At 41.2% G+C, this 144179-nt stretch overlaps 1 protein-coding gene across 1 annotated transcript; it reads right to left on the bottom strand.

Annotated features, from left to right (window-relative positions):
- Positions 1 to 24613: 24613 nt before the first annotated feature.
- Positions 24614 to 138850, bottom strand: EEFSEC (eukaryotic elongation factor, selenocysteine-tRNA specific). Its single transcript, XM_042880362.1, has 7 exons — positions 138559 to 138850; positions 108774 to 108981; positions 105921 to 106017; positions 103107 to 103271; positions 77082 to 77720; positions 65293 to 65449; positions 24614 to 25379 (listed from the first exon to the last, which is right to left on the bottom strand). The coding sequence occupies exons 1-7, from the start codon at positions 138842 to 138844 to the stop codon at positions 25195 to 25197; spliced, it is 1737 nt and encodes a 578-aa protein (XP_042736296.1). The 5' UTR covers positions 138845 to 138850; the 3' UTR covers positions 24614 to 25194.
- Between the last annotated feature and the right edge of the window lie 5329 nt (positions 138851 to 144179).

Here is a 144179-nt window from a genome sequence, read left to right as displayed (position 1 = left end):
GGTTATTTTTGTTTGGTTTGATCTCCCCCCCCCCCACCTTACCATACCCAGTAAGGTCCATTAGCATACAAGACTCTGAAATTCACTTCAGCTGCAATTAAACAAGAGAAGTTTAACCCTGAGGCTTCTGACAGCAAAGCAGGCAGGGAAACAAAAACAACACGGGGAAAAAAGAAAAAAAACACAATCCTAAAAGCAAGAGACTGGCTTGTGCTCACTGTTACACGTAACACACACAGGACTGTTCTGTCAGTGCCTTATCCCAAGCCTGTAAGAGCTGAGCACTCAGACTCATACACTGCGTTTGGTCCAGCCCCAATTCATCTCCCATGCAAATGATTACAAGGTACAAAGAGTGATTAATTAGCACCTCATGTCACGCCTTTATAACTTGTAGTCATCATCTAGCAGCAGTCAGCACAAACGCACACACATACGCAAGCAGGCATGGCGTCCTCCCCCAGAACAGTCCCTCCTATGCAATTATAGCTGGGTGCCCCTAATTCTGATCTCTTGAGCATTTAATGCGTTTGCTCTGGGGTCTACACAATCCTGCTCTAATTTTGCCAGAGGCCTTTGTATCAAAGACCTGAGCTGTGTGAAAGGTGATTTAGCAGAGATGGTGTCGGTGATTATTTTCAAAGGAACTGCTGCAGCCCCACCACGAGGGACACTGCAGCCTCCAGATAGGGGGCCCTTATCATATTTTCTATTCTCAGATAAGATTATGTTTCCTTTTTTCATCCTCCTTCCTGAATCTTCTTGATAACAATTGGGGGCCGGTTTAATCACGGAGGTTGAAATAACCAAAAGGGTTCGTATGGTGGCAGAGGGGAGGGCAGGGAACGGGGCCAGGTGGGTGGGGAGGAGGCAGAGCGCTTACTGGTCAGAAAAGTTGGGTAAGAGCAACTCAGAAATAAAGCCAGCAGAAACAGCGTTATTTCAAAGGGAACAGCTGTTAAACTGCAACCAAAGGAAAAGCACATGCAGCCAATGTTCTTGTGGTCACCCATCAAAAACAAAAACAAAACGAGTTGTTCACACACCCATTCTGTGGTCTAAACAAATTAGAGTGAAAATGGGACCAGGACAGGGAGATGGATGACCTCAAAACAATAGGGACAGACCCTTTGTGAAACAGCCCTTTCTACTGATGGTGGGGGGTTCTGAATGCTCACAATGTCTTTGCGATAAGATGAATGGCTTAAGCATGATGTGAATTGGCTCCAGGGAGCCTACCCCAAAAGCCCTGGGGTTTGAATCCACTGGGAGTGAACGTCAGAGACAAGAGGGAGCAGCAAATGTCCTGCGATACTGCTCTCAGAAAGGGGATTCAGACCTGGAGCTGGAGATGAGTATGTGAAGGAGTAGCTCTGTCCCATTCCAGAGCAACACGGTCATGTTCTAGCATGGTGCCTTCCTTAGCATATTCCCAGCAGGGAAAAAGCCCAATTAGGGTCTGAATGAAAGATCTGCTAAGAAATGTCAGTCTAAGCTAGTCAGCAATGACACCGCGTCCTCTGAATCCATCGAGAATCAGCACCCTAAATGTTGCATCAGACAGTGCCAGGCTTTGAGAGTGGCAGTTAAGGGGCAGGAGGTGGGCTGAGGAGATAACGCCTTTCAGATGGGCTATAAATCAGAACCGCTCATCGCCCGTTATTGTTAGGCACAACAACCCCCCCTCCCATCTTTCAAAAAAAAAAAAAAAAAATTGAAAAATCCCATTCTGCTTTGGCAGCACTGCCTCCAAACAAACCCTCAATCACCACTGCGTGTTGTGTCAGTGTTAATGCTCCCACATGCCAAACCACAGGGGACTGTTGATCCATCTGTGTAAAAGGAAACAGCTCTGTCCTGAAGGACTGTTAGCAGAGAGAAGCAAAGTGTATCTAAGACACCAAAGCAATTCCTGAGGCATGCCCTGATCTTCTCAGCTGGAAAGCTTTCCCTAAGGGAAAGCCCAGAGAAGAGAAAGCCTTTGTGATATTACCCCAATATTCCACTGGCAGGGACTGGGCCGGCATGAGCCATCCCTGCCATAGTCTCCACTCAGACCTAGCAAAAAGGCCTGTGTTTCCAACAGTAATACTTGGAGGCACCCAAAGCCACCCAACAGGTGAAGTCAGATATGAGACCCTCAAGCTTCCATTCATTTTGGACATCCATTTTTTGCAAGAACCCACTGACCTGCTTTCGGTTACTGAAGGTCAGAACTACTTCCAGTCTGTCTTTTGAGACTGGAACGTGACCAGGACCCAAATACTTCCACTGATGGAGCCATCAGAGCAGGGCACTTGTCCTGGAAGACACTTACGTGTGGAGTTCAAAGCCAGGCCTGAGGACTGGAAGGCAGCGGATGGCAGCTTACCACAGAGTTCTTGGTAATAAAGTCTATTTGAAGGCTCTGAGTGAAAAGTGTGTTCCTAATAAAGGATAACATTTCATGGTCATTATGCGATACACTTAACTTTAAAAGGAACAAAAATGCTGAGAAAGTCATTTTCTGAAAAGGACTCTCGGATTTCATTACTATGGGTCAAGTGCCTGGGGAGAAGAATTAAAGAAAAACACGAACTTGTGCACAAATTAATTAAAGATATTTCCACTAATAAATTGTCCCCATATCCCAAGGCAGAGCCTTCAGTTTGCAAAATGTGGTAATATTCAAGTTGTGGTTTTCTCCACCAGGCAAGAGGTTCAGCAACATTTAAAATCAAATGGACAGAGTTGGCGATGTGGAGTTTGGGAATGGGAGGGGATCACTTCCTCCTTCAGCCCATAGAAAATTTCTGTCATTTTAGCATATTTCTAAGAAAGAAAGCAAGCCTCGGTACCCCTCTGAGAGGCTAAAACCATGATGACCTTTTAACTTCTAATTTTTCCTTGATTCAGCCAATTTCCCCAAACAAGATCCCCTTCTCCACATTCTTTCACCAAAAAAATGCGGAGGACTGCTCCTTTTGATGCAAAGACAGCGCCAATTGCTGTAAGAGGAGAAAATTGTACCACAAGGGGAAAGAAAGCAAAACAAAAATCCCAGAAGGAAAAACAAAATCCACTGTCAGCAGCTTTTTGAGTAGTGGGCCTTGCCCAACCCAACGGAACGCTCCCCTTCCAACCACGGGAGCAGCTGCCATGGGAGGAGCTGCATTTAAGCAACGCCGGGATGACAGCTCAGAGCTTCAGCTGTTCCAACCTACAGCAAAAGATTTTTGGTCTTCTAGAGAGGCTTCCTACAGCCTACAAAGTCACTGCTGGGCAGTGCACCTCCAGCTCCTAAGTCTGGCACTGGGATGAAGCCAGCATGCAGCGATGCACAGAAATTGCTGCTCATATAAGGTGCTCTGCACAAGGGGTGATGAAGTCATTCTCAGCCCCGTTTTCTCATTCCTCTCAGCTATCACAAAAAAAAAACAAACAACATTGAAGCTGAACTTAACTTTCTTGGATATTCCCCATTTTATTGCCTGCCTGCTTGCATGCATTCAAAAGCATTTTTGGTGCTTTACATTTAGAGTAAAGGAAGGTGGGAAGATTTGCAAACCTCTAAAGATCACCGCTGCCTCACGGATCACTACTGGTTTACCCACAGAAGAGAGGAAGACCTCACTCCCCTGAGAACTGACAAACCAGAACAAACTTCTCAACACAAATATAGCTAAACAGTTCTGCTCTAGGAGCTGGGATTGTTTGGTTAGTATTGACCTGATCCCATTTGAACATCCCTGTTCTCACACTGATCAGGGGCTGAAACGGAAGGAAACTGCTTCAAGCTTCTCTTTCCCTTTATTTTTTTTCCCCTCTATCCCCCACCACTTAAATTTCACAGGCACCTGAATCTGATCACAACTTCCTCTGTCCAGTGTAAAGTTTAGTCTGAGAGAGCGCACATACCACAACGCGTTGGGATAATATTAATGTATAGTATTCAAAGCCCCAGGGCCTGTATGTTTCATTAATTTCCTCCCCATTAAAGTAAAATGAGGATATCCTGTAGAGAATTGCAGTGAACCGTTCGGACTGTGAAACTCGTCCTGACCCTGCTAAGAAAAACAGACAGAAGAGGAAAGAGCAGCTGATCGCAATGTACAGCCACCCAAACGAAACACACGGGCTCCTTGCTCAGCCTTCTTTGCACTACTACCGTGCAAATATTTAGCTTAACAGGATGTGAAGAGCTGGTCAGCAAGCGTTAAAAAAATACGCACTGATTTTTATTTGTTTAAAATGCGAAACATTTCCCGTACATTCTTTGTAGTGCATTAACCTCAGGCGCAATTTCCACTCCGGGATTGAGCAAGCCAAGGGACCTGGGTTGCACACGAAGAATTCAGATTACTGCATCTGTTTGTGTGTGGTTGGGATGTACATACCAATCCCTTCTCCCTAACCCAGTGTATCTGAGCTCTGCCAAACCCCGGAGGGCTGACATCCAAGAGAAACAGCTTCTTCCAACACAACTGGTTAGTATTGACCTGATCGGTAGTGCTCACTGCCAGCCTCTGTAGAATCTTGAAGATTGGAAAAGACCTCAGAGATAACCAACTCCAACCCAACCGTCAGCAATACTGCCCACTGACCACGTCCTTCAGCGCCACATCTCCACGGTTCTTGAGCAGCTCCAAGGATGGTGACTCCACCACTGTCCCTGGGCAGTTCCAGCACGCCGTCACTCTTTTGGCTAAGACATTATTCCTAACATCCAACCTCCAGCATTCGCTCTTGTCCTGCTTCTGTTACCTGGGAGACTGACCCCCACCCCACCACAAGCTGTCAAGATTCAGGACAGACTCAGCAGAGTCCCAAGGCTTTTGGAAACGCAGTGCTGTATCCTCTCTTCCTTGTCCTAGCATCTTGTCCTTGGTGTTGTTCCCCACCTCGACCCCCCTGGCCTCCTATGCTCACCCACCCACCTCGGCGTTGCAGCTTACCTTCCACCTGACTCACGCAGGGATGCACAGCTGTGGTACCTGCACACAGCACTTCTGGGAAGCTGAGAGCCTAAATTGGCATAAATTGCCCTCCGCTGACATGAGACATGCTTCAAAAATGCAGCCAGGAAATGGATGTGCCCCCTCCAGTGCTAAAGGTCCCCTTTGAAGACTTAATTTTAATTCCAATTAATGGTTCCAAGTAATGGGATGGAAGCAAACATCATTAAATCTTGACAGGACTGGGAAGGCATCCCCTGCCTTTTCCAAAGGAATGAGGAAATGTGTTCAAGAAATGTTTAGATGTTGTACTAAGGGACATGGCTTTGTGGGAAGTGTTGGTGATAGGTGGATGGTTGGACTGGATGATCTCAGAGGTCTTTTCCAATCTTGGTGATTCTATGAAAATCCCTCCACGCTCCTTTCCCAGAAGCTCCACTTGAGCTGTGCATTCCTGGAGGAGTTTTATGTGGGTACTGAGAGCAGTGATGGGATTCAGGTGCAGAGATGATGGAAGTGCAGCATAACACGTCCCTCCTGGACAGCAGCCAACTTAAAATAATCCCCAGCTTAAAACACTTGGAGATAAAGAACACACTCCAGAATAGCTAGATAATTTAGCTATCCCCCAGCATCTCACATCATTGAATCATCACAGAATCACAGAATCAGTTGAGTTGGAAGTGACCTTTGAAGGTCATCTAGCCCAACTGCCCTGCAATGAACAGGGACGCCCTCCCCACAGAAGTCTAATTCACAATCTTTACTCCCAAAAGCTCTCACCAATGCACTTCTGTCTCAAAGGTGCATAACAATATCCATCTGTATTTGCTTGAGCCTGAAAATATCACACTCGTTCCACACGAAGCGTTCATCTCCAAACTTCCATTTATTTCTTCTCAGCTTCCTCCCAGCTCCTTCCACCCACCCCCAGCACTCTTTGACTTTGACACTTTGACTTCACACCTCCCAGCAGCTTCCTACCTCAGAAGCACCTTCCATTACCTGCTCCCCAGTTCACAATTCAAACATCCCGTTAACAGAGGCAGCCCTAAGGGGTGAATGTTAAACACAGATTGGGCAATGTTTCTGTGGCATTTGGCTCCAGGGCAGTGATTTGGGTCTGCCTCTGCTTCCAGTGCCCACCAACTGCTTGAAAAATTTACCTCTGGGCATTACAGGAATGCACACAGTAATTCATCACAAAAGGCTCCAAGCACCACAATAAGCCAGAAACGCCATTGCACCATTCGGATATAAAACAAGGACTTTCTGCTTGTATTTGCAGACTGCCAAGCCCCCACTGGAGGCCACATGCATATAATTCCCCCATTCTGCACAGCCCTTTGCCAGCCCTCAGCAGAACCCGGTTGGGAGCAGAGGGGAGGACACACTCATGATATAATATGCAACAGCCTGATGATTGCTAATATTTCTTAATAAAAAAAAAAAAGAACATACATATTAAAAAAAAAAAAAACAACAACACAGCCCCCAGCTCCTGATTTGAATAAAGGGGAGGGAAGAAGGTGTGTGGGGGAAATTGTCTTAATTAAAATTCTCCCTTTCATCCTAGTAATTACATTCAAACAGGCGACAGCAGCAGCATCGCCGCTTGTCACCGTGCCAAAAAAAGAAATTGATTTGATCACCGGGACATCGTGTTGCATTAAATAAAATTCTTAAAAATCTGCCAGGATTTTTTTTTTTTTTTTTTAAACTGTAATTACTTCTGGAACGCTGCAAAGAAGGAAGAAAACAGAGCAAAGAGGAGAAGAGGAGGAGGAAGGGGACCGGGTGGCAGATAATACGGCAGTAATGATGGAAACACCTGTAAGCCAGCGCAGATCTCGCAGCTATCAGCTCTGGCTGCATTCCATATCCATTAGCTACAAGAGGCTGCACGGGCTCCAGGAAAGGAGGGTGTTAGCTCTGACAACTGCTGAAAAGCTGATGAAAACATACCAAAGGGGCAGTCACGGCGCTGCCATTTGATAAAGAGGAAAAAAAAATACAGAGAGGAAAGGGAGAAGGAAAAAAGAACCAGGAGTAAATCAGTCTAATTAATGGCTTTGCTCATTTATCAGGGGCAAATGCTAATTATTCTTTTTAATCACTTTTCTGCCGCAGTTGCTCATTCTCCCTCTCTCTTTTTTTTTTTTTCCCTGCCAGCTCTACTTAGTGAGAGAGGTTGGTAGGAAAGCAATCCAAACCTCAGGCTTATAATAAGGAAAGCAGAAGAGAAAATGAAAGGAGGGGTGAAATGATTCCATGAAATCCTACCAGACTTCTCTTGGTGCAGCACCTCCCAGCACCCTGCCTGCTTTCCTGCCCTGGTGGCCCACTGGCAGAAAACCAAAATGCAGAGAGAAAGCAAAGGCCAAAAGATCCTGCAAGACAGTTTTTCAGAAAATCTCTTCATCCTCTGAATGCTCTCACAAACCACGTTTCTGTCCCTTGGTGTTCACTAACATCTGTGTGAATGGCTTTTGTTCAACACCACTCTATAGGAAACAGCTTTCTGCTGGTAAACCAAGAGCTGGCATGAATCTGGGCATTTAACTTTCCTGTCTGTTCTCATCGTGCAGGGTGATGCTGTCAAAGACAGCAAGTGACGTTGTTGCACATTTCCACACACCTGGAGAGCTTGGCTGTGAGCAAGCAGCCAATGCATTGCTTTCTCAAGTCTCTTTAAGCTGGTTACCCGTAAAAACCACTAATTACCACCATAAATCTTGCTCTCATTCATCAAGTGGTAAGCAGAAACTTGGGTTTCGGTGACCAAGGGGACCATAAACACAGGGACTAAATCTGCAAACAAACCCACAGACTTAAAGCGATTCGACAAAACCGCTCAAATTGTTAAAAGGACAAAGAAAAAAAAAGCCTATAAGTAAAACCAAGAGCCAGTTTGCAAACAAATCTCAAGAGAAAAAAAAAAAAAAGACTTCATTCATAGCAGTTTATTTGGAGTAAGACATGATGAGCAGCAGAGAAGAGATGGGATGAAATACGTCTGATGGGCTACAGACAGCACTCTGCATGGAGCAGGGCTGCTCCACCAACACAGCAGCACTGAACACCTCTTTTTTCTTACCTTGAATCCAGCAATCCAGGAAGACACGGGGGAGCTGCTGGAGGAAACCCCAAATGCACAGCATCTTCCTTCAGTTTCAGTCTAGAGGTCTCCAGTAAGAATTTAATTCAACAGTACAGTTACCACATAGTAAATCCCTTGAGTACTAGATGTGTGTCTTTGATAGCTGCTAAACCTCAGTAAACAAGTTGTTAATCATTCGTTGGTAATTAATTAGCAAACAAGAACTAATTGCAACTAGATAGCTTCTTAGATTCAAGACAGTTGTTTTACGTTTATTAGAGGTCCACAAGTTACACAGACATCCTCACCAGCACACACACAGGTTTCTACAATGCATTTAGTTCCTAATGGTAGAACTTCACCATTGAAAACTGCTCAAAGGAAGTTAATTCAGGATGGTGCAAATACTGGTGGCTGTGGATGGTGCTCACAAGCACCAGTGGACACAGCTGAGAGCAGAAACACCTCCAGCACAACTACAGCCAGAAAAGAAGTGAGCACCAAGCCAGAACCAAGGCATCAGCACCCAGTGAAAGGCTGCAATACATGGTAAAAACATGAGGATACATGAGAGTTCTAGTGGGCAGTATTGGTGGTAGATGGATGCTTGGACTAGATCATCTTAGAGGTCTCTTCTAACCATAATGATTCTATGAGGAATTTATTCTCTAATACATCTGTAGTCTGGTCCATGAACAGAGAGCTAAATTACTTCTTGAAAAATTATTTGCCTGGCTTTGATTCCAGCCCTGGCTGCATTATATTTCATTTTTGGAGATTAATTTATAACCTCTTAAAAACAAGCAAAACCTCAAACTGAGCTCAAGAAATCTTACTGCAGTAAGAGAAGTCTAAACCCTAATTTGGCACTGAAGACTTAGCAAAACTGAATGAAAGCTTGTCTCTCTTGCTCTTCCAGGTTGACCTGAATTAGATATTTTTAGGACCACTTTTCTCTGCTTCCAAAGACCTTGGAATCCTCCTCTCAAATGCACCTCTCATCTGCCAAGCCACATTCACGAGCAGTTAAGAATGGTGCTCCAGCAGCAATATATGGCCATGTTTTGTCAGATGGGGTGAGGGTTTGCAAGTGTATCTGGAGAGGGTATGATCATTTACACTCACCTGGCTTTGTCCCGTGCCTTTCTCTAAAGCAGATCATCGAGGTACTTCAGTTCAAGTTCACTGCATGAGCACAGCGTCCAACCTCTCCCCTGGACAACAAAGCCAACAGAACTTGGCTGCCCAAACTCCTCCAAGGGATGGCACACAGCTCCTTTCCAGGACAGGCAAAATCCATGCTGCACTGCAACCTCTTCCCTGCACTAATTTAGAAACATAGAATCATTAAGGTTGGAAAAGCCTTCTAAGACCATCTGTCCAACCATCCACGTACCACCAATACTGCCCACTGAGCCACATCACCATGGATGGTGACTCCACCACTCCCTGGGCATCCTGTGCCAGTGCCCGACCACTCCTTTGGAGAAGCATTTCCTAATTTCAAACCTGAACCTCCCCTGGTGCAACTGGAGGCCATCACCTCTCATCCTATCTAGCTGGCAAAGTTAGATCAGCTTGAGCTAGGAGAGAAAGACCGGCTTTTGCATCTTAGAGAAGCAATGCCCATTTTGTGGGCCTCCTCCCAGCATGCATGCAGAGTGCACATTTACCAACACACCATTTGTACACATATGCCAAGCACTCACAGATAGCATGTGAGGAGAGAGATTCCAAGGAAAAACACGTCCTTCTCCACATACTGCAGGTTCCCCCAGTCTTTCCATTTTACTTTATCTATCAAAAATATATTAACCCAAAAGCCTGTTCCCATCAAAGTCTCGATTCCATGAACATTTAAAGATAAGGCTTATCTTATTACTGGTGCATTAACAACAGAAATCTAAAGGGCTACTGCCAATCATCTCCTTTTCTCTCTGTTTCTTTCACCCTTCTCAAAGCGGCTTTGCAGAAAGCACAACTGGGAACTCAGAGGTGTTCAGGAGAACCAAATGCATACAAACAATCACAGGAAGGCCCCCTCCTTGCTCTCTGGTGATGGGTACCATGGAAAGACACGTGCCCACCCTGAGTGTCTGGCCACGGCCTAGTATGAAACTACATAAGGGTTGGATATTGGCAAAAAAACTTCTCCAAAAGAGTGGTGATGCATTGGCACAGATTGCCCAAGCAGTGATGGAGTCACCAACCCTGGAGGTGTTCAAGAATCATGGAGATGTGGCACTGAGGGACGTGCAGGGATGGACAATATTGGGTGATAGGTGCATAGCTGGACTAGATCATAGATTGTCTTGGGATGGAAGAGACCTCAAAGATCATCAAGTTCCAACCCCCAATGACCTTAGAGGTCTTTTCCAACCTTAATGATTCTATGATTCCATAAAGGGAAACCGAGCAGTTTCGAACAGCACTCACTCCAACCAGGAAGGAGCCCGCCAGAATTTCTACAGACATGCCTTCTTCCTTTACAGCTCAGACCCTTGTGGTAGATAATCGCCAAGCCATTTTCACTAAACTGGCATGGGGGAAACAAACCATTCAAAAAATCCAAGACCCAGGGAGAATACCTAATCCAAAGTCAGAGAGGTTACCTTCATTCATATTTCCATTGCATCTATTTATTATAACCTTTCCCTTACTATTTGTTACTACTACTTTCTTCTGGTATCTTGTTCTTTTCACATCAACTGTGTAAATCTTAAATGGTTCTTATTAGGATGTTTGCATCGACTGAGGCAGTATCCAAGCATCTTGGCAGAGATGCTAGCTTGAGGTTTTGAAATTAAAAGGTTCTAGATTACATATGGAAAGCATATCTATATTGATCTTCTGCAGCAGAGCAAATCCTACAATGGACCTGAATTGCATGTCATCAGGGCAATTAAAATATCCACCTTAATTCTGCAGCAACACTTTCTCCTCTCTTTGCATTTTTTTGGCTTTCTAATTAGAAGTTTTAATTCTGCAGCGACTGTGACTAAGACCCTAAGCCAAAAATAACATCGCCTGTTCCAAAGGCCCTCTGAAAAGCTTTTATTTTTAAAAGCCAGAACAAGGCAGACGATCCAAGAGCGATAAATCTAAGTTTTCAGAAAAGAGTTGAGGATAGCAGGAGGGCAAAGAGACAGCGAGGGCTGAACAGCACGCACGATGCGTCTCGTAGTAAAAACAAACTTCTTCTCATGGACATAACTGGCAACTGTGCATGTCAGAGCCCCTAGTAGAGATTTTACCAGGCTTTTCTACAAGCTAAAATGGTTGTCAGTACAGATCTTCAGGCTCAAAGCCTTATCCCCTCTAACATCAGCACCTCCTGAAACAGGCTTGCCATTTGCTCCCCCAGTGGTAGGAGAAAGCAAAAGGTTTGAGGGACTTTGCCACATGCGTTGCACCTTGAGAGTAATGTGGGTGAGCATATTTCCCCTTGCCCTGAAATGGAGTTCTTTCTGGAAACGTGGCTCTGGGATGCTGTCATATTCCTCTACCAAAATGAGGTGAGCGTGTGAGACCACCACATGTGGTCACTGACTGGCCTTCAGGTCAAAACTTTTACTGCTTAGCCTACTGCAGACAAGACAGCAAGAGAAATTATCTCTCATGCTGGAGCACCATCTTGGCTTTCCATACTATTGGTCAGTGCATTACTTCCATGCATGCACATCTATTATTTAGGCTCATACCACTTTTTCCCAAGAAAATAGAACTTTCAGTCCTTCCTTTTCCAGAGCCTGAGAGTTACACAGATGGATTTTCATTAACAGGTCTGCTTCCAAGCTCCTTTAAGGAGCAACACGATGTGTTGTGAAAGCCCCCACACCCAGCTGCTTTCTGACAAGAGAGACCAAGCACAAAGCTGAACAGCTCCCAGGGAACACCAACAGCTGCTGCTTTTCTTCCAGGCTACACCAATTCCAGCATGACAACATCTCATCTTAACTATGGCTGCACAAATCTAACACCAACTCCTGAAAGCACTTTGGTTGGAGAAGTCACAGGAAGACCATCTAGTGCCAGCTTTGCTGAAACCAAGGTCAACACTTACCATGGACCAGGTAGCTTATGGCTTTGTCCAGTTGGGTCTTCAAAAACTTTCCAAGAACAGAGATTGTAAAACTCAAATGATAGCCTGGTCCTTCCTACCTGGCTCTCTAAAGCACTGTCCTTTCTCTCAACTGTATTGAATAGGAGAGGCCGTACAAAGTTAAATTGTGTAAAAAGTTTCATTGAGTCACAGCTAGAAAGAGAAAAGCAAAGTATTTCCCTAATATAGTCTTTGTTACATCACAAAAACTTGCATTCAGGCAAATTTGTCTATAGCAGAAACCAAGCCACAAGCAGCATCGCAAAGTAGAAATAAAAACAGGTTACATTTTATGGATGGTGGAGAAATAGAGGAATAAATTGCAAGTCTTAAAATAAAACTACAGCATGGGGACATGAAATTTAACCAGAAGTGCACATCAGATGTTTATACATGTTAGGTGTTTATTTTTCAACCCAGTACATGTGCCCAGATCATGACAGGATGTTTGAACCGTGCACATCAGGTCTTTTACCCTCTGTTTATATGAATGTCATTCACTATCTGGCCTTTGCGGAAGATAAACAGATTGAAGAGAGATGGGGACATATCTGAGTTTTGCATTGCTTCCGCCTCCAACTCTGCTCTTTGTGCACCATAAGACACAAAACCTCTTGAAGAATGTCAGAGCAAACAGTGATGGGAGAAAGAGAATTGATCATGAAACAGGAGGCAGAGAACAGAGCAAACCAAACACATCTTCTAGAACTCTCAAAGACAAGCAGTGTCAGAACAGAGTAACTCAGTTGGAAGGGACCTACAAAGGACCATCGAGTTCAACAGCAAGTCCAGCTGTCTCTCCTGGTACCATGAGGCACCCACTGCAACTTGGTGTCTGTCATTTTCAGACCAGACAAACAGTCGAAGCTCAGACCATAAAGACAAGACATCCACTTACCCAACAGACAGCATTCAACATGCATGCCTGAAAGACAACTGCCTGTCCTTGCTAACACTGAGGTCAATGGGCTTCTTCCCTACCCCAATGCCTCTGATGTCTCAGAATCCACAAGGCCATGCAGTAGAATTGGACCTATGCATTGTGCAGAGAGATGGCTTAAAAGCTAATTACAAACCAACAAAAGCACCTGCATGGTTTTGCTGTACCCTATTCCTGCCATCCACTCCACCAACCCAAACCTTAATTTATAGTCTTCATGCAGAGTCTAGAAACTTCCATGAAAAAGGTAAGACCTCAAGCATCCCCTCATACCTCAGGTGAGCCAGAAAATCCAGGGGAGAAGCGGAAAATTTCAGGACTTCTGCATTAACCAATACATACCAGTACAGCACAACCACAAATCCCTTCTAGCTTGATCTTGTACAGCTCCATTCAACACACAACTGCTTTGGATTATTCCTGTGCAGTGCAACACCATGGACAAATTGACACAAAGGTCAGGGTCACAAGCTGCAAGCTAAGGATATTTCTTTTTGTGGAATCATCCTAGCCCTGTTTTTGCTGAGGACTGTCCTTAGGTTTCAAACACTATTATATAACCAAAACACAACATCCAAATACATTTAATGGTCTGTGCTCGTGTGCTACCCTTCCAAGCCCTTCTCCCCTCCTAACTCCTCTGTGGGGATGCCAGCATTCATTGTGTTCAACAGGTTTATAGATAATTATCCTGGCATCAGGGAACGCCCAAGAAATAGGAGGCCCAACCCCTGCAGTTCTGGGGAAAACATCCTAATTCTGGGCATGTCCATATAGTGCAACGAAGAACTCTTGTGTAGATCACTAGTGCCACTCACACAGCTACGCAGTGCAGCACTGCACCAAAGAGCTCTGTTGATGCAAACAGGAGATGGAACACAGGACAGACAGCAGCAAGGACAAGGTAAAGACACACGCACAGGCGCAGGGAAACTGATGAACCTACCATTCAAATATCTGCAAACTCAGAGTGGAAAGACCACTTCCCTTGTGTCTGGGTTAGCACCATCCATTTCCCTTCACAATGCGATACCATCGAAGCTCAGTGTACTTCCTGTGCATTTCCACACTGTCCTTTAGCTGAAATGTTGTCTCTTCAAAAAACAAAACAAAAATAGCAATGTATTTGCAAGTCAATTATCAATATTGCCAAGTGTTTGAGCTGCAATTTAATCCTGTTCTACCACAGAGACACAGACACACACACACGCTCCAGTTTTCTGCTTGGTGAGCAGCAAGAGCATCCACGCATTGTTTTAGCCAGCCCTGCTTACTGCAAGGAGTAGGACACAGGCCTGGAGAGGAGTATGTGGTTGCCTAAGGCATTAACCAATGGACACGGTTGAAAGGTGGATGCTTTATCAAATTGTTCACATTGTCTTCGAGTGATCTCATGCAATCCCCGATGTTTCAGACGTGCACCTCTGAGTTCACTACGTGGGGTGATCATCACATCAGCACTATGTATTCTCCATTCCTTTTAAGACCTGCAGATGAGCCCCAGTCCTCACTTGTACTCTGCGCATTTCCCACATTGCCACTGAAAACCAACCTTGTGTCACTACTCCTCCTTGGTACAATGGCCACAGGGTAAGAGTACAGAGCCCTAGTTTCAAGCTTTTTGTTTCAGTCCCACCATTTCCCATCACCAGCTGGGTGTGGGGGGGTGTAGAAGGCCGTCAGTCTGTCTGCAGAACAGGCTGGCTCTGTTTGTCCCGTGCCCCAGTGAACAGAGGTTGTCGACTTTTAATGGAGCACTCAGGTTTCCGCCGATGCCAGCTGCAGATAGAACAGCCCAGTAGCAAACAAATTCAGCTCCCTGGGGCTCCTCAGATTCCTCTTATTTGTTAGTTTACCTGTAAAATACAGTTGGGCTAATTCTTGCTTGCGTGGTTGCAAAGATACATTTCCCTCTTCTTTTTCAGTTCATAGGGGAAAAAAACAAGCAAGTGCAGCAAGGCTGATGGAGTGAAAGAGCATTTCCCAAAGCTCAGGCCATAGCAAACACATTCTGCCAGGAACTGTTTGCCTCACACTGCACACGGGTGAAGCTGGGCTGCTCTTCATCGTAACTCATTTGTTGCATGCAAAGGTGCAGAAGGTGTCCTAATATCTACATGCTCAGATGGCCTGAAATCCAATTACTCCTCATGACGCTAACTGATTATTGTGTGCATATTACAAGGCCAGAAAAGGAGGGAAAACTTATTAAAGGTCTTCTTTGATTATTAAATATTAAGAAAAAACATTTTAATTGCACCTGGTAATATCACGTGATTGAGAACACCCACCTAAAGTGAAATCCCCTATTAATTTCTACAGGAAAAAGATCCTTTCATAGGATTCATCCTCATCACCAAACTATTGTTCAATTCATCTGCAAATTTTGCAGCTTCTCAGCCACAGTTTGCTGTGATTAACAAGAAAGAGAAAAGCTGCAAGGCTGGACCCAGGCTGGGCTTGGACACTGTACACCTGGGTGTCTGAGGACACCTCAGATTTAGGGTTGTGCGTTAGCACAGGAGTCAATGCAGTGAAGGCAGTCTTGCAGGTCAGTACAGAACTTTCGACAGCTTGAACGTGACACTTTAGGGAGAGTAGTTATCACCAGCATGCTGTCTGGGAGGATATATTAGAAGCCTGGTTCACAGAGGTCTGTCTTCAAGCTAATCTCATTCAGTACTTTCATTAATGATCTCGATGACTGGCTAGATCAGGTGTTAATGAGTATGCTAGGGGAAAGGATTGGGATTTAAGTCATCCTGACAAATTGGGTGAGTAGCCTGAAAAAATTGGAGGCTATTTAAGAGAGGACACAGTAATACATTACACAGAAATGTGTAAGTGCAGAATGGAAAAACAAACTCGTGCAACAGACCTATGAAGTGGCATCACCACAGTGACATCACCCTGACTCTGCAAAACCAGCAGACAGGGAAGCTAAAACTGGAAGATGGCCTGAGGCAAAGCCAAAGTTAAAATCCTGCTGCCTTCAGCCAGTACTCATGAGTGGGAACAGGACAGCCTTTGGATTCGCTTCAAGCAGTGACAGCCCTGTCATTCTATATATCCAATGTGTGACAACTCTGTACTGTAAAGGCACAAAGAGATACTTATCAGTGACAGATTCAGAAGAGATCTTTACTAGCAGATAAAACAAGAGGATCTTTCTTAAATTTTTTATATTGATCCTAAATCAGACACAATTCCCCACAACTCAGTTTTGGGTTTTTTTTGTTTGTGGGTTTTTTTTTTTTAAGATAACCTGTTCCCTTTTGAACATTACTGCACTCTAAGTTGATGTGACAAAGCTTTAAGATTCCAGTGACCAAAAAATGGAGTTCCCACTTCACACAAAGCCACACGTCAGGACGGCTCAGGCAGCACTGCACTGACTGCTGCACTAACTGCACTCACCGTGTGCTGCTGCTCCCCATCCCTCTAGGAAAGGCTGCACACCTGCAGTTAAGTGAGGATTTTCTCCTCCCTCATAGTGCACAGTTGCTTACCTGGATTCGGTATTTTGAGTTCAGAGTGATTAGAAACTTTGATCCTGCATGCACAAACGGCTAGATTAGCTATAAAGACACACCTAATTTGCAAGCAAGGAGCCACAGGCTGTTTACATCAGTGTCCCAGCCATAAACGTTTAATTAAATCAGCCTTTTTTCAATCACGGCATATTTTCTACACCACTGCTCATTTTCTACTTGGTGAAAAGCCTCTCCCGGTATTCCTTTTTAAGGCACTGAAATGCTGCATGGGGCAGAGGCCTGGAGCCTGATGCAGGAGGGACTGCTGGCTGTGTTAAGCTGCCTGGCTCATTCCACATGGTACCTACAGAAGTCTTTCCAGCAAAAACTCATTCCACTCTTCTTTCTGACTAGCTTCAAGTTCAGACAAACAATGGGCCCTTCAGTTTTCAAAGCACAGAACAGAAGCTGCTTTCACAACCAGGTGAAGAACACCAGAATTTGTGATGATGCCTGGGCCAGCTATCTGAGGGCTAGCACTGCTCTGTTCAAAGCAGACCACTATCCACTAATTACCAAGTGCTGATTCAGGTTCATGTAGCAACATATAGCAAACAGAAAGGAGCACAATTCAAAACCATTTTAAGATTCTTTTTCCTCTTTAGTGGTTTTTGTTTGTTTTAAAAGCAGGCTGGATACACACTTCTACCAATTGGCATAAAAATGGTCCACTAAGGAACTGGACAATCATACGACAGCTGTTGCAATACTTAGCTGCATTACTGATTAAACTACTAAGACAGTCACATGCTAATAGAAACACCTATCCACACTATAGTCACCTACCAAACATCACTACTCTCTTTAAAGCTCAGGTTATAAATTCTCCTGGGATTACAGACTGATGAGCTTAGTTCTGCACCAGGTAAAATAGTAACACAAAAATCAAAACCAGGCTGACTGAGATACAGCACCAAAAATGCAAAGAAAAATTGGGCACCTCCAGATCTCTGCAAGACGTCAAGAAGAAAATCCAGTAGCTCAGGATGAGAAGTTGACCATTCTCTTCTCCCACGTAACAGCGACAGGACAAGAGGTGATGGCTCTAAGTAGCACCAGGGAGGGTTCAGGTTGGAAATTAGGAAACATCCCTTCTCAGAAAGAGTGGTGATGCACTGGCACTCGCTGCCCAGGGAGTGCTGGAGTCACTGTCCCTGGAGGTGCTCCAGGGCCATGGAGATGTGGCACTGAGGGACGTGGTCACTGAGCAATATCAGCGGTGGGTGGATGGTTGGAATCCAAGATCTTAGAGGCCTTTTCCGATCTTAATGATTCTGCGTTATAAATCAGTAAAAGGATAGAAATAGAAGTCAGGCTTTAACCTAATGAAAGAATAACCTCCACACTAACCTCACGGTTGCTTAACTTCAATGACCTTGCACAAAAAAGGAAAGAACAACATCTTAGTGAGATTTGCAAAGAGCCCACAGCTAATTCAGCAGGGAGGAAAAGGAGGAAGAATTTAAGTACCACCAAAACCTGGGCTGAAATGGAGTATTGACAAGTGGAAAGTAACCACAAAGAAAGAAAAAATGGAACGACACCGATACATTTACACAAGCATCTGAGATAAAAGATCTGGGCATCACTGCGAACAGCTTAATAGAACATGGTCTCTCACAGCAGGACTCTGGGGGATGCAGGAATTAAGATGCTTTAGAAAAGAGACAGATATTACTGAAATTATTAAAATGCCACTGATCAATCTTCATTCTGAAGAGCACATTGATTTGATAAATCCAGTTGAAGCACGAATAGCTTTCTATACCAACAGAAGCTGCAAAGATTTGCACTTCTGAAGACAGATGAGTGAGATGAGATTTGGAAAAGGTAAACATGCCAGCAGAAAGGAATGAAAATCACATACTTCTGTTCCAACAGAACATAAAATTAACTGAAAACAGCAAATTAAAATTGCAGGTTCATAATTAGCTTGAGGATTAGAGTGTCACAAGATAGCTGGAAAACGCGTTTCAACAATTTTTTAAATGATTGGTTATTTGTCTGCACAACAGAGAAACCCACACTTACATTTCACAGAGCAAACATGCGAATCGTCAGGCTTAAAGGACATGAGATGCCCACCAAGTAGGAGAGTCTGGGCAAACAGCTCCCTTACAAGTAGGTTATTTCATAATTACCCATGGCAGAAGTTTTTGTACTTTCCAAGATGTGATGCTTTAGAATCTGCCCCTATCTTCCTACGAATCTGCTTTAAAGCGAGAGAGAGAAAAATGAAGGGAGCTTGAAGAACACAAAGCACATCTGCCCTCAAGGCTCCCTCATGTTCAGCAAGGCGCTGTGCATGATGTGTTAGACAGCTGACATTAGCAGATCAAAGATGGTAAAAACTCTTTAGGCATCTCTCTTCTACGTTACTGGGCAGGACTGAAAATGAGAGCTGCAGATCTGCAGACATAATAACTGATTTCCAAAGACACAGACAGGGAATCCTCCCTACACAGGCAGCAAGCAAAGAAATGGGCAAGGCTGATCCAGTGCCACGGTGAAAGTCCAACAATTCATCTATTTGTCATTCAGTTTTGAGACTTTCTTTTCACCCTATATACAATCAGTGAATCTCTAAATCTCCTCTAAACTCGAGTCCCTTGGAATGGACAAGACCTGATCAGGAAAACAAAGGCTACAGAGTGAAGAACATTCTCTGATGATTTGACTCAAGAAACAAAACACACCTGCAGGCAGAAGGGTGCAAGCTAATCCCTGCTGTGCTACAGCCCTACAGAGACAGCTGATCCTTCTGCAATTCCAAACTGCCACTCAAAGCTTTAACATCTTAATACACAGCATGCAGTAATTAAAATTTCTAATTAAAGGGGGGGAAAAAAAACACTAACCACCAAAACTTATGTTGCAAATTAGCAAGCCTTATCCACAAATTGAAGGTGGTCTCTGTTGCTCTCTCACAGATCTTATTAGTATTAGTATTTCAAGCAAAACGCCCTTCTGCCCATTTTAGCAACCTGAGACAAGCAACATTTGCTAAACAAGCAGGTGGGCACCAATGTGGATAATCTTTGAGTAATCTGACATTGTTTGGGAGAGCTTCTAAAAGACCTTGGTCTTACCAGGTAACACTACAGTATTTTCACATGGAGGGTACAGAGTCCAGCTTAAGCTTCTCTGTAATCAAATCTAAGAAAAACTAAATGATAAATTGCTTGTTCTGCTTAAAACAAAGAAATTTCTGCAAAAACACCATATGGGGTCTAAGTTTCAGCGTGTCCTTATGGAATGCTATTCTGGGAATGAATTCACTGTGAGGACATGGATTACTCCTAATTGTCAGGCTGAAGTTCGGGGCACTAAAACATCAGTTTTCACAGAAAAGTAGTATAAAAGAACTGGTTCCTACACGTCTGCATGAGGGCTATATAGAGCCTAATAAAAGCAATTTTGCAGTCCAAGGAAGATGGAATCTGATTGATGTGAGTGAGGCCCTTGAGAAATCTAGGAATGAGCAACCAAAGCAAGAAAACAACTGCAGGACTTTCAGTCAAAGAAAAGGAGAAGAAATTGATCTAAACAGAACCTTCTAGAGCTGATGGACAGACAGATTTCTTAAGGGATTATGAATAATCACAGCAGTTCAGCCAAAATGCCAACAAAATATTGCTTGTGGGTACCTCAGTCACTACCAGGTTTGTTCTGAAGCTTGCAAGCTAGACCTCAAATTATCTTTTGGTTAAGAAATTGCAACAGATACAGGACTGAGCAAGACCTCAACAGGCAAGAGAGTGTGAGATTGTTGAGAGAGAGCAGGACAGGACTGAGATTTAGCAAGATCCTGCTGCTCTTTTCTGATGATGTCTGATGAGCTCTTTTCAAAGCTGATCCTGAGCATAACCTTCAGAAAGAGATGGGAGTCCCTCTCTGGTCTTTCATTACAAAAAAAAAAAAAAAAAAAAAAAAGTAAAAAAAAAGGTAAATACAGTGGAAATGTGCAGCAGTCTGAGACAAAGAGATCCCTTTAAGCGTTCATCTTTGACAAACAGCAGTCATCTTAATGGGGGGAAACCAAGGTTTCATTCTTGATCCTGGAAAAGCATTCATTTGCACAACAATAAAAGAAGTGTAACACTGAGAAATGGAAAACACATTCTATCCCAAAGTCTAAGTCCACCAACAACTGGAAATAAAAACAGCTCTGCATGCAGAGCAGATGTGGGACAGGCCCTATTTTGGTACTGGCAACAAGAAACAAGTGAAACCACCATACTCACACTCTCTTCATACACAGTGTTTGCAGTGAAGCTGCAATCCTATTCAAACGCCTTTAGCCTATTTTTGTGCAGAACAGTAGGACAGTTTGTGGGAATGCCCAGAAGACTGCTCTCCTTTCTTCAATACCTTGCTTAAATCCAACCTCCCAAACCCTTGAATTCCTTCTGGACACCCATCATCTAGACTGGCTTCACCAGCATGTAATCCTGCAGTTCTCCCCCCGCTCCCCTCTCAGCAGGCGAGCTCCCTGTGCCAGGCTTTATTTTCAAATTATTCTGTTTATGTACTCAGTTAATAAGTTGGTTAAAAACTTCTGTGTTAGTAAATAAAAAGCTCTTCAGCTCATTGGGGATTGTATCTAAAAGGAAAATGCCAAAGGTTTTAAGAACTGCTAGTAACTATTACTCCCTCTGCTGCCTTTCACCCTTCTTTTCACAAGATCTCAGAGCTCCTTACAAATCTAACTACACAGCCTGCTCTCCCAGCAGTGAAATGCAGCCAGTCCTGGGGTAAAACACGGCTACTCGAGGACCCAGCATCTCCTCCTGCTCTGCCTCCCTGCGGCTGCTCAGCACCCAAACGCCTGCTGCATGCACCCCAACGATTCTGCCAGAGTGGCTTGTTGCTTTCATGGTCAGGCATTGCAATAAATTGCCACACGTGGCAGGAAGCTAGGAGAAAAGGCACAAACCATTTAATGGCTCTACCCTAGTAATTGCATGCCCTGCAGCTCTTAGTAGAAACTGTTCCTTGAGAGGTGCGTTGCAAGTTTTAACCTGAAATCTTCATTATCAATGGCAGCGCAACCCCTGTTTCTTGGTGGGGAGATTCAGTTCTGATCACAAGCAAAGGATGCCACCTACTGAATCCCTGCCACCACGATTGCACGCTCTGACCCTCACAGCTCGAGACCTCTGGCAGGATCACAAGGCAAGCTGCAGGACCAAAAGGAATCCTGAGGAAAAGCAGAAAACAGGCTTGGAAAAACAAAGCTTCTCTCACTGCTACTCTCCCCACAACCCACAGACGTATTACTCACTGAACATCTGCACAACCACCATAATTTCTAATTTTGCAACACTGACAACCTTCGTAGAATGAAAAAAATAGCCTCCTTACATCTTTATTCCATTTTGGGTTCATTGTAATGCAGCCTGACAACACGGTACATTCTGCAACATTTAACCCCTGTTCCATTTGCCATTCTTAACTTCACGGCTTAATGACACAGTGTCAGTAGATCACAATATGACCCTGTTAATATTTTTTTAATGCCATTTTTACAAATTACAGCATAATGTACTGATTACGAGGATGAAAGGTAACTCTCTACGTCTGTCTGGAAACCAAATAAAAGAATGTTTGAACATCTGTTCATCCTACAAATGTCTTTAAAAGCTTTGATTTTCCCATAATCATTTTGTTCCACCATTTCACCCTTTTTCGAGTGTGTATCCAACAGCCTCAGGACAGCAGCCAGAGATCTGCAGTAACAGCACATTATAATCAAAGTTCTTAGGCACATGTAAGTTCTTTCAGAATTAAAATTGGGGGAAAAAAAACAGCCTCCACCAGATACCTCTGCAGCACTCCATCCTACACAGATCTCTGCTGGGGGAGCAAAATGAGGGGCTTTATACAGAAGATTACAAAGCACCAGGGCAGAAAATGGTGGCAGGTGAAGGCACTCACATGAGGTTTATATGGCACGTATGCTGCCGGGGTTTCTGTCTTTTTCTCCAGAGGCAGAAGCAGGAGAAGCAAAATGCTTGGAAATAGAAGCACTGGGGAGGAAGGCAGATCTTGGACTGAGGGAATGGAACAATGATGCCAAGTTAGAGTTCTAGACTGAAGATGACAAAAAAGGTGGGGATATAGATTAAAAAACACCCATTACAGAAGGCTGGAGAAAGGGATGGAGGTACAGCTCTGCAAAAGCTGTTGTTGCTCTCTCCCTTGGAGTGCCCCAAGCAAACAAACTGTGGGACACTCCACACCAGATGACTGGTGAGGAGCCAAGCAGAGAGCTGCAGAGCTGTCAGTATGCAGCGCTAAAGAGTTTTCAAACACATCGAGTTCCATAACGATTGACTCACTGAGGCTGCTATGGGCAGTCAGCAGTAGAGAGGGAAAACAATCAGATAACGCCTTCTAAAAATACACGTGCCACTGTAACACTGACATCAGGCCTCCTCTCCAGATCTATTCAGTAACACTCTTACAGGTCTTTGTCTTTTTCATTTGTAAGGCAAGACCAGCAACTGTGGAGCAGCCAACAACATCCTACAGCAGGATAATTTTCAGGATGTGCATCCTTTTCTTTCCAAAACTCTAAGCAGAGCTAGAAGAATTTATTTACCCATTTAAAATTTGGCAAGACGTTAATCTATGCAGATAAAAACAAATTCCCAAATAATTCACTTTAAAATATATATATATATATATATATTAAATGAGAGAGGTTTTCTGATACCAGTAATTCTTAGGCTAACACAGTATGGTAATAATGGCATCCCTTCTATGTCATCTGTTTCTCTAGCTTCCATCACTGCAGTATCTTAAGCAGAAGCAACAGTGCAGGGTACAAAACAGGATTTGATAAAGGCTTAAATAGAAAGATAACAAAAAATATTCTTTCCAAAGACTGCCTTTAGGGGTGTCTGGGAAAAGAAGAGAAATAGGGAAGGAGAGGTGACAGGGGTATGAAATGCATTTTTTTTTTCATTATAGAAGGACACATTTTCCAGCAAGGCTGGCAGCACAAGCCACGTTAAGCCATAGCTGAAGTTGTCTGCCTAATTCCTCTGGGATCACACTGAAAGCATACCCCATAATCTTATGGGATGTGCTAAAGCTTTGCTGGGACTCACTCACTCAGCAGAAACTGTTTGGGATTATTCCACAAAGCACTAATTCTGTTCTGATTTAAAGGGGCACCATCAACCTAGTTTGAACACCTGACTTGCCCTGTCTCAATGCTATCCAGTTGTAAACACCTCCTCACAATAGCTGAGATTTTTGCCATGCGGCCACTTTGGTTACCTGGATATTAAAAGGAAATGAAAAAAGGGGAAAAATAGGATTATGTTAGTAAAATGGATTCACGCCCAACAATGGGTATTTGATTAACAACACTGATAAATAAGCAAAATGATCTATTACCATTACTTTGTTCCATGTACATCTAACTCACATTATTGCCATGGCTGGCTCCACTGAAGGTGGCCACAGGCTGCTATTTAACACCAACAAGTACTCATTTTGTTCAACATACAGGAACTATTAGCTTCCATGCTGCCAGGCCTAGAGTCCAATTTCTGTTCAAGATGTCCATCTCTGTGGAATTATTGTTAGTTTTTACATTATGGTGCTCTGTGCTTTGTAAATAACAAAGAAGGGATACCACCAGTGCTCTCCTCCATGTGAGCCTAGGACATGAAATTGAGAGGTAGAACCAAAGCAGCCACGAAATCCCAATTAAACAACTAATGGTTTCTAAATCATCTTGGAGATATTCATTTTACAAGGTTTATGCTGCAATCTTCTATCATTATTTCAATGAAAGAAAGCCCCTGACTATTTCCAGAGGCAACTTTTTCTTTGAAACACATAAGGCATTTTGGTTACAAAAAAAGAAAATAATTCCGGAAGAGGATTCAGCACAGAACCAGCAGGAGATTCAAAAAAGCTATATAAAAAGTCACCAAAAATAGGTTCTGAGGCCTTTGGAACAGCAGACAGAACAATTAAGACTCTCAGTTATACACATCATTATGTTTAATACGAAAAACATTTCTAGATAGAAATCATCTGTAACAAAGATCCATACCAACTCTCAGATAACATCTTACATAGTTGCAGCTGAAGGCATCTGAAATATCCATTCTAGGTTCCACCTATTGTATCACGCGCTTTTTGTCCCTCGCTTCACTTGGGGAAGAGAACCTAGGCAAATCAGCTTCACTTTGTGAGTTGCATGAAATTTACATCTTGACTGCATTTAGATCAATAGTGGTGGCAAACTTTCAGATTACGTGAAACCTTGAAACAATTCAGCAGAAAAGCACTGCTATGAGAATGCACGCCCCAACGCTGCCATATGACAGGTGGCATCCTTCAGGAGGCCATAAAGGTTCACATCACTAAGATGACAAGATAAGTCCATCTTAACTGAATAAAACCAGATCGCAGGGATTTCAGAAGCGGACGCAGAGTCAGCAGGAGCTTCCAAGCTCTGCAAGGAAGGAACAGGTCTAATGCACTCAGGCAAGCAACACATTCCATCTGAATTCATTCCAGAGCCTGGTCTTTCTGGTGGGCTCAGAGGCTTCATTGCTTTCTCAGGATTGAATCATTTTCTTCTGTGTGTCAAAGACATATCTTTTAAAAAGAAGAGTGATGGTAACAGGTTGAGCCGAATCATTCTTGCTGCTTTCATCCTCTTTGTTTGCATCCCCCTTCCCTGCCTTAGATTTTTTCTTGGAGGCAGCACTGAGAAGCATCTTGGTTTCTGGCTTCAGCCCACCTGTTAAAAAAAAACACAAACAAACAAGAACATACATGACCAAAGAGCTTAACTACACATTGCAGCGTGTCCGGAAAAAATGAACAGGCAACTTCACTTCTGAAATCAACCAAGGAAAATATGAAAAAATGCATCTGGTACATCAGGAAAGTTACATTTCTGTATCACGCTCCTGGACTACACTAAGTTACGTGACAAGAGAGGTGCTCAGACACAGTTCACACCAGCAGTACCCCAAATCCAGTGCAGTCTTCTCCATTATCACCCCCAGACCCACTCATTCTCACACCCACAACCTGACACACGCCTCTCTAAACTGTACCAAGGTCTTCAAATATTGAATACAGACCAAAACGTAACCAGGTCAGAATAACTTACTTGGTTGAGGTAAGCCCAGCAGACTTTCCCTATTTCTTGCACATATTTCCCAGAGTTTCCTCTCATTACTGAGAATATTTATAGAAATGTAGAACACAAATGAAAAATAACAGCTAAATTACTGAAGAATACAGCCCTAAGACTAAGGTGCTTTAGTATCTTGAGTTTATTTCCCAGACCTGCCATCTGGTTGGTTTTAATGAATGATGCTCTCCTTTCTAGTTTGGCCTAAAGTGCAGCTCAGGGTTACAGCTCACTTCTTAAGGGAACTAGAATTAACCTGTGTAAGATTCTGAGGATCTGAACTCCAAAAATAAGCCTTTCCCCAGATATTCACGTGCAAACAAGCATTTGCCTCTTCCCTCCTAAATGGATAGAGTTGATTTAAATTTTTATCTTTTCACTCAATGGTGTCATTTTAAAGAAAAGTGAGATGCAAGAACCTGAAGAAACACTGTAAAATAAGAGATGCAGCTTCTAAAAGACCACTCCTGAGGCACTGCCTCTTTAAAGCAGAAGATAGCACGCTCCTTGGAGCACATTCAGCACCACCTGAGCACACCGAGACGTGGTTTTCAGGAATCTGGCCAACTTCAGTTCAGGTATTTTTAACCCGCGGTGTCACATAACCTTATCTCAAACACTTAATCGGTTTCTCTCCCCTCGTACTGAAATTCAGATGCGGATTCTCATATCACAGCCTGACAAAAAGCTCGAGATGCTTATGATTTGCTGGAGACAGGAGGTCTACGCTCGCAGGTGATCAGCTCTGCTCCAGACACGCAGAGCACTTCCAGCTGGCTGCGGGCACACGGCTCCACAGCCTGGGCACTTGCCCTGCAGAGCAGCAGCTAACCGCTCCAACAGCATCCCCACCCACACCGAGGGAAGGTGGGAAGCAGGCAAGTGCTGAAGCACCACCAGGGAGCTGCCCGTTTCCATTTCATAAGCACGGCTGCTGAGAGCAGCCCTGCAGCACAGCCACGTGGGGACCTGCAGAGTCTCTCAAAAAAAGACCCAAAAACCCCACCAGACAGCACAAAAGAAAAGCAACACAGTGCAAGTGACTCAAAGTACGTCTTACACTAAGGCTGCAGAAGGCCAACATTAGGCAGAATTGACATTGTCCTGTGGGGTCTTGTACCCTGCAGCCAAGTCAGAGCAGATTTCTCTTTTCAGACGGTACACAAAAAAGCAATGATTGTTTCACTGTGGAAATAATTGAGACGGTTTTTCCTTGATGGTTGAGAAGTCTGATAATGACCATTTTGCATGTGTAAGGTTCAATTAATCAAACTAGATAATATGATGTGGCTTGAGCACATTTATTATTTGGTTTTATTACACTGTATAGTCATGTTTGATGCAGCTGCTTCAATTTTTTTTTAATTGGATGCTTTCATATAAATCCCATTAATATCATTAGCCTTACCATCACTCCATCTTCATTACGCAAAATTATTTATCGTTACACGAAGAGCAACACAGTTCCTATTTGAGAAGCTCAAAGAACACCTTGGGTGCCGCTAGAAAAAACGGCAACAGTCAAAACTAAGCAAAACAGAACAGAAACAGCACAAGGAGTGACCCCATACTGTCCCAGTCTCTTTGCAGGTACATTTTCTACTGCTTTGACCAGCCTCATGCAGTGTCCCTGAGCAGTTATCTCCTCTACTTTCCCAAGATGACCATTAACGTTTTCTGGACAAAAACACTGCATTTTGCTTGCTGGGTTTTGTTATTGCTGCATTGCTGTTACTGGCACAGTGCTGTGTGAGAAAGCTGTTTAAATCCTCTCAGTGAGAGGCACTTTAAATTAATTAAAGCAAACAAATTCTAAAACACTTCTATTCTTGTTAGTGGGCTTTGCGACACTAATTTCCAAAAACACTAACTGATGGAAAGGAGGGAGGAAGGGAGGAGGTGAGACACTGACACAGCAGCCCGGGTTTTCTCTTTCAGGTGCATGGAGCTGAGTACCTGCTGCTGCTGAGATCCCCCTCATCGGCTGGGCATCTGCATCCCAGTGCTCAGCACAGCCACTCAATTGGATAAATGAGGAATCCCACACTGGAAAAAAGAAAATCCATTTTCAAGAAGATCAGCACACGCTGTGTGTGGAACTGCAATGGGGAAAACACGTGAAACCAAGTGATCTCACCTCCTGCAAGCCATCACCTCAACTTCCAAACGCAGGGAAGTAAAAGTACCCCACCTACAGCTGTTAACACCCAGATGGATTTGAATACGATATTCTGGGCAAGAAGTTTACAAAAGAAATGGAAGAACGCAGTGGTTCCTATGAGCGAAATTATGGGCTGGCAGCCAAAGGCAGCTCAGGTATTATTAAATTCACAAGGTATCTAAATTACCTAATCAGATCCCACGGCCCTCATTCTGCAAACAGATTAGGTGGCTGGCATCCTACCCTAACAAACGGCGCTCTCTGTTTTCCTGCCGCGGTGCCAGGAGGTCTCGGGGCTGGCGAGGCTCTGCACAAAGGAGCAGGCAGTGGCAGACAGGCGCTGTAATCGCGGGCTCATCTGCCTCCGCGCGTCTCTCGCGTTACACACAATGCACGCGTTGCATTGCACAAAACCAAGGAAATGAAGGGAAATATATCTGTCACCAAAGAAGACATCAGACCTTTAATAGCTGAAATGACGGATATTTTTAGATGGAGGTCTAGTTTAACTTACTTACATTAAGGGTCTAATCTCTGCTGAACAATGGCTATGTTAGCTTGAATACATAGTGAGAAATCTGTTCCATTAATTAAGTGCTGCCTGTACTACTCGGATTTGTAGCAAATGTTAATAGATTTTTTTTTCTTCCTCTGTTGGACAATTACTTTATTTTGCCAAGTTGCTAATGGATTAAATTGAAAAGGCCTGTGTGTTAAGAAAGACTTCAGCTTCAAAGTTCTAAGAAATGCCTCGCATACAACAGTGGGAAATACCTATATATTAAAATTATTAATGGGCAGTCCTCAGAGGCATAGAAAATATCTGAAAGCTTAGCAAATTCATTCCCACCCATCATAACCATGTCTGTAACAAGAAGCGCCCAGGTCTTATGTAAAAGACATCAGCTAACGCACATTAGATACAACATCTGGCAGGAAAATAGTTTAATGCTGCATGCTTTTAGTTTTAACTGTTAGTAATAATTGCTAAATAAGAGCACAGACTCTGATCCTTTCTCTCAGCACAGTCTCAGAGATTACTCTAAACAGAGGTATTCACAAAACGTGCATTTTTAAAACTCAAATGAAAAGCAATGCCACACCAGGAAAATGTTTTCTAAGTTTAAGAACAATTCCACATGCAAAAAAATCAAAGATAAAGACAATATTTTAAACAGTGTTTACAAATAAAAGCAAGTTCCTAATGATTAGCAGCATCTTACATTCAAACACTTCACTGTGTTCTGCAGCTCTGCCATTATTCTGGTATAGTCTGATATAGTTTGCATGGAAACACACAGATTTTAGCAATTTAGTGTAAGTTTCACACTGTAAAATTCTTGCTTATAAATACTGGCCATCAATTTTTGACTTTTTTTTTGTTTTGTATTCTTACATCCTAAGCAAAGACAGCCTTATCTATGCAAGTTTTAAGGTTTCTCTAATGCTTCACGTTCTCTTTACATGAAAGTTACCCAGACCTCCCTGTAACGGAGGATTTATGGTGACAACCACCCTGTGCTGACACCTGAGGTCCCACTCTGTGCCCAGGGGACCACCTCTACACCTGGCTGCTGGCAGCGTCAGCCAGAACACAAACCACAGCCAGTGCATACGGAACATAAACAGCCACAGGCACCAAGGTTTACTTGTGCTTTGTTTTTACCACTGCTGCTTCAGTTCAGCAGAAAGCTGGTGCATTCTCATTCCTTTTTCTAATCCAACTGCAGGATGAGATACTGTTGTTGTGTTTTTTTCCCTATATATTTTTTTTAATTTCATTGTCACTTACAAGCTTAATACTGGTTTCCTTTTGTGTTACTTCCTCACTACACATTCTCCTTCACTTCATGTCAGCATTCCTTATAAAGGCCATCTTTTTTTTTTTCCCCTTTGCCTCTTCTGCTCCTTGAAACAACTTCCAAGAGTCACCTCTGCTATTTCTCCTAACATCCAGCTCCTTCTCCTGACTCCCAATGCAGCACTCCAGCAGTTGTATCTCTTCCCTTTTTCAACTTTAATCTTCAGATTTCCCATCTCCATTTTTTACTCCCTACTTCCCATCTCCAAATTTTTACTTCCTACTTCCACAGATCATCTCTCTTTGATATTCAGGAATAGTCCCACCTCCTTCAAAAATAAAGAAATACTTGAATGGAAGATTTTGAAGGCAGAATGCTAGGCCCACTGTGGATGAGAAGCCAGATAACAGCAACTCCTTGTAGCCCAGCCAGAACAGAAGTAATTTTTAAGCAACTGATAAAAACATCATTGAAAACAGGTGCAATAATAAAGGTACTGGGCATGCTCTCCCACACAGCCAAGAATAATAATTTATTTCACTGAACAGCTCCCATCTCAGATGCACAGAGGCAGAAAAAAAGCTAAGTGCACTGGTTAGTGCTAAGGAACACAAAGGCATTAGCTAGCATGCATGACTGCAGGTTTTTTTTTTTTACAGAACTGATTATTGTAATGGTAAAAATATATATATTAAAAGATTTCAGGCCTCCTGATTCATGAAAAGTTGGCTTCCATATCAAAATGAAGGAACCATCCCATTGGCGGCAATAGGAAAATCAGTGAGTGCATCCCAGTAAGTACCAGCAGTGGTACTTGCCATGGTTTGCTGGGAAGGCATTGGCTCAGAGAAGACACATGATTCTTGCCACAGTGTTAGGAAAAAGACTGAAGCTACATCAGTAGCTATCACTGAAATAGAAAATATTCCAGTATGCACTCACTGTTAAAAAAAATTCCTAGTCTGTTCTTGCTGTTATTTCCAAACCTCCCACCCATCCAGGAACACTCAGCCAACCTTGTTTCTCACTTTTGGAAAGAAAATACCTTATTTCCTTCCTTCCACCACTGCAGCCGAAGACAAGAACTTGCAATTTCTTGTTTCCTGCCAACATTCAAATGTTAAAAATTGACAGAAAATTAGAGAACAAGTTAGCATAGCACACAGCGCAAGTCAAAAATAATTTTCAGTCAAGGCAAACGTAACCTTTTATTATGACAGGCAGACATTTTTCTTTCTTCCTGAGGGAAGTAAAGAAAAGAGCAAAACTTGAAAGAGGCAAAGGTTTGGGGATAATCCTCCCTCACAACAGACTTTGTAACAACCGGTCTTCACAATTTCAGGATTTCCTCAACTGGAATCCTCAGAGCCTGAGCCCTCATTACACAGGTAGGAGTGTGTGACTGCACCAACGCTCCTGCTAACAGGAGTACAAAACGCAGATGACTCAAAAATCAGAAAAGATCAGAGCCCCAAGCGGGGGTCAGTCCACTGTGCTGGGGATGGGCTCCCAGCAAGCTTAAGGCAGTGACTGACCACTGAAAGGAAAACTTTTTGCTGGTATCGTGGGACTTCAGAATCCACTAAAAACATATTTGTTTTTTCTTTTCTTTAATTGATATCTACACCTTTAAATCCCACTTTCCTATGTTCTAAACCAAAGAGGGGTAGAAGGTTCAAGCAATCAGCACTTGTATCAGTATCAGATTCTGATTTAAAGTTAAGGTATCAGAGGTATATTCTGTTTCCAGCAGAATGAAGGGAAATACCAGTGATACAAAAATTGCCTCTTGGGATCCTACTAAGCAAGCACACAGGTGTTCTTCACCTAGTTCTAAAGCATTTCAGCACTGCTACAAAACACATCAGTGATCTGCGCTCTAAAAACACAGAAAGCTTATGCAATTATCCCTAAAGTAATTATCTGCTGTTTCGAATAAAAAGGAGAAGGACCCACATAAAAATCAGAGGATCAATTTACCCAAATCCTACCTCTTAAACTTTTCTTTACAGTCAGACAGAAAAGATAATAGAAACATCATATCTCTTTGCCTGAATTCACTATATTACATTAGCAGAAAATCAGAGTTGCTACCCAGCAAAGATATCCAATACTCTAACTTCTCATTTTATTGCAACCAAGGTGGCCATTTTTCTCCATCAGTATCCAGCTAAGAAAACCTGATCTGGTCAGGAAAAGGACATCTTTCTAAGCCTTCCAAGAACAACACTACTATATTGCTCTGCCCGTAAATCCTGTATTAGGAACATCAGATATGCCACATCACGACTAGTAGACTAGATTAGTGGCAATCTAGAGGCTGCTGGCCCTAACAGAAAGGACAAGCATCCCATCTGCTTGTCATTAATATATGGTGCTTCAGAAAAAGCAGGGATGAAAACTGTGTCCTAAACTAATTAGAGCCCAGGACCAGGCAGGAATTCTCTACCTGACGTCAGGGTCAGCACTCATCAGCCCAGCTAATCAAAAGGTTTGAGCACATCCTACTGGAGCTGGTCTGCTCTACTCCTAAGCATTAATCAGCATGATAACAACTGTAATACAATCACCTAGACAATTTTGATGTAATAGTTGACCATCACTCAAGAAACAAGGAATATTCCTGCCACCACCCTCACGAGGTCAGGATTTCAGCCTCAATTACATCCACAGATCAGGCAACAAATTCTGCTTATGTAAATCCCTTCACAATTCTCCAGTAATTCTCTTTTGAATTCACACCACCTTTTCAAACATCTCATCAGCTCTCTTCAGAAACATTCTGCTGGGGTTTCAAGCTTCAGAATAGATCCATTTTTCTGTTTTGGCTGGTACAGAATCTGTTGTTATCATCTTGCCTGGCTTGTGAATATTAACAGAAAAACAGCATGAAGCTGGCCAGGGAGAGCATCAGCCTCCAAGGAGACCAGAAAGTGCACTCCCTCCTTCCAAAAGGGAATTACACTAATGCCTTGGGATCTACACAAAATATCGGTGTTCACTGTGTGATGACAAAGATCTGAAAGTCTTACAGCCATTTCAAGCAGCATACTGCTCGTGTACTGCCCAAACACCGCTGTGTCAGCCTGCAGAGCCGCCCCTGCAGGTTCAGCCTGGTGGCCTGTGGATGGAAATCCTTAACTACCAAAACGTTTTCTCATAAATTAGGGAACAGCTGCCCTGTGCCACATCCCAGATGGCTGCAGTTCAACGCTGAACTGATTTGAGTCTTGTGTATCAATTTAAGTTTATACAGGCTTTTGGACTAAGAAACATTATTGTAAGAGGTGATAATCTAGAAATAACATGGATTTCATTATGGGCTCCTACTTAGCAGGGAAAGAGCTAATCTTCCTTGATGAGGAAGACAGAAGCTGTTTTAATTCAAGAGGCTGACCTAGGTGAAGCTGGGGCCAACGCTGTATTTGGAAAACTCTCACGTCAGTTGGACACAGCCCTTTCAAGCTCAGTGCCAGCTCCACACAATGGCTTGAGCTGCGCTCTCCGGCAGCCCTTAAAGGCACATTTTGTATCTTGGCTTTTGCTGCAAGCAATCAAGAAAGAATGCAAGAAAACAAAACTGTTTCCCAAGCACTGTTTGCTGGTGCCATAATTAATATAATCAAACAATTCCACAAATTGCTTCCAATTGCTGGCGTCACTTTCATGTGCAGAGCCAAGCTTTCAAAGAAGGGCCCTTCTTGTCCTACATCCTTACACTGGTAACCCTTGCTTCACACAATAGTAAACAAGCCCTCGCTAAATAGTACAGGGTAATTTGTACTGTAATAGGTCCCCAAGGCACCATGGACACAATTTGAAACGCCATCTAATTTTTCTTTTTAATTAAAAAAGCAGTTACTATATTTAAGCACCAACACAAAAAAGTTCAGAGGGGACGGTCTGGAGTTTCCCACAGCTCTCTGGGACTTTTCTCAAGGTCAGGAAGAGTTTTATAGGCTCCATTGGTACAGATTTTTTTCGTTAATTAGTCTGCCATACCCTCTGCATGAAGTCAGCGTATTGATTTTCAGTCTGATATTCTTTGTATTGCTAAACAGAGCTCAAGCTCCAGTGACACACAGAATCTATCAGCAGCCGAATGGTTATCGATACCATCCGTCCCCATACACACCTTGCCTGTCTCTCCCTCTCCATCGTCCCACACTTGCTATCCACACTGAGGACACTCAATGCACCGCAGCGCTGAGAGCACATCATTCATTTTGTTCTATGCCTCTCCTTTCACAGCAAGATGCTCCAGCTGTGTTACCCATTTCGCAAATCCACATCGTATAACTGCATTTTCACCTGCTTTTTTTGATCAAAATTTATGACAAATAATTACTGTCACCTGAAGCCATGCAGTAGGACAGTTTTCTGCACCATACATACACCCAGTCTATCATAGCCTTACTTCATGAGCACTTCATTAAGTACACAGACCCAGGCACACTTTAGAAGCCTACTTGCAGTTCCCACTGTGAGTTTTCCAAAACACATCCTAATCCAACATACTCTTCAGCCCCAAAGCCCCAAAAAGTAGCCCTGAAATGCACTGACACTTGGGATCTTCATTTCTTGGCTAGCTGGCCGTACTGCAATACACATCAGATGAGAATACCAAAGCTGACTTTCTCACAAGGCCAGCATGTATTTCAGTTGCAGTTACACTGCACGTCACCAACATTTGTTGGCTAAACCCTTCTAGGGCAATCTCCTAAAGAAGTCTTCACAATTCGCGTTCCTGGAACGCAGCCATGGTTTACATGCATCCTGCAATTCGTTGTTTCTGTTTGCCAAACATTAACACAGGGTACATCAGAGACTCCAAGGCACTGCAATTACAAGGTCTTGGCTGTGCAAATTACATGTACACACACCACAAGAACCAACTCGCAGAGCTACAGGACAGCCACCATGGTAATCTTTTGATCTTCACACTGTCCCATTAGCCTCAGGGAGAGGATTTTCAAAGTAATATTTGCAGCAGTTACATATGGGCTTTCAGAGCATTAACAAGGCTGCAATTATGTCAGCTAATTACTAGATCAGCAATTATTCATAAACTGTTTTCACTGGATGGTCACTCCAAGTCCATACAGTCACTGAGATCATGCCCAAGTGCTACTTCAGTCACTGCCTCAGCATGCCAGCTGGAAGAGCTCTCCCAGAAAGAGGGAACAGGCAGAGCTGGTTATGTTGTTGGTAATGTGCTTTTTGTCTACACATTCCTCAAACTCCCTGAAACAAAAAAGGCTGCCTTGAGTGCATGGGAAATGCTCAGCACAGAGCAAGAGCACTAAAAAAACTGAAAAAAACTGAAGCAATAAGAACATTCAATTATTAATATAAATATATGTAATAGGAATGTACGCAGACTCTTGGTACAACTCAACAATTTAACAATCACAGGTAGGTCAGCATTAATATCCGTATCCATTCAAAACACTCCAAGAGAGAAGTGCCTTAAAATCAGTTACTTGGACCAGGAGGGAAGGAAGGTTGCTTGTTTCTAAAATTGATCATTCTCTCTAGGAACAACAGGCATTTGGTGCTCCGCAGTTGTTGGGGATCAGGACTCTGCTAAATCAAAGCTGACCTCATGATAGATTCCTTTTTATCAAAGGGAACTCACCCTCTCTTTCAGAGAATCTCAGCCCCCCAGGATTACATGAGCACAATAAATATTGACAGTTGAACAGCTATACTGGACTGTAGCTTGTCCTTCATTGCTCACTACTCAGCATGGCATACTTTCGTTCTTGCACACAGCTTTGTGTTCCCTTGCATGACTCCTGGCAGGAATACTTAGTATAAAGTCACAATCTCCCGTAGCACTTTTACATAGCCAGCTTGACAAGAAATCTCTTTTTCATCAGATCCCATGTATTTCATGTATTCTTCTGTACATACAGCCCTGCCAGCAGTGTCCATTCTCATCACGTGGCTCCACCTACTAGGCCTGAGGACCAGGCACACCCCATGTCACTGGACCTATATGGAGTATTCAGCCAGGATGTGAGAGAGGGAAAGAAACACACAGACATCCACACAACAAGTGACATCTGGGACACTGTAGTCCAAGACACACTTTAACAAGTTTAGTCCTTGCTAATTAAATACTCAAGTCAGGGGGGAGAAAAATCTCCAAAATGTCCTAAAGAATACAGCCACATTATCTAGAAGTAGTTCAAGGAACAAGGAAAGGGACTTCCCTGAATCTAAAATCCACAGAGTATCAAGCTAAATTTAACTGAGGTGTGGGAGCTCTTGGGTCAGAGTCAGGCAGAGGTGCCCCAGAAGACAGAGTTATTGTCAGTATCCTGGTACCTATAGAACAGTAAATAAACAAGATGAACAACACTCATGCTTTGAAACAAAATACGTTCTGAATCCAACGCAAGGGACTAAAATCCCATCCACGCAGTGAAAAGGCAACAACTACAGCAACACCACCGATACAGAATTTCCGAGAGCAGCCTTTCAAAAAGGCACACAGTGCGGAAAAAGTTCAGGTTAGCAGATGTGACAGAATCAAAGGCAATTTATTACAAAGCAGCTTCAAACCACAGTGCCAGATCCGCAGCCGGGCTGTAATCCTCCCATCTTGATGTGCACGAGGCATCCGAGAAGCCCGCTAAGCTGGACCAACTCCGCTGACTTATCCCAGGCATCTGCTGCTCGTGCGGGTCCAGAGTTTAAGTTGGTGATATTCATCTTCCCCTGGGCTGCCTTTATAAAGCAATCCTAAACAATGGGACTTCAGAATAAAGAATAAAACATTTAATTTTTGTGGGCTTTTTTTTTTTTTTTTTTTTTTAAACTTCTAGGCAAGGGCCTTTAATGCGATTAGAAGGGGGAGGGGGATTGGATAGCAGCTTTTTTCTTTTTTATGTTATGTATATTGTGTGTAAACAAATATGCAATTTGCTTTAAAAAGATAAGGTGATTAAATTTTTATCGGGCTTGTACTCTGTTGTCACCACAACAAAGAGAATTAGGAGGAGGAAAGAAAGGCCTTTTTATTTGAATTATGCTCTTACCAGAGGTTCTCTACAGCACAGCTGTAAAGCCACTCAATGTTCTCCAAACAGGCCCTTTGATTGCATTTTATTCAACTTGTTTGCATTTGGAGCAATCGAAAGGAAAAGAACGCTCCACATTTTGATGTCTTAATGTTCCTTAATACCTTCTTTAATTTATATTAAGCTTCTTAACTAGGGTGATGAATTCTTCAAAAACAATAAAGACCTAGCGCAGAAATCTCTCACACACCATGAAAATTGAAATTATAATGTATTCATGGCGTTTTTTTTGTTATAAAAAAAAACATTATTTAGAAGAAAGATTTTAAAGCAGAGAAAAAAAAATCCTGAAGTTGCACAAAAATTACTTGATCCACAGAAACAGATGAAAGTTCAAACTAATTATTACAAGGGAAATAAAATGTTGTCTGAGGTGGAACAGAAGAAATAGTATGAGAATGTTGGGTTACTGTGAAGTTTTTAGTCTTTTAATAACCTATAAATTCCTTCTCCACAACTTCCTACGAAACGGAACTCTGGAAAATGTTTAGTTTTGTTTTACCAAGGCCAATTTGGTGATCTTTTTTTCTCTTTTCTTATTCCCAGTTTTTGTCCCTAAGACCTTCAGGTTCACATCCCATGGTGCATTTTCCCCCCAGCTGTCCTTCACATTCTGCCATCACCAACAGCTCACACCGAGACTGATGATGGCCAACAGGGCACCGCAACCCTACAGACAGAGCAGCTTGAGAGGCACACAGCCACTGGGTGAGGTTCCCAGAAACGCCATTCACAGGTGGATCATCCTCCAAGGGAGCCCAGATGAGGAAAGCTGACCACGACTGAGAATTCTGCAAGCACAGCCTGGTGCCAGGAGGCACACTGCAGTGATGGGTGAGTGGGTACTGCCGAGTGACGAGCGAACTTCCAAACAGGCATTCAAAATATCCTTGAACTAACATGCTACTAAAAGAAAACATATTTTCATCTGGATTTGCATGTTGTTATTTTCTGTTAACATTCGCTGACTGCTCACCTCCTTTCCCAAAGTCACATTTTTAAGCAAATCTCCAAATGCAAACCTTGTGATCAAGCCTCCTCCATTTACAAAATGCTCGTGGAAAAGCTTGCCCAGCTGTACCAGTAAACAACGGGCCACAACGATTAAAGCAAATCATAAAACAACACAGTGTGCTGCACTGACTACAAAGTAAAACAATACTGATCTTAATCTAATCCAAACGTACCGTGGGTGAAAACAACACCTCCCTGTCCTCAGCAGGGTCACACCACGCAGGCATAGAAGCATCAAACCCAACAGTTTAAGAGTGCATATAGGTGACTACAGCAAAACTGAACTACTGAGAAACTGCAGACTGTCCAAGGCAGCAGGGCTTTGTAAGGTAGCTCCCTACCAAAGGGCTGTACATCACATCAGGTCTTCTTCACATACATCTGCCCTACAACTAATCCCTGCTTTTGCAGCAAACAGAACGATGCCAAAATGGAAAATAAGTGCAGTGCAATATTAAACTTTTAACTGGCTATGTCTAACGTGTCCCACCTATTCCAAAACTTCACATTTTCATAAGCAAGTACATGATTTGCATGTGCAACACAGTATGTAACCACTTAGAAGCCTTAATGGTTGTATCTATGAAAGTTTGTGCCTTTAAGCAGAAATGATTCATGAATTTTAATTTGTTTTAAATGTTGAAAAATTCCATCCAAGTAAATTGAGTCAACAAGCCAGCAAAGGATGAAGACATGGATCTGCTTTTTATTTAAAAGAAACTCAAGTCTATACATTTCTTAGTCACCCACAAATCCTCCAGCAGTGAAAAAATACTTTACAATAACTAAGTCTCCTGCATTTGTTCTAATTAAGACACTCTGCTTCTCCCCATTCAGCACATGCTAGTTGAGAAACACTGAGCCTTACCTGATTTTCTTTGTGTTATGTATCTACTACTATTTTAAAGCATTCTTATGGAGTTGAAGCGAAGATCCTGGGGTTTAGCAAAAGTGAAAAAGATTTGCAGAACTTTTTGTAAGCTGCTTCAGCATCATGAATCTCAAAAACATGGGAAGTCATCACCCTGCCCTCCAAATGAAGACATTTAAAACAAATGTTAGCATTATTTTTGAAGGCATAATTGTTATTTGTATTTACTTTCTCAGTATCAAGAGTCTCAGTTCAAGTTCTTAATGCTCTTTTCCCCCCCTCAGTAATCACAAAGCCCAGAAATAAAACTCTGAATCCCAAATTAATGTTTTTTAAAAGCTATTTTACAATACTTGTGCTCCAAATAAACAGCAACACAAAGTCCTGCACAGCCACACAGAGACATGCTTATAGAGAAGCAGAGATACTTAGTCAGACCTTAACTGAGATAGCAGAAGTTGCAGAGATAGTGACAGATGGAGCACACAGTAACAACTGAATACATCCATCCATGCCACAGCAATACTTCCATTTTTCTAGGCAAGCACCCAAGGGCTGGGTTTCCTTCCTCAGCACACTCTTCCTGGGGCACAGACTGTTCTAAAAGCCAGTGAAATAAAACAAAATGCAGGTACTGCTCCTGTCCGAGACTATGGGAAGCTGATTTAAAGCTTGAAGTAGATTAGTGCTCCTGAGCCACTCCCCAAAAAAGATTCTGCTCTTCTCTTTGCACTTTCCAGCTACTGATATTGCATAGGCATAAGATGTAGGCAGTTTACAAAGCTCAGAAGCAGGAATTATCAACTGTCCTCATGTCAGGTGACTGGCTACAGGAGAAAAGTTACAGCAGCTTAACTGAATATTCCCACTAGCAGTGCCAACCTGCTTCAGTGCCTGGGTCCACAGCTGCGAGTGCGAGGAGAAAGGTTCACCACTTGTATTTCAGTCAGCTCTGTGGACTGCTGACCTTCCCCAAGAGCCACTGCACACTGCCAAAACACCAAATCCTCTTGCACTGCAAACTTCCCCCAAAAACTTGGTGTTTCCAAGGAGTACAGTATAACGCAGCACTGAAGGAGAGGAACGTTACATTATAGAAGATGCAACATGACCAGCCAAAAAACACAAACTAGTTAAACATAAATTAACCCCATTTCCAAAACCACAAAGGCAGCATCTTATATGATGAGTGCTTATTTCATTAAGTTTGGGTTCCAGTACAGTCCATTTCAGGAGCAAGAGTTCCCACGCTTCAAAATTTATTTTCCTTGACAAGTAACTGTTAAACATGTGCCTTATGCTAACATAATGTTGGTGATATACTGTGTTACTCAAGGACAACACAGAGATATAGCTTAACCTATTAATCTGAATTACCTGCAAATGACCCCAACAAAGCATGGAATATCTTTCACCCACTTGTCCTGACAGAGGTTTTCCTCTGATATTGGACTTTTTGAAGGGGAACAGAGCAGAGATGAGACAAATTCACATTAAGTTTTCTCCGAAACCTCTTCTGCATTTTCCTACACGCTCCTCCTGCTCACTTTATGATACCACTCCAGTCAGCTCTGTACTTCACAGAGGCCCAATAAAAGGAAACAGTGTCCCTTTGAACACCCATCTGCAACTGTGTTCCCTATTCAGCCCCCTGCCTCAGGGTTACAACTCCACCCTCCCTGACTCTCCAGCTATAACCTCAAGTGTTCCTGATGTCTCCACTTATGTTGGGGGCAGAGCTGATCAACTGCAGGTTCTATGACTGCAACCAAGAAGCCATTTACGATCCTAACAGCTGGTACTGATTTTGCAGCAGAATCATGTCAAATCTGTGGTTCAAATTCAGTCTCCTTTTGCAGAGGGGGAAAACAACCAGTTGGGGAAACAAAAAATAAAAAAGAGAAAGACTGGGAAAGCATCATGGAAAACACAGCAGCAGAGGAACCATTGTAGCACCCTAAGCCAAGCCTGAGGTCCTGTCTTACCCAGGTTCCTTCCTTATCAAGGGATGCTGAAGGAGAAGGAACTGTGCAGTGCATGACAACATCAAGCCATGTTCTCCTGTCCGAGATCTACGCTCCATGCAGACAGCAGCGTGAGGCAGAACTACCTTGGGTCATGCCCAGCAAGCAGGCACCTCAGATGCCTGCATAGGTCAGCATGCCCACCACGCACTTGATTAGGCTGGCTCAGCCTTCACAGGGCTAAAAAGAAGCAGCCAGCATTCCCTCATCATCTTTATTGAGGATGAGAGAACTCCAAGTGTTCACGAAGTGTTTGTTTTACATGCAGTTCATTGAGGCTGCTGATCTACAGTAAGTTTACATTAACGTTTACACTGCTGAAATTCAGGCTCTAGTAAAAACTATGTGAGGAAAGGAAAAGCTGAGTCTCTGTAAAACATACCAGATGCTGCTCCCTTCCAAACAGGTTCAAACAACATGTCCTAGAGAGCTGTTCTCAAGATGGCTGTCCTTTTTGCCTTTGAAGGAAGGTCTTCCCCATGGCCTTCTGTGCCAAGAGTCTGGCTCTCGGAAGGAACGCGGATACCTCGCCTGAAACTCATAAGTGGTTGAACAATGGCAGCACCATAACTCCCTCTCAAGCAGAAATCAGCCTTTGGATCTGAAGCGAACATATTTAAGACAACGTGGTACCATCTCTACTGCAGGCGCAATAAAAATCAGTTTGCAAACAGGAATGAGTCTTTTTTCCCTCACATCAGGCAAAAACAAGCAAGGAGAGGCAAGTCAGAAGCGAGAAGTACAGAGCAACTGTTACTTTTAGGATTTGGTTTCACATAGACATGCATCTTTGATCTACCAACACCGCTAGAAGAGACAGCAGAGGATATGAGTATCCAGAGGAGAGCTGCTAGACCTCCAACTCCAAAGTATACTTCTAGTTAATTTCATGGGAACAAAAGAAAAATAGCCATAACGCTAGAAGAAGGCTGTGCTGACTTCTAATGGAAGTTAGTCTGTACTTCACAATCTAAAATTATAATGGACAGACTGCTCTATTCCCACCTTTTATTCAGTCCTATTTTACTACTCCAAATATATACTACCAAAATTTGTATACTCTTTAACAGTAGTTAATCTTCAATTAAAATACCTAGAGCAGAAACTTAGATAACTGGTTTAAAAGGTAAAAGCTTATTGACAAAAACGTATTCTTCATATTGCCTTTTTTTTAATTCTGCATATTAAAAATGTCATTTTTGTGACTTGAAAAAAAATCTTCAGGAATAATGAAGGCTAACAAAAGACTGAAGAGCAGTAATTTAAAAAGCTCCATATGTAGCATCCTGATTACTGTATCTGTCCCCTTTCCATAACGAAGGGAGAAGTCACCAAACCGCCGCCTGTCCTTTCTGGTGACAAGGAAGGGCGAAGAGGACAGAGCGCGTTCAAGGCATCATCCTTCAGGCTGCAAAAGAACAAGAAGCCTCCTGCAGCACAGAATGTGGGTGTCAGCGTCCGGCACTTTCTTGGAATACGGTAACCCCAGCTCTGGTGGTCCCTTGCACATGTACTTAATTTGGGAGCAGCTGGGTTCAAAAGTTTATCCTCACTTTTTGACCTGCAAAGGTTTAGCGTGTGGGCGTGCACATGAGTGTGCACATCATACCACACAAGCTGAAGATGTGCAGCCACAATATACACCGTGTTTACGTGTATGGTTTTGCACACAGAACACACTGCACTTATTTTAAAATACCATAACACTGTTCAGCTTGCATTGGATCAGCGTGCATTATATGCATGGTCAGCCTTCCCAACTCAAACATGGTGAGTCTGCATTTTAAAATTCAGTAAGCTTCTGGAATGATCTGGCATAATTTCAAAAGGGCACATTAATGAAAGAATTTGCTAATTGCAATACTACTTACTTAGATTCAACATGCTTCTTAGAAAAATACAATCACCAAACTCGCAAGCCTGACCAGATTAACGTCACTTACAAGCTCATCACTGGTATACCTGAGTAACAGATACAATGGCCAGAGAGTCATATTTATAGCTTTACATCACTGCCACAATGAGCTGAAAATAGGAGTGAAGTAAGAGAGGCTGGGAGACCTGAGAGCACAAGAGAGCTTCTTGGTATTGGTGAAGGTTGTGAATTTATAGCACATTTGTGATAGGGTTTGAACATTCCAACAACCACTATGACTGAGATAAACAGCAACTCATTAATCCATGGAAATGTGACAGTACAGCTGAGAGCAATAGTTTTCACTGCACTTGTGTTACTCTGCAATCTTGCATAGATTGTTTACAGAAGCTCTTCACTTGTGCTGATAGCAGTAAGTGCTCTACGTACCAGCGAATCTTGCATTTGTAACATGCAGCATGTATGAAATAGTGGATTGTTTTATTTAAAAGACAAAAGCAGCACACAATGGATAAATATTCCACAAACAGAAAATAATTTTTCAAATGAAACAAGCACTTTGTTGATAAAAGTCGTAATTTTCAGTCAGAATTACACAACAGGAACTTTATTACAAATCAGCTCCAAATACAACACGGGAAAAACACTGTGTGTAACACAAATCAAGTAAAGTATGTAGGCATAATGGCATAGAAAATAAAAGTTCTTAACAGAGAAGCCCATACATCAGCAACTGAAACTGCAAATTAAAACATAGGACGGTGCCCAGGGGGAAAACTTTGCACAAAGACACTACAGATGGCCGGTCTATGAAGACCAGACTACTTGGCCAATGCCAAAAAACGCGAGCCTCCCTTCAAAAGCTGCAGGGACAAAAAGTGAAAAGTTAATGATCGGAGCCATTGTGCATTTCAGACTTTCTTACAACCTAAAGACCAGTACGGCTTTCCATGGACATTTTCAGCTTTTAACAGAAATGTTTTACACAGTGCATTAACTTCAGATTCGATCCCTCAAAAGGTGAAAAATAATGGCAAAATCTCCAAGAAAATGAAAATCGTATTTTCATTGTCATACAGTAGTTGCATGTTGTGCCACAAAGGAAATACTTGTGAATGACTTTAATTCCAGTGCAGAGTACCCAACTACTTTTTCTTTGCAGACAATAAATAATTGGGATGTTTTACTGAAGAAGAGAAATAAAATAAAATTCATTGAACAATAAAAGGACAATGAGAGAAGAATAGGCTCTCCAATGCCATGCAAGCCCCAGGGCTGAGAGCTCTATGCAGGGAAGACCACCGCTTGCCGCTGCGCGTGGCAGGGACAGCACATCTATTCTCTTGTAAGTAAACTGGATTCTGCTTGCTTTTTTATGCATAAATCTGGAGTGACTCTAGGCATTCAATGATTGAAATGAGAATACAATTGAACCAGTAACCGTTGGTTATTTCAATGAAAACGAGGAACAAATACTGGCTTAGAGATGCCCCAAAATTGCAATATAACGTGCTCTCAGGGCATTAAAGCCTATGGGCAGACATTTGGGTTGAGAGTTGAGAAACCTAGGCCTAGTAAAAATTTTGTGTAACTTATTGCTTCACAAATTTTGAAAGTTTGAATTTTGTCCCAATGTCCCCATGTACAAAAAAGGGTTGAGAATGCAGCAACTCTCTGTGCAATATCTTGAAATATACGGTCCTTTCTTGTTAAGTTACATAACATCATTCAGTTTGGAGAGTACCACTGTTGATAAACCTGCCAGTTCCTTTTAATTTCATGTTTAAACAACTCGACTGAGGTCTGAAGATTGTGATTTATTTCCGATCCTATTTTCTTTTTAAAAGACTTTTCTTGGAAATGTAATTCATGACTTCAGTGTTTCATCAAATATGCTTTTGTTAAGTGCTGTTGAACAGGCACATTACTCAGGGTCACAAACTTTAAGTCAAATCACAAGCAACTCCTGTCTGTTTTCTGTGGCTTCCATGCCTACCACAGAAGGCTAATTATTTTACAACAAAACTTGAGAAGTGTATTTTCTCCCCTAGAGCTGTATTTGTTCATTGTTTCAGAAAGTTTTGTGTTCCCAGAGCATGAATACATGTCTGCAGTTCATATTTTCCCACCAAAACCACAGGGCTTGATCCATCCACACACCATCAAGAACAGTCATGTTGAAGGTAAATTACATACTTAAGCAGCATTAACTTATGATCAATGCCAAATTTAAACCACAGTGAAAGAAAACAGAGTTCAAAAATCAATTAAGAATCAGAAGCATCTCTTAACTTGCCTAGGCTGTAGGTCTTCCAAGGTTACTGGTTAAAAAAAAAAAAACAACTCTCTAAATTCTTCATAATTGTTCAAGAAAAATACAAGTAATGCCTACTACCAATTCTGGTACTTGTAACCTTATTACAGCAGGTTTTGGACCATTCTGCCCTCAGAAAACAATTCACCTCCCTGTACCCATTTCTTCAGCAACCTATACATAATAGTGAGAGAAAAAAATCTTTTTTTTTGTCTGATTTTGGAAACATTCTGTAAGCAGCTCTGGTCTGTGTACATTTATATTCCAATGCTTCTCTTAAATTGTTCAAAAGAAAGTCACAATTCTACCACAATTTTTTTTAAACCTCATCAGAAGTACTATCAACATAAAATGGGATATGACATGAGCCAACAACTGCCACTTTCAATGCATTAAGTGTTAGAAACAATCTTTTAGGCTTTTAACCAAAAATGACAAAACCAAAGCCAACCATCACCATGCAGCCTTCACTTGCAGCACAGCAGGGATTAATTGATGAAGCAGGCCCAGGTCAGAGCAGGCAGCAGCAGTGCCTTACACTCTCATAGGTCATGAACCTATGGGACTTCACAGCATCTCCTAAGGCTGGAGCAAGCTCTGCTGCTGGTAGGAAGGTGCTGACAAGCAGAAGCAACACTCTGGAGCAGAACAGCATACTTATTTCTTATTAGGATACTTGAAAAACAAGCACAAGCTTTGATGTGCATACAGACACTAACAAAAGGACACTCTTCAGAATGTCTTCGTTAGTGCAGTTCTACAAGATACTCTTACCTTATAAAGCCAAAGACCAAATGTCACAAATGGCACCAGAACCAGAACTCCTCAGTTCTCATTCACTGCACTGCCACAGACCCGCCGGCACTTTAATCCCTCTGCATCTCTTCTCTACCTCTTTGGAATATGGACAATATCTGAATTCACTGGGTAAATGGAATGGACGAACTTCCACCTGCTTGTGAAAAGTTCAGGTGCTAGCAAGAAGACTAGTGCTACAACATATCTGGGAAAAGGACTTGAAACAATTGCTACCCATTACGTTCACACTTACGTAAGGAATACAATAATAAAATTCACATACAAATATGCAAAAATTCAAAGAACTCTACATGCAATTCCAGAATCTGACAGTCTTCTGCAAAAAGCCATGCTTTACCCCCTTTGCCTCATACTGAGATAGACAGAGTCTGGCAAATTGAGTACTTAGCTTTTCTACACCTGTGGGTTTTTGTTTTGCTTTTTTTTTTTTTTCCCCATTTGTTTTGTCTGTTTTTAATTTATGTAACATTTGCAGAAAAACAGTTTCACAGTAGTTTCCTCATCTAAACAACAGATTAGATGGCTAGGAGTGGTGAGGCTCTAGATGTCTAGAGAGCTGAGCTGATTATGTCAGTTCCATTTTTAGCACAACTTCCAAAACATGCTGACAAAAAATGACAGAAATCATAGAAATACAGGAACAAAAGTCTCAGGGCATTGTTTCTTACCAAAATAGACATTTCTATTTTTAGGAATAAAAACAAACCAGAATAGTCATTGGTGTACAGTGTCTGGTCTAGAAAGGGAAGTTTCCAGACGTTGTACAAGACTTGTGAACCTCACCCAAAAACAAAGAAAAATGGGATCCGAAGCTCTTAATATCGATTAAAAGCAAGTGTTAAGCTCTGTTAAAGGACTTAAAAGTTTGTTCTAGTTCCCACACTGTTCTGAATCGCTATTTTATCTTAATCACTAATACAGTCTAGTCTTTCCCCAAAGCCCATGGTTACTTCCTACCACATGCTCCCTTCCACAAATACAAGTGTAGGGCCAGCACTCACACTGTGTAGAAAGAGCCTTATTACCTGAAAAACTTGAGATAAGAAAGAAGTTGTGATATATAATCTCCTATGACAGAAACTTCTTGTTTGGGAAAATCAACGATCAAAAGTAGCATCATCAGATACAGCTGAGTAAATGACAGAAATAAAGGCTATGTTTTGCTTTTGGCAATTACAAACGTGCCCAGTAAGACAAACAGGGGGCACGAGCAACTGCAAGGGGACAGAAAGAGCCAGTAATGGGGAATAAGATGCCAGATGATAAAAGGTTATATACATAATTAAAAAAATCCACTTTCCAAGATCTGGAAATTACGTGGATCATACACAGCTCTCTCAAACAGCAACCAAAAATGTTCACGCAGTCTCAGGTCAGCATTTAGCAAAAGCCCACAGTGAAATTCATGAAACCTCTTTGGACACAAAGCAGTGAAATCAAAAAGCATGGATGTTCAAATTGCAACTTCGTCTTCCTGCAAGCACTACACACAGCATTCCTTTGTATAACCTTGGCTGCAAGCCCACTGGTTTCACCACTGAATGCGGAGACGCACTGTAAAGCTTTTATATTTGTGGAAGCGTGTTGAGAAACTGCCTGAGAAGTGCCAGCACGTCTGAAATGCCACCAGGCTGTACCATCTTCAAACCACGTGCCACATTAAGGAGAGATTAATAATTAAGATGGGGATAAAACAGGTCTAACGAGCCCAACTTAATAAAGGAAATAAAATTATAACCACTGCAACCTCTCTCCTTTCACAATGACCAAATACGGTGCACTGGATCAGCTTTCAGCTCTGTACAAGGATGGGGGGAAGGGGAAAGGCTCATTTAACAGTTGGTCCCATTTAGTCATACAGAGCTGGAAGGAGGCAAAAGGGTAGTAATTTAGTGATGAAGAAACTCCAAAGACCACGAAAAGCATGGCAGCCTCCTGAGATGGGGTTTGCCAAAAGGCTATTTTGGGGACGGATAGGGCTACAAAGCTGCTATTAAGCTTCAATCCTTAAAATAAGCCCATAAACTCAAAAAATATTTATCTGGAAGGGTGGCAGCCCAATAAAAGTTTTATGAATGTTTTAAAGCTGCCCTGTCAAGGGGCTGGCCACTCAGTCACCTCCCTCCCTCCCAAAAAACAACACCCACAAGAAAGCAGGGCCGTGTGTCAGGTTCCCAAGCAGGAATAACAGGACAGCCTGACAAACGGCCTCCTGCCATCCTGCACAGAGGCTCACAGCACACAGGCCTCCCTGCCTCCACCCCAGCAGGGAATAGGATCCTCTGGAAGCCATCGCCTGGCCTCTCAGGGACCTGCTCCTCCTCTGTGGCTATCACCTGTTGGGAAAGTCAGCATACCTAAGTAAGGGACATCACAGAGAAACAAGAAAAATCCCTCAGAGAGGTGGATAGCAGGACGGAGGTGAAGGAATAGGGAAAGTCAGCTCTGAACTTCCGTGCATCTCATTACTGTTAACACTTAGGGCTATACACTGAAAAAGGAAAATCAAGCTGATGCCACGCAGGCAAAAATGCTAACTTGGTTTAAGAACATGCAATTCATTTGTTAACCTGTATATGAGGCAATTCCAGACAGAAGAGGGATGCTGTTTCTTCCTCTTGCTACATATTTTCTCCTTTACAGTGTTCCCATAATTACCAAGTCTAAAATCCCATTCAAAGCTAGACTGGAGCAAACTTGGCACTTCTTCAAAATCCAAGGGAGACAGCCATCCGAAATGTCTCCTTTCATTTTGTCACATAATACATGCATGAACTTTAAAAAGTCAAGCAGAAATCAACCAGCCAACTCCTAACCACCCCAGGCTTGTGGCAGAATGAGCCACCCACCCTGAATCATAGAATCAGTAAGACTGGAAAAGACCTAAGATCCCCTAGTCCAACTGTCCACTTACCATCAACACTCCCCCACTAACCATGTTCCTCAGCAATACATCTCAATGTTTCTTGAACACCTCCAGGATGCTAACACCACCATAATAACAGCAGTTCCCTGGGCAGCCAGTGCCTGACCTCTCTTTCAGAGAAGTTTATCGTAATACTCAACCTGAACTTCCCTGATGCAGCCCGAGGCTGAGGTGTGATGCCCACATACACAACAGGGCAATGCAGACTTGCCTGGGCCACAGTGGAGATGTATGGCTGTGGCCAGTCCGGGGGATGGTCGGCAAGACAGATGTTTCCTGTCATCAGTGTGATGTCTGCACTGTTACAGATATTTTTCTTTATGTATTGTGTTACTCCGGCTATCTTAGTGAATTGCCCATCTTGTAAAATTCTTTTAATTATGTTATTTTCTTCTTATCTGCATTATCTAAAATTATTTATAGTATTTTCATCATAGTTTCAAACACTGGTTATAAACACTGCTGCAGAAGTTATTAGGTGGGGATCCATATACATACATACACACATCCATATACACACACAGACATACAATTTACTTTACAACCGCCCTGAAATGCTGTAACGTGATTTTATTTTCTCAACTTACTTTTCCACCAAACAGACTAGACCGAGAAGATCCAATCTGCCTTCCCCTGGGATCCCTAAGCAGCAATCTTCCCTCGATGGCACAGCACTGTCCTGTACTTGAAGCCTTGTTGGCTGCTTCTTTCTGGGGGAGCAGCAGAGTCGCTGAGCCAGAGTTTGGCAGGAGTAAGTGCTCTGTTAGATTAAATTTCAGCATAATGTTCTCGATAGGAATCGGAGCACCATCCCTAAAGTGCAACGGGAGGGTAAAACGCCAACCACCAAGACGGATGGTTTGTTTTTATTTTTATAGAGATTTTCTAAACCTCAACTTTCACCTCTTAGCCCCCACCCCCTCCTGTTCTCAGTCACCTCCAATCGCCCATCTGTCTGCTTCATTTAATAGAAACCTATATTTCCTTGCTAATGGATGCATTTGGCTAAGAAGATAATCTCTTTGTGTTCGCTTCAGTTGTCACATTCCTGTTATCATATTAATACTGATTAAATACAAAACCCGACGTTTAAGTCAGACCCCACACATTATTTAAAAGCGACAAGACGTTCATATTTTGGCACTTTGAAAACCTCAGCCAGCATGGAAGTGGCCTCCCACTCCAAACACCTCCTCACCTTTGAGCCAGAATACCACCCATATGGATTTTTACAGGACAGGATACTTTAATAGTGACTTCCTATTTGAGATCAGTGAACAAAGTTCAGGTTTCCTGGAAAGCTCTAGGACTAATACAAACCTCTCCCAGGAAAAGTGACACCGCAGGTCAAGCAGCATGACTCCGGGGGTTACAAGACGGGAATGGTCAGCACAGATCTTAGCCTCCAAAACATCCAGTGACAACTCATAGCCCCTGTTTGTGCCTCAGTTCCCCCAAGTTGTATGTGAGCATATTTCACAAGCAGTGAGGCTAGTTTTAATGTCTGTTTGGGTTCTTCATGACTACATACCTGAGGCACAGCAGAAAAAATGAAGTACAAGTTGCCAGGCATCACATCAGCCAAAAGCAATTCAACAAAGACAGGGATTTAAGACATCTTCGTAATATATCACAGGCATAAAAGCATATTTCTAACCCTAAGCAAAGTAATTCCCCAAAATCCAGAACAGCTCTACACATCAGAACTATGAGGGGTGCTCTGAAAGTAATGCCTCCTATTAGTTGGCAGGATGGCAGAAGAGGTTGAACATTCCCACCAGTATTCCATTATATTGTATTGCTACGCGACAGATGGCAGCAGAAGGGCTGTCTGGTAAAATGGTGTTTGACACTGTGAAACACATATGAAGCAAAGGAGGGTAACTGAATTCCTCCATGTGGGAAAAACGGCACCCACTGATGTGCTTGCTGAATGTTTATGAAGACCAAACAGTGGATGTGAACAGTGAGGCAGGGCTGGTGCATGTCAACAGTAGTGACAGTGGGTCAGCTCTGCTGGTGCAGAGGGTTTTTTTCCTTTACAAGCACAATATGCAGGCTTTTGTCCATTGCTGGTGAAAACGTATACCACTGATGGTGGTGACTATGTTGAAAAAGAATGCTTCGTGGATGAGAATTTGCTGCATCAAATAGTGTTATTATGCTCTTTGGATCTGTTGCAGTTCCCATGGAAATAAATAGGAGGTACTACTTTCAGAGCAACCTACATATAGTGCAGCAGAACCCAGTCAAATTCCCTTCCCACTTCTCATACAACAGTCACCAACCTCTATAGAAGGAGGCTGAGATGGGAAAGCTACTGAAATGAACCAGTGAGACATAGGGTCTAACTCACAGCTCTATTCAACATGTAACCATCACTCATTTTTAAATGAAAGCTAGTAACATGGCTACTTATTTATTACTTAAGATTTATCTTTCTTAATTTTAAGAACTACCGTTGCCAAGTCAATAGAAGCAAAAATTAGACAACTTCAAAGTTCTGGTGAAATGAGTTACATATTTTGCTGTTTTTCAAAATTGCAATTCACTAAGAGCCTAAGTTACATGTACTACTCATCTCTGTGTGCAAATGTCAAGTCTATGAAAGCACATTAATTAGCCACAGGCACTACATGTGCAAAGTATTTATGAGTTACTGAAGGCAGACTCACAGTGTTCCACTCCCTCCAGTTACATCCACTTTTCCTAGAGCCCAGGTACCAATTACAGATGCGCCATTCAGCCCATACCCTTCTGAAGAAGGGACGCAACACCTCCTGAACAACTCTGGAGCAGATGAGGTTATACCATGGTCAGGAAAGCTCCCCTGAGATGTCAAGAAGGCTAACCTCACCTTCTGAGATCCGTACAAACAAACAATCGAACATGGAGAGCCTTGAACCGAGGGGCTGCTGTTTACCTAACCCCTGAACTGCAAAAGACATCAATCCCTGCCTTATTAAAGAAATGCGTACGCTAGCCAGGCATGCCTGCTTGATCAGCTCTCTCCTGTTCACAGCTTCTCTGGGGTCGGAGGAAGTTCCAACAGGCCCTGTTCCATAAATAAAATCCTTCTGGCTGGCGATAACTAAATTGTATTAAGACTGGCTCAGACAGCTTCAATTAGAAATAATCGACGGGGTGGACTGAAATACCCTGTATCAATTTGCTTACAGCTGGTCTTCTCCTTTTCCATCTCCAACAAATTTTAACTACCTGGTTCAATGAAAGCAGCAGGGAATACATAACATGCTTCCACACACTATATATGTAATCCATATGCACGTGTTCTGAAATCAAAGGCACTTGCAAATAATACATGAATAAAAGCTTGAAGTAAAGAAAGTCAACAGGTTTCAAACTGGAAATTCCCAGCTATCAGCAAGCAGAATCTGGGCATTTCAGATTCTGAACGCATATCCTTCCTTCACAAGCTTATGCATTTCTCTTTACTCAAGTCCTAGGAGTCATCATTCAAGTATATTGCAAATCCCTGCTTCCTTTATGAAAATTAGACAAAGTTATTCAATCAGATTAATTCGCAACAGAAAACTCTATAACAGCCTCTTTATGAATACCACTATTAAGATCTACAGCTTTATTAAAGACATTTAAAATCTTTATGTTAAACTACCTGCATTTTTTTCCCCAAATCTGAAATAAAATCGATTTTCCCCCCACACTGTTAAAGACACACGATCTAAATGAGAATCACTCTTGCTTCTGTTCCAGCATGTTTACTCTGAAACCTAGTAATATATTTAAAAGTACCAGCAAAATGTATGATGATCAACTGAACAGAAATAGTCAAGTTATTCTATTTTCACAGGTGTAAGAAATTCATGAGATTCTGGCAAGTAGTAAAAAGATATAAATATCTTATTATTCACTCCAAAATCTTCTATTTCTATTTGGCCTTCATCATGGCTGAGTCAATAGAAAAGTGTTCTGAAAATATTCAATTTTTTAAAAAAGAAAAAGGGAAACAGAAAGGCAGAGACAGACACAGGCAGAGGGAAACAGACACAGGCAGAGAGCGCATGAAACCTGCACTGAAGTTTCCCTCCAAGTAACAAATAAAACCAGCAGCAATTTACTGAATAAATGTAGTTTTTCCAAGCCACTTGGCATTGTCTCCATTTTGCTAATACTTATACAACCTGCACAGCTTTTCATAAGCAAAATCCACAGATGTGGCTTAAATTCTCCTTAAGCTTCCCTTTCACAATAAGGACGTACTGCATGGATGTACTGATGTTGTTCATCTCCAGCTCAAAATAGGAGCCATAACTCAGCTTTCAGCTTCTGAAGTGCGCACAGCAAAGATCCGGAGCGTGGAACACGTGCTGTGGGGCAGAAAGCACAGCTGACAAGAGCTGCATCTACTTGAAACTGGCGCTTGTTGGAAAAGGCAGACTCCCCTTTCACACACTTACTCAAAATTAATTATTCAATTAACGACAATCAATTAATGACGATTTTCCCTCCTGTCTTTCTGAACAGTTCTGGAGCAACAGTTAACAACATTTTTCCTCCCCCCATCAAACAGAATCTCAATCCTGCTCTGAATGTGCACAAATGCAATACAAAAAAGCCCCACCATGTCTCACGACTAAAACCAATGACATTACGTCCTCAAAATATTTACTCAGAGCCATAACAAGGAAAACATGAAGAACAACTGTGGAAAAAAGTCAGGGATCAGAGAACCAGGTGTCCATTTCCACACCAGCTCCAAAGGGACTATAATCTCCGTGCATCTTCTCAGGAGCTTCTTGTCAGAACAGTCGATTGTAATGAGCCATGAAAAGAAAATCTCCAGTTCACGATATACAGCCTGCTTCTGTCAGCAGGAACTCTCATTTTTTAGCACATTTTCAGTCCTTGAAAATGTCTTCTTTCCCTTGTGCCAGTACTGCTGCACCTGGCACACTCTGCTTGGCATAGCCCATGTTACCATTATGCTAGCTTGAAAAGATAATTCATTGCAATCAAAAAACAAATGCATATTCTTCATGCTGTATTCCTATTGCTACACCAATCCTGATGAGCTGATACTTTATAATTGCACAAATGGTCCCTGCCCTAATGCATCCATACATCAACTGGTCAAAATAGAGAAAAGGGAATGTTATTCTTATTTCACAGACTGAAAACTGAGAAAGTAAACAAATGCATTCAGAAGTAAATACGTAGCTGGCAGCAAAGCCATGTACTGAATTAAAAATCCTTAGGTGCACAGCAAAAGACTGCACCACACAAACAATGTTGTTCATTTATATACAAAGACAATTTTGGATGAAACAACAAAGTAATTGAGGGCCTGGCACAGCTCCATTTTCTTGGTTTAGGGTTCTATAGTTGTTAATATATTTATTTCATAAAAACAAAAACCAGCTGAGGTTGCTCAGGGCTGTGTGGGCAAGGACAGCTGGCACAGGGAAGGACTGCTGGAGTCAGAAGAGGTATGTAGCCAAATAATGAGGGAATTGGGTGGGAAAGGGAGCGAGTACAGAGAGATGGGGGTAACAAAAAAAAATGGAATTGTGTAGCTAATCAGCTGCAACAGCAAGGAACAGGTTCTCTGAATTACCAAATTGTCTTGATTTCCTAACCTGGAAGAGCTGGAGGACCAAGAGGAAGAGGGGCAGAGGGATTTGAGGGCTCAAAGGTTTAAGAAGCTGTTATGATAAAAACCTCAGTACAAACGCATGCAACATGGAATTTTTGTGATTGAAGTTACAAGCTCAGATATAAGAAGAAAGGCTTTTCTAGGCAGGATGATGGTTTTTCTTCTTTACGTATACCTTTTATTCCAGCTTGAAGGACTTTCCACAGCTTTTTAATGGAATAATACTGTATTTGGAGGCAGGAAATGCTTCTGTCGCTTATGCAGAGTATTACACAAAATCATGTTGTAGCAGACCCCCTATCAAAGCAGGTCTGTTAAAGCTCCAGTTATTTCCTATTCCTATTAAACGCTGAAATCCCTTTGTGAAAACACAAACCAAAAGACTGCTTTACACAGACTTCCTTGAAATCAATGCACACTATTAAAAAAAAACCTATTTCTTGTCCCCAGCCTCAAAACACAGATCAGCCTCGTAAGGTTAGCGTCCTTGTCACATGCCAGTTCCCATATCCACTAAGCACCAGCCACTGTTCCAAGTCATCACTTCAAATAGCCTACAATCTGCAAACCACAAAGCTCCAGGAAGCCCTCGTGGTGTGTGTGTTTTTAGTCAGACTTCAAATAGATAGTGGAACAAACGCTTGTGCAAAGGGAAGGTGAAAGGCCCAAGGGATGAACGATCAAAATCAAGCAAATAAGCACAAACACTCTGCAGAATGGGAAAGAAATTTCATTGTAAGAGAGCATGTGAATGCATGATCTATCCTTGTGGAGATATTTAGCAGGATCAAAGTTAAGTCAGGTAAACATTGGGAACATATGCATTTTCCACTGCAAAGCTATGAGTGAGGACTAACACCCGGAGATGGTACAATCCTAACTTGCACATGAGAAAACAGAAAAAGATGGGGAAAATAATTAACAGTGTATAGGCTACAGCCCTGGGAACACAAGCTGGCCCTCATAGACTCCACAAGTGGGAGAGCTCCTGGAGATACCTGGTCACTTGAGGAAGGGCAGAAGGAGCAGCTTGTCAGGAAATCCCATGTGCTGCCTGGGCACAGAGGGTTGCACAGTTACCTCACTTGTAAGCCTCCAGAACTAAACTCCATGTTAGGCATCTCAAAAAGCAGGGGCAGCAATTACAAAACATGCAAGTCCCCAGCATGTTTTGGAGGCATCATTCTGAAAGTCTTAGGATTTTGGCAGTCCTCTGTGTGGACACTAGTCCTGTAACTGAACGCCCAGGGATCCTCTGCATTGCTCACATTTAGCTGCACTGACATCACCTGTGTTCTAGGGAGGTGGGGGAGCTCCATGGAGATGTGGCACTGAGGGATGTGGTCAGTGGGCATGGCAGTGGTGGGCTGGGGTTGGACTTGGTGATCTTAGTGGTTTTCTCCAACCTTAAAATGCTATGATTCTTAGTGAGGAAAAGGTGTTTTTTTTCCTCCCACTGCTGCACTTATCTGAGCAGCAGTGAACTTCCATCAAAGTTAACATCAGAAATGCTAATTTTACTTCCATCAGACATACACATTCAGTTACACTTTTGAAGAAAACATGCCTGGTCCCTTCAGTATGTTTTCTAAGGCATTCACTGAAGCATCCCAAATCTGTACTGCAAAGCATAAGAGTTCTTAAGCTGAACTACATGAGAATTCAACCAGAAATGGATGTTTCCACTTGCTCTAGGAGATGATATAAGGTATCACAGGATTCTTTTATTATTATTTATTGGTGCTCTAAGGTTGCCTAACCAAGCTGTACAGACACTTAATAAAAAACAGTAAGCTATTCTTAAGAGTAAAATGTTTTTACACTTGAAATACAGTAAAAGAGTATTGAATCTGCAAAATGAAACACCTAAGGAGGACAACAAAAAACAGAAAATAACACACTACCTGCTCTTGTGCATCTAGTATGCCACCAAACGAGACTTCGGGAGTATTTCATCAAAGTAAGAGCCACTGTGCTGTTCCACGCTATGGTCTAATGAATTGTTTGCAACTTTGGCAGCGTAAGTCCAGCAGAGTCAAAATTAAACGCAGAACTGATTTATACAGAATAGTATATTTGGTCTGCAGTGACCATAGCAAGGCTTCTCCATTTCAACAGTACAAAATCTCAGATGACAGTGCTGCTAAAATTTTCCAACTTAAATATAGCTTCATTCAGCAGTTGTCCATTTATGGAACTTATCAACTATTAGACAAGCTAAATAAGATAAGATTCCTTTTAAAGGGAAAATCAACTTAGTCATTTCTGAATTTGAATATTTAATTTTGGCAGCCTCCAATATGACCATTTTCTCCACTTTTTTCCTTGAAAAAAATAACCTACTGCAAAAAAACTCCATGCAACAGAGGGTTTCCTCAGCATACTAGGCAAAGCTCATGACAGTCAGATATTGGCATACATCAGCAATATGAAGCAGAAAGATAGTAGATAATTTGGAGAAGGTCACTGGATAGATTAGTGGTGATGTGGTGGCAAGCAGGAGCTCAGAACACAGCAGCTGGCTCAGCTACATCAATTACAGATGCATCCTGCCAATGATCTAGACTATGCAATAGGGTCCAAGTAGCTTGCAGTTGCTTTTGTAATTACTGAAGGACCAGCAAAGTAGCAGCCATAAATATGCTTTTCTCCCAGGGAATGTAATTGTCCACAATAGCTACATTCCCCAAGATAATAAAGCCTGGATTAACTGGGAAGACTTGTGACCACAAGAGACCCTACACAGAAGTAAGGTTATAACAAGCAGCAGCACTACCAGCTCTCTGTTTCACCACAAATTTCAAGATAAGTGTACTACTTTTGAAATCCCAGATCCTAACCACATGCAACTGAGTGCAAATCTCAGTTTAAGTTAAGTATCAAACTCTTGTGGCTTAGGAGAATCTCATATATATGACTTAGCTTATCTAAGAAAAGAAATAACCTTTATCTAATTTCTTTTTCTTTTTTAATCATTCATTGGAGGCTTACCATTAGGAGTACTTTGGACAGCTGACTACCAATGTCATTGCCAACTGAAACAACTGATCAGTTTTAGAATACTTGTAAAACCTCACAGTGTGGGGAATGCTTGGGCGACAACTAACTGAGCTACATTTTATCCTCAAATTAAGACAAACAAATTCAACTATAGCGCCCTTCTATTTTGCAATGGGATTTTTCCAGTTACAGCACTAGAGCATCTACAGGTCAGAAACAAATCCTCTCTCCTTTGCACATCACTACCACAGTGTGAAACTGCTGGCAGAAATATTTGATAGCAATAGATGGTGTTACTGGCATAAGACCTCAGAGACCAAGAAAGATGGGCAAGGTGGACAGCAGAAGTAAACTGGAATAAAGAACAGAGGGATGGGAGAGAGAGGAAAGAATAATACAAAAAAAAAGTATCAAAAAGGTAAATGGAGAACTGGATAGAGATCTGCAGATAATAAGAGAAAAACGAATGTATACAGGTAATCTCCAGGGATTAAAAAAATATAGTAAATCCAAGTGGCTCATGTCCTGTAAAGATAACCATTCTGTGGTCAAACAAATGCCATCTACTGGAGTTTTTTTTTCTTATTAGGATCCTCCTCCTCCCCCTCATCAATCACAGAAATTTCATATTTAGAGCAGGACTCCAGTGAGACGCAAAAAGTAAAGGCACTGACTACTCAATGAGGAAAAACAGCACATGACAAAAGGTCAATTGCTAAGCATCACCCAAGCACAGCAACATTTTACTTGTTTCTTTAAGTGCAGGGAACACAACTGCATAACTGGAGCTTGTATCAGAACGCCTGTGCACAGAGAGTAATGAAAATACTTTTTCTAGTTTTAAAGTCACAAAGTAAAGCACTTAATATTGTCTTTTGAATGCAATTTTCTTTCAGACAACACCTACATCTTCACTGCTTTCAGAATACAGACTAAAGGGTCGCAAACGCATGTTTTGCATAAATAATAACCTAAAAGCATAAACACAAAAGTCAGCAAAGCCCAGAATTGAAGCTGAGTTTGTTTGTTTGCTAAGCTCAAACCAGTGCAAGTGTAAGATGCTCTGTCAGTCAGGGCAGGAAACAGGATTCCAGCTACACTGCTCCTTAGCATTATTTCAGGATTGGTCACAGAGCAGTGCTACTTCTTCCTAAAGACCACTACCAGTCCTGCCTTCAAGAAGAATCTGATGGTCATAGCCATAAACAGTGGAGAAGGAGGGAAAATTGCTCCATTTCACTCTTTTCAGTTACACTGCAAGACTTGCCTACGGGACACTCAACACAGGGGCTTATACTGGACCTGGACCTTTTTCTTCCCCAGGAGCGCTCATATTGCTGACTTATCTGTACCTGATAATTTCATCATCAGTATCTGCAGGATCCCAGGAGATCAACCTGCTAAATATACACTCCAATGGCAATTTAATGTTCAAAGATGAGCCCAAACTTCCCCTGGGTGCCCTATTTATGCTAACGTACAATTACCAACTACATCTCAAACCAATCTTGAAATCAACAAATCACCTTTCAAAGCTCTATGATAAGACCATTTCTGTAATGACTGAATTTTAAGACAAGACCAAGATCTACTGATATTGCCTTCAAAGAAGCAGGCACCTAGTTAATAAATTAACACTTTGACTTCTGTTTTCATTCAGAAGGAATGTGCACAAATCTTGACTTAGATTCTGCAAAAACCAATTAAAGGTCAATAAATCTGGACATCCAACACTGGAGGTCAATACGGGCTTTACAGGCTGTCACTGCTCCCCAGGTAGGTTTGAGTCCATCAGCCCAACCTCTTACACAAATGCAAACTCCCAGCTCCTATGTGGTCACCAAGACTTTACACTGCTACAGTTTAATCCGCTCAAGAGAGGATCATGCAGGGAAGTGATGCTTCCCTGGCAGCAATCCTCTCCCAGCCTCTGCCCATGCTGCACCAGCCAACTCCCACAAAAAGGAAAGACGGAGATTTATGCTTGAAGTATCCCTTAAGGATTTTAGGTTTTGTTTGTTTTAGAGAGTAGGAGAAGAGAGACTGTGAAAGAACAAGCAGAGCTAATCTCTAGCTTTTAAACAAAACACAGCTACACAGATTTCTTCGCCCTTGGGCTTTTGTTTTTCCTCTTGACTGAAATCCTGCTCAGCCTCACCTGATACTGACAGGGATGGCAACCCACCAGACCCTTGCAGCCAACATTTTTTTTTTTCTTTTATTAAAAGAGGAGCCAGGCTGGGCAAGCGTGGACATTAAATGTACCTAAATTTCATTTGGCCTAAGAGAAGAAGATTATCCTATTTTAATGCAACACAAGCAAAGAATTCCAAATGTCAAGATCTCCCACAAAAAAAAAAAAAAAGCGTGCTGCTTAGTGACAGGATGTTTAATTATTCTCAGTGCAAAGAAAAGCCTGAGCTTTTTTGGAGTAGCTTAGCCTACTCCACTGCTGCTGATGTCAGTAAGGACTGCCCTCCATATCTCAAAGCTGGGAAATGACATTTACTTACAGCTGACTACTTAAAGCTTCTTTCCTACAACTATTTAAAAGAAGAAACTGCAATAACACACCACAAGGGCCAGGTGCATAGGGGTGCTGAAAGCTACCTGAAGTGAGAAAACTCCCCCATGAAAAAAATATATAAAAAGCACAACACAATTGAGATATTTCTGTATTTCTTAAAGTGAAAATATCAGGAAAATGCATTGTACGCATTGTTTTCCTGTTGCCTTTTTCCATCTTGGCACAATTCCCCTTTCCCTAATATCATTTAGCCTCTACCTGATTTCATTAAGTGGAATACTGAAAAAACAAACTGCTTCGAGTCCAACTTTTCAACCCATGTTTTTTAACCAGACCTAAACCTTTGCAGAGCAGAACTGCTGAGCTGCAGTTCTTACACCAAAACTTTCCCTCTGACATTAACTACTTCAGAAGGTAGCATGGGATCTTGTCCAGCAACCCCAGTATTCAGCAAAATGGAAAGACACTAAACTACAACTACACACAATTCTCAGCAATACACCAAGGGGAAAACATATAGCATTTCTGTCCCTACTTCCACATAAGAGTATGATGGATTCTCAAGACAAGACACATTGATTTATTACCATTTACACCAGCACTGCAGGACCCCAGAGCCATGTGCCTCTGGAATTGAGAAACACATCCACACTATTACTGCACACCGATAGCGCATCCAACTCTTCCACCAAGGCAAACAGTAGTAACAGTGGGAACAAACTCATTCTCTCATATACAATAACACAAATGAAAGGCAGAAAAGTTTTTTACAACAAAAGACACGGTCACTAACAGGTTTGTCTTCACCTGTTATAAGAAACTTAAAACCACTATTGTCATGTACAGGTAAGAACAGCAAAGTAAAAAAAACTTGTATTCTAATTTTCTCATTCATATCTCTTCTTAGGAAAGTGTGCATTTTATTATATTTAAATTTGCTCAATTCAAAAACGCATTCAGCTCTTATGAGTTTCTTAGATATGCACTGCTTCTTTCACATTAAGCAATAAGGCAGCTTAACTCATTTCGTGTACGGCAATTTTCACTGCACTGAGTCAGAGAGAGACGCGAACTGGAGCCAAACGCTGCAGCGCATCAGAAAGGCGAACGGTTTACTGGCACCTAGACAGCAAGGACAGACAGACAGACAGTGACCTATGCCTGAGATATTGCATATTCCAGTTAGACTGAAGTCGCTACATGTTACAACAATTAAGCACGAGACAAACACAACTTGTCAGAACCGACCAAATGAGCGTATCTGGAGACAATCTTTTAAAAGACGTCGTGAGGCTTATCAAACCACATTATGATTTTGCAGACCAAGCAGAGTTTTACAGGGTCAGTTCCTGGCTGAGAGACAGTTAAACAAAAGCCACAATTAGCAACAAGTTATTCAAACCATTCAGTGAGCTTTCTTCAGAATTCATCTAATGGCATGACATTCCTAGGTGCAAGTACGTTGAAATAAGTGTATTCCAAAGTATGTTTTGCTTAGCATACCTAAACATACAGCTCCTGCCTCTCCAAACTCGTTCTTGATCTCAAAGGGGAACAATACTTTTCACTCATTTACCTTGACTGTATAACGAAGGGCTCCCATTTACAAATAAAACAGCTGCCACCTATCACCCACCTCAGTAAGAACCTCATTAATAGCTCACTCTTACACACAAACACACGTACTAGCATTACTTACAAAGCATGGTGCTTTACATTTGCTTTTAAATTGTTTGTTTTTTAAGCAGCTTGTTAAACTAGACAAAAATCTCGTTAGTTTAGAAATTGTGTCTCTCTCTCTATGTACTTGATCACACAACTCGTCTGGAAAGCAAACGTCTTCCTGACGACTGACATGCCTTAGAAGTTATCTCACAGTTAGAAGAACACTGACAGCCCTACAGAATGGCAGGTCTGCCAGCAAACACAGGAGGAGAAAGAAACAAAAACAAACAAGCAAGCATTAAAAAATCCACAACACAACAAGGAACAACCAGATGCTGCTGCTCCTAAGAGTCTTTTCATTCAGGTAACAGAAGAACACAACAAAAGTTATATCTTTTCATTGAGGTAATAGAAGTGCGTCCCAATGTAAAACTATAAACCAGCTGAAAAAAAATACATTCTTCTACTTCCCACCATCTTCTTGTTTGTGTTTTACCATGAAACAGGCACAGCAAACATCCAGGCTTATTTACACAAGTACTCTCCAAGTAAAACATTATCTTCCTCTGCTGAGATGATTTGGCAGTGCAAGAAATATCAGTCAAGTGACATCTCTCAACAGTCAAGTTACTCTGTGCTTTGTTTTATTTCATGTTATTAGCTTTACTTCTACCTCCCTGGACCACCCTAAGGGATTTCTCTTCACTGTGTTCTTCAAATACTTGCAGATAATCATATCTCCCACTTAGAAATCATTTAGCCAAGTTTCATGCATTCCTTTTCATCTTCTTTCCCCCATAAATCAATCCCTTCAACCTCTTCAGGATTCTTGCTGCTCTTCCCTGAACTTCTTCCAAACTGCTGACATCTTTCAGAGGCTGAGGAACTTCCAGTTGCATGCTGTACTTTAGATGTACTTTTGTGCTCTGCGGAATAATAATTAAGCCTTTTCAAGAAATATTAATGCCTCAACTCTGGAATAAGTCTAAATCAGATTTCATAACATTTTAATAGTACAAATAGCAATTATCCCCATTTTACAGAAAAGCAGAGAAGCATCCTAAGCACTGCTGCACACAAGCAGTGCCAGAATAAGAAACAGAGCTGAGCTCTGCCATTCCCTGCTATGAGGTCTGCCAAGTTTCAGCCCACAGATGATGTAACACAGCGTTCCCAAGCCCTGATCCACAAGCAAACATGAGCTGTGCCCGAGGGACAAGGAACAACACCGAGAGCCAACACGTCCCTCATGAGTGGGCACCAGTGGCACCAGAGCAGCACCCCAAGGTGCCACGCCGTACTGCCACCTCAAGCCAACAGGGCACAGCTTTCTGATGCATCTACCTGATTTTGATTGCTTTGTTTCTAAAAGCAGCCCCCAGCTGCCATGAGGTTACCTCCCTGAACAAGCTATTCAGTTCCAGAGGTTAAGGATAGTTTTAAAGACAACAAGACGGACCAGACTGCGGCAATTCAAGGCAGTTTCCAACTTGCACGTTTTTTTTTCCCTTCCCTCCCGCTCCCCGACACATTTGTGAAAGGATTGCAGAGAAATAAATTCAGACCAACTGAAAGGAGCTCTTCACAAAAGCGATGTGGTACAGACTCTATGAAGGGAGGCACAGCTGAAGGATGAGGGAGAGGGAAGAACTGGACCAGTTAAATTTAATAAAAGACTCGAAAACCCACAAACAGGATGCAGACACATTAAAAAAGCAACACTGACCTAACAATGGAATGTGAACTGCAGTTGACTTAAACAGCATCACAGCAACAGCCCTCCCCCTACACACATCCCTGTAACTCTTAAAGAAACAGTTATTTAAACCCTTCCAAATTTTGTTTTCTCCTGTTACACACTTCCAGCCTGAGCTCATGTTATCTTATTGCCTCTTCCTACCAGATAGCAAAGTACCCAAACTTGACCCAAACTGCAGAAAAGCAAGCTAAGTGGTATTATTCTGCCCATCTTACTGAGGTGTTAATTCTAGCATTCTGTCTACATATCGATGGTTTGCTGTTAAATGCCAGAAAAGTCCAACCATGTTTGGATATGAACACCTTGCTGAAAGGTATCGTTCCTTCTTACTCAATAGGCAGAGGAGAATTCCGTAATGCTGTGTACAATTTTCTTAACATGACTGCTGATTTACAACTCCAGTTCCTGCTCACCATCCACAAAGATGACAGCCACAAGAGTCCTTTTTAGGCTTCTCCCTTTCTCACGAAGAATAGTTTCACCAAAATATGAAAATGCCACTGTCAATGGCATCCTCCCATTGTTCTTCTCTTTCAACACATTTATGTCTTCAGGGGAGAAAAACTACTAAGAACACTGCTATGTTTTTTAAACAAAAACTTCAGCTTGAACCCCTGTCAGCGTTAAGGACACTTACACATCATTTCATTACATTACACATCATTACAGTGAGGGTGACGGAGCACTGGAACAGGCTGCCCAGGGAGGTGGTGGAGTCTCCTTCTCTGGAGATGTTCAAGACCTGCCTGGATGCCTACCTGTGCGACCTGCTGTAGGGAACCTGCTTTGGCAGGGGGGTTGGACTCGATGATCTCTGGAGGTCCCTTCCAACCCCTACAATTCTGTGATTCTGTGATTTCACCCCCTGACTGAAAGTAGGAAGCTCAATGAATGCTTAAATGCTTTTCTATATTAGAAAACCCAAAACATACATATGCCAGGCATAGCCTCTTTCTTTAAACATGCAGTGTGCCTGTTAATTAGGCTTACAAAACTGTTTGGAAAGTCTAGCATTTGGCGACAAAACTCCTACTACAGATAGGTTAGAAAACAGGAGTCTTCACCTAGTCAGAAATTCTTATTTCCAAGGCAAAAGAAACGAAATTTGCTGAGTCAAAATTAGTGCATTTGCATCAATCAGAAGTTAAACAACTTAAAATATTCCATTGGTGCCACCAAACATCACAATTCCTTTTTTCCAGCTGTACAGCAGAATAATTTTGTCCATCTCTCTGAAAAGATTAACAGCGACGAAGGGCTGCAAATTTGAGAGAAATTAAGTACTGCTAGTATATCTAAAACCATATCCCATGATTTGAGTTAAATGCAGCACCTGTTACCTGTTGAAAAGGCTTAGAGCCACTTTTTCCACTAAGAAAATAGTAATGACACTTAAACTCCAGCACCCCTCATTTCTGATGCTCTAAGCTAAGGAGGCATAAATCCTTGCTGCAACTCACCAAGTATGAACAAATACAGTACTATACAATACCACAAAACTAGATGCAATAAAAAAACCTCAAGATCTCTAAAAACTCATTTATCAAAGCACTTGTAGTTTTTGTTTGAAGGGAAGATAGATAATAATATGCAGAATGAAGATGAGTTCAAGAACTTGCATCCAGTACACTCTATTTAATAAGTATCTACAGGTAAAAATGATTGCAGGTTTGTTTTCCTTTATTTGCTCAGAAGGGCTGTGGAGAAAATTATACAATGTATTAAGAGAAGAGAGATTTCTAAAATCCATTTTGGGCAGAGCACGATTTCCACACCTTACAGAAGTCATTTTGAGACCTGAGTTCATTCATACGCAGACATGCCTGCTGGCCACTGAGTCTCATAACACAAGTCATTGCCCCCAGCTCTTAATTAGAGGTGGTAAAACCCACCAAATAAACAGTCATCCAGCTGTTTTGGAGATGATGCCACAAAATTTCAAGGAACTATTGGAGACATTCAGGCTTACAATATGAGAAAATCCTCTATACTTGACATAGATTAGAGCATATCAGTTCTTGAGCACCTACCTGGAATTCGGATTTTAAATTTGCCACTCTGTCCAAAACCTCCATCTATTATTCCTTCTTCTCCTGTAGATAGTTTGACTTTTAAACCCACAAAAATCTGGATGTTTGTTTCCTTTTTAAACAACGAACGGCCAATCACGCTGTAATCATCAATCACCTGCAAAAGAAAAGGGCAGTATGAATTTACAATCTGAAGTGACAAGAAAAATTAACGTATGAGATACACTGGTGACTTCCATTGCCCTGCCCTTGGAAAACCATTTACTCAAAAATGAATAAAAACTCTGGATGACTCATCTAAACTGATGAGTTTAAGATAATTAGCATCCAAAAGTAGAGAAGACTATGTGCATTCACGTATTTCTGCTTTTACCTCCTTCCTTTTCACACAGGAAGACTAAAATGTGCATCAGAACATGCTGTAAAGGTCAGTCAATTAAAATCTTTCCTGCTTTGAAACCCTTCTGTAAAAGTCACTTATGTACTTATGCTCACAAAAAGTTTATTCCATTACTTATCCTAGAGCTAAGTACATTATCTCCTACATAAGCATTTCTCTCTTAGCTCCAGAACTGCACTCCAACAGCCACACTTTAAACGAAATGACAATTACTTAGAATTCCTAAATACAGCCTTTTAAATATTCACCTTTACGCACCCATTGATTTGTTAAAGTAAAAGCCTTATGACCATTGTATCCGACTTTAATTTCAAGGTTTGTAACCCAGTGGGAAGAACCATTCCAAGTCTGGATTCCTAATTAAGCTATCAGGAACAAGAGGCAGCAAGGTTGGCAGGTGAGGCAAGATAAACAGCCTTCCCTAAGGCATTACTAAGTATAAGGTGCAGCCAAGTGAGCCTAATCCCGTAGGTGTGAATATCCTTGTATACCTAATGTCTGGAGTTACTGTACCTCAGAGCAGCAGCAAGAACCTTTATTTACTTATCAAAAGAAATAAGAATGTATTGCTTAAATCTCCTCATGATTATTTCTTTTTGGTAGCAATAGTTGCAGCTCTCCCTCAGATCTTAGGAGTAACTTCCACCCGCAGGGCAGGCACAGGCCAGGAGCTGCCTGCATCCCTTCTGTCACCCCGATAAGGGAAGCACAGAGCTCTGCTTCCAGCAGCCAGAGCCTTTCAGTGCCTCAATGCCCACAGCCTGGCGTGCACCAGGAGGTTCCGGTTCCTCTTCTTTTGGTATCTCCCTGCTCCAAACAAGCACTGCTCCAAAATACTTTGTGAACCCGTAGCAGTGCTATCACCGCTTGGCAACCTCTGGCTTAAATTCAAAACAGAACAATGTCTTTTACTTAAGCAACCAGTGGAGGTGGGGGCAGATAAGCTTGCAGGCATGCTAGCCTTTCTTTGGGTCTGAAGCAGCAGACTATCACAAGCTGTTCATTCCAACCTGAAGCTGCACTTATATTCTCAAAACATTCATCCTTTTTCTATTGTACAAGCTGGTCCAATCAAAATACTATTTCTTCCTATGCTACTTTTGTTCCTACAAGGATGCGAGACCCGAACACCCCCCTGCAGGCTATGTGCTTTTTCCCTTGTGTTTCAGCCTCTTACATTCCACCCATACACCCACTATTTCGGTTGCTCTCCCTCACAATGGCCCATGAGTCCAACTTCAGACAATTTAAACACATTTTATTTTTTCCAGGAGTGCTTCAAAGTTACTTTTAAGTTAATTGAGACCTGTATGGCTTAGAGAACAATCGTACTCTGCCAGCATGGTTCGGTTCAGCCTCCCCAGCAAAGCTGTCCTAAGAATTGAGCAATCTCTACAAACGTGTGCTACAGGCACCAAGGGCTCCCAAATAAAGCAGCAATGATAACCACAATCAATACCATTATTATTATTATTTTTTAAAGCACCTTTTCTTCCCCATAAGGAGATGTGATTTTATGGCACATACCCCTCCTTTGCCAATTGTTCATCTTCTGCCCATATTCCCATTATTCCCTGAACATCAACATTTGCCATCAGAAGATGAATCTCCTTAGTAGTGCTTAGCAACTGCTGGAATAAAACCCTTACAGGCTGAAGACAGCCCCACACATGAAGTACAACAGTGCCCCAACCTCAAATCAGCCTGTCACCAATTTACCCGTGAAGACAACTTAGTGACAGATCGCTGACACGAGCTATGGTAGTTAATCAGTCTTTGCAGTCCAATCAATCGGTAAAGGGGTACAGCCTGGAGGTAACTACTGCAAAGGAAACCTCATTTATCTCAACTTTGAGACAATTTTACAAAAATAGTAGAAAAAATACTTTTTAGTCTTCGTTTGTTAAAAGCCACAGAAACGCGCCTCGTTCTCTCCAGTTGAAACTCACCACTTCCAATTATTCTACCAGCAATTTACCTCGGATCACTGGATTTTAAGTTAATCCCCTCTGAGTTTTCAGAGCATCTACAACAGCAACCACTCTGCCTGTTAGCTGAACGGCCTTTGGGGAGATCTCTGCCTCTCTCTCAAACACTTTTTTGTTATAAAATATTATTAACTTAAAAAGCCAAGCGCCGCAAAGACAGTAAGGGATACGCAGTCTGCTCCGAAGCAGCAGCAAGGGGCCTAGCAATGAGGGCAGACTAATTTTATTAACTTCAGGGAAACTTCAAAAAGCTTTAGGGCTTTAATGCCAGACAGAGACGACCCCGAAAGTCAGTTTAAGTGCTGCATAAACAAAGGATTAGGGCAAGAAAAAGCTGAAGGCTCCTTGCATTTCTTGTTTATATTGTCATATGACCTAGTGGGAGTGGGAGAGGGCTGCCTCTCTGACTTTAATCCCCTGTGGTGTACAGTGGCGTTTCAGTTCACTGACCTACATTACGATAATATTTTTATAAATTTATGGGCAGAGGTGCAGCATCAAACTCACTTAAGGACTTTAGAAAAAGAAAAGGGGTAGGGGGGAAGAGAAATACCCAGAAGAGAACATTTTCTGGCTGGTGTAGTCTCCCCCTCTCCCTTAGGTTAGATCAGCAGCTTAGAGAGGGATTTCAAGTTCAAAGGGAACGTCTCTGTTACTCTTGTTTTATGGCTTAGACCAGAGGACACAATAGCACTGAGTTTATGAAATATCCCTTCCCACTTGGCTTTTGTGTTTGCTAGAGAAAAGTAAATAGCACTTTATAACCATAGGTGAAGTATGTGCATCTCTGGCATGTAACACTTTTGCTAATACCAAGAAGTTCACTGAAAAAATAAAGCACGTCCTCACACTCCCCAGCCAAGCAGTACTTACACTGCAGCATATTGCCTGCAAAACTGCACTTAACGTTACATCTGCCAGCACAGCGTGAACCACAGCATAACAGTAAGGACAAATAACCATGGGATTTCCCTTTGAGCAAGGATAGCAAGCTATACTGCCTACCCTGTTAAACCACCATTTAAAAAAACAACAACAACAACAACAACAAAAAACTACTGTCATACTGTCATCAACACCCTCTCAAACAATCCATATTTTGTGTGTGAGTAACTCCATGTCTTAATACAACTGAGAAAAAATATGGGGATCGGAACCAATGCACACAGCTGCAAAGGGAACAGACCTGTGCCAGAGCGAACTGGGAAATGAAGATTGAGTCAGAAAAAGTAAAATATTATTCATATAATATAAACATATAGAAATAGGTAGAAAAAGATGGAACAAGAATAAGCTTAAGTTAAATCAGAAAAGATTAAACCTTCAATCAGATAGCAAAAGAAAATTATTTAAAAGTGATAAAAACAGGGCTGATGAAACTTAGTAAATTGAAAACATTATCCATTGAAACCAAAGCAGAAAGGAGGAAAGGACAAAGAACAAAGAATATAAGATTAAATCCCAAAATACCAGGTAGTATTACAGTTTGCTCTTTAGAAGAAATACACTTGAGACATCTTCATCACGATCAGTAACAGCTCATTAGTTTCTAGAACACTTTCAGAACACTTTCCATTTCTGCACAGACACGGGAATGTTTTGGAGGCTGCAAATTCCTGCTCTCCCTCTTTAAAACGCGGGTTTGTGCATTTAGGGAACAGCTGCACATGAGGCCACAAAAGGGCAAAGCTGAAAAGAACTGACAGGATTTCAGTGACGACTGAGTTTGCAGCTTTTTTAATTCTCCACAGGCTGCTCTTGCTTTTAGTTCTTTACCAAGACCTAGGTGAAGGATGTGGCACAAATAAAGATTTGGTCAGTTATGTTGTTTCCTCAAGAGCTTACATCAGTGTGAAAGAATTAGAGGCTTTTCTTTCTGCAATTCCCTCCTGCACCACAGGCCTGTAGTTGTGCACAGGGCTCCCTCTGAAGACCTTCTTCTCATCATCTTCCAAGCAAACAAACCAAACTTCTGCCTTTGAACATGAGTCCAGGATGCATGAGAAGAAAAGTTCATCTCCTTCAGCACTTCACGTCTCATTACTGTTGCTTTAACAGAGCAGGAACCCACCACAGGGCCATTAGCTTTGGCTTTCAGATGTTTGCCCCTTCTCTCCAAAGCCAATGTTTATTGGATGCAAGAGGTATCTTCCTTTCTTTGCCTTTCTTTCTCTGCAGAAGTGCAACAGCATCTGAGAATTTCTGAGCCAAAAAACAAAAAAGCAAAAAACCAACACCTTTGCTTCTCCCCAAACATTTTCCCATCAACTGTAACCTGGTTAAAAGCAGCACAGTAATAAAAAGGATTCTTCACTATTGAGCCATGTAAACAAGGCCTGACTGAGCTTTAAAAGCTCTGTACTTACCAGTTCAAGTCTCCAGGCACGCACAGGTAGAAACAGAGCACTAATATGCTTACAAACACCTTCACAGCGCAAATTTCATTCAACTCTATTTAGATTTCTGACAGGTAGAATTCCCAACATGGCCTAGTTAAGAACACATTCTTTTCACCAAGAGAAGAAAACAGTTGACAGCATGATTTTAACATTCACAACAACCTGCATTGTTTCCTTTATGTAAGAAAAGACAGCATCATCAGGGAAGGAAAGAAGAGGTCTACACTGCTCAGGACTTCCAGCCCCAGAGAAAACAGTTCTGTCTGGAAGTTATAAGACGACTGAAAACCTGCAATGCTCGCAGACCAAGCAGGAAAGGGGTGAGCTGTTGTGCAGAAGTCCTGACCGTGGCTTGCAGGAAGGCCAAAGAAGTCTCCTGGGCCATGCTTCTGATCAACCAGAAAGACTCATGATAACATCACAACTGAAGACCCTCACACAGCTTTCTTCACTTATTTAGTAAAGTTCTGTGGTCTTAAACAGTCAAAAAGAAATATCAGACACAGCAAAGTTAACTTTGGACAATGCATGACTCCAGTGCACAGCAGCAGATCAACAGGCATGATGATAGTAATTTGAATTGTTTGTAAAGGAAACTGCCTAGATATGACTTGGGAAGGTCGACAAGAGCAAAGAACAGAGGCTTACAAACTCCTCACTGGAAATGAAGTGGGACAGGACAGCAAAAGCCTGCCCAGAGCAACCAGAGGCGAGGGAGATGGCAGACGTACCCCTGCAAAGACACCACACCGATGTACACGTGTCCCAAGTCTGTCTGCTCTCCTGATGCTCCCCAGCCTGCATACGAGCCCTCTGCCCAAGCCCAGCATCTGTCACCATGCTTGGAGAGGCTTCCTCCTGATGTCTGGCTACCAGCCTGCAGCAGTAAGCCATACGAATCTGTGCTACGCTGCTGACTACCTCCAGTCCTAATGAAGGCATACAGTACAGGGATTGTTACAGTTCAGGAATACATGGTTTTAGTTTCACTTTACCTTTTTACTTTTAAAAATGCCTAGGAAATCACATTTATATAAAGCTTAAGTTATTTAAGTTGCAGAATTGGGCACTTAAGTTAAGAAATGCCAGATGTCCGTACAGTCTTACTCATGTCCCTCTTTGATATGGCCCACTATACAGTCTTCACATGACCACATCCAAAAACCCCCGCCTTATTAAGAACACAGTGCAGAGACACAGGGGAACAGAATTAATGTTGCATAGGCAACTGTAAATCTGGTATTTCCTAACTTTTAAGTGCTTTCAAGTGATTTCGCAACCTAAGTAACACTCTAAATTTATTTTCGTATCCAATAAATAAAATGGTGCATTGGTTGCCTTGCTGACAAACCGATTCCCCCACAGGTGACTCTTACACAACCTCAGAAAAATCAAGACCAGCTGTCCATACACTTGCAAGACCCAAAAGCATGTCTGCATTTTAAATTTAATAATATAAATAACAAGCATAGGTGTTACTCAAACCTTGCAAAATTATACTAGCCAGTCATGTGGAGCATGCCATTCTTTCTTTGGTGAGTGAACAAAATAACAAGGTTATGTATGAGTAAGCAAGCAGATTCTATGACTTAAATGGTACTCTTATGACAAATTTATTAAACTCTATTAATCTACACACTTGTCAATCTAATATCAACACTTAGTGCTGTTTAATGGAGATGGTACCTTTGTTTAAAGAGCATACAGTCCTCCCCTCCCCCACTCAGCTTCAGAAAATCTCTTACTCAAAACCAGAACACAAGCCAATAAATAAATGCATCTTTTATATACCTATTTTACAGTGCGTTTTAACTAGTGAATGTGCTGTGCACTTTTATTCACCTGATTGCCTTCATCTCTGTATTATTACTGTATTTAGCATACCATCAGCAGCCAAGCAGAACCAAACAAACTCATGTTCAGACTTCAAAGCAGGAAAAATATTAATTGTGGCGTCTGCATGTTTACAGTAGATGGAGTGGCATCCACCATTTCTCCCGGTTGGAGTCACAGAGGTTCTGCAGCTAGCCCAGCTCACTGCCTGCAAGCAGCGCTCAATTCATTTCCACTGTTCAATTTGGTCTTTGCTACGCTGTGGATGGCACAGATAGATCAGACACCCAGATTCTCTCTTTACAAAGTACCATTGCCTGGCTGCTGGAGTGTTTTACTCACTATCCTGCTGGAACTACAGCACAGCTGTAAGTAAATAGCAGCTGAAGCATTAGCCCTAGTAAACCAAAGAAACGGCCTTTGTCTAGAAATAAGCTGGATATAAAGAATCAAAGCACCTGAGCAGACAAAATGTACTTTCCTTCAACCTGAGCAGCACTGAAACCATGCAACAAAAAATGCAAGGAACTGTATTTCTGTGACAAAGACTTTACGTGCAAGGTGTGGGCACAACTTTGTGAAACGTTCTGCTATTACTGATAATTGCAAAGTACTTGGTGAAAAAAAAACACTACCATTTGCTCTCACATGACCTCCTTCTTGGGAATCTTCCCAGACATGGATATTCTGCTTTACTTTCCTCAGAGCAAAGTCATTCTCCCCAGCATGTGGCTTCATTCCCTCAGCAATCCACACTGGATATTCCCCCTTCATCCATGGTCGAGTTTATTTTTCTTCCTTCAAAATTCAAAGTTTGTGGCTGAGCTACCATCAACTTGACACGTACTTTGTAAATTTTATGTTGGTATTTGCACTCACAAAAAACCATACAGAATTAGAGAAAATACTGCTGCTAACTTTTAAAGCAAAGTTTAAAAATGCCATTTTCACAACTGCTCCATTTCAAGATGTCTGCTTGGGAATACCAACTTGATAAATAGCCTGGGTCATTGCTAGTAGTCAACAAATTCAAATGTTTCCTGCAGCTGCTCACCAGTACTCATTTCCAGTCTCACCCAGTCTTCAGGAAGGCCAGAATATCTGCTAAGTGGTGCCAATGAAACCTTCCAGGGGACCACTCACTATATGAGTGTTCTCTGACACAGCTCTTGTTATTCTACTGTAAGAAGAGGAGAAATGCCAACACTATTAAAAGATAATCTTTTTTATCTTCCATTCAGATGTTCTGTCACCCTGATAAAAATCTCAGTAACTTACCCTGCTTTCACATCCCACTCCTGCAACAATACTTTTCTCCCTGGGGACAGATGCTTAGATCACACCAGTATTCAGACAATTAGCAGCATCTTGTTATGAAGCAATAAGAGATCTGTGCAGCCCGCGAGAGTAAGTTCAGTAAAGTCACTATCCAGCAAGCATGAAATTTGGGAACACCACAGATGTGAATAAAAACCAGGATGGCCCATGGCAGTGACACATAAAAGGAAATCGCTGAAGAAACAACTCTATTACCTTCAAGTAAGCAAAGCCTGAAAGCAAGGCAGATAATGAGGAAAAGCACATGAAATTTTTTAAATACACAGAATTCATTCTTCTTAATGTCAGATAATACAGAAAAATTATCTTTAGGAAGGACAAGACCATTCCCAGAGAAAAACATGGTTATGCTCAAAATGGGAAACAATCACAGATGAAGTACGTTTTTACTTTCCTTTACCAGGCTTAAAAGTGCAGTTTGTGCTCTACAAACAAGGCAGTTTTCCTTCTCCTTTTGTTTCTTGCACAGAGCTACAGATTTACAAGCATCCTCCACAATAAGACCCTGCAAGAGACATCCTAAGATAAATCCTGCTTGTGCAAACACTTCTCAAAACAGGCAGAATTTCTGAGTCACACAGGAAAGCACGATGCACTTCTGAAGTTCACTTTTCAGTTGAAGCTCACTGCATTCAACCTGCATATCCAGGGAAGCCAGAGAGCAAATAACATGATAAACATGAAGCATTTATCCCAGGAACTGAGTAACAGCTCCATGACTCACACTGGAATTAAGCTGTGATGCCACACAGAAGCAAAGTTCAGAGAGGGAGGTATTTCAGACTCGGTTAGGATGAATCGAAGCCTCCTTCCCCTGCAGAACTGAGCACCCAACCAGGGCCAGCAGTTGCTGTTAATCCTCATTAATTCCTTGTCTGCCTCTGGGGGGTGCTGGCCACTGCAGTTCCCCAAGCCCACCCCACAACCACCATTCCAAGGCACAAACTTTCTCAGCACATCATCTGTTAATTATTTTTGCCAAGACTCTCACATCACTGTCCTTAAGGACAGTAATGCTGCTGTTTGCAACAGCAGTCTCAGCCCCGTGTTATACTGTAACTACAAGCCATCTGTTGCCAGCCTAGCACTTTTTCCTGTTTAAAATACATTTGTCAGCCAAAGTTCTGCAAAGCTGCCCATGCAGCAGGTGTCTGCCCCCACAGCCATGGAAGCACCCAACGAATCAGAGCAAGAACAGAAAGGCCAACCACAGCTCCCTGATTTCTCCTGGGTCAATCAGCTGGCTCCAATCCCAGCAGTGAGCAGGGGGCTGCAGACCCCATGGAGCGCCTGGGAGGCGCTGCCCGCTCCCTTCTCTCACAGCACCTTTTTCCCCAGCAGCATTCTCCGGAGGAGGAGTTCTCACTTCTCATGAAGGTAATGTGGAATTTTTAGTTTTATGTTTTTAATGCCTCCCCAGGGAAGGTGTGTGGGGAGGAAGGTTTCCTTGCTCAACAGAGAGAATGAAATTTTCCTGCATCAGTGCCAAGAATAGACACCCTAAATTCAGCGATCCTAATCTCCAGCCATCCAGCAGCCATTCAGCAGCAGGGTGGGCCCAGCTGATTCAGATTTTCTATTAGCTAGTGACTTTGTGTACTAAAAAAGTCACTGTACCACCCAATTGTTCCCACTGCTCTCTGCTCCACGAAAGCACAGACATCAGAGGAGCTACCACAACAAGTGCCCTCAGTACCTCCCCAGCACGCCTTGGTTACCAGCACAGCCCTCTGCCCACCAGCCCTCCCCAATCCCTGCACACCCCTGAATTTCCAGCACCAGTTTTGCTCCTCTGCCCTGTTGTGCAAGAGGGGGAAACACCTCCAAGCTGAGCAGTGGAACAGGAGCCAGAACCTGAGAACAAACCCAACCCACAGACAGACAGACGGCTTGGTGGCAGCTACCCAAACACAGCATCTGTCAGTATTCAGACAGACTGACACGGGCCCATAGGCAGGGAATACCATGCAACACCTAAGGAGAGGATAAGGTAACCTCTGTAACTCTTTACTTTAAAGGGCAAGGGAAGGTAATGGGATCGTTCACTATACTCAGAAAATTACTGTGCTGGCAAAATATTCAACCTACATTCACTGGTTATTTTATCAATGAAATTCACATATGAATAATCTGATTAATATTATTCTACTATTTCCACACTAAAATCAATAGCAGAAGTAAACAGATAAAAGATTTGAAGATTACGCAAAAAAAGAAAGCCACTGAAAGCACATCACCAAGGCTACGTGTGCCAAGCCAGCAAATTCATAACCTCACAGAACTCCACAAGTTTTGCACTCCCTTATACAAGTGCCTTACTTAGGAGCAAAAATAAAGAAGGAAGCCGGGACTGGTTCATTTCAGTTAAACAAGAACCAAACAGCATGTGCCTCCATGGGTCACACCAACTTTTGTTCCCATTCATATTCCCAACAGCCACAGAGAAACAACAGCACTTGGTAAGCCAGGTCTCTCCGGATATTGGCAGCATGGTCTGGGCACAAGCAAGTACATTTTTAGCAGAGATGAAGGGAAATGTTTCATGAGTTCAGATTAGAGCAATCAGAATAATAAGTAGAATTGAGATCCAGACATTTACATTTGGTCTTTCTTCTCTGCAGCTCAGAGGAAAGACTACCTGCAATTTGGTGTTCTAGTTCAGTATCACCAGCCAAAGAGAAAGGCAGCCAGCCATTTCGAGCAGGGGAAACACAATACACCTAACACAAAGAGTGACTACTGATTCTGGCATCTCTTACAACCCATCTTAACAAAGAAAAGATTCTAGAAAGTTACAGATTGCCTCTTCTGCTTCCTTTCTAGTGACAAGATGAGCATCCAAAAAGAAATGGTTTTGGAATTTTGACAATGAAGTCTTCTTGCTCATTTGAAAAGAATGGCCTCTGAAATCAGCAGTGGAAACACAAAGGAGTAACTTTGCTTGAAAAAGCAAAAACACAGATTCCTCTGAGAGAAAGGGAGGGAAACATACATAGCCTATTTAATTAATACAGTGAAGCATTTAGAAAAAGGAACCTCACTAATACAAAATCAGGCCCTGAGAAGGAACATAATTTATTTTTACTGTTATATTAGTAAAACAAACATAAAAGTATTCAAAGACGTCTGCACTATAAATTGCAAACGTGATAAGCTACGCTGACAATTGTTTAGTCTCCTTTAGCAAAGTAAGGAGGGACCTTATTCAATACTCAAAACTGTTTCAATGGAATTTTGAAAAGAAGCAGTGAGAAGATTGCCAAGTGTTTTGTTCAAGTAATCGGATTTGGATTAGGAAAATAAAAATTAATAGTTTCTTACCCAGAAGTTAATAAAACACCTGGAATACTAACTAATCAAGTAAACATTTGCTAAAATTTTCATGTAAGCAATTAAGTTATTTATAGGCAGATGTATTTACATGTAGCACATATATTTTCAATGTACTGCTAACTGTGTTAAAAAAAAAAAATCAGTGGAAAAGTGGAGGCTTTGTCAAGTGGGACAAGAACAACAAGCTGACCCACTTAGGAAGGCATACAAACAAGGCAAGTTTGCAGGAAGAACACGAAGGCTAGACCATCAGAAGGATCAATGAAAAAACACTATCAAATTACTTGGTGCTGTACTGACCTAAATAAACTTGTCAGCCTTGAGGAACCATCTCCAACTCTTTGCAAACAGGAAATACCTAATACACTAGGTATATAAATGTAAGAAAATGGTATAATCTCCACTGTAACGATGAAAATTCCACAGTACATCAACATATGTTCTCAGACAGAACAGAGACTCCCCTCTCCAATGAACAGCATTGAAAGGACAGCTTACCCTCTCCACTTGTCCTTCTTTGTGCTTTTGTTTGTATACTTTCAACTTTGGAAGAAAAGTCTCTGCGTAGTTCTTGTCTTCCGTGCCTTGGAGCAGCACCCCATGGAACGCCAGCCTGCAGGTATTTGCATGAATATCCGTATCCAGCTTGGAGCCGATCACAAGGCACAGCTTAGGGCAAGTGACGGGTTTTTCAAACTCTAGCAGAGCCCACTGTTGTTTTGGCAGCTGGACTTCTGATTGGCCATTTTCTTTATTCTCCTCTGAAGGCTTTGAGTCCTTGGACAAATACTCCTCTTGATAAAGATAGTCTTTATCAAAATCAAAAGCATTTTCTTGAATATCTTCATTGAAGTCAGCAGGAGCCGGACTGAAAAACATCACTCTTCCCATGACTGTTTCATGACCGACTGTGATATGAAACTTAGCCTTTGTCTGAAGCGCTCCTCGAAAATACTGGATTTTCTTCAGGGAAATTATTGCAGCATGGATGGTGTGAAGTGATTCTGGGGTACAGATCAGGCCTCGTTCCAGTAGTTTGGGATCAAACTGGGTCACACAGATGCCTACTCTGTCACCCTGCATGGCGTACGTCACAGGAGTATGGAACATCTGCATAGACTTGACTTTCTTTGTCACCTGTGGATGAAAGAAAGAAAATGAAATAGAATTGCACACAAGCACATCACAGGCATAAAGCCACATGTCACACCGTTCCCACTTCTAAGGAGGTTGCCCTTCTGGAAGAATCCAAAATTCAGAACTTGGGAAGTGAACAGGCTGAGAATATGCCTCTATCAATTATTTGAAAATACCAAGACTTTGAGGCTCTTAACGTATTTTGAGTGTTTCTGCCCATCAAACTCTAGAATTATCATGGCTGCAATTAGGTTGACATTTGCTCCATCTCTGCTGCCACACGTACACGCTATCTACTCTCACCACAGAATAGCTTACTTAACGTATTCTCCCCTTAATCATCTACACCAGCAAAAACACAGCAATAGTGTATCTAGCCACATATCTGCCTCACTGCCTACTCATTCCTTCCACAAAATCCTTTTCAAGTCACTTTTTTTTTACTGGGTTAAAAACCATCAGGTGTTTAGAAAAAAGTTATTTTCCTCAGTGTTTGTACAACACTGAGCACCATTACATGTCATAAAGTATCGCATCAAAATAATCAGTACTACAAAAATCTAAGACTGCACAGCCCATTCAATTCTAGACAAAGACAAAAGGAAGAGAGTTTTCCTGCAAATGTCTGTGTTTATAAATCAGGTTTGCATCACCTGCCACTAAAATCTGGGATTCCATCTGTAATGATTCTTTATATGAAAAGTACAGTATTGTCCACTGATTGAAATTATTAAAATATCTGTCTATACCAAAATCTAATAAGCTTGCTATTCTATTCCTTATTTAAAGGAGTTCTTCAGCATAAAAATGAAATCAGCTTTTAAAGACCAGTCTTGGCTCTAATCAATCAGACTGAAGCAATTTAGTTTAACAAGGCTTCATTTTGGCTTCTCTTTCACTTCTGTAAACCATTTTTCAAGAATTTCTCTGGTCTGTGTGAAACCAAATGTTTTTCTTCTGATAATTTGCCTATGTTGCCACCTGCTGCATTCCTACTAATGGATGTTGGATAGGTAACCACTCTGCCTGAAGTTCCTACATTAGATAGCAAGCTTTCAATACTGAAATGGTATTTTTGGCAATAAAAAAAATACTTTTCTCCTAAATAAACACCAAGTACTTGGATAACAGCCTTCAGCACAGCAAAGTTACACACATCATTTGTGAAAGGCTGAAACCTCAAAATTCAGATCCAAGAACTGAACTCTCTATGGGAATGGTCTGTTCCAGAGATCATTTCTGTAGTGTTTTCTGTCAATATATAATAGATTTTATGGTGAATGAGCACAGAACAGAATTGGTAGCAGATCTCCACTCTCAGTATCATTTTCTTTTCTGCTCTCTTCCCTTTTGACAGCTGTGGAATTGGTACTAAGAAGAGCTTTACGCCAAATGCTACTGTGCAATTCTCAGCATTCAAGCCATTATTATGTCTTACTCAGCTGTAACTGTTCTCAAATCAGCCCTCAACCACGTGCCCCTCAGCAATCCATCTTTTAATCCTTGCACATTGCTTTATTTTCTATTCCTAAAGTCAGAGTCCAAAATAGATGAGCAGCAACGAAGAGAATTCCAAATCAACAATTTAAGGATAAAACTCAGCAGATCTGGGCTTCATTCTCAGTATGCCACACAACTTTGAGGACCTCATTTAGGTTAGACTACTCAGAACAGTCTAGAAGAGTTAACCTTATTAACCACAAAATTATTTACCATCTAGACAATACTGAAAGTCTCCACTTCTTCACATCTTTGTCTTGGATGCAGTGTCTCAGTAGAAATGAGAATTTCCTTTTTCTACAAAGTCTGCCAACCCAATATGAAGGGCACAAATATTTGGCTTCCCAACATCACCAAAATAAGCAACATTAAGAGAAGACTGTAGAACAGAAGGAAGAAAAAGAGTAATTGGGAAACTAATTGCAGGAACTTAGATCAAAGTAGAGTAGACGAAAAGTTTATTGGCTGAACTAAAATCTTTACTAGCTGGAATATAAAAGCTCTCCAAAGAAGCCAGGAAAAAGTGGTCACACTGTGGTCACAGCAGTTCTGCATCACCAACTTCGTGTTTTCCAAGCACATAATGAACAATATTGAGCATAACTCCACAGTGATAGACCTTACTGGATACAAACAGTGTAGGTAAACATGGAATCGATTACATCTCATCACTCAAATCAAAAGCCACATGTAGAAATCTTATATTTGGTGAATTTAGTTTACCTTTCATTTTTGTTGTTATTTTAAATTTGTATAATCACATTAACGTTCTTAAAACGTCACATAAAGGACTATAAAAAGGATGAGGGAGAAGAAGCTCATGTGTTCAAATGCAGTTTAAACAAAAAAAAAAAGCAAAACAGAAAGACTGCCCGAAGTCCAGCCCTTGAGATAAACAAACACATTCAATGTAAAAGAATCTGTTACTTGAAGACCAAAGCAAAAGCCCACTAAGATTTTCAAAGCAGTTCAGTAGACTAATAGAAAACAAGATACAGAAAAAGTCTGCTAATGACTTTTCTGCAGTATATCAGAGCTTCTTTTCCTTTATTTATCCAACTTGCATTATCAGCCATATGCCATTGCTCATAGCTTCTTCAGATAAGAACCTAGTCATCCTGCTGCCTCCCAGTGCTGCAAGTGCATCTTTCTGATACAAAAGATACAGCAAACCATACTTCCCTGAAATACTGATGAAAAAGTGCAAAGTTGCAATAATTAGCATTCATATTCTAGCAGAGAAAAGACAGGATTAAAAAGCGGTGTTCATAAAAGGAGTATGTGATATGTGTCCATATCACAACAAGGGACCCCCACCAAAAGACGACCATCCACAAGCAGAGTCCTACAGATGGGTGTGCAGTGTTTTAGGTAAGGCAAACCACTCCTGCTTGAGAAGCACCAAAAGGATCCCTGGGCTGTGAGTACAGGAGAGCAACAACAAGCATTAAAAAAAAAAAATCACGATTCAAGGCCCTTGCACTACTCCATGCACATCGTCCACCCAAATCACTGTTTTAAAAAACGATGATATATTTTCTTAATGTTCTAAGTCTTTGGGGTTCATGTCACAAACTAATGAGCATCCAGAGATCCACAGATCTTCAGCCAGGACTCCAGAATAGCGTAAGACAGGTATCAAGAGTTGTCAGTAGCACATCACTGAACGACAGTAACAGACACTGCCCCATGATCAGGCTGTGGAAAGCCATCTCTTCCAAGTCAACATCCCCACGGCAGCTTGGACCAACTGCAAACAGCAGCAGCCTCGATAGGAAATAATTCCAAGACATGCAGATGTCACCGAGATGCTGTGACTCAGTAACATCTTTCTGAAAGGGCTGGAATATTTCTAGAACCTACTTTTTGTCCGTAGCCTCACTTTGGCTCCAAGAAAGAAACATCTTTTTCTTCCACATGCTATATATTTCACATGCAATGGTTCTTTTACCTAAATTCTTAACTGAAGTTTTAAGTGCACCACTTAATGATCGCTGTGGTACTTATGTAATGCCACACACATGCTATCAGATTTTATTTAATATACTCCTCCTCCTGTTAAAATAACTCCACTGCCTGAGTAGCCTGCACTGCAGTACAGGAATAAAGCAGTATAAAAGGGGATGGGAAAAATCTCCTTAGCTTAATTCCTTTCACAGCATCTAAAATATGTCCATGCGCTCAGTAAATAAAGATGCGGGTCAATGATCATACTCTCACGCTGCTCTGCTTTAATGTTACATTTTTAAATTAAATTATGTGCATGTTATATTAATTCAGACAATCACAAATCAAAAATTAGCAAGTGTCAAGATTCAGATTTGGCACACGATGTTAAGTGACCTTTTGTGCGTAGGCATTCTCCTGTAGTTTTTGAGCATATAATCTCAAACTTTTTCAGAGCCTGATCTATCCACTGCACAGGCTGAACGAAGCTCACTGAGTAAGAAACTCCCCCATTTCTTTTCTTCTGCCTGGACTGCCCTGAATTTGTTACTTGCTGTAAACCATCAAATCCATACAGTGCTGTATGCATTCCATCTTCCTGCAATATTTGTTCACTAAAGTTCAGTCAGCATCTCACCCTTGTGATATAACATGGCATTGCCTCTCACCTGTAAATAGAAAATTTCACCACATCATTTGTCATGGTCTTAATTCTCAAGAAAAACCACAGTGTGCACTTTTTGAAAGCAAAAGGTTGATTTTTCAGAGTATTTAGCATTTCATAGCATTTTCAGCCAAAAGAGCATCCTAACAGCCATACGGGATGCTCTGGACTTCAGGCAGGGAAGCGATCCCCATGCTTCACAGATGAGGCAAAGGAAGCAGCAGTAGATGTCTAACATCCATCCTCTCACCTAAAGAAGGCCAAGATCTCTCAAAGGTTGTAACAAAAAAAGGAACATGAAGATATCCAGTAACCTTAAGTGTAAGCAGTACTGCGCGTGCAGGCCGTCACTCAGATAGCAAGGTATGCAATTTGAAGTATACAGAGTGCTATTGAATTTAGCCATTAAGTATCTACACAACAAACATCAGACCCATAGTAAAACCGTAGCATGGAATAAGCTTAAAATTTACATACCAATTAAAATTTCTGCAACTTATCAAAATATATTTCAATAAATATTTTTCAAAGAAAAAAACCCAAGAAGAACTCAAGAACAGTACAAAATGATAGGTTAAAAAAAGGCTGTCTGGAATTTTCTTCCAACAAAATGAACCGAATTCTTTTTTCTCCTCCAAATAGATTTTGGTTTAGAACAATAATAATACTTTTATCTGAAGACTTCAAAGTCACATGCAAAAGAATATATCACAGTAAACACAGGGTTGAAGGTTTTATAGAAGAACTTCTACTGGGATTTTTTCCCTTCTTCTTTAAAAGAAATTTGTTTACTGCCAGACTTTGAAAAGCATAAAAGGGGGAAAATATAGGCTAAAGAAGTAGAACTTTTACATGTAAGGAACATTGGGAGCTTTGTGAGAAGGCTGGTTTTGGTAGAATGTGTGACATGTAGCCCAATGTGAGTAATATTATATCTCAAATAAAAATCAGCCCATGAATATACATAATCCAAAAGGTAATTCTCCCAATCTCTGAAATGTAATGGAGCCACTCTAGATCACTGAGGCATGAATATTTACCGTATTCAGGCTTTACTGCTCTCGATCTGGGTTCAATTTTGCAAATTAAAATGAAGGCTCTGTGGATAGAGAGATTAAAGAAGAGCATCCCAAAGCCTGCCTGTTTCCTTGGTGTGGTAGCAGTGATCTGGTTACCCTTCTGTTAGGTTATTTCTTTCTACTTAATGGAGTAGGTCAAAAGCAATTGCGAGTGGAAAGAGGAGGTCATTATTAGGTCACAACCTTGGAGTTAAAGGCTCACTAAAGAAAACAAACACAAAGTGAACATAAAGCTGAATTTAAAAATAAAACCCGTAATGAAAAATAATATTTTCAGGTCTTTTCACTTCTGTTTTGACAGGTTAAGTGAAAAAAGTAGAACAAGGTCATTTTTTGTGAACAAAATTATCCTGTCCATCCTCTAAAATAAGTTTGCTTATAGAGGTGATTTACACAAAACGAAACAAAAGTGATGAATAATTACAAAGAGATCTGGTTGGCTCCATTAATTGTGGCAAATATTAGCACAAATCATGGAGCTAGTGCATTTTCCACTGAACTACTTGGAATGGAAACAACAGCACTCGAGTGCAATGCACCCACAGACGTTTGATTTGTTAGGTGTGCGTTCTTGTGTTGCTCGTCTGTAGGTGCATTGCATAGCACAAAGGCTACCTCTGCTATGTGAAGAAGAAAAGGAATTAATTTACTATTTGTAAAAGCAGGTTTTGCAAAAAAATGCTTTTTAGTTTGTGCAATTAAAAACAATTGGTATACAGAATCTTTATGCTTTTCCTTGAGGAAGGTATTTTAGGTGGTAAATTTTAAAGAGCTGGACTGCAAATCAGTTTCTAATCCAAGACAGTAACAGTGATTGACATTAGAGGAGTAAACTTATATCACATATTGCATATTTTCAAAATCTGAGCATTTGAGTCTCCTGTAAAGAACAAATAATTTATCCCTGCCACCTCGGCAAACAATTCTAAGCTATTAAAGGAAGAAAGCAGTGCAAAGTTTGGCACAGCAAAATCAAATCCTAAAGCACAGATACCCGGCAAAAACAAAAGTCAGGTTTCCAGTAGTGACTTTGATGAACCCATCCATATGCAGCTGGGGTAAGAAAGGGGACAGGGCAGAAATAAGGGAAAAATGGCATGGAGGAGATGAAGTGACCATCTTATCTTATGACATTGGAAATAAAGCCAAAACACAGTGGTGCTTTCCTAGCAAAACCAACACCAAACCATGTGGAGGTGCCACGCACTTACAAAATAAGTTCACACTTTTTTGCACCTCTGAGCTACATCCTGGTACCAAAGGGTTACTGTACTTTGAAATCTCTACCAACGGCCTTACTAAACATTTAATATTTTTCTTTCTGCTTTCTTAAAGGCCCCAGATGTGTTCTTGCAGATCAAAAGAGACCAACTTATAAAGTTAAACGAAATGAAGGGCTTTTGTTCCTAGGCATCGTTGCTGAACTAATTATTCCTAGATGTTGTTTAATGAAATAGTGGTGCTATATATTAAAACATTTAACAGGATGAGTTGCATGAGTTATAGGAAAGGTCTGATCTGGGATTATAAATTTAAGTTTTTCTTCAAAGGAGATGAAACAAACTACTCACAACTCCCCAGTACTTTCTGTCACAGGAAGACTGAAATAAAGGAACCCAAAAATGTATGAAAGCTGAAATATCATTCTACATATTTACCCTTCCTTGAATGATGGAGAGCAAAAGATGGGGGAGTTGAAAAAACCTCCGAGATTCTTTGAGGTGGGGAAATGAAGATCTGAGTTATCCTGTTTATTCCCTGAATGCTACAAAGCACAAGTTAAAGTAAACATTGGTCAAGTCTTGGAAGAAACTTCATTTCAGAAGTACCTATGCAAAACAAGGAAGGACCCCCATCCTAGACTCCTGTGTTCAAAACAAAGAGCTACAGAGCAATTCAGCATTCTTATGAACAGGGAAAAAAGGCAAAAAGAGAGAGTGAAGGCAAAGGAATATCCTAACAACCAATTATTAGAATTGGATATTATACTGTACAGCTATTATTAGAACTGGATTTTTTTTATTTATTTTTTACAGCACCCAACCATGCCACATCTTTGGCAAAATGTTTATTTAATCCTCCATTTACCTGAGAGAAGCAAGAGAGACTAGAGATCCCTGAGGACGTCTCAGGCTAAGAAGGCAACTTTGCAGAACCGTGGCTCTTACACATTCAGACAATAAACACTTGGCTTCCCTATGGATAGTCTCTCCTGTGTTTGTATTTTACAGCCTGACACCGGCCAGCCCAACACTTGACACCTAATTAACAGGCCTAGGAGCTGGAGGTCCCTATACTGATCACACTAAATGGGATTAGTGTGAAATAAAAAGTTCAAAGGGTCTTGACCAAACTTCACCACAGCCCAGCTGTGACAGCTGCTACGAATTTGTGCATCCAGAGCCCCACGTTTTTATTAAGGGGTCCAGCCCACGAGAGCACGCCACAGCCTACGAGATCACGAAGGTTCACCGAACAATGTCAGGCTCTGTACTGAGGACTCAAATCCCCTCGCTTGTTTGCATAGATCTTTTTGATTAACTCCTGAAAAGGGTCCCTCACCTCTGATACAACAAGCTTTTACAACAGACATGAAGTTGTGACTTCTTTGCTTCTCAAGGACTTGTTAGCTTGCTACAGGAAAGCTGTTCAACTTCAGAAAATCTAGGTTTGGATATAAAAGAAGTAATTCTGGTACATGCTGCAAAGCACCCTTAGGATATTCTGACAGTGACAGGCAAGAGGCTGCCAGATGTATTCAAACAACAGAACTCCAAACTATTATCTTTGAAACACACTTCCTACTCACCCAGGCCTTTCAAGTTGTCATCAGGTAAATAAGTATTTCTGTATTTTACATCTCACACCTCAGCACGGTGTAACAAGCAGATGTGCAGTGCCACCAAGGCATGGTCAACGTACAGCAGGACTCTCTGGAATAGTGCCCTGTTTACTATTTGGGATAAATAAACAAAACGATTTTCCTTTTGTTGCTGCTTTTATTGTTTCATAGAATCACTGTGTCAAGATTTTATTATTATTATATATGTATTTTTTCATCCTCAAGGGATAACTACTCATCGAATTTACATATCAAGGAAATAGACAACACCACAAGAGCCAGCACACAAGGACTTCTGACAGCAGATCACTGCCGAAGACAGAAGCTTGGTTAAATTAAGGGAGGAACTAAAGCCTATGAGAGAGGGGACTTAACATCAGCATGTAACGGTATTTACACTTACGGAGGAAATAAACCTTTTAGCATTTTATACAGTCCTAGGGCACATCAAAACCAGCTTTTCTTGCTTTTTCTCTTCTCTATGCATGCATATTTCTTCTACTACATTTCTTTCCTTGGGCCACTTTTCACTTCCATCGTTGGGTTTTGCATTTGCTCCACATCCTGCTGAGAAAGCCTTCAGTGACACGGCCAATGGTATTTTGATGTACTGCAACCAGGCCGCAGAGTTAACACTGCAAGAACAGGGGAAGGCTTCCCATGTCCCTGTCTGCAGAGCTGGGGTAAATAATAGATATTATTATTACTTATTAGTAGTAGTAGCATTAGTAATACTGCAAAAAGCTGGAACCTTTAATTTAAAAAGAAAAGCTGAAGTTACATGTAGTCCAAGAGTGCACACCAGAAGAAGTTCTTTGAGATGACCGGATGCAGTCCAAAGGAAGCTTACCAACCAGTTTTTTTTCCCCTTCCATATTCACTATATTCTTTAAGATTTTTTTTTTACACAGTATTCTTTGAAAGTTCCAGATTTTCATAGCATTCCTCTATAATCAGATCTCCTCCACAGCTTTTTCCACAGTAGTCATGAGTTTCCAAAGCTTCCATCACCCAAAATTCTGGGACTAAGTGCTTCCTAAATGGTGCAAAACCTCATAACTACTTTCTTTCTTGATGCATTACGTGTTGTACCTTCCCAATTTGAAACGATTGAGAAATACTGAAAAACAACTCCCTCACATACACTATGGAGGTAATACCTCTGGAAAAAAGTACAAATTACAAGTATACATTAGGTCTGCTCTCTGCTAAAAGTATAGGCAAGACAACTGGTATCAGAAAAGCATTTTCAAAGACAACAAAAGCAAGAACTCTCAACTGAAAACACACCTCGCTGTAACACCAGGAAGTCTCTGCTGCCTTTCAGTGTCCCTGCTAAGCAGACCCAATTTACCAGCCTCTACATCTACCAACTGGTCTTCATTAGCCAAAGCATTCTCTCAAAAATCAAAACAGCATTTGCTCTTATCTTTGACAGCAACATGACACAGAGGATATCAGCCTTTATCTCAGCGCAAATCAATGCTAACGTTGGACTGCATATCCAGAAGGCTCGCTTTAATACAGCAATATGCACTGTCTTCCTATGTCATGAATTTATGTGGCCTTTATTTCAAAAACACATTGAAATTCTTCCACAGTATATATGGACATAAAAGATACCCATCAGAGCAAGAAGATTTGGTGACTCGCAATTTTAGGACACTGGACTAAGATAAAACATAGCACTATATGGTGCATCCAGGAGTTGAATGACTTCTTTCGCACAACTGATATGGCTTGAATAAGATATGATTTTATTGGAAGGGACTGTTCTCCCTAAGTAAAGGCACCTAATGTTTTACTAGAAAGGCTCACAGTAAGTTAGGAGTGAATCCAAAACTAGGAACTGATCACAGCACCTAAAACAAAAACTTCTATGTTAGAAATTCCTACCATAACCAGCAGCAGTCAGAAAATTGAGCACCAGCTTGCTGGTACAACAGGCTGAAGCTTTATTACTATGTCTCAACAGAAGGAGTGGGATAAGGATAATTTAAGCACAGATGAGGACAAGAGAGAATAAGAAAATAAGAAAAGCCTTTTAACTTGCTCAGTAAGCCAAGCTTCCAAAGTTACTGGTTGCTCTGGACTAGAGACCTAACTTCAAGGATCATCAAAGCAAAGAGGAGAAAGTATGTGCAATATTTATACTATATATATATATATATATATATATATATATATATATATATTTATATAGAGAGTTAAATATATACTATTTATGCTGTATTCTATGTAGCATAGATACCTTCCATATTCTTTCATATGTACAGATTGAGTGTACAAGTTTTTAAAATGAAACTTAGTAGTTTGATGAAACTGCCGCCACTCATCACTAAAACCTTTTTTCATTTTTTCTGAAAAGCAAAACAGTACTGAGCCACTACAGTACAGCTCAGTTTCACTGTTTCTTGTTCTTGCCATATCCTTTGGACATCATTTTATAACTATAGCAGATTTCTTTCTGTTCTTTTCCAGCAAAAGGCAGGTGCCACTTAGTGCTTTGGGTTTTTATTTTAGTCAAGTGGGATACATGACATACTGTTTGGAAAACAGCTCAACCCCTTACTTTCCCAAATACACTATTCAAAACCCCAAAAGGATGTTAATATTTTTCAAAAGCATTGGGTTAGCCTATTAGAATATCAAGCCTGACATGTTGTCTAAGGCAAAGGCTTATTTCAGTTGCTTCAGAGGAAAAACATGAAACCCCAGCACCTCACCAACCGCGCAATAATGAAAATGATGTTGTAATGAATTCCAACCTAACCCTCAATAGTAGGTTCCAATTACTGTGCTCAGAGGAAAAGCAGAAATATTGACAAAATATAACAGTTTCACTGATCAACTGGTGAACAATGCTGCAGAAAACCATACACAGACGTAACTCCACAAAGAAAATCAGCTTCCCACTTATCTTTTTAAGCTCTTTTGGTTCCCAGTATACAAAGGAGTGAACTCTCCTTCTGCACAGAAACACGGTTCAGAAAAGGGGATGCTGCTGTGAGGTTTAGTAGTGCTGCTGTATGTTTCAGCAGAAGCATTATTAAACGTAGCGGGCTTTGTGGTTTAATATACATCAGGACAAGTAATTTTTCTACAAGCCTTTGGCTCCATCTGCTGACTTTTAATACTAAAAATAATTGATGAGACTGAAGGCGTTCATACTTTCAAAACACAAAGTCCTCTACGTTTTGGTAAGTGCAGTTCTAAAGGTATAACACAGAATAGCTCAAGTGTTTGGTCCAGAAATTTTAGCAGTTAAAAAAGAAACAATGAGGAACCAGCTCTGAAAAGGTACCTGAGCAAGTCCAGGATGCACAAGAGGTAAATGAACGTTTGTTTGGAAGACTGGGATTGGATCTAAGCAACAGGTACATATCTGGATATTTGTGACTGAATCACCCAACAATTAAGTCCAAAAAGAGTAAAGAACTTTACCACAACCATGGTGTTGTCTCACTGGAGACATTTGCTCTACACCTGCCTGGGCTGATTTGGACTTCTCCTGTTTTCATCCAGCCATCTGCTTCACAGAAACTAAAGCTTGCTGTATTTACGAATAAAAATATGATAAATTCCTCTGAAGGTTCAAAAGCCCCAATACTTGCCTGTTCCAGCACTGATACATTTTTTATTATTGCAGAATTCTGATTGTTATCAGTGTTACAAACTCCAGCTAGATAGAATTTCCACACACACACAATGTACATGAGAAATACATTTAATATGCTCTTAAATATAGCAGGGAGAAGTCAGACCTAATTGTAACTGGATGAGGGGAGACGGGGGGGGGGGGGGGAAAAAGCCTTCACAAGCTTCAAAAAGAGTCACTTCAACACTACGCATACGAAGTTTCAATACTACATAGACCTTTTATCATTAAATAAAAGCTTCCTGATTAAACACTGAGCTCTGATGGCTGCAAATGGTACCATGTGGTACCAAGGATGACCAGCAGCTATAGAAATCTGCTTTTCCTATTTCAGCCCTAACTGTAACAACAAAAACCAACACTCCCAACCTATAAGACCTCCTATGCCCTCTGAGGAGTGCTTCCCTCTTCTTATTAGTGATGCAGCCATCTCACACAAAATCCTACTAAACTTGCTAGATGTGGTGAAAGGTTTTATTATATTATTCATGCCTTCTGAGCTCAGCAACCAAAACCTTAATATTTCAGTTTCAGGCAGATTAAACAGTAGATAAAACCCAATATTGTTGCTAAAAGGAGAGGTGGGAGGGGAGTTAACACAAAATGAAGCTAACTCTATTAAAGCAGAATGTAAACCAAAATCTAAAGCTGACTCTATCAGAGAGGGGTGAAGGAAACTCATGTTTATTGCTTTTCCTATATACAGGGATGTATGTGTATACTTTTATATAAATATTTATATAAAATAATATAAAATATATATTTATATACACATATATGAATATATATACACATAAATATACATACATTAAATCTTTTCTAAAAATATTAGAAGAAAACACTTCTCACATAGCATACACACCACAGGTACTGCAGTTTTCAACAAGCTTTTTTAATGCTATTAAATTCTTACAGTTTTCCCCACCAGAGCAAGGACTAAAGCTACAGAATCCATTACAAATACCCATGTTTAAAAACAGGTGAATTAAAAATCTGAATAAATGCTCCCAAGAAACATCCACAGCATATGAAACATTAGGAAGACACAGGAGTCATTTTTACGTGGTCATTTTCAAATATAGACATAGGCCCAACAAGTTCCAGAACGTACCTGTGCTAAGGTTCACTTTGGGAGAATTATCACATCACACACCCAGAGATTTAGACATACTAATGAAAACTCAAAAAGATTGTCACATTTAAACTTAAAAACTAACATTGTTTAAATTTGATTTTCCACATGGTGGGAAATAGAAAGAAAAGCAGCACGCATATTGTAAAGCACTGTGCATAATTGTAACAAATCACATCACTGTATTCTGCTGAAGCCTAGCCACGTCCTGACTCAAGTAAAAAGCACCAGCTGGTGACACTGCAGCTAGATGAAACCGAAGAAAGAAAAGGCCAGTTTAAAACTTCACTGCTGAACTAATCACCTTGCCCAGCAGGGAGAACAACTGAATGCAGAACAGAATGCAGTTCTGATTTGTGGAGTTAACTCAGCACGTCAGATAACTCCAACATCACAGACTTTAACTCAGTCCACCACAGATTGCAAATATCTAATGCCTGTTTTTACAACTGTTTATAATGTATACGTCAGCTGAATTTTCTGCTGTGAATTACACCATAACCAGAAAGCTATGCTTAAATGTTAACGTCTTTTTTTTTTCCCTCTTTTCAATCCGACATAGATGCTTTGCCCATCTCTTCTTGTATCTGAACCTTTAAAACATGAGCAATATTAAAGTGCACACAACCCAATAGAAGAAAATTGGAATTTCCCTTATGAAAAAAATTGATCATGCTTTTGCTTTTTTCTTAATCAAATTAAAACAGAAAGCTTGTATACAGCAGGGGGAACAACCCCAAAACCCAAACTAAAACAGTTCTATCCTATGGATAGAACCCTTGCCTTCACATTCTCATTTCTGTCTTTCAAATAGTGTTGTTACAAAGCTCTTTAGCTTCCTCCCAGTACCATCCATCCCTAAAGAAAAAAAAAACAACCACCACAACACAGGAAGCCACACTGATGGAAATATCATTAATTTTTCTGGGAATCCACAAAATGAAAATCATTCAGCTTTGACATGTTTTAAAGATAATATATAAGCTGAGACAACTGAAGACAACTGTCTTCCTCAAATATTTTCTTACTAATCCCATTAGCTCTAAATGCTTTCTACTATTCCAAAAGCAAATCTGAAGCTTGCAGCAAAGATATTTTTTTCAGAGTGATCTCACAGAAGACCACCATTTATCTGCACACAGTAAAGCACATTTGGACATAGAAGCCTAATAACACAAGCAACAAGTTTGGGTGGGGAGTTTAAGTGAAGAAAAAAGCAGAGATGGCATAGAAGCGGTAAGAAGGACTTGAAAGCAATCAGAGCTTCTCTAACTCCTAACACTTGCTGTAAGGAGGAAGAACAGACATCTTGATTCCTACCATCTTGGACATTTCCATCGTTTTCCTTCTATTTAGGGAACCACATGCCCGAGAAATATTAATACATCAGAACAAATTACATTAAACTCCAATCTTACGTAGCATCTCAAGGTCACATTAAGCCTCTTGGGAGGGCTCCAAGCAAAGTAGGACCCCACCACATCAGAGAACTTCCATCACCCATAGGAGATTAAAGACAACACAAGTTACCTAAGGCAAATACAAATAATAGGCTCCTCTAGAGTCCCAGCAATCAAGGAGCATTTCATAACACTGGAATGAAACATAATTGGATACATTCAGTAGAAACAACTGTTTCTCCTCAAACAAGGGCATTGAGTCAACAATAGGAAATCTGAAATAGCAACACCAGCACCTCGTGCAAAGCACTGGTCTTTGTCAATCACTATACACCTTCAGTTCTCTTCTAAAACACAGGGCAAAACAGTTCAGGTTGGGATTTTGTGTTTTAGTATTGTACAAAGACTTGTGTGCTACTTTGCATTTATACTAAATTAGAAGTGTCCCGTCGTGCTGATTGAAGAGCAAACTGCATTTATCGTAGCCTTATTGGGCATTTATTTCAATCTTGTATAAAAATTCATATTTTCAGTATTCCTTTTAAAGTCCTCTTTTCTGTGGTTCCACTTTTGAGTGTGGTATACCTGCATATTCCTCATTCACTACAGACTTCAAATTATTGTCAAGTCATCTTTACAAGTAGGATCAGTGTCTTCTAGACAAAGCAAACGGCACATGAATAATACCCACCTCTCAAAACTGAAATGAGTTTTAATAGCATATTTTCTTCCTAAGCTATCATTTAACTTGTTGCAGTCCCACATACGAGGACACGTAAGACAGAAACAGCTCTTCCAGGAATGATGAGCAGTCTATTGAAATTACTTATATAGTGAATATGATATTAAGAAAAAGCAAATAGAACATACTGATTGAAATGGGGAAAAAAAAAAACCAAAACTGTGTGGTCATATGAATATTGATGAAAGAGCAGAGAAACTTCAAAAGGTGCTGAAGGCTCACGCTGATCTTAAGTGGAAAAAAAAAAACAACACCAAAACTTTGGCATAATTTTCAGTACTTCTGTCCCTTTTTCGCTGAAGAAAAGATATTGATGTCTCCACACGTAACAGGATCCTTATTTCCAATGAATTAATCTGTTCTAATTGCCGATTTCTACTACCTGAACCAAACAAGCAGTAACACCATCTCTAGCATTCCTGGGCAGGATCTGTTACTCACCATGTATTTAAAAAAAAAAAAATAAAACAAGTTATCTACATAGAAAACAGGTCAACCACTGGAGCTAAGGATGAAAGCTTTCACAGAGGCCTTCCAGGTTATGTCCACAGTTTATGTATTTAAAGATGTACCAGTTACTGTGACTCCTTAAAAAATGTTATTTGACCTTCTCGTGATTCCTGAAGTGTGAAACATTTATATTTGGTTATTTACGCTTCAGAAGAGGAGGAGAAACCAACCAAATTTTACAGCACATGCTTTCAAGCTGATCTTTATAACCAAGAACCTGAGAGTTTGTAGTTTTCATTCCAGCAAGCTGCAAATGAAAATCTGTATCTAAGCTTTTGTATCGTGTTCATCACAGTACTATCTGGTCAGTGCACATAATTATATTATTCTAGCAGATACTGTAAATATTGGCTTTCTCCAGTATTACTTTTCCTTTCAAAGTGCATGGACTATTACAATATAGTATTATGAGAATGCCAAAGAGATGTCTTACATTTATTTTCAACAATACACGTTATTGTCACAGGCACAGGACAACAGAATCTGATGAGCTGAACAAATGTTTAAAGAGCAAAGTCAATTCTCATGCAGTTCTCACAGCAATAACAGAATATGATTTACTCTTCTGAAGGAGCAGGAAATCTGCAATCTTGGGAAGACAGTACAAGGCAAGAAATCCATAGGACTTCCTATAGTGTAATAACATTTCATGTTACGTTTTTGGCTGGGATAGAGTTAATTTTTTTTCATAGAGACTCATATGATGTTGTATTGTGGATTTCTGATGAAAATAGTGGTGATAACACTGATGGCTCAGTTGCTGCAGAGCAGTGCTTACACAGAGCCAAGGGCTTCCCAGCTTCTGAGATTGAAACAACAGCAAGGAGCTGGGAGGGGACACAGCCAGGACAGCTGTCCCAAACTGGCAACAGGGATGTTTCATATCATGTGGCATCATGCTTACTAATAAGAACTGGGGGAAAGTAGGACGACAGGGGGACATTTGGAGTGATTGCATCTGATTTCTCAAGAAACCACTATGCATGATGAGCCCTGCTTACCCGGTGTGGCTGAACACCTGCCTGCCAATGGAAGGAGTGAATTAATCCCTTGATTTGCTTGGACACACAGCTTTATTTCAACCTACGAGTCCTCACATTTATACCTTTCTGATTCTCTCCCCCACTTCACCTGGAGAGAGCGAGCAAGGCTGGGTGGTGCTGAGCTGCGAGCTGGATTCCATCACACTTCATCAAGAAAACACTCTGATGACAGACACGTTCGATTCCTGGGTACTAACTCCCCAGCCACATACTGTTATACCTTTGGGTCAAATCTAGCACAAGTTTACCTTCAAGGGCACTGGTTAAGTAAGATTTTCAATACTCAAATCCACTTTTTTTTTTGTCACTGTTCAGATCTGATCAGAACTTTATAATACACAGAGCATGATTACTTAACACAGCATTGCTGCGCAGCTCTACTTCTTAACAACCTGATCAAATGAGGAATTGCACTGAATATGGATGACCAAGGAAGAACAAAAAGTGACATTCCTTCCTTCAATTCTGGTTACTGAAATTTTGCCAAAGCCTCCAGCACTGGAAATTAAAACTTTAAAACATGACAGTTACTCCATGCTTTTAGTAAGTCTACTCCAACTAAAGTTACATTTGCAGCAGGAACTCCAGGTGAAAGCTATGTTTCCCATGCAGGAGGTTACCTTCCCCACCACTACACAAGCATTCCAATAAGACTCCTGCTCGAACAAAGTATGTACATGCATGTGTGGATCTGTTTTCAATTGAACTGCACAGAGCACAATTCTACCCGATAAATTAAGAGAAATAAAGTTAATGACCCAGCAGAAGCAATGCTTAAGCAAAGACATATGTAAACAGAACAACCATTCCTTGCTTTAAAAAGTTACTGAAAACTTTAAACAAAAAGGCATTTGGACATTAGTTTGTGGTTACTAGCATCATGACCATTAACTTATTTTCAAACTAATCTTGAACTCCAGGGTACACAAACACCAGAACACAACACCTGATCACTGGACTAGCAACTGTTACACAGGAGGCATCCTACAAAGTCCCACGATAAAAGCAGGTTTTTATTAGTTGCATCCCAGACTGAAGGCATCACCTCCTGTGCACAACTTACAGGACACTGCTTAGAGCACACACTTTGGACAGCTGCAGGGCTTCTTTTTAACAGAAAATAAAAGACTTTAGTGCTAGGATCAACAGCTGGCATATCCTTTAGAGCAAGTACTGGAACCTACTCGTACATCATCAGAAACTGCTCTTTATAAAGAAAATAACAGTGTTCGCTATTTATTCATGTTTCATCAGACTCCAACTAAGGACAGGTGAGAAACCTTGGGACAGCGTTTTTGAACTCGTTTCCATCAACCTTGGTTGGTACTGGTTTCAAACAGAGCAGTGAGAAAAACAATGGGGAAAAAAAAAAGGTTTCTTCAAGCAATGGCAGAAGTAGAAAAGATCAGTCATCTTTAAGAACAAACTTAGAGACTGGAAAAGACAACAGTGAAATGCAAATAGGTTAGGGAAAAAAAAAGAAAACGAGTATGTGAAGGAAGTAAAGCAATAAATCTAAATGTCAGGTATCATCTTAAAAGCTGAGACATTCAGTTTTCTTCTTGACTTTGTTCTATGGTCGCAAACCTGCACATTTGTTCCATATTTAGCTGAGCTGAAACTGATTCACTCACTAACACGGTATGTAAGAACCTATTCCATTTCTGCAATTGTGGCACTTCTGTATTTGGACACCGAGCTTTTGCCACAGATCCAGAAACTCAGTACATGGATAATCCCCAGAAAGATGCAAAATATTGACCAGAGGTGGCACAGCAGCCAGCTGGGCTCATAGCAGTGCACTGCAGTGCCAACATCAACCTCAGGAAAGCTCTACCTGTACAGTTTTCCTTGCAGTCCGTGGGTTTCCTCTATTTCAGTTCAGTTACTTTCCTGCCTAGTATTCCTATAACAGCATTTTTAAGCCTTTTTCTGAGCTTTTAAAAATTTTCATGGACAAATGGGCTATTAAAATTTGAACAGAAGAAAAAAATTTGGTTTACCCAAGAAAATGAATCATGGTACCAAAGGACAAACGTAAGGTTCATCTACTCAGACACAGCCAAGACAATCCCATATTTCATTCCCATTTTGAATCCCACTGAAGGGAATACCAATTCTACAACAGAAGTCGATCTCTACACTTTCCAACTACTAGGCACCATACTTTAAATCATGTCATCAGTTAGCCACAACCAGTCAACACTGCAGGTATTCTGTAACAAGCAATTAGCATCACAGAAATACAGCAGAACTTATATATCAGAAAACAGCACTGTTTCCATTAAAGCTGCACTTTCTTGTGAATCCCAATCATTTACAGACGTTGCAGGTGGACAGATGCAACACGAGTTCATTCCTTTTCAGCTCCATTGGAGGAAGAAACACAAATAACTTCCTGGATAATTTTTCCTCGTACATTAGAAGGCATTCTGCAGCCAAACTGTATTTATCTAGACCCTCCACCAAGGAAAACTGTGCTGAAAATGAATTCCAGTACTTGAAGAGTTAATTGGCCAACGATGACCAGGCCACTTTTCTGCCTACAGAGATCACATTAGACACACAAGCTCCAAAAATACAGTGCGTGGTTTGGATTAGCGCTGCTCAGGTTGGCTGCTCTCCCTCTGGCTGCCTTCCCTTCTTCTCTGACAAACTAGACAAACAAACCCCATGATATGCACCCAACTCCTTCTCTGTTATGTCTTATCCCTGGTCCTGAACAGAATATGCCTGACACAAAATCCTGACCTTACTCTCTCATTTTACTATACATGTACTATACTCAATAAAAATCACAGGAGATATGAGCTACTGTACTTCACTATTGAGTAGTTAAAAAATAGAAAGATACAAGTCCCTTTTTAAGCCTTTTCAAAGCCTGAGGTTCATTATGAATGTTTCTTTCACAATTAAAATGCAGTCCTTTCTTTTAGGTTGTTGTCTCTTTCCTTTTGTTTGCTGGGGTTTTTTTTGTTTGTTTTTTTAAGTTTAAATAATGATAAACAGCAAAACATTATAAAACCATACATTGAAAATGAGGGAACTGATCTTTAAAAGAGCTCAGCATCTGCTCTTTCTATTCTCTCAAGAGATCAAGCCAAGAAGATTTGAGAAGTTTTTATTGCCAGATCTAAATTTTATTCCACAGGCACCGGATCAGGTCTTTAATCCTTTACTTAACCACAAAGAACTGTGCTGAGGAGTTTAATTCTTCCAAAACAACTGATAATATCCTTAAACGTCAAAAGAATACTTTCCAATATAAGCCAAATCCCGCATGTTTTGCTTTCAAGTAAATGCCACAGCAGATGCAAAACCAGTAGGATTCACTCTGATCTTTTCTAGGAAAGGGGAAAATCTCCAACAAACACAATCCATGCTTTAGAAGTGCCAGACAATTAAAGAAACAGTTTTGATACTTGTACTGAATTAAATTGCATGTGTAACATTATGTGTATGTTTAATTTATTGATTTAGGATTTGAGATTCTTATATTTTATTACCCACATATTTTAATATGTATTACAAACTGCCTTCTCACCAGGAGGCAATTTTACTAGTTACATTTCATTCTTTCCCCCCAGACACTTGCAGATTTTTCTGAACTTCCCTTCCCCACAGCATTTCAATGAGAAGGAAAGTTGGCTGAGAAGTTTAACAGAACAAAAGTAAGTTATAGCCAAGTTTCAAGGGAAAAAGCAGAGTGGAAATTGAGACATTTCACACCATCAGAAAAACTGTTCCAGAATAGGTTCCCAAGAACAGTGAAATAAAACAATTAGTTTGAAGTAGATCTCACTAACTTTGCATTATTTGACACAACTGCTACATAGTGAACTGCATTCAGTGACAAGGTATTTTTCTATCAAAAACCTTTAGGAAGGGGAATGGAAGAGATTTTACAAACAAGCCACGTCCAAGACGAGGCTTCTTACCTAGCATCTTAAAGGCCAGTTCTGGCCTCACTGTGTAAGTAAGGAAAATCCCAGAAGCCTCAGAAGAAGCAGGTACAGAAACAGAAGTCACATATATGTAATAGAAAATACAACGTCTCCTACTCACAGTACAAAACGAAAGACAATCAAGATATCATGAAGTTTGGATGAGGTATGCTTTGAGGGCTGCCGAATAGAAGATGAAAGTAGTAAACAACTACCTAAAATGTCACCATGAAATTCTACATACACGCATCTTTGTGATACTATTCAGTGGATTTTGCACCAACCTCAATTTCTGAGATTTAAATACTGAAATGTGTTCTCTGACAAGATTTCAATAGCACAACTCTGATCTTGCAAAGAAAAAAAAAAAGTCCTTAAATACACTGGCATTAGAAGTCCTCTGTGCATTGAGCTTTAATAAACAGATGAAGTAAGAACTAGTTTCAGTTAGGCTGAACTAATCACGAGGAAAAAGCTGAATTATCTGTTACAGTTTGAGTAACTATGGTGGTTTCACTACTTGAGTTATTTTATCAGACACGGGAGAACTTCTTTGTTGGTTGGACCATAAAGCTACAGAACGCCTGCTAGAAAATGGACCAATGTTATTTAGCCAACAAAGAAGCTTGAAAAGATCTTTTCATATCATAGAAGCATATGAAGCCATGAAGCTATTCCAAGTATCACACTTGGAAAATGATACTTCTTACAAGTCCATAAAGTCAGTACAGTCTGACAGCAAACAGGCCCTTGTCAAGACAAGATCTACTACTGGCTTAAACTGATACTCATTTACCACAAGATTTGACTAGAAAACAGAAAGAAGTGTCCCATTTTGTTCATACTTGATATCTCAGGTGACCTCCTAAAAGTACATCAAAGTACCAAAACACCTGGATGACAGATCTCCAGCTACAGAGGAGCACTTCATAAACATTCTTGCCACTTTTGAGAGGTAGTACAGCAATAGTGCAAAGACGAGGGACTGTGAAGGTTGGACTCAGCATGAACATTGCTCTTCCTGTTAATGGTAACAGCTCAGTCACACCTAACAGATCAGAAACCTGACATCAAAGACGCACATCTGAGATGCACCTCCGAAGGACAGTCCATTACTGGTGGCCCACAATTTTATGACACAAGAAATAACCTTGTATTCTATTAAGCCAGACACATTATTCAGCTGCAGTGCACAGCAAAAATCCCCAAACGATCCCCTACAGATAGGCACCAATCATTTACCAGTAAACTCAGCTCCTTAGTTGTCAAATCACTCACAAAATTCTGACAAAAGGCATTACAAAATGGCAGCACACTTTATTTTCATCTGTGTTCCAGTGAAGCTGCTAACATTCACATGACATGCAGCCTGGATCAACTTGCAGTAACATTAATTACCAATTACATTAAACAGAACAGATGGAAACTTGAATATAAAGTTGAAAGCAAGTTTCTGCTACTTAGAATTCCCAGGAACAACAACAAAAAAAAAGTGGTCTTTGTACCTGGCTCCCACACACACGCTTTGTGACTGCTACATACCTATGGCAGCCAATCACACCCAAGACAACACTGAATTAACACTTTCAGGATACTACCAACTGATCAAGATGCAATTCTCTTGCTTTTAAGCAAGCATCCCTACAAACCAACTTCAGCCTACCTCCCTGACTTACACCCACTTACTGTGAACATGCACCCCCAACTCCTCACTTACTTCAATTTGCCCTCTTCTACAGTTTTTCACAACTTCTTGTTGCAATTTTTAGTTCCTAATCTGAAGCCTCATCTCTTTAAAGGAATACCAGCATATGATCATCTGTTTCATGCAGTCTTCCACTTTTATCGTGCCTATGACTGCACAGTTCAAAACTAGAATCACTAACACTGGGCAGAAAGAAAACTACATCCCACTCATTTTACATTACTTTTCACACACATTTTTATTCCTTTAAGACAATCAGTAACAACTCAGGTAACAATCAGTAACAAGTCTCAGGTTTTGTCTCTTTTGCATTTGTTTTGTTGGCTTTTTATGTGGTTCCTGTTCTAAAGCTTCTGTTGTCCTTTTCAACTGTAAGGAAGACAAAGATTCTTCCCCCCCCACTGAAAAGAACTCTTCCCTTTTTCAATTAATGAATGCTACAAAATACACAAAACTCACAAACTACATTCACTAAACAGAGTATACATAGCTCAATACTTTCAAATCATGAGGGCCAGATCTATCAGTAAAATAAAATGAATCAGTATTGCAGGAAAAAAAAACAACAATCCTTAATATTTAACTCCAGGAAGTTTCATAAAAGAGAAATAAAAATGTCATAACTTGTTACAGTTTATAAACTGGAAGACTGTAGAGATTGAAAGACCGCTGAAGTAATCTTAATGGACATTCAGAATTCTGCCAACACTATGTTTTTGCTGCAGAAATCCTGGGTTCATGCTCTTCAAGGTGGATTTCAAGCACTAGTGAGCAAATACTACTAACTCAATCGGATAGTGAACTGTTTGCTGTGTCAAAGCTTTTTGCCAAACACACATATATAATTTTTCTTTTTTTGCTGTATGGATAATCAACCCCAGATGGCAATTTACATAGGCAACAGCATAAAGGAATCCATGCACTGCTGGTGCTCTCAGCCTCAATCAGAGCAAGCACGGGCGCTTGAGAATGTCACTGTTTATTTTTAATTGCTGTGTCCCTCCTTTGTGCAGGTTCAAGCGGTCAAGGATGTCGAAGTCCATTAGCAGAACTGGAAGATGATGCCACTTCATTTGGTGAGGGGGTTCCTCAAATTTAAAAAGCAGATGGTTTGTAATGTCCCTAAATGCCCAGTGGGCACCAGCTGTCAATCTCAGTTACCATAGGGTCAGGGCAAAAAAAGGTCAGAGAGAGTCATAAACCACAATGTGTTGTGAAATGTGCTTCCTCCATTACGTTGTAGGCCTGAGAAAGGTTTGACCTTTCATAGGTATCCGAACCCAACTCTGCATGATGCTAGCAGGGGTAAGTACAACACACAATTCAAACTTACAAAAGTTGCTTCCTTTAACCGTGCCTTGGTTACCTGCACACCATAACAGTCACATTCACAAACTGCTCATGGCAAAAAGCAAAATCCTGCTCACCACTATTATCACTCAGATATATGGCACATCTGCTATTTCACACAAGGCAGTGGAAGGATAAGTTCATCTGCAGCAACTGAAAATAACAACCTTTGAGGCAAACTACTAATGCTATGAGAATTAAATGATCTGGCCTTTCTCTGTCAAAGACTCACAGAATTGTAGGGGTTGGAAGGGACCTCCAGAGATCATCGAGTCCAACCCCCCTGCCAAAGCAGGTTCCCTACAGTAGGTCGCACAGGTCGGCATCCAGGCAGGTCTTGAACATCTCCAGAGAAGGAGACTCCCCCACCTCCCTGGGCAGCCTGTTCCAGTGCTCCGTCACCTCACTGTAAAGAAGTTCTTGCACATGTTTGTGCAGAACTTCCTATGCTGCAGTTTCCTGCCATTTCCCCTTGTCCTGTCTCCACTCACCACTGAAAACAGTCTGGCCTCGCCATTCTGCCCCTCACACCTTAGATATTTATAGACCTGGAGCAGGTCCCCTCTCAGTCTCCTTTTCTCAAGGCTGAACAGACCCAGTTCACTCAGCCTTTCCTCATAGGAGAGATGCTCCAGGCCCTTCACCATCTTCGTGGCCCTCCGCTGGACTCTTTCCAAGAGATCCCTGTCTTTTTTGTACTGGGGAGCCCAGGACTGGACGCAGTGCTCCAGATGAGGTCTTACCAGGGCAGAGTAGAGGGGGAGGATCACCTCCCTCGACCTGCTGGACACGCTCTTTTTAATGTACCCCAGTAAGCCATTGGCCTTTTTGGCCACAAGGGCACACTGCTGGCTCATGGCCAACCTGTCATCCACCAGGACACCCAGGTCCCTTTCTGCAGAGCTCCCCTCCAGCAGCTCATCCCCCAACCTGTACTGGTGCATGGAATTATTCCTCCCCAGATGCAAGACTCTACACTTGCTTTTGTTAAACCTCATCCGTTTTTTTTCTGCCCAGCTCTCCAGCCTATCCAGGTCTTGCTGAATGGCAACACAGCCTTCAGGCGTGTCAGCCAATCCTCCCAACTTCGTATCATCAGCAAACTTGCTGAGGGTGGCCATTATCCCCTCATCAAGGTCATTGATGAAGATGTTGAACAAGACCGGACCCAGCACAGACCCCTGAGGAACACCGCTGGTTACAGGCCTCCAACCGGACTCTGCACCACCAACAACGACCCTCTGTGCTCTGCCAGTCAGACTCCTTTATCTGCTAACTTAGTCTTTCACTTCTCTAGAAATAAACAACTTACCTGTTGTTACTAAGCCCACTGAAAGACCTCAGCTTTCCACAGGCTCTCTTATAAACCCCAACTACAGAAAGTAGCAGCTCTTCCAGAACATGCTGACATCAGTTAAACTCCCCAGCAAACAAAGAGAATGTGCATCAAGCATTTCAATGCCCTCTTCTTGTCATTGCCTTTACTTGCATACATCTCAGAGAGCGCACCTACTTAGACTCCTTTGCAAGCCTTCTCATTGATGCACAAATACAAGTAACCTCACTTAAACCTTGTTCCATCCTTCAGTACATCTCGTCTTGGTAATATGTTCACTTTGCTTTGCTGAAGTTGAGAATCTAACACACTAATTTAAGACAGCCTTCTTTCTTCTTCATTCAACTATAATAGAGCAGGTGACTTCACTGGCTGTGTTAACTAAAAAAAAAATCTCCAAGTCTCTCACTATTATTAGCTCAGATTATATTTGAGTATCAGAAAAATAATGGAATAATTTCAGATTGGAGAACACTCTCTTCTTTGTTGAGCACCTCTTTCTATTAGGAAAATTGAGGGGAGTGAGAGACTCACCTTCAGGGCAGGAATCTCCACATTGTCACCAAGGCTAACAGAGCCAGAGAGAATAGTCCCTGTCATCACCGTGCCTTGACCCTTGATAGAGAAGCAGTGGTCGACTGCCATAAGGAAGTGTCCCGAGGGGTCTCTCGATGGCAGGTAAGCTTGAGACTTCAGGACCTGAATAAAAGATAAAAGCAGAACCATGCCTGGGTGAAAAGTCATGACAGCCATACAGCAAAAGGAAGGCAAGCGGATGATTGATTGAACAGGCTTGCAGCTTTACTGACTTCAAGCATCTCCCAATAAGCTCAGAACGCACCAATGTCAAATTAATTGTGTGTGCCATAGAGGAGATGCACAATTAGCAGCAGGAACAGTTCGATTTTCTGCCTTAGAAAGATTTGGTGCTGCACTTTTAGCTTGGTTAGCAAAACTGTGCTGGCAACAAAGTTGCTGCCAAACTCAATATAGACACTGCAGCAAAGTAAATCAAAAAAACAACCCTGTACCCTTGTCTTCCCCCTTTCCACCTGTCCCAAAGTACAGGTTCATAGCCTATTTTGCTACTTCAGCTTTTTTGATTTAGTGCAAATTAACCTATGTAAAGATATTAGTGCCCCATCCCTGCCTCCCTCCCAGAAAAATTATTATATTCAGATAAGTTCTCTAAGTCAACTTCTCTTTCAGATTTATGTTAGCACTTCATGAAGGATCAAGACACTAAGAAAAATAGCTAATTTTTTTTTTTTTTTTTTTTACAGAAATTCTCCAAGTTCGGGATTTCTGTTTTGCTGACAAATAACTTTCTTAAAATACATCATCATAGACATCAGACTTTAACAATAAAAGTGCAGTCACATACTAACAATGGTTCAGAGGAGCTGGCTCATCTCTGTCACCAACCACTTTTGATCTCTGCCTCTGTTACAATATTCACATATAAACTTGGTACTGCTTTTAGTGTCTGTTTTTAAGGTCAAAATCTGTAGGTTAAGTCAGAGTCCTAATGGCAGAATAATGGAGAGGGAACCTCATCAATGAGACAAAGGGCAAAACCTTGAAGCTCAATGGCAGGACTCCCATAGCATTTGCCAGCTCTACTAATACCTCCCAATGTTTATTCACAGAAGAGATGACAAGTCTGGAACAAGCTGAACCTCTCATCTACCTCGAACAGCACTCCTAAGCATCCTGCCCTTCACTGTATAAGCAACATGTCAAACAACTTATCATATAATCCATTTTTCTGAAAGCCTCAAGAATTATTCTCACAAAAATTAGAAATTCAGCACTGCTAGAACTAATGATACCTCTGAAGCATCAGCTTACTTTACAGCTTTCTCTTGTTTCACGTGCATTTGATATAGTGCTGGTTACACCATTGAACAGCTTTTCCCAGGCTCTTATCTCATTTGGTTGCCAGACAAATTTTATCTTTTCCAGAAGCGCAAGGCACGCAGTAAACAAGTCACAGCATCACAGAGAAAAATGGCTTCATTCTAAGGACAGGTAGGGCTGCTCTAGAGAACAGGTTCTACACTTACTAATGCCAGAACCCCCACATATCGTCATGTTCCTACAAATGAAACTTGCCACAGGTAATCACTGGTTGTATACCTCAGATGGTTCAAATAGAAACCTCAAATCTTGGTAAGCAGAGCACTAAGCACTCACAATTGCAATCAAAATTGGCAAGCACGTCCCAGAAGAGTTCCTAGCTGCTTTAAATTTGGCAAGCAGTGTTTGTAAACTCATTGGATTTCACTCCTTTGTCCCTCAGCATCCTAATCCAAATATAGATCAGTCATCTCTGCACTTCCTATAGGTCTTTTGGAAGTAAATTAACTATTTGCCAAGTGTTCAAATCGTCACTGATGAGTGCCAAAGAAAAGTCCAGAAGGAAATTAATTATTCTAACTGCAGAGGAGCATTTAAATGGAGTTACGAGGCCACACAGAGAATAATGAGAATTAAAACAAAATGCTGACTGCCTCCTCAGGAGTTCAGTTCTGTCCGTCCTCCACAGTAAGACATGGGTTGTTTAGAATAAAGAATCATACAATTAAACCCTCTATCATAGCACTTGTGTGAAGGAAGGAGACATTCACCAATGCATGATTTCTGAGTGCATGAATTCAAACTTTGTTGTTTTCCTAACTATGGCGTGTAGGAAAAGGCAATGGCAGATAACCAGCTCTAAATTACCAAAAAAGACTGATGGTCATAACCTAGTTGAAGAACAAAAGTTTTGCTTACTCATCCAAGGCTTGCCAAATACTCCAAAAGGAGGGATCCTTCAGGCAGAGAACCTTCCCTTGAGGCAGCCAGCCCTTAAATGAGGCTTAGGGAGAAGGTGGAACTGGTTCCACCCTTTCCACTTGCACAGGTGAATTGTTTTCATCTGTGCTCTCAGGGCTGGCTGTGTTCCTTCCTCAGGTGCTCAATCATTGGTTCACTTCATGACTTAGCAATTCCCATACGTGGTGTAATTCTAAAATAACACCTAGCAATGATTTGGCAGAACTTTAAAGGAATTTTTATTTATTACTCTTTGTAATTCCTGACAAATTTAAAACATTTCACCATGTGTGACAGTGGCTTCTTAAGACAAATATTCAAAGAATTTGAAGTTAGAAAAGTAGATCCACTTTTGGGGCACAGATCTGCAACTCCTCCACTCACTAGAAGGAATCCCTGATGAATTAGGTCCCACCAAACAGACATTAAGGCAGTACTTCTTCAGTCCTAGGTACTAATGCAGTGTCGCTTCAAAAGATTTAAAGATGCTGAAGCACATTTTACAGCATTAAGTTCTTCAGCAGGTACCTCAATTAATTCAGAAACACCAAGTGGATTCTCAGACTCTGGAGCCTCCGGTCCACCAGGCTTTGCTGCAACAGCAACAATAGGACACCCAGAGAACCTGAAAGAGAGAAAGACTTTCACATTAGACCACAGATCTCTCATGTCTGTAAGCCACACTGCGAAGGCAAAGCAACTGTCTCAGAATCTAATTCATTTGTTCTTTCCTCATAGTAAATAATGGACAGTTTTATTTTATTTAATTACTGGAATTTGTGCTAATGAACTTCACCATGAAATCTTTAACTCTGTTCAACATTAGGCACAGATTCAACTTTTGAGTGACACTGAAAGCAAGACATCATTTCTGAAGCAAGGACGTATTACCCAGTTTTATCACAGTGGTTCTAAATTCAGTTTAGCTTACCTGGAGACTCAGTTTTCAACTTTCATTTGAACAGTTACAGTTCTGACTGTACAGTCATAACCTTCCAAACAGGAGCCAAATGCAAGATAGCACAATATCTACCTGAGTGTGCAGACAGTTTGTAAGGTTTGCAGACAGTGGAAAGGTCCAATTCTACTGACATGAAAATTTATAAAAATCTCAAACATGCAAAGCTTCTGAAAAGAGCAGCACAGCTGACCCCACTCCAGCTTTTCTCTTGCAATGAATTCTATTCTTCAAGCCCTTAAAATTCAGCAGCTGCTTTGTTATTTTTTGAAGTCTGCTGATTGAATTTGGGACATTTGCTCCCTATAGAACACAACCTATAGTTCAGACGATCTGATAGCTTGCTTTGCCTACGTTTTGGAAAGAGAAATCAGATTATAAGTCAGGCTATTACTGCATTTTTTCAAAATTCAGGATTAACCATAATGTGGTTAATATACATATATAACAAATATACATATTTGTTAAAGTAATGGAACAATAATCAACAGTAAAAAAAAATAAAAAAAGGCTTGGCTCTGAAAGATGATTCTGATTCAATAGATTCAGACCGAAAGTCGTGAGTGCTGTCAGCCTTGTGATTCCCCTTCACCCCAAATCATAGATTTCATCTCAGAAAGGGAATGAACTGCAGTAAAGAAAAAACACTAAGTTCTGTACGGTGAGCTCCTTTAGTAGCAAAAGAGAATCCAGTATATTTTCTCTGAAGCATCTGGAAACAAAGAGTAAAAAAAAAACGTGCACTGAAAATTTCTGTGATTAACCACTGAGACTTTCAGAACTCTCATTTTCATGGAAATTCTTTAGGACAACTTATTACAATAAATAAAGATTCATGCTGAACCAAATGCCTCACTCCGTTTCCCCTATGCCAGAATAAACTGAAGTAATCATATACTGACATTGGAGGGACTTCCAAATATGATTAGGACCTACTGAAATTGTCAATCCACAACTTGTCAGCGGTGTTTAGACCCTGTTGAACAAAGACACAAGGTAGCAAATGCAGAACTTACAATTAAATAGAAACTCCATTCATAGGAACAGTTTGCATTTACTTACAGTATCACAAGATAAGGTCAAATTTTCAAACTACAACAAGTTACTTTCCTCTGCCTATACTAATAATCAGCAAGTAAACTAGTCCTGGAAAACACCCTATTGACAAGTGTCTGTGGCCTGAGGCAGCTGTCAGACGGTCTCAGCATGCGCCCTGCTGTTCAAAGTAGTTTAGAAATACAAAAACAGTTACACGTGTATTTGGAAGTTTAAAGTTGAGTGGAAAAGAGGCTGTCAAGAAACAAAATGTGCCCGACATACAATGCGGCAGGCACTCTGCAATCAGCCCAGGGTAGCAAAGCTTTCAAAGCATCATAAAGCACATTTATGTGCTTTATTTTCTTGCAAAAAAGGAATGTTAGATATGGGAACAATACACAGGAGCATCCGATTAAAGAGCATTTCTAAGATCCAGAGTTCAAATGAATAATTAAAACATTACAACAGACCAGTTCTCTCCATGTGGAAGCACAGCTGTTATCAACTGATGTACATCCTTGTTTTAAAAGAGAGATGGCAGAAAGGACCTCGCATTTAACGTGTCCCATATTTCAAAAACTCACTTTCCCTTCAGTTCTGACAGTCTGCTCATTTTCAAGACATACCTGTGGGACTCATCTGTACTTCATTCCCTCAATTCTCAAAATCAAAATGTGACCTCCAAGCTATAAACCATCATAATGTTCCCTCACGACCATGGACAAAGTAACCTCTGCTTCTATTTGTATAAACCACTAAATTGTGCAACCACTATAAGAGTTTCTGTTTTATCGTCCCACCTCATAACAGCCACGTTTTCAATTGCAAATCTCCCTGCACTTTGTTCATTATTTTCCTCCATTAATTTATGCACAAAGACTGAAACACCAACCCAGCCAGTCACACTGCATTATAGGAAACTTCAGGAACACTGTCAATCAGATTCTTGTCCATACTGATCTGTCCCAGGTAGAAGCTGTCTTTATTTCCCTACTTAGGGCAATTGCATCCTTCACCCTGGGTTAAGGAAAAGCTCCAACTCTTTCTTTTCATTCGAGCAGAAAAAGAATTCTGGAAAATAACAAAATTTACAAGCTCACAAACTAAGAAAAAGTTCTCCTTCATCCAGCCTTTCTGGCTTTGTTTTATGAAATCTGAATTCAACGCAGTCCTTTAAACCGAAAAGTTTAATCACACTAAGAAATTTCTGTGTACATACTTCCAAATCCAGGGCTGAGTTTAAATTTCTGGTAATCTTTCCTCTCTTCTCATCTACATCTATGCCTCATCTAGCAGGGGCCAGACAGATGAATTCAGAAAAATGCCGAAAGTGAGATGTGGTTAAAGTATTTATGTTACAACTGTTAATGTTACTGTTAACTTACTTTGTATTTTCCAAGGTCTTCTGCATTTTCTTGGTCATCTTCTCAATGGCACTTTGTCTCTTGGCCTCTGGAAGGAGATCTATTTTGTTCAGAACTACCACCATCTTCTGGCAGGCGATCTGCCCGATCACCAAGCACTCCGCTGACTGCGTCTGCATCCCCTTCGTCACGTCGATGACGAGCATCATCAGATCGATAATCTGGGCACCTGGACAAGAACTCACAGTCAGAACTGCGGCAGCACAAAGAGGCTTGTGACCATTTTCTCAAGTAGCTTCCATAACAACTGTCTGGATATGTACGTGTGCCCAGAATTATGAACAAAGTACAAATTAATGCAAGCATTGAATGCCTGGCTGTGTTTGAAAATAGGACTTGAGGAACGTAAGCCCTTATATACCCCTATCAGATTATAAAAATATTCTAGCCTATGATTGTTTACATGTTCCCACCCATTAGCAGTGGAAGGACACTACCACTGCATTTAAAAATAAGGGTCTGATTTACTACAAATCAAAGGAAATCCATAAAAGCTTTCAATATGAAGAAGAGCTGATTTAAACCCTTCAGTACATCAGCATTCACTTCCAGTTCATTTCTACATCAGTGAAAAGCATATTTCATATCACAGCCATAAACAGAACAGATTCTTAGATCTGCTTTACCTGAAAAAACTCCTAAATTTCAGGCTACTGTTACCAGTTGTGCTCATGGATTGTTTTTTAAATATTGTTTTCATGAGCTCTTTAACCTTTGACTGAAGCAACTCGAATTTCACGAATTTAACTTGACTTTCAAGGAGCTTTTGGTGAGCGTTGGGCCTTCCACTAATAGCATTCAGGAACTGCCTCACTCCAGGGAACTCAAATACTCTGAATAACCAAAATTAAGCTGCAACAAATTCAATGTAACAAAGTTTAAGTACGAAGCAGAAAAAGAAACATAAAGCTGAACTATCAGGAAGTTACGTTAGACAAAAAACACCCAACACATTAAGAAATGTAGTAGAAGAAATCATGTAAAACTGCAGCATTTGGAACATAAGTGCTTTTAATATTTGTCTCAAGCTTTTGATCAGAAGAACATGAAATCGATGCGACGGTTCCTTGTTCTTTTGCCCTCTCCAACCCACTTTATTTTTTTCCCAGTCTTTATAATGGCAGTCACAACAGCTAGCCTTGTTTCTAGTTCCCATGAACTCTTGGGATAGGAAATCATTCTGAGGCTGAAGTGCATGGGTGAACGAGTGGGTGGGAACGACGACAAGAAAAAAGTTATGGTTACAAATGACTATTTTCAACCTACCAAAGCTTTCATCTTGGAATAATGAATGCTAAATGTAAATAATGGATGCCTCAAAGGGCTGGCTGGCTTACGATGACATCTGCAAAGCTCCTGCACAACTTTTCAGCAGCCATTTCAAAAAACACTCCAAGACAAACTGAAGATAAAGTTTATCTCTTCGAAAGTATTTTTATTTTCATTGTTTCAAGAATGCTATTAATTTAGAACTCGCTTAAATTATAACAGCTCTCACCAGGGCTGCACGAAAAGGCTGGGATGTTCCACGCCAGGCTGAAGCACAGAGCTGGAGAACAGCAAACAAGGGGAACCAACAGCATGAAAATTGTTCAAGTGGAACAAAACACCAAACAATCAGCATGCACGCACTGCTGTGAGTGTATCCAGCAGGGGTTGGGCTTTTTGTATGTAAAACTTAATGCCCATGTTCTGTATTAAACTACTCCGCATGGTAATTCTTCCTGCACAGATGACACCTTTAAAAATGAAAGGGAATTAGTAACTAAAATCAAACCATGAAGTTAAATAACATTAATACCATAAAAAGACGGCTCATTCGTTCAGTGAAATAACAACATTGCAGCTTAAGTTTTAGCTAAGCCTTATGACTGGTAGGGCACAGCACTCCGTGCTCTGTACTGAAGTCAAAGCAACCAGATCTGATTCTGGTCCTGCAAAGGGAGGCTCGTGTGATGCATTATGTATGGTGCAATATCTCTTCCTTCCAACAGGAGACAAAATCTGCACTGAAGCTGTTACATGCAGTTTCAGTACAAGGGCCCCTTTATCTTGAAACACTAAATTAACTGCTTTGAACACATTTGTTACAAAGCAAATACTTGTAATTGCTGTATTTATGAATCTATTAGTAACACTTGAAAAGAGCGACAAAACTCATCAGCCCTGTTGCTAGAGGGTCAAGAATGTCTACCTTGGGGCATTTCACAGCAAAGAAAAGATGAACACAGGAAAAATAACTGTACAGCCCATGGAAAAACTCCAAAACCACCAGAAAATGCATCAAAACACTGCGTGAAAGCATAAAACAGCCAAGGAAACAGCAACACACTCAAACTAGCAAGTATACGGCTTAGCACAGCTATTGTGAGTTTTGTTTTAGTCTATAACCCATTTCCTTAGTTGCCCTTCATCCATGCATAATAGTTCATTAAACACTTAAAAGTGAAGTAACCCAGGGAGATCAAAACAAAGTATATGGGGATTCGTGGGGCAAAGTCCCTAATGGTGAACGTTAACCAATCACTGAAAGGAAGGTGACTAAACCACAGCCTCAGCACGCATATAACCCCTCCAGAGCATCAAACATCTCATTTTCCTTTAGTATGTAAATAATCTTAGGAGATGCCTACAGTGTGTTTTATTTAAATTGCAAATACGAAGTTCTCTTTCAGACTATTAAATCAACTTAACACCATGTTGGATTTTGGGCAACAAAAGGAACAGTGCTCCTGAAGAATATTTCTACAGCAGTATTTCTACAGCAGAAGATTGAACTAAGAAAAGCTACAGTAAGAATGGATTATATAAATGTGTTGTGCATACAATCTGACTTGGAACGGTCTTTTAACTGAAGCTTAAAAATATTACAGCCATACCAAGTAGAGGCTCCACAACCAAGAAGAACAAAACAAGGTGATGATATCACACCATAAACCTGCACTATCTGACCACAGAAGGCCTGCCATGGGCCCTCTGTGTCAAACGGAACAAAAGGAAGTGAAGCACATTTTCTCTCAAAGCAGAACAGAGTATCATCCTACACTGTCACGATGAGGAACAGTCAATGCTTTCATCCTACGCCCTCAAAGCAGGCAAGCAGGACTGGAAATCAACCTGAATGAAGGAGAGACACATGCAAAGGATGAGTCTGCATACAAGGAATCACAGCAGTAAGAAAAACTTCATTGCACTGAAGTAGGTGACATAGAATCTACAATTCAGCTGAATTAAGATATTCAAATGACCTCTCTATAGGGAAAAAAAACCAGACACGTGTTTCATCTGTGAAAGTGGTGTTGAAGAGCATTAAGGAAGACAGTTCTCATGAAGTATGATTTCTCACTCAGTTTGAAAACCATCCACCATCAGGGTATCCTTCTTGTGATGACAGCACTCGGCTACAGCCCTGCAAGAAGGAAGTGAAACAAACTAGTTGTCACCAGAAAACACAAGGGAGAAGGAAAGATGGGAATTATATTGCACAATAAGAAGCTAAACCACAGTGGAAAAACAAAGTAAAGAAGTAGATGGTCTGCTGAGTGAAGGAAAACAAACACAAAGATAACACAAACAGAGGGAGTTTGGGTGACAGCCAGATATGGGGACAAGCAATAAGGCTGGCAGCACTGCATCATAGAACAGCCTGCAAGAGCTGTACCAGCTGGACTCGGGGGCACCAGCACTCATCTATACCACAACACTGACAAGAATCACACAACTAAGAGGTTAACAAAATATTTTCAGAGAAGAGAAAGAAAATGACTACCCTAGCTTTGAATGCTCAAGTCCAATCCACTCTGGCTTCTGAATTTGGGGGAATATCTGACAGCGATCATCATCAAGGAAGCAACTCCTTACTGCCACTGCTTGCACATCAAATAGGATCCGTGCTGCCAGCAGGACCACAGGCAAGCCCCCACATCAGGCTGCGTTCCTGTCTGGCACAGTGGGCTCCTGAGTAGGCTTTCACAATGTGAATGCCTTATTGTTTCAGAAAGCCAAAACCAAAAAGTATTAAAACCAGATCTGTCATACCGTATTCACAGGGAAACATCACAGGAGTACCCAATCCATAGACTGTACTTTTTATAAACTGCAAAGCATTGTAATTGCTGTGTTTATTTTGGCACAGAATATCACATCTGACACGGCAAATCCCTTTCAGCCTCTGTCATAGAAGCTGTAGCAACTCTGCAAGTTCAGGAACTCAAAAACCTTCCTGTTAGTGCAACCTGCTGCACACACCTGTATGTTACCTGTATATTTGAGCTCCAGTATTGAGCTGCATGGAGATGGAGCCCTACAGCACATTCCCAACAAATTAACAAAGGCATTTTTAAGCCTAAGTGATGGGGAGGGAGGGGAATAAATAAATACAACACTGTCAATTACCTCCTCTATATGTGCACACTACACCCACGTTTGTTATAAACTGCAAGCACTAAATTAACTGGCAATTTCAGTATCGCTGAAAAAGAAAAAACTTGAAGACATCTAGGACAGTTTGAATGGTTTTTCCTCAACAAATGCAGATTAAGAATATTATTTAAAACCACTACTACTTCAGCAAGCAGAAGCTCAGTACTACATTAGATTCCCCATCATCTATCCCTACAAAGCCAAATGGACTGCAGTCAGACCCAGGCAGTGCAGAGCAGGACAGAAGGGGTCCCAGTGTGAGCCAGCACAGGGTCCCATGTGCACATGGGCACCAAACCTGAGCACAGCTGACTCGGGGCTTCTTTAAGCTACTGCATCCTTCTCCATTTGTCGTCATCTCTGTAGCTGACTTTGCAGCAGCAGTCCAACTCCTGTTTGCAGACACCAAAAGGAAGCAGAAAGCGGAATTTGAAATGTAAAAATAAAATAATTGTGGGCCACGGGCTATAATTTGATTTCATGCTTTACAAGGAAATGAAAGAGGACTTCCTTTTTTTTTTTTTCCCCTAATATGTTTTTACAATGTTAGGATTTCCTCTAGTGCTGAAGAGAAAATCGGATTGTAGAAAATGTGCTGTTCTCAAGTATCATTGCTACTCAGGGGCAAAGCTCTGTTCTAATGTGCACTTCCCATTCTGGGGAAGAGGAAATTCTTCAATTAATAAACCGGGTGGACTGAGGCGAGTTTTTAAGGTTTAATCAATTTCATCTGCACAGAGGATAAAAACAGCAACTATTCTAACCATTTTTGCCTCCCCTATTCCCCTTAAAAAAGTAAAAAAGATCTATGTTTTATTTTAAATTCTTTGAGGTTAGTATCTCCTGTCTCAGGAAATACTGTCTATATCATGCAGCCAGTATGAAACTTCCCCTTTCCCAGCCTCCCCCCCCCCTTCTTGTAAGGAATCTATTTCAGAAAGGACTACATTCTCCCCTGCTTTCATACACAGTGACACCTCGGGAGACGCCACGAGTTGGGCTAGGTGGCGTGGGGGGAGGCACTGAGCTGAATAAGGGAGATGTTTTGCAGGATATGAAATCTTCCAAACTTTAAGAGGAAAAGAAGGGGCAGGGAGAGATGTACACACAACCACAGCGCGTGAATTACACATGAAGTGATCCTCTGCAAAGCAATGCAAATCGAGGATCAAAACTGATACACCAACTTGCATTAGGAACCGCTTTGAAAAGAACAGGAACTCGTGGAGCTCGAGCATCCCACCACCCTTACCCAGGCACGCTGTTCCTGAGGGCTTCAGCAGCTGGAAACACAAACAGACTGCACGGCTTCTATCTCTGGTTAGCTTGGCGCATCTCCGATAGCAGGGGTCAGACCAGCAACCCACAGCCTGCTTTCTGAATACACAGTAAAGCTTAAAATTATACGCATATTTCATTTTATTTTTTTTTCCTAACAATAAAGAAACCGCTGGTTGCACAAATTCCCCTTAAATGAAAACCAGGCACCAAGCTCCTTCCTAAACCGAGAGTTACAAAGAGAAAGCAGGATGGCTACGCGCTCCTAGGAACAACTTTTCTGATACGCCAAATAACCTTTTGGTTATTTACTTGTAGTCTCAAGTTCAACTCAAATATAAATAGTAAGTGAGGGAAAGAGAACTGCTAATGAGGAATAGAAGGATTCTCTTGGAGAAAAAAACATCACACAAGAATATACTTTATATTTCATCTGCCAAATAAACCAGAGTGCAACACTGCCCTGAAGACATTAAAGGACCTGTGGGCCTTTACCTTTCCTTTTGTCTAACATGTCAGAGACAAGTCTCCGTTCTTCACAGGGACAAATAACATAATTAGAATACATCAGTAAGCTCAGTTGTCCATGCGGAGGAAGCACAAAAGCGATAATGTCTCCATGAAGGTTCTGATGAGAAACACTGAGGAACGTCATCTAATAATTAACGATATATGCAGATCCTGCTGCTGCAGTAGTGTCCATATGAGTAAGCTTAAACAGATTACTTTTGCTGCAAAAATAAACCTGAAAGACCACCCCCAAAAGGTCATCTAAAGACCTTTAGCAAGACTTCACAGAGAAAGTAAGGAGCCCCACATTGCTGTCAGCCTCTTTGGAGAAGGGGTGGATGCTGGGCTGCCCATGGAGCCATGGATCACACTTCCCAAGACCACACAAATTCAACTGACAACAGGCAAGTGCAGGAGGGCTGGGCATGGAATCAAGGTGCTCAGAAAGGGAACTGAGAATACAGATACACCCACTGATCGTGCGACACAGGCAGAAATCCAGCATGGGGTTGTTGACATCTACGTATTACTTTCAAGGACTCAGATCGTTCAGAAAACAGGAAGGGCTCGCCCTGAGCAGCCAGCAGCACTGCTTACAGAGATGGAATGTGAAATCTTTGCTCTTTTTTTTTTTTTTTTTTTTTTTGCTTTTGCTAAGGTGTTCAAAAGCACCAGGCCAAGAAGCTTCAGAGCAGCAGCACAGACTCACCCCCAAATGCTGTGGTCCCCTTCTGCAGCCTTATGCTACAATGGGAAAGGAAGAAAAACATTCAAGGTCAAAAAACAGTAAACAGCTTTTCCAGAAAGCAAAGATCTCTTGAATTGCTATCTCCGTGCTAAGGGAAAAAGGTTTTTTGTAAAAAAGATTTTGTTTATAATAGGGGAGAGACAATTCCAAGACAAGGCAAGTATGGGAAGCTCTCATTATGATCTAAATAAATTCACTTGTCAAGCACATTAAAATTTTACATAGTTTGTAAAATAAATAAATAGAAAACACCACACACACAGACACAAAGTTCTTCCTTCAAAGGCTCCCAGATATACATCACTACCACAATAAAAGAAATTGCTATGCAACTTCTCAATTTTGGCAGCACGGAATCATTTCCTATGCTTTTCCTTCCCTATGCAACATACCAGAAGACAAAAGCACCCAACAACCTGTGCCTCACCTGCACCTAAAGCAGGAGCAGCACAGGAAGGACAGTAGCTGAGAATGCACACTTGCAGGCAAGAAAGGCCCAGCTGCTTAGGACTGCTGACTGAAGCTCAGTCAGCAGTCAGTGTGTTGCTGAAAAGTGTTGGATGACATTCATCACTCCGTATGCAAGTATTTACAGCAAATAAATGCTGTCCTTTTTAAAATCTGCTGACACATTTATGTTCAATGCAAAGTTGTTTTTACTTTTAGAAGCAGTGAAGAAAGGTAGAGTAGTGGACTGCACAAGGGATGTAATATTCAATGCTACTCTTACATCTAAGCATGTTCTGAAAAAGGAATCTGGAAGACAAGTGGCCTCAAAAACAGGAAATAAAACAAATGCAGTAAGTACTTCATGTTCAAGTTTTTATAGAGAAAATTCCACATAACAGCATACAATGACAAAAGCATATAAAGTTAAGGAAGAAAAGGAAATCAAAATCCCTCTAAAAAGAGCACAATGAGTCACATAATGTGGAAATGCCAGTCTTTTAATTAGTGCTGCTAAATACTGTGTGGCTTCAGCCAAACAGAAAGGCAGATTTGATATTTGCACAACTAAGATGTAAGTTAGCTCTAGTTGGATTTTAAGACATTTATGTTTACATCCTTTATTAAAGGCACTGTGATGAAGCTTAAAGCAAAAGACATTTATGCCATCATTGACTTTCTTGCTTTGACCCCCCGAAACTTCCACTTACCTGTTTCCAAAGAAAATGCAGTAACTGTGATGAGTAACACTACTAGGGTCTGACATTTCAATTCCTGCTCAAAATTTCAACGACTGAAGAAAACCAGAAAAATCGCCATAAATGAGAATGTTCTCTCTACATTCTATAGGAAAGTAAATATTCCCATCTTATAATGAGAAATGCTTAATAGTATATAGCACACGTAAAAACAGAAGTAAATAGTAACAAGAGAGAAGACATCAGAGGGTGGTGAGGCACTGGAACAGGTTGCCCAAGGAGGCTGTGGATGCCCCATCCCTGCAGGCATTCAAGGCCAGGCTGGATGTGGCTCTGGGCAGCCTGGTCTGCTGGCTGGTGACCTGCACACAGCAGGGGGTTGAAAGATGATCACTGTGGTCCTTTTCAACCCAGGCCATTTTGTGATTCTCTGATCCTTCCATATGCTGCAATGTCCTCTTCTGTATTACTACACGTTAACAGATCTGAATTTCTATATCGACGAACACGGCACAAACTGGACAGAATCCAAAAAGAACCTCTACTTAATTTAGGGCTGAAAACATTAACTATGGAAGGGGTTAAAAATGCCTACACATCTTAAACATTCAACAGTCATCCTGAGTAGACACAGATGACTGCTACAAAAAAAGTGAACGTTCCCTGAGTTACACAACACCTCGGTATTTCAGCCGCATTAATTTCTTTCTTGGCTTGAAAAAGAGAGTGCATAAATTGTGAATTAGTTAGCAAACATTAACTTTTTAAAGTGTCATTCATATATATGCATATGCAAATGCAGACACAAATAAAGCTGGGAAGTTAAATATTCAGGATATTGCATAAAACTAAAGCAAAAGTTAGCTAACATTTCAGCCTGAATGTCATTATACTGCTCATCATTCTTGAAGCACAATCTATGACATATGCTACAAAAAAAAAAAAGGCTATTTCATACACTTGAAAGCAAAACAAAGCACAAGAAAAGAAAACAATTGGGCTATTACCATTTGCACTGCCACTTTTTTTTGGCACTGCATGTTTGTATTGCATAGATTATGGAAAGGTTTGGTCCCTTAATTTGGCATTCGAACTACAAGAAAAAGTCATGTCAGATTTCTGGGTCCTCACACGACATAGGAAAATGACACCTACCATACAGGTTTGCCACCAACTGCCTCTATGCTGTATAGAGTTGAGTTCATGAAAGAACATTTCTGAAACAATGTGGTAATAAGCTTACAGTAGATCAACCAACACTATGGTTATGATTTGGAAAGAAAGGAAGGGACAAAAATAAAAATAAAAAAAAAAATCAAGACACATCCAAAACCCTGCTGTAACCTCCTCAGATGGCACTGCACGCCCAACATCCTAGTAAGCCTTCCTGGAATCTGATGAGCAATTAGATCAGGTTTCAGTCATCTTCAGAGGTATTTTGCCATCTGTGTTTCTGGACTGCTCTGGGAATTAATGGACCATTACACTTGGGCCTTAAACAGCTGATCATAAATGGTTCCTGGTAGTCCGTGAAGTCTTTAAGGTAAATGCTGAAAAGCAAATAGGTGAGAAGAGACCAGATGAAAAGGAGCCTTTTTATTGACTCATGCCAGCTTTACTTATAGTCTCTACAAGACTGCCAATCACGTGGCAGATTAAAATGATAAATACACTTGACCAGCAAAGCTAAATATATATTGTACGCTAAATAAAGTGCAAAGAAAAAAACCTACACAAGAACAAGGTGTGATCATTCTGCTCCCTCTTTCCAAGAGGGCAGACCAGCAGTATTCGCAGATATTTCTTAGACCAAAAAGTAGCAGCTAAAAAGCAGAAAAAGGCATAAGGCATCCCAGTTACCAGTCGTGAGGCTGCCTGAAAAGGACACAGCTCCATCCCCAGCTCCCTGGCTGCACACAGCGTCCCGTCTTCTGCTCTGTCTCTGAAGAGTCAGTTCTCATCAAGCAGAAGTGAACAGACAACTCTCAGCTTCAGAAATGTTACATGTGAGGTTTATGAGATGCTTCACTGATAATATAAAGCAGGGAGAAGACAATGTGGGTGCCCCTGCAGCACTTCCAGCTCTGGAAATGCCCATATTTCTAGAGGTATGTGAATAAATTATTATATAAAGTGGAAAAGAAGATATCCGCACAATACTTAAACATTTTTTTGTATACAGTATTCTGTATCAGTAATATTTCAATCAGCTCTTCATCTTTTCAAGTCCTTTTAGAATTTTTATAAGATTATATAATTGCATTAGCATATCTAGGATTCAATCACATCTGTGCCTGTGTTTCAATGCAAGAAATAGCACAGAAATCCTTACAAAAGCAATACACAACTGAAGCACTTGGTTATCTCAGGATAAAGAGAATGTACTATGGTTAATTACCAAACTTTTTTTTCCCCTAGGGACAGGAGAATCATTACTGAAGAGTATCTATTGCCTCCATCTGCTTACAAGTATTACTGAATTGCAACATCTTGGAATGTCTGTTAGAATTTTTTAACTTATCTTAATTACAAGACTTACTCTCAATATTAGATTATAGTAACATTAATGACAGAAAAAAAAAAGAAAAAAAAAGTGCTCACTTCTTAAAGACCCACCTGGCCAAAGGATGCTCTATTGATGCGCATCCCTAAGTGGTATCTTTGAAAGAGCAATCCAACAAGAAGCTCTAGGCAGCAATCATGAAGGAAGAACTGCTATCGTGCACCACCTGGAGCTAGAGACACCAACCTGAATGCACATTTACATGAGTAAATGCACATGCACAGCGCCTAAACAGCAGTCTGGATGTAGTGGGAAAGCAGATACAGGCATCAAAGTTGTGTCTCTGAGAGTTTGAGGAAGAGCCCAGAAATTCATAGTCCTGTTAAACTGTTCTCCACTTACATTCAAGGCTTTAAGCCAAACGCCTGAGAGAAATGCACAGAGATCCCCAAGGAAAGTGCAAAGCTAACACCATAGATTTGCTACTCATTGTCTCTATCAGTCCAAAGACATGTATCCTACCATGCACCTGCAGCCTTAGGAAGTTCCAGAAACACCAGGAAGAAACAGATTTTAAACCTCTTACACATCAAGAGTATCTCTCTACAAAGTCCCCACGAGACTAATAAAAATAAGCCTCGAACAATTCTGCAAGTCACCAATCCAAAAGTAAATCACGAATTCAGCAGATTCTAAATCACTCCTCTATTAAAAACAAAACAAAACAATTTCGTTTCCAAGCAGAGCTAGAAATAAATTAGCGTGATTCAAACTCCAAGTATTTTGAGTCTGCCTTATTTCTGTCTTAGAAATAAAGCACAGCAGAGGTCATGGACCCCACAGCAAGGAGCTCATTCTGTGCTGCAGCCCAGTATGAGATACATTTCACAACACCGTGTGAAACACACTGCCCCTACAGAAGAGTTATGGTTGGCTACTGGAACGCTCAAGCATTTTTCATCCAAGGTCAATGAAAAAAATATATATATATTTTTAATAAAAGCAATTAAAAAGTATACAACTTATTAAGCCTCCTCCAAAAAAATAAAAATAAAAAAATAAATTAAAAAAAAAAAAAAAAAGGCTGCAAGGGGCAAAGAAAAACAATTTTAAAGCATTTTTAAGTTTTCACCCTCACAATACTGAAATAACATCAGGGTTATAAACATCTGTCTCTGCCAAGGGAATGTACAAAACATTCAGAAAGTGCGGGCCCACGTATCCTGTAGCCCTGCACTTCACAAACAAAAGGTTGGGGAAAGAAAGAGGGGGTGGGGTACGGGGAATAAAGGCTTAAAGATTAAAGTCACAGGCAGAGACAGACGGCTCCGTTTTTTAATAACTGAAAACACGAGTTGTGCCTGAATGTGCTCATTGTTTTATGGCGGGGGGAGCGTCTACACGTGCTGGACTGGCTGGCGACAGAACTGCCCTTGCATCAAAAATAAGATTTACCAAAAGCGAGGAAGAAAAAGAAAAGAAAAAGACACCAACCCCGTGCCCTAATTTCCCCTCTTGTAATGTTTAATGACGCATTCAGGTAGAAATCAAGACGTTACCCCAACTTCCCTTAATTATATCGGGAACTTCGTGCTGAGTAGGAGTACCTGACTGCAGCGGCCAAGCACAGGACTGAGGGGCTCTGAAGGCTTTCTGCTGGGAAGGAACACATACCTAACAAACAGGCATGTCCATGAAGCACTGCTAGATTATAAATCAATTTCTGGTACTTTATTTGCACAATAAAAGCAACCCTGTGTGGCTAAACGTTATGACCTAAGCAGATTTTTGTATGGACTCAAGGAGTTCAGACGTAAAGGAGAAGTTCTTGAGCCCGTCTGAAAAGTGTCCAGCAGCCACACTGTTAGTGAGCAAACAGCATCCCAAGCAGCCTGCTCTGCAGGCATCCCCCAGACCAACCAGTAACTTCAAGTGCTGCACCAGAGTATTAAAATAAAGACATTCCTGCTTTAGGATTTAAAAATTAGTTTCAAAAAAAACTAGCTTCTCAAGATGTAAGATCCTGATGGCTCCTCCAGACCCATGATCGTACATTTAAATCATTTTAAAATTCCATTGTATACCATTCCCAAAGACATTCATAACATCTAAGGGAAATGCATTGTATGACTTATTTCACTGGGCAGACTTCTGCGCAGGAAGCTCCTCTGAGTCCCATTCTGCTGCTAGGTGGGCAACAGACAACAGGTCTAAAACTAAATAAAGTACAAAGTTTTACTCAAATCTACCTTATGATGTTACTATAACAGAGCTTTTGTTCTGTTGTTTCATTTTTTACCTGCCAGCTTGGCTTAAATATAGACAGGACACAGATAATTCAACAAGACAACAGGCTCTTTCATCTCAAACCATACGACTCCAGCCATGACTTTTTGGGGAAGCCCACAGTAAGGCGAGGGGAGGCACACAACAGGAGTCAATGGAAGGCAGCCGCCTGCCCGCAGCTCGCACGCTGTGCTGGGAGGAACCAGTGGCCACAAGAACAGATCTGCAGCCAAAAACGTCTGATGTGGAATGCTGCAGCCATCATCCCACCTCTGGTGGTGCAACACTTGCGCATCATCAGCCGCTGGACGTCTTGTTGAGATTAAAGATATTGTGGGGAGTTACTGCCTGCTTAGCAAAGGGAAAAAAAAAAAAAAAAAAAAAGAGTCCACGGCAGAAAGGGAGGGGAAAGGAAAAGCCGAAACATGAGCTCGTAAGCCTGTTATGGAGGATAAAGGCAGGCTTTGTTTTACTTTACTCAAACCAAGTATGAACAAGAGGCTCATCACTATTTGGAGCTTCAACTGCAAGACTGGTTTTATATGCAGTCACTACATTTTGCTCCTCAAAAAACTAAACTATTCCTTTTTCTCCAAACTACCTGCAGCTGATGCTCAGATGGAAACCCATACGGTAGGAAAGACTTCTTTCTGCCCTTCCAAGAAATAATGACACTTCTGAAGCACACAGAAACGTATTCACACAGAGTAAGAACAAACCTTGGTAATAGCTGACTCTGTCCTGAAACAAACAAGCAAATTAAATATTTTCTTTTACAAAAGTATCACTTGGAGGACGTGTTGGATATCCAACCACGCTAGGCAGAGTTAGGCAACAGATACTAAATTGGGGATGCGTATTTGGACAAGATGTGACAATCCCATTTCCAACTACAAAAGTCCATCCAAAAAAACACAACGTTAAAAGACAGTCTGAGAGCTTAGAGGAAGAATACCAGTCAAAAGGTCTGTCCTCCAACAGAAGCACTACCCAGCAGCGCTGCCTCTGAAGGACCTCAGGGGCAACAGTAAAAGGCAGCAAGGGGAAGCGCAGCCTGGATTGTAGTTTCTTGCTCTTCGGAAAAGGCGAAGAGGGTGGTAATTCACCGTGTACGACGAAATTGTACATGAAAGTTTAAAAACAGCCAATTAAAGCTAACATTATGGAATGGAACGGCGGGTCCAAGTGGAACGCGTTAGCTACGCATTCCAAACACGGGCTGCAGCCCGCCCGCAAGGCGGATACTGTACGCAAAGTACAAAGGGTCAAGGAGTGCTTCTCCAGGGAAGCCCAGCACTGCCTGGAGGAGCGAGTCGAGTCGCCCACGCTCTCACAGCAAGGGACAGTGCCAAGGCTGCAGGGCCCCTTTGTCACCAGTGGCACAGAATGCTACGGGCAGACACCACGTGAGGAAAGCCAAAAAACCCAAGGAAGGGCAGATCTCGTTAAGAATCAAGTTCACCACCTCCAAGTGCCAACAGAAGAAATCTCTCTCTTAGAGTACTGGATCAAGGAAGGAAAATAAATCCATACTGAAAAAGTGGCCCTTCAAGACTCAGTTCACTGTAACCAGGTTTTCAGCAATCACAAACGCTCCAACACCTTTTTGTTTTAGAATATAGATGGGACTCAAAAATCAAACTCTAAAGGAGATTCATTCGGTACTCTCTCCTCTGGCCTTTGGTCCATGGCAGGCAATGCACTGCAGTTTGGTATCGCATCAGGAACACACAGGTGCTCTCCGTGGCTCAGCCTTGCATCAAGACACACCACACTGGACCAGGGGATCTTCTCCTGGGAAGCCATCATCAGATACATGGAACTACTGCATGCTTTCTGCTAGGGCGTTGGAAGGGCTTTTGACAGTGCATTTATTTTTATTTAAAATCTTGCTGAGTAGGATTGCTCAAGATATACAGCTCATTTCAGAATAGTCCCAAGGGCTCTGCAGTCAGGTAAATCTCACTTCCCAGTACTTGAGGATGAAACAAACTCTCATGCCAGATACGTTATCCAAACTGACAACTTCACAAAGCAATCCAGATGCTGTAGGTGCTGTGCTATTTGCTTCACATTAATACATTTTTCATATAATTAATAAAAAGCAATGGCAATGAAGAAGGTGATGTAAAGGAGGAAAGCAGTAAGAGTTTAACTACTAAATAAACCAGACAATAATTGCCAGGTTTTGAATTCATACTGGATTAAAGGGCCTGAAGTTTAATGACATGCATCCACAGAAAGAGACTGTAACAGTTCTTTAATTTTTTTCAACAGCAGCATCAGGAGGAAAGGTAAAACTGCTTTCATTAACTGGGAAAGCTAAGACATCGTGACTACATAAAGATGTCTTAACTGACAGCAGAATAAGCATCCTAAGAAGATATTCATATTTTCACTGGTTGAATAATAATTCAAATAATCTGGAAATTTTACTTAAACAACCTACCTAATTATTTTAAAAGACTTACTGGTGCAAATGACCCAGTCCAAGTACAAAGTGCTCTGGACCTAAGAGCTGCAAGGTCTCCTTTTGGCTGCAGGGCTGCACGAGTGTGAATGGCCCAGGCGGGCTCTGAACTGCTGCTTCTATACAAAGCCTTAAGTGTGCATGGCACCTCACGGATACACACAGGGATCCCTGCTTTAGAAAGCTTACAGGCTGAGCTCCACTTGCCCCCTACAAACAGTTTAATCCTGGACACAGGCAGGTCTCTTTATTGCTTCAACTTTTATGCATAGAAAAGCATGCATCTCATAAGGTGAACGTACAGAAACCTATTTACAGAAAAAGTCCTTTCATCTCACAAATTCATAATTGAAAAGGTTTTCTTTTAGGTATTTTGAAGAACCTTCAGAGGTGCTGTGCTTCAACACAGCCCTGCAAAGTAATTTCATAGTCCAATTGCAATCCTATATAAAGCAGAACATGCTGAGATTATCATAGATATGTCAGAATAATTCAGAACAAGTTCCTTAGCATTTTCTCTAGAACTGAATAAAACAAAATCAGTGAGTTGGGAGGGCAGGCACTTCATGTAAATGAAGTTTGTAAGCAGCCACATCTGTTGGTTAAGTAAAATACCAATCAGGATGAAAACTTTCACTGAGGCCAGAGCTGTGACCAAGAAGAGCCAGCAGAAGAAAAAGCACGACAGGTCTCCCTCCCAGCAATTCATCCCACACACATTCACTCTCCTATGTTTCACTTGCTAATTAAGGACTGCTTTCCCAAAACTACATTCTAGAGCTAGAACAGAGGCTGAAAACATCCCCAGGGAAGTGGGAAGCAAAGCCTCCAGCAAACAAAGTCTGCTCAGAATGCATGCTGCTCTGCCCAGCTCATGTGATCACCCCTCAGGAATGCTGGCACTGCTGAACTTATTTCATGGAAATATGAACAGACTAAGAATGCTAGATAAACAAGAAAATAGCATCGACTGCAAAGCAGTGATTTTTCCACCATACCTGTAAATTTACATTTTCATTGCTCATGGAATGAGGTAACCAGGACACTTCAAGACAACAATGGTCACTGCAAAACTCACCGAGCAGCAGTACCAGCTCTGAGCCACCCCAAGCCAGCTTAGATGCTGGAAGTGCCATGCCTGATGTCCAGCTAAATCCTCCACACTTGCTAAGTTGTCCTCTGTGATAAAGTTCCTCGGGAGACCAAGAGAAGCAACTCCTAAACATAATTTGGTACAAACCAGCGTCAGAAGTACATCAAGAATATCCAAAGATGACACAAGCCTTTGCAGGAAGCCGCTTTCAGAAGCTTTTGCTTCTTACCAGTTACCTCCTACACACATTGTTAGGTCTTGTTCCACACTTGAGTCTTCTGTGCTCAAAACAACAGATTCCAAATTAAACAACAGAAACTAGATTGATAGAAGAAGGGATGGAGGACTCAGCATGTAAACTTCACTGTAAGAGGACTCCAGCAAATATGCTTCATTTGTTATCTGATCACTTTGGCGTTCACATAAACGATGGAGACAACTGTTGTTGAAGAACCACATAATAACAGAAGATGAGAAGTACAAAGGAAATTTATTCAATATATTCCAACCGACAATTTACTGTAGATTTCAAAATTAAATACTGTTGGAAGAATTCATGAAAGTATTCACAATAAATTAATTTTATTAATTATCTTTAAAATGCCACAGTTGGTCTGCTTTTGAGAAAAAAACTACCTCACTGTACTGTAAAAATATGACGTTGAAATAGTATATAAAGAGAGAAAAAAGCGAGTAATTTTGGTAAAGTCAAATTGTCTTTAACAACTAGTTTGCATGGGAATAAAAAAAAAAAACAGATAAGTATCACATAAATGGGTATTTAGATATTTTTTTTCTCACACTTTTACATTATTTTCAACTCTGGAATGTAAAAAAAAAAAAAGAAAAAAAAGAAAAAAGAAAGGTAGGCATTACATGGGGAAGAGAACCTGAAGGTCCACAAGTGTGGGGGGATAACTTCTAAACAGCTATTCATTTGGTAGCAACCATGATTTAAACAACACACTTCTCTTTAGCTTAGAAAAAATAGTTAAATTTCCAATGAGAAGATTTGCTGCCTCTCTTAAAGAGCCAGATTTAAAACTCTGTTTTCCCAGGAAAGAATGAAATCAAAATCCAAGAGAACACACACTGTAGGATGAGATTTACCACCAAAACGAAATCCTTGACGTCTGCAGTACCAAGAGACAGCAGAGACAATCCATTCCCTCTGCCAACAGCACTGGGCAGCCAGAGAAGCCTATTCCACTACAGGATATCACTGAAGTAGAAGTCAAGCTTCCATGCTGCTAGATCTGGAAGCAAACGGAATATTTAGTAACGTAAAAACATCCAAACAGACAACATCAAATATACAGAAGTGCAGCAAGATAGCAGCAACCCTGCACCTCTGCCAAAAGCCATTCGAAATCACAGACCACCAGGGCTCCCTTGAGTTTAATTCCTATCCCATCACGACAAAACAACCAAGGTGAGCTTTTAATGGTACAGACGTCCTTTTCTCATCTCTTCCTCTTATACAGAAAGCAGGGATTAGTAAAGGAATAGCTCTGCAGCTGTTTCCCACTGCACTGCCCCCTCCTCATTCCTCCTCATTCCTCCTCTCCTCACCGTTTTTAAGGAGAAAAATATTTCTTTTTCTTCATATGTGGAACTGCCCTGCTTATGAACATCAAGAAATAAAACATCCTAACTCCAAGCTGTAAGATCAACCTGCTGCACGGCTCATTCCCAAACATCCAGGAGGTGCACAGGGGAAAAAAGGTCTCACATCTTCTACTTTCCTCCAAAAAACAGGTAAGACCAACACTAAAAACAAAGCCAACGTTATGAATGTCTCTCTATTGCCAGCTTCAGTGTTCTGGCACAGCAAGAAAATAAAACCTGCTGCAATAGCCAGGCATCAGCCGAATCCAATAAGCCAACAATGCATCACTAAGATAAACTAACGCATAATGAAAGAGTACTAATCACTGCTTAATTCAATGCTGAAAGCACTGAGAAAGAATACAGCCTCGATGACTAAAGCTCAATGTTTTGGGAACAGAGGTAGAGATAGCACAGCTCAGGCACTCAGAATATTTTGTAGTGATCGCTATTACTACTTAGCAGCAAACTACCTTCTACAGTAATTTTGGAAAACTCTCCTGATGGGCTGTTTTGCTGGCTGAGTACAAAGCTGTCTGCCACCTTCCTACTGCCCAGTCATCCCTCATTTCAGCAAGGACTCATGCTATGCAATGCTCTGCTTCCTACGACAAGCTGTACTCAGTGCAGTATTTTAACCAAGCTGATCCAGGCTACTTTCACTATGTCTACACAGAACCACCTTAATGCTTAGTAAGAGATTGCAAAAGCGCTTAAAACAGTATGTGAAAGCTTTGGAAGGGATACGATCAACTAATTTAAATGTCACATAACCAATTCCGTATTTACCCCGGGTTGAGTCAATTATATGCAAGAAAACAGGAAAAAGATTCCATACACCTGACATCACTTTACATGTGGTCTACAGTTTTCCTAGCTAAGGCCTACAGTTTTCTTAACAGGACAAAACTAAAAATCTTGAAAATGTAAAGGAAAAAGAATATAAAAAGCAACAGTGTTCAACCACTGCATTAATTTCAATAAAGCATTCTATAAAAAAAAAAAAAAAAAAAAAAGTGCTTTTTTTGGGTCAGGATTGGGTTGAAAAACATCAGGGCTTCTGTTTGAGAATATTAAATATATATAAATACATACACACACTTAGTGATCTGTAATGAAAAAACACACAGTGCTCTCTCCCCCCTCCAAACCTATTGGTGAACACAGCTTCGTGATGAAAACATCCAGAGAAGAAATTTCAGTAAAAATGGGATTGTCAGCCACTGATCAAATAATAAAAATAAACAGATCAGGCAATTTCAGTTCAGAACTTTTCGTTGCCTTTAACCACAAGAATACTTTCTCTGTGTAAAGTTTGGTACAGCTCAATTTCGCCAAAATGCATTTCTCATATTGCCCTTGGATGGAATAAACAGCACCACAAAGACTGAAGTGAACCTCTTCCCACAAGAGATTCTGCAGAAATACCAATTTTGGACAGAATGAGACAGCATTGCTGGAAATCCTAATGCACAGCACAGAGCAAAGGGTGAGCTCAATGACAATCATCACCAAGCATCACAGCTTCATCAGAAAGCCTGAAAAAACAAAAAACAAAAAACAAAAAACAGGAGGATCTCAGTTGCTGGTCAGGTGAAAAGGATAAGAAATGAACACATTGCTCTCCTATTATAAGGTAAAAACCTCAAAGTCGACAAATCAAGAGAAGAAAACTTCCTTAGGGATGCCCACTTCATCACTTTTGAACATTAAGCAATACTGAGTACGTCACTCTTTAGGATAAATACAATCAACAATTGTTTCAAGCTTTTTCTTTATGCATTCACATATTTATACACATATATATGTAGTACACACAATTTTGGCGCAGAAATCTGCTTTTGAGGCATTTTTTTAACATGAGGAAGGAGAAAAGAGGATAAGCCATTCTTGAGTTGTTATTTCAAGCTGTAACTTTGCCAGACACCGGGCCAAGTGTCAGTGCCAGGTGCTCGGAGCTGACTGCTCAGGTTGAGCAGCACCAGTGCAATGGGCATTTCTCTGTCGTGTTTTTCAATCCTTACCCCACTGAGATCAGGAAAAGATTCTGACGCTGAGTGCTTTCTAAATCCCTTCATCACAGCCCTACCGCAGTGCCAGACACCAGCACCAGCACCCAGGCTAACAGCCACAGAGCCAGCATGCTCTGAGCACTCCCCAGCTGGGCAGCCAAACCCAGCACCACCTCATTGCTGTAGCATGCTGGGAATTGGCTCTGGTACATCATTCAGACACCCACCGTGTGCCACGCTTACTGCTTTCTATGACCAAGACACCAGAGCAGCTCCCCACCCTACACGGTAGCAGCAGCCCAGCAGGATGTGATGGCCAAAGGACTGGGACGTTGCTGCCTTACACGTGTACCCTTCTGTGTATACCCTAAGTCACTCTTTAAATCATTTCACATACTAGAATGTCAGTGTGGATAACCACTGCCAGAACACAACACAGAATCCCCAAAGTCAACCACAGGTTCAGGTAATCGTGACCTCCCTTTTTACAACATAAATGCATAATTTCCGCACCACTCTTTGATGAAGGGACCACAGACTTGAAAAGAGGAAACAATTACAGTCATTAGAATTTCATCCAAGCATGAGATTTAATCTCGGGCCATAGCCTTGCCAATGGCTGTGGGGGTCTCAATGGAGACAAAATTGCTCTGTGGGAGAAAAAAAATGCCTCGATGATGACATTAGTCAGCAAGAGAGACCGAGCTTTGTCTTCCATCCAGCAGTACGGTTAAATACAAGGAAACCATTTTCCTTCTCCCTCTTGATCCCCCAAAAAAGAAAAATACAACTATTTTGTTTCATTCTCTGAAATGCAGCTTTTGCATACTTTGGAAACTTTCTTCTGCAAAGCAGTAATGCTGGAAGGGAAGTGTTTAATACAACAAGAGGAGTTTTAAGCATGAATAAACGTCTGCAACAAAAGATATTTTCCCTTGCTGACCCTGGTTAATGTAAGCAGACAGTCCTACCAATAGTTATCAAGTATTCCTATAGCCTTTCTTGCCCAACAGGTTCCCAAAGACTACTTCAAATGTTACAGATACAGGAATCATTTCCAGAATATGCCCACCTGTTCTACGATGTACACACTGGAAATAAAAGAAAAATGTGAAATGACACTACAGATGGAGGCAAAATTCCACAGTACAAAAGATCAACTAAGATCTGAGAGTACCAACTGCCATTATATGCCAACCACATGTTGCACCCCAAATAAGAAGTAAAAGCAAGGGAAAACTTTGGCACAGAAGACGAGAAAGCACTGCAGGGGACTGCATTAAATTCACTTTTATGGCACTGTAGAAAAAGCAGATCTACAGTCAGCTAAACAACATATTCATGATCCTTCTACGCAAGAACTGAAAGAGAACAGCTTTTTAAGCAAGCAAATCATTAACCCAAAATGAATCAACTCATCTCTCCAGGCTGGGCTGAGGGGCCTGCTTTCTTACCTGGGCAAACTCTGTAATTCTCAAGATCCAAACTTAGCATGGAAGAGTGTAAAAATAAATAAATGAAAATTCATCTTTTACCCGTAAGGTACCGCTGGATACAGGCAGCTCAGTTTTGTTTGAACTCTGCTTTATTTCCTTTCTTTCCTACTCCGCTGTCATATCCCACATATATATTGGCTACTTGAAGCCAACCCTAGTGCTGGTAATGCTGATAATTACAATCTAATGTAGAATTAATCAGCTTCAGTTTGAAACAGAGATCGTAATTCAAATTGGAAACCAGCACTAACCATTTCATGTACACTTGAAGAGATCAGATAGGCCGAGCAAGAACATTTTGGTAGAATAACTGATAAGGACTTGGGAAATAAGAACTATTGGTATTTACTTAGCCTGCAACGCTTCTGGAAGCAAGCAGTTTAAAGGAAGCACTTCAGAACAGCTATTTAATCTGAATTTTACAGATAGCACTGAGAACATTTCCTCACAGAACGCATGGTATCTTTACAATCAGTTAACATGCAAGCTGTTCAACTCTTTCTTTGCGGGAGCTCTTGCTCAGTTTTTCTGTGTTACGAGCTGTGACCCAAAGAACAGAATGCATTCAAGAACCAGCTGGAAGTTACCACCACTGAAGATATGCCTCACTCTTCAGCTTGCTAGGCCAGCCTTGGGGTTACCGAGAGAAAACAGCTCTCTGCCACACCACAGGAACAACTTCTTATTCCATTCAGAGACTTTAGCAATGACTTCAGTGCGCAGCTTCGGTTTGCTTTCTTAGCTAGAAGATTTTTCCATCTGCATTTCGGTTTTGTAAAGGTTTTGAAAAATAGTACAACAGTCATGCAAGAACACATATTGTTACTACTAGTAAAAAAAATATTAAAGAAGCTAAGTTCCCCGTTCTGTCAAGCTAAACTGTTAAAAGTGAGTTCTATACATAAGCAATGTATCGTTAAAATTGTATCTACCATCTACAGTTTAAAGACAGCTTCTAAATCAAGCTGTAAAACAAATGCAGTAGAACCTAATCAACAAACTGGTTTAATAAGTAGACCACTGTAAATTGCTAAACTGGACTATTTAGCCAAGGAAATGTATCTATCATCAGCAAAAATACTGCTTTGAAAAATTTGCTTTAAATTCGTGTTGACAACAGCAACTCTAATTACAAACATGCTTCATATCCTACAGTAAGTTGAAATAGGTTTTATGCAGGTATTTCTAAGACTTGATGAGAATAGCTTGTATTTTAAAACATCTGAAAAAGGATTAATAACGCTCAATCGCTGTCCCAAACAGCTCACGAAACTCAAGCTAGAATGAGGGAAAAATGAAATGAAAGGCACGTAGTTATTTGATGAATGCTAGCACACAGCATGATGGAACAAAGAAATTCTGTTTTTAAATCAATAGGGAAAATGATCAAACAGAACCAGTCAACACCATTACAGGACTTGCTTATTATGTTTTCCTGAGAAGCTGTCAAATTTTTGTGTCAAACACTGAAGTGTGAATTAGCCCAATTTTGTTGTATACAAGCAACTGTGTGCAAAACCACTCAACAGCTTTGTAGGAAAGTTGTCCTGTATTAGGAAAAGAATTGCAACATTCAAGCAAGTTTCTGTAAAGCGACTCCTTTACAATCTATGTTTAAGATGGAGAATGAAACTATAAATCACACCTTCAGAACAAGATATGCACCTTTTCAAAACAGAGTACAACTGAATACTACATCTCTTATGGAATTCTAAAGTGAAGCAGAAGAGAATGCAATTACTCAATATAGCTTTAAGATCAGAAGGTGATGGCTTTCTTTTAACCTTTTCAACCCGTAAGTCAAAAGAAAGACTGCTTTTTCCTTTATTACTACTTAACAGTTGCTGCACGGTTTAGAAGCACATCGAATCTATTGTAAATAATAGGGAAGTTAGCTCCAAGCCGAAAATGCAGAAGAGAGCATTAACACAGAAATCACAGCATATCACAGTAGGCTAGTCTCACTGTCACCACACTCAGAAAACATCACTATGAACAGAAATGAGAAATAATGTATGATCAGTGGAAAAGTAGAATAATTAGTTATGATACCGATTAAAACCCCACGCATAGACCACTATTCTGGTACACACAAGCAAAAAGAAATTTGATTCTACCCCTGATCTCACACAAGCCCTACACAGCACAGAGACACTTCAAAGTAGATTTAGTGCAACCACCTTGCTTTCACTGAGCTAAATAACGTGGGAAAACGGAGAAGAAAAAGTAGCTGTGTGCACCGAACTTCACAGCTCTGACATTCTCAATTGCTTTACAAGTTCAACTAGAGGAGAGCCACCCCCCCCCCCCACATTCAACTTCCATGAAACCCAGTTGTTTTGTCCCATCTGTGTCAGGTAATGTAAGACAACACTTCGTGTATTTTAATGCTTAAAAAATGCTATCCAAGTTGTAAATGAAGTAAGACTAACCTTCCTTAGAACACAGGGGTCATTTTCTTTAGGAAGGGGAAAATAAAGCCCCAGTTGAGTTTCAGATCTTCTACTTAATGTTGGTTAGTTTCAAAGTAAGGTCATTTCATCCACGCTGACCTGTTACCCTACCTACTTACCATCAGGATCCTACATCGTAAGCAAATGCTGCCCTCTTGTGCACTGTGATATCCTGTAGAAGAAGTTGTGCTTTGGGGGGTTGGGAGGAGGGCATTGTAGGCCAGTCCTGTTTCTACACTGGCTGCCTCTACTTTACACACAGCTCCATAATAGGAAAATAAAAGAGCTTTATCTTAAGAAATTTCAATGAAAATGCTCCTTTAATTTGTCAGAGTATCGGGCTCCAAACAAATTCCTGAAAGCGAGTTTAAAAATGAACAGTGTTTCAGTTTCAAGAGAAAGGTTTTTCATTCACAGAAATAAAGTAGATTTGCATTTCTAACACGAAGTCAGCAGTTTATAAGCACCAGGAATCCAACAAACTTAACAGACCATTCACATTAATGATAGTTCCAAACGCTGAACTCTCTTGACTCACAAGTATTTCCACTGCATCAAACTTCAGGAATACAAAACGTCACGTGGGACCAATAGCTTAATAATTTCAACAAGGTTGCTTATTGCATTGCTCTTAGCTCGAGTTGGCAGCCCAGTCCTCAAATCACCTCACTGACCCTTCCGACCACAACTGCATCCACTGAACAACACAAAGCACTCTGTCCTCAGAGAACAAGTTTCCACTCAACATTATTAATCAAAAGCAAGAGTCCTCAACACAAATTTATAGTCATCCATACACGCGCACACCTTAAAACCCTGTTTTTTTTCTTTTCCATTCTGTGTGAGCAAACAAAGAACTGCACCTTCACACAGGTGTCAACAAGCAAAAGTTCATGCTGATGGCAGTGTATTTTCTGGACAACAACACAAGAATAACGCTGAGTTTGCAAATCCTCTTACAAGCTTACCACCAACCCATCAAAACAACAAATGTTATAAAAGTACTTTCCTTTGCCGCGCATTAATCTTACAAATAATCTGCATCTGACTGAATGTGAATGCTGGTAGCAAGCCCACGTTTCCCTTGATCTCCCAAGACTGTTTTCATTGTACTCATTTGCATCAGCAAGACATGCTTTCGCTATGCTCATTTCCCCGTCCCCAAGCTCTTGGGCAAGTTCAAAAGTCTTGGCCCCTCCGATGTATCAGGTATGAATTAATACCCTTCCTTAACAGAACACAGCAGCAAAGTGGAAACAGACACTTGCGAGGCAGTTTTCTTTGAAAGGAACTGCGGGGACAAATGGTGACAATGAAGCTCCAGTTATAAAGTAAAAAGGTCAAAGGTTCAGCCAGGCATAAGGATTACAAAACTACAAGATCGCCAGAATTCCCCCCACAGGTTTAGACAACCAGGGTCAAGCAGTAGCTTTCCAATTAAAGCCTGCTTTAAGGCTGCTCTGTCCTTTGAACTTCATAGGGTAAAAAAAGATAACTTTCTTTTGTAGAAGTTCTTTTGAGAACCCATCTCAAAACTAAACAGAAAGGGCACCCGACAACAGCTCCCCCAAAACAAACAGTGCAGGATCCCCTCGCTGCGTGCGTGTGGGGGAAGCTGGGGTGAAGTAATCATGTTCTTCTGTATTAGTGTGCTGACCCTTTGTAGGGCATGAAATTAACCATCAGCAAGTAAAAAATCTGCTACTGGTTAAACTACTTTGCTACGCAAAGTGGTCTTAAAATGAAATATGGGGATTGAATTTCTCCTGGAAGATTAACTTGTGTAACCTCTCTGCAGGCATCCCCTACTGCTGAACTCATTTGAGACCCTTCTGGATGCATGGGTCTGGATGCAAACAAATGTTAAAGCAAGTCTTTTACTATGATGAAGGCAACATCAGCTTCGGGGAATGCTGGAGAGCTGAGATTCAACACAAGAACAGAGGCTTTAAAATCACACACAAAACCCATAGCACTGCAACAGAAACAACCTAATTTCAGTGTGAAATTCTGTGAGAACATCACTTAGATCTCTATAGCAATACAGGAAAAACAGCCCCGATAGAAAAAGCAGCGTTGCATTTTGCAGTCATTCCTTCAGGGCAGAAGGCAAGCACAAGACTAATGCTAACACAGATGCTTTGTGTCACTTGTGACAAGCCAACGAATTGACTATTAAAATTCAGTTATTCAGATTTGTTTTCTGTTAAGCAAACTGACTTCCAACAGCTATAAATACAAACATTTTGCTTGTTGCACAGCTTATTGTGTGTAAGATAATCCTCTGCTGTAACCTTGAAATTATTATAAACTACCAGAAAAAACATTGTGTTCCTGTTGTTCAGAAGAACATTTATTTAGAAATAAATGAAGTACGTGGCACAGTCCAAACCATGCAGCTATCCACAGTACACCTTCCTGCAGCATCAAACCCACAGAAGTTGAGGAATAAATCAGCATGGCTTAAATACAAGTGAAAACTACAATGTGGTGAGTCAAGTATCACTTATTCCATTCCAGCCTTTGACTATCATCTTTCAGATAACAAGAGAGCACTTTGGGCAGAACTGTTTGCAGCACTTCCAATTCCTAGCATGCAAGTTAACAAACAAAGAGAAAGACAAAAGAGAAAGAAAAAAAAAGAAACCCCCCCAAAAACCCTACTTTTGATTTAATATCTGATATGTTGTTTTGCTTTGTTTTGTTTTTTCCAAGGGCAGGCTTTGTAAAAAAAATGCAGCCGCAGAGAATGAAATATGACTTCCATTTTCCATTCCATCTGGTTACTGTTCAAATATTCTGCACCCTGAATCCTAAGGTACTGTCTCTATGTAAGCATCCTGTGAATGACTGCGAGAAGTATTTGCAAGGTCAAGTGCTACCTAGTGCAGCATGACCAAAATGCAATACTAGATTCAGCCATAAAAATGCCCTTCAAGAATGAGCTAGAGACAAAAATACGTTAAAGAAGAATAAATAGTTTCAGTGAGTCTGTGAGTGGATTTATCAGCTTTGTACAGCAGAGGAATCAACCCTCAGGAGTATCTTGGGTGCATAGAAGAGATGGCAGTTATAGAGGATGGAGCTGCTAGGACACAACCTGGGAGAGCAGGCAAACCAAAAAACAAAAAGAGAAGGGCAGAGATGACAGCACTGCTTTCTCCTTTTCCCAAGAAGGAACCTCCTGAGCTTGTCTGGTGGTAGACTGGACAAAATGAATAAACCCAGAGCTACTCAGCAATCCCATAGGATGGAGCCATCAATGGGGAGCCAACTAGTTTACAAAGCCTTCAGAGAGAAGAAGGCTTCAAACACAAGCACGCGGTTGCATATTTTCACCCTTGTAGCTTCAACATTAAAAGCCACATGCATGAGGGGTAACACAGAAGAAAAGGCTGCTACAGAGCCCTCCCATCACGCTTCCAGCTCCTCACAGCCTTCACATCTCCCATTTCTCTGCAGGCTAACTCACATCTACAGCTATCTCAGGACACAGCGAAGAGCACCATTTTCAAGAGCTGTGGAAAATCCAAAGTGCAGAATAAAGACAGGAAGATAAAGCACTTCGCTCTTATATTTTATTTAAAAGCTTTCAATGCAGAAAATTTATGATAAAAGGAAAAAGTAGATTAAAGAAAAAAAAAAAAACAACACCACAGCCTCCATGGTTGTAATGAAAATGGAACAGCAAACTGTTTCCATCTATTTCCTAATCACAACTGTTCAGACTAAATTTTATAGTACTGTGATCTGGGCAGCCTGGCTTTCTGTTTCAGACAAAGTGGCAATACTGAAGTGATGCTTAAACACTGAAGGATGTATCCTGTTGCACAGGACATGCTATACTTCAGTTTGAATTTCACCAAAACATACTAAAATTGCAAGTGTTCCCACCAGCACAGATCAGGTTTTAACAACAAGGTCTCACTTTTTAAACCTGGTAGTAAAAAATAAAGGAGCATCCAATGTCAAGATTTATGTGTATGCTACCAAGCAGGCAGCTGAAATTTCTAGCTCCAAGTATTAACACAATACTGTATTTTCTCTGCCATTCTGTTTCTTAACATATAGAATTGCATTAAGTCATACTAACCAAACAATCAAGAGTTTTCACTAGAATATGTAACCTGCTATAATTGGAACTATAGTTCCAACAAGTTTGACACGCTTTGTGTCTGAATTGCTACCTGCACTTTTGCTGAGAAGAAAACCACCATTCAACTAGTCTAGCCCACATCCTTTCCCAGCACAGCATTACAGTGACATAAATTGAATAACTTACTCTACCAGTGTGGGTAGCAGTGAGTAAATGCTCTAACATCTTCATAAAAACAATTAATAGGAAGCAATTAAAAAAAAAAAAATCTATGTATTAAACAACACCCCAAACAAGCAATAACAAAAGCTGTTTTTCCCCAAGCTTTCAGAGACTTCTTCACAAGGAAAGTTTAGCCCTCAGAGCAGTTGTTTCCTGAAGAAAGGAATGCCCATCTACCAGTCACTCTGTCAGTCCATCCAAGAAAAGCTACCATTTGCCAAAATACACTTTGTTCATCAGAAGATAATCAGGTGCTTACAAGCACTTAAGATCGGTAACTGATTGTAAAGCACAAAAGACGACCGCAGATCTCTGGAATTCAGCACTGAGCCACTCCTTGCAGCCACAGAGCACACATTACTGACGCTGCTGCAGAAATCAAGAAATGAGTGAAATGTTTATTGTTCTATCCAAAAGAAATGCAAACAATACCATGTTATCACTGCTAACACCACTCACACGTCTGCTCTGACAGGGTTGGTTCATACAGCAAGAGGAGAGAATAAGTCAGAACCTCAGTCCAGCTGCCAATAAACACACGCTGCATTGCAGAACTACCTCCTCCCTGGTACAAAGGGGACACGAGCAAGAAAATGCATGGGAAATAAATTTTCAGAACTTCTTATACTTTAACTGACCAACCTGTGGCTGCAGTTCTTGCTGCACCTCTGGGCACAGGATCACTGAATCACTAAGATTGGAAAAGACCACTAAGATCACTAAGTCCACCTGTCAGCCCACCTGAACCTCCCACGGGGCATCTAGATGCCACTCACTCATTACCACTTGTCCTACTGCTAATTACCTGTGAGGCTCATAACTGACATTAAGGAGACACCAGCATTGAAGATGCATACGAAATGACTTTTCAGAAGTTTCTGTACTTCAGCTGACCGACCTGTGCCTACTTCACACTGCCTGCAGCCACGATCCCCGCTGTGCCCTTAGCCATGCACAGCCACCTCCCAGCTTTGGGCAAGAAACAGAAAAGGTCCTATTTTTCATCTAACAATGTGAACTTGCCTTAAACGAGCTCTAAAGCAAGCCAGAATCAACTTCTCACATCATATACAAAGTCTGAAATGGAGCAAATTCCACTTAACGCTTCCAACGCTCCTGTGTTAGAGCTCAGAGCAGAAGAGCTCGCCGTGTGCACGTCCAGCAGGTGCAGCACAGCTCCAAGCACAGGGCGCAGCGCACTGCGGCACGGGGAAGAAGCAGCAGCTGCCCTTACAAACTGCAGGCGGGGTCTCACAGGCAGGAAAATTTTCATTCCAGAGAAGTGAGCAGAGCAGAGCCGAAGGAAGTCGCGCTTATCCGCGAGCGTAGGGTTAATCTAAGGGGCAACGGGGGCGGTGGGGACCCGAGTCCCACCCTCAGCGGCACCAGCGGGGAGCCCCTTACCGCCGATGATGGTGCGGATGAGGGAGGCGTGCCCCGGGCAGTCGACCAACGTGAACTGCAGCTCGCCGGGCCCCGGGCCCAGCTGAGGCGGCAGCGCGGTGCGCAGGCAGGAGAAGCCCAGGTCCAGCGTGATGCCCCGCGCCCGGCTCTGCGGCGCCCGGTCGAAGGCGGCGGTGGAGCTGGTGGTGCTCAGCGCCCGCGCCAGAGCCGTCTTGCCGCTGTCGATGTGGCCCAGCACTCCCACGTTCACGTTGAGGACGCGGGGCGGCGCGGAGTCGGCGGCCATGGCGGCGCTGCACCCGGGCGGTCCGTCCGCACAGCGCCCCTGCGGCAACGCGCATCCCGCCGCCACCGTTCCGCGCTGCCCCGGCCCGAGCCTTCAGCTGCAGCTTCAGCCTTCCTCAGCCTTTAGCCTGCGCCGGCCTCAGCCCCTGCGGCCGAGGACAGCCACGCACTGGTGCCGCTCGGGCTAAAATCTGGCTTCACAGTTGCCCAGACATCGTGAAGTCAAACGCAAAAAGCAGCTCAAGATCTGGGTAATTCTCTCCCTTCTTTTTTTAAAAGGAAGAGAATTACCTGGATCTTGACCTGCTTGACCTTAACTTGCTCACTGATTTCTGGATTTGTGTAATTCCTCTTCCTGTAAGTATGTTGTGTAGGGTGCCCCCTGAAAAGCATACTTTGATGGGATTAAGAATGATCAAGATGAGTAACTGCACCAAAGAGCCGTCCTGCAAACCACCACCACCAATTATACAACCCACCGATGAGTTTGACAAGCATCCGAGTACTAAAAGCAGTAAAACTGAGCCAGAACGGGCAGCCCAGGGAAGTGGTGGAGTCATCCCTGGGGGTGTTCGAGAACCATGAGTATGTGGTACTGAGAAACATGGCTATGGGCATGGTGGGGGTGGGTTGCCATTGGACTTGGGGATCTTGGGGATCTTTTCCAGCCTCAATTGTATGATTCTATGGTTCTGTCATTCTGACATTCTAGTCAGTGACTCAACGATGGGGTTGGGGGGATGGGGGAGGAGAAAAAAAAAAAGCAGACTTTCCTAGTGCACAGTGCTATTTGAAAAACAACTATCTCCCTGAAGGAAAGACATGAACCCACAAAACTCACAAGGAGGGCTGCCAATATACTGAGCTAACCAGGTTAATCGGTTTCGTTAGCAGCATAGTTCAGCTTGATGGGAGCTCTGTCATGGGAACTGAATCAAGCATAATGTCACTTTTCAGACCAGGTTCCCAGGCTTTGAATAGTTTCCTGTTAATCATAAGGCTTCTTAGCTTATGTACATTTCACTGCCCTAAAAGTCTCAAGCTGTTATATCAATACATACTTGCAAAGCTAATGGAAAGTATACTCTATTCCCACAAGAAAAGGCCCTACACAGTCATAATCCACACATATATCCCTACATAATATTACATACAATTTAATTCTTTTTCAACATTAACTATTAGATAAGTTGAGAAGAAAAAGGTGCAAAGAGGTCCATTTCCCAACCAGAAGATGCATTATCCAGAATGGCATTATCCAGCAGTCCTCCCAACACATCTAAAATACCAGCTATTTTTCAACAAGCTTTGACAAAGCTCAGAAATCTTAAAAGTTTCTACAATTCCTGTAAAAACTGGAAGTGAGGTGAAGGAAATGCCCATTTCAATGGCCCACACAATCTAACAGGCTATAGCAAGAGCTCAGGCATGACCAGTTTGCTTGGTCTTCCAACTTACCAATAAAACAAAGACCTTTTGCTCTTGGTTTTGCTTTGACAGTAACCAAAGGGATACTGGACAAAACTCATGGGAAAAAATCGGTTTTGCTAAGATGTAATGAGGAAAGATTAAGAAAAAAAAAAATCTGACCTGCAAGTAAGGGAGATATCAGGTGGGAACTGTGGCTTATTCTTTTCCTTCCTCTAGATACAGAAAAGACTTGTAACTCACTAGACAGAGAAGGCATTTGTCCTTGTATAGAAGGGAAATAACGTGTAAAGAACGTGCACTTAGTGGCGAAAAAAGATAAGTTTGCTCCAGTGTCCACAGTTTTGTTATCACTCAGAACATGCCTCTGTCTCCAGGAATTTATAGTCTGTAGTTCAGATTTGGCTATATATCACCTGAAGACACAGGTTTTTGCAAGATCGTGGTGCAGATGGTACCTGTAAAATACACCAATAGCAAGGAGGAGGTATAAGAGAGCTATGAACAATTTTATTCAGTGGTCCATTCTAGTTGTTTATAAAGTCTGCATAATTAATTAAAGATTTGGGAATTAAGAGATGTCGTTTGTTAGGAGTCATCACTCCTTTTGCTTCGATGAGGAAAGATAGGAAAAACCTTTCAGCTTCATTTGCAGGAAAGCAAACAAAACACACACACAGATATTTACCTTATTAAGACAGAAAGGAGATAATGGCAAAATTAAAGAATCTCAACTTCTTCGTGTTTTTCAATATCATCACGAAGCAGTCAGCATTTCTCTCTTATTCTTCTTTTCTCCTCAAAACTCCATTCCCCTTTCCAGTTCTTCCCTTCTGCACTGAATTTTTTCCTTAAAAAGTGTTCACTTTAATTGCTAAAGTTTATGGACTCATGGGAGAAAGGGCAGGAAGTCAGACTTTTGGGATAGGGTAAAAATGTAAAGGTCATTCACACACTTACATACACGTACTCTTTCTCCCTCCAAAAATAATACACTATTTGACAGTTTCAGGATTCGGCATGTCCCACTGAAATTTGAAAGCTTATGTGAAACTAGGCCACGTCCTGTAACCTCAAACATTTAGACTAGGAAAACAGCTCTCCAGTCCCCAGCTCCCACTTCGGGTATCACATGACGTCTGTGCCAAACAGGAGACCTCAAACAGGGGGGAAAAGAAACGCTGGTAAAATCAGTTGATTAAACCTGGGGAATAACAGTTCAGACCTTTAGTGACAGGTATTATTTTTTCTGGTTAACTGGCTAGTGAAATATTAAATTATACTCAAAGCACTCATAACATGAGATGGGCAGAATGGTCTAACAGCCAACTTATGTTCCACCCGGTGGCATGGGCAAAGGAGAAAGCTGACTCAAGATCTGTAGCAAAGTGTTACCCTTCCCCTGTAACAGATGTGTCAACTATTCAAAATCACAAAACTCATGTTGAGACTCAGTATTTCCTCATACTGATGCATCATAACACATCAGACATCAATTATCACAGATCATTTAAGCTATTTAAGTTCAGTCCTAAACTTTCCAGTAGTTCTACTTTACTCTTTCTGACAAATAAACAACTGATCCTGGGTGGTCTAAAGGATTGTTGTTTATTTTCCTTCACCCAAACGTACTTTCCTTTCTGCAACTGCAATTTCAGTACAATGTTCAAAGAGCATGTGGAATGAGTAAAACAGTCAACACAATGAGATGTGCCAAACCATTCAGAGTTTATGAACAGTGATGCTAATTTGAGCAAGTAAGAGGGAGAAGATAGCTCTGCATCTGTCATGTAAACAGTTGTTTACTTTTTAACACGTATATATAGACAGAGAGAAAGAAATACCCACTTCTACTGCAAATACAAAGCCAACCCATTTTCATAATGATTTCTGTGTATCAGTACTAAAATTGTATCTTCATCATGGCAGCAGATGATGAGCAAAGATGATCCCTACCAGATTGAAGTTTTAGGCTCCAGTTCTATCTTTAAGACACCATATTGCTTTAGAGAAACAATTAGCCAGAAAAGCTTCCAGTTTTGTTTCCTTTCAGATAAGTAGGTGCTACTCACTTTTATCAGAAAATCTCTAAATAAATCAGTGTTTCTAATGCAGCATATCTGACCTTTACATCTCCTCTAAATTATAATGACCACTAAATTATAATGACCATAATTTTCTATTCCTGCCATCTATATTCCTCTACACTGACTTTCACCAAAGAGAAATATATATAACTATATCACTGCCCTCAGAGCTCCTCCAAGCCTTGTTAATTATTCTTCCAGAACTGGCAGAAACTTGAACTCTGACCAGACATACCCACAGCACTTGTGGCAGCACAATGCACTAGAGAAATCAAAGTTGTATATTTGCTCTTTTACAGAAAAAAATGTCTGCAGCTCAGTACATATTAAGCATTTGTATTCTGTGACTAATATGACCCTGGAAGGATGTATAGGGTCCAACAGTATACATACTTTTTTAATTATTTAAGGGATAGCTTGTATTTATTAGATTCAAAAATTCTTAGCTACAAGAGTTGAAATGAGAGGATATCCTTACAAAGGTGTTGAACTACATATGTCTGCAATTATATTGTGATTAGTTTTAAACTAGATTATGTAAATATAAACTGACAGAACAACTTAGCAGGAAAAAAAATAGCATTCTTTGCTGAATGACATTTAAATCAAAACTAACGGAAGCTCTGTGATGAAAAGGGAATGAATGGCACATAACAGTCTTCACCAGACTTCTGTGACCTGAGCCACAATGCCCACCCTTCCTTCCCAAAAGCCCTTCTGATGTTTTGGATCACTGCACAACTGCTTTGCAGCTCTCCCTGGCTGCCTGCAGCAGAGTTGTGGCAGCAGCTCCAGCAGCACCACACAACATTAGCCCCTTAATGCTGAGCGTTAGGACACAGCTTTTATCATCAAACATAATGCATTAGCAGGAAAATACTAAAATTAGCAGGTTCCTTCTTCTTAGAAAGAGTGGTGATGCACTGGCACAGGCTGCCCAGGGATTGGTAGAGCCGCTGTCCCTGGAAGTGTTCCAGAACTGTGCAGATGTGGCACGGAGGGATGTGGTCAGTAGGCATGGTGGTGTCAGTGGTTGGATTAGATGACCTTAGAGGTCTTTCCCAACCTTCACTTTTCTATGAGTAACTCCAAAATCTACCAACAAGCCACTGGAGCAGTCAGCTCTGAAACCCTCCGAAATTTTGCAGCATTTTCACCCCAAGCACTGATGTACCATGTTAAGAGGTGCAGCAGCACTGCGGAGGAGCCCACAGCTGGCTGCCAGCGATGATGGTGGGAGAGCTGTTACATGAGGGAGCTCTGAGGGTGTGGAGCTGCCTGCCGAGATGATGCCTTTGAAAAGGTAGATAACTGCAGGACAAGGGGAAATGGTTTTAAGTTGAGGGAGAAAAGATTTAGGTTGGATGCCAGGGGGAAGTTCTTTACTATGAGAGTGGTGAGGTGCTGGAACAGGCTTCTCAAAGGGTTGTTGATGTTGTTCAAGGCCAGATTGGATGGGGCCCTGGGCAGCCTGGTCTAGTATTAAATGTGGAGGTTGGTGGCCCTGCCTATGGCAGGGGAGTTGGAGATTCGTGATCCTTTAGGTCCCTTCCAACCCAGGCTATTCTGTGATTCTGTGATGTGCTTTTTCCCTCAGTTTAGCAGCTCGGGAGGAAACTGTTGTAGATGAAGGGTATAAAAGGTGAAGTTAAAGCTTCAGATGCTGCCGTGGGCACGTGAAACTTAATTAACTGCTACACCGGTAACGGCAAGACGACAGCGAGGCCCACCCGAAGGTGATGTCCTGGCTCGGACCCGGCCCATATCCTGACAACGCCCGCGCGCAGCCGGACCCTCTGAGAGCGAGGCACACGGAAGCGC

Source organism: Lagopus leucura, unplaced genomic scaffold (assembly GCF_019238085.1).
Source record: "Lagopus leucura isolate 7727_CA_CO unplaced genomic scaffold, USGS_WTPT01 Super-Scaffold_100026, whole genome shotgun sequence".
Classification (NCBI taxonomy): domain Eukaryota; kingdom Metazoa; phylum Chordata; class Aves; order Galliformes; family Phasianidae; genus Lagopus; species Lagopus leucura.
This window is presented reverse-complemented; position numbering and strand designations above follow the sequence as displayed.

What these genes read in the sequence shown, in the direction of transcription:
- EEFSEC (XM_042880362.1), bottom strand. Translation starts at nt 138,844, where the DNA reads ATGGCCGCCGACTCCGCGCCGCCCCGCGTCCTCAACGTGAACGTGGGA. An exon ending in AAGACCTTGGAAAATACAAA is followed by an intron (nt 106,018 to 108,773) that starts GTAAGTTAACAG and finishes TCTCTCTTTCAG; the next exon opens with GTTCTCTGGGTGTCCTATTG. An exon ending in GTGTTTCTGAATTAATTGAG is followed by an intron (nt 103,272 to 105,920) that starts GTACCTGCTGAA and finishes TCTTTTATTCAG; the next exon opens with GTCCTGAAGTCTCAAGCTTA.